The 143650-nt window shown below is 40.7% G+C and overlaps 3 protein-coding genes across 5 annotated transcripts; 2 read left to right on the forward strand and 1 right to left on the reverse strand.

Annotated features, from left to right (window-relative positions):
* Positions 1–12140: 12140 nt before the first annotated feature.
* On the forward strand, positions 12141–78795 carry PLCG2 (phospholipase C gamma 2). Of its 2 annotated transcripts, XM_064459652.1 has the most exons (33): positions 12141–12285; positions 17896–18129; positions 33346–33486; positions 36134–36227; positions 37671–37718; positions 41935–42019; positions 42786–42869; positions 44328–44371; positions 45530–45602; positions 46674–46775; positions 46949–47067; positions 49043–49128; positions 50079–50199; positions 50998–51166; positions 52989–53093; positions 53313–53402; positions 54405–54583; positions 55358–55558; positions 56858–56977; positions 58304–58484; positions 59817–59885; positions 61093–61202; positions 62005–62101; positions 62987–63053; positions 63322–63479; positions 66193–66295; positions 67273–67482; positions 68093–68238; positions 69249–69363; positions 70627–70794; positions 71418–71506; positions 74942–75126; positions 75914–78795. In XM_064459652.1, exons 2-33 carry the CDS (start codon positions 17934–17936, stop codon positions 75954–75956), a joined length of 3798 nt encoding a protein of 1265 aa, XP_064315722.1. In that variant the 5' UTR covers positions 12141–12285; positions 17896–17933; the 3' UTR covers positions 75957–78795. The 2 variants fall into 2 exon arrangements, with proteins under 2 accessions (XP_064315722.1, XP_064315723.1); XM_064459653.1 differs by lacking the exons at positions 12141–12285; positions 17896–18129 and adding an exon at positions 27562–27644.
* Positions 78796–82834: 4039 nt separating this feature from the next.
* Positions 82835–86457, reverse strand: SDR42E1 (short chain dehydrogenase/reductase family 42E, member 1). Its single transcript, XM_064459654.1, has 3 exons — positions 86357–86457; positions 85824–85925; positions 82835–84464 (listed from the first exon to the last, which is right to left on the reverse strand). The coding sequence occupies exons 2-3, from the start codon at positions 85889–85891 to the stop codon at positions 83360–83362; spliced, it is 1173 nt and encodes a 390-aa protein (XP_064315724.1). The 5' UTR covers positions 85892–85925; positions 86357–86457; the 3' UTR covers positions 82835–83359.
* Positions 86458–105477: 19020 nt separating this feature from the next.
* Positions 105478–116592, forward strand: HSD17B2 (hydroxysteroid 17-beta dehydrogenase 2). 2 transcript variants are annotated; one of them, XM_064459655.1, is made up of 5 exons: positions 105478–105577; positions 110464–110676; positions 110980–111165; positions 113771–113908; positions 115461–116592. In XM_064459655.1, exons 1-5 carry the CDS (start codon positions 105496–105498, stop codon positions 115817–115819), a joined length of 978 nt encoding a protein of 325 aa, XP_064315725.1. In that variant the 5' UTR covers positions 105478–105495; the 3' UTR covers positions 115820–116592. The 2 variants fall into 2 exon arrangements, with proteins under 2 accessions (XP_064315725.1, XP_009512386.1); XM_009514091.2 differs by lacking the exon at positions 105478–105577 and adding an exon at positions 105595–106047.
* Positions 116593–143650: the final 27058 nt, after the last annotated feature.

Here is a 143650-nt window from a genome sequence, read left to right on the forward strand (position 1 = left end):
GCCTGGGCTGCCAGCACACATTGTTGGTTCATGTCCAGCTTTTCATCCACCAGTGCCCCCAAGTACCTCTCCACAGGGCTGCTCTCAATCCCTTCATCCCTGATCCTGTATTGATATCGGAGGTTGCCCCCACCCAGGTGCAGGACCTTGCACTTGGCCTTGGTGAACCTCATGAGGTTCTCACAGGCCTACTTCTCCAGCCTGTCTAGGTCTCTCTGGATGACATCCTGTCCTTCTGGCATTTCAACTGCACCGCGCAGCTTGGTGTCATCTGCAAACTTGCTGAGGGTGCCCTCGATCCCACTGTCTATGTCACTGATGAAGATGTTTAATAGTACCGGTCCCAGTACGGACCCCTGAGGGACACCACTCATCACTGGTCTCCATCTGGTCATTGAGCCATTGACCACTACCCTCTGGACACGACCATCCAGCCAGTTCCTTATCCACCAGACTGTCCACCCATCAAAACCATATTGCTCCAGTTTAGAGGCAAGAATGCTGTTGGCGACTGTGTCAAAGGCCTTACAGAAGTCCAGAAGGATGACATCCATAGCTCTTCCCTTGTCCACAGATATTTGCTGTCCAAACAATTTGAGGTCAAATGAGGAAAGAACGTGAACAGCCAGCTGTTTTCCATAGAGTTCACTGGTTTCTTCTGGATGCTTTGCAAGAGTTTTGTTTAGCCCGGCTCTGACTTCCGCCCATAGTGGTATGAACAAGCAAATGAGCCACCACCATTCTGATGTGAATATAAATGGCTCGGCAGTGGTCACACAACGGCAGCAGCACATCAGATAGCAGTGTTTGAAATGTGACCTGGTGCTACAAAACCACAGCACAGCCTCCGTTACGTCCTTTATTTTATTATAATGCCCGGTGTTCTCAAGGGCCTGTAGCAAACCCTACAGAGATAAAAAGTGCTTGTGTTTGGAATTTTAGGGTTTTGTTTTGAACAAGTTGTTGCAAATCAGCTGCTAAAAATGTGCCCATAATTTCTTAAAAAAACACATTTCCTGTAAAATCAGCTAGGACTGTCACCCTGCCTGGGCTTTCTTCTCCTTCTGCAGTAACCCAGCACTTCTGTACAAGAACTACAGCCATTTTTCCCTGTCATTTCTCAGCTAAAACATATCCAGAAAGACAGCTGGTCTTCTCCACTTTGAGGGAAAAGTAATTGGAAAACATCTTCATTATGCTGGTAGAACCAGCCTATCAACAAAACTTACATCTTTCCTTTGAACAGTAAAAATGAAAAGAAGTTATGGTTAAACCAGCATGATGTAGGAGCTCCAAACACACTGAGGAGCATTTGCAGCTTGTTTTATCTTCAGCTGATCCTGATTTTTGATAGAATGATTAAACACCATTTTTGAACAGACCTGGGAAGGCAGCAAATTTGTTCTCAGCACATGCATAAGTAAAGCCATGATGTTTGAAGGTATATAAAAAAGTTTGTTTAAGGTATATCAGCAAGAAATAGCATTTCCACTCTCAACTTTTCTACTTGAATATTTCAACAGATATTATTATTGCAGATTTTTTTTTAATGATCATGGAGGTTTTCACAAACCTTGGTGATTGGTTTTCTGTTTGCAAAATGCTCTTTTTTTTAGTATATCATTGACAAACTGCCTACTCTATTTTATTTTTTTTTTTTTCAAATCAACTGCGATATGTCTTAACGTATTTTAAGGTATTCATAGATGTCTTGGCACAATAGATTTTTCCTTTTCTCTTTGTCATCACAAGAATCGTCGTTTGCCGGCTGGGTGGATTTTTCATTAACAAATTTCAAAACACACAATGCTTTGCTTAATTACAGTCACTTTTTTTCAGCTTCCTCATTGGACGACAGATGTAACAAACTGTGTAACACACAGATCGAATTCCAGGTATTTCAGCCGACTATGCTGTTCAAGGACCATTGTGAGCTTCCGAATGGTTTTGTTGCATTAATTTTTCATGAATATTTACAGCAGTAAAGATTATCAGCTGGTTTACTGCAAATAAGTAATGATCATGAAAGGCCAAATTAAAAGCTGTTTTGTAATTTAAAGAGACATACCTCCAGCTGATTCTGTCTTTTCCATTACGTGCAGTAGTCACCATGTCAGTTTTGGATTCATGTTTTCAGATGCCTTAGCCCTCTTCTTTCTTATCTACATGAGCCAAGTCAGGGTAGAGATGGCAAGAGGCAGACAAGGACAGCAGAGGCAGGGACTGCCTTTTTGCATTATAAGTGCTGGATGAAGACGTACATGAAACTTCAGCTTTAAACCAATTATGCCTCAGATCTTCACCTGTGGGAATAGAGTTAATAATCTCTCATTGTTTTCCTGTCCTGTCTTCTGCTATTATCTGTGCTATGATCCAAAGGAGCACTGGTTTTAACTATAATAATTGCTTTTCTATAATCGCAGGCGGAGATGCAAAGTATTCTACTCGAAGTGGCATTCTTCAGTGTGAAACATGACATCCCTTGATAACTTCGCTAATTATAGGTGAATTCAACTTTGCATTTTTTAGCTAAAAAGTTTTTGTGTATGCTTTTGTTCTCTGAGAGAAACATGAAACTAAAATATCTGTCTTTCTTTTAAATGCCCAGCCCCACACTTCCTGACTGACCCAGTATGAACCACTGCTGCTCTGCAGACATTATTTCCTCTCTTTGAAAAAAAAAATTTTAAAATTAGCCGCTGTCTGGCAATACCTTGCTTTCCATTGACTTTATCTCTCATCTTCTGGGGGTAGCAAGCTGCCTTCACAAGAAGGTAAGCTAAAGACAGAGCAGAGCATGCCTGTGATGCATGATGAGAAGGGTTTGAGACATCCGCTTCTCCAGCTCTGGTCTTTTCTGATTCTGTTGACTGGTCTCCTCCCTCACATCAAAGTCCCTTGCCGACGTCTGCTGTATGAGGAGGATGAAAACCTTTTGTTTTTCTCTTTCTGTATTAGCAAGGATTTTTCTTTCGCTGCTTTTTCAGTTTGGCTTTTTTTAACCAAAATATACCCTTTCTGCAACAATACTGCTATCACAATGCCAAGTGCTAAAGTCTGGCTATTGTTACGCAACAGAAATCATCAAAAAGCAACTTTAGCTCTTGTAAGTGAGTCTTGCCTTCCACAGGAGTAGCCAAGGTCTCCTTGTCCTGCTGAAGACTTCTGTCATCAAGTCAGCAGCGCTGCATGTTACCTCCATCTGTGCTGCCAGACCAGCAGAAGCTGCTGCCTGTCATGTACAGGCAGCAGGTTTTTCTTACTTTTCTTTAGTGGTCCTATAAGGAACCACATCTCCAGTTATATCAGTTATATTTCTGCATGGTTGTTGGGTTTTTTTTTTTCTTTTTTTTAAGTTTTGTATGTTTTCTTTTTGGTCAAATGATGCCTTTTTTTTTTTCTTTTTTTCATAAAATACCTCAAAAAATGAACTCCGTTTTGCCATATTTGAACTCAGTTTTGATATAAATATTTGGATTTTGTTTTAATCTGTTAAAAATGAAAATTATTTACAGATAGATTTATCTATAGATCTATTTATAAATTACAAGTTAAGTATACATCAATAGAAAACTGGTATTATTCAGCTTCAACATTTTCATTATTTTTAAAATAAAAAATAAAATCGGTGCAAACTATCAGTTGTTGACAAAGGGAACCTTCTTTTAATCTATTTCCCTTCAGGGTAATAAACAAAAAGTTGTCTTCTGGTCTACATTTTACATCCTTGGTTCCACGTGTAAGCCATTTTTGTCCTGACAGCACGTGGCTGAACGCAGGCTGCAGATACATATATTACAAATACATATCTCAAAACAGAAATAAGTGCTTTCAATTATAATGGTTTTTTTTTTCCTAAGGATTAAAGATATTAGATGTTTTCCTTAAAGCCCAGCTGCTGGAATCGGCAGAGTCCATGAGACTCTTGGTGTTTGGTAAAAAAGTAGATTATGAACTCTCTTGGTTACAGCGAAAATTCAAAAACAGGAAGAGAGGGCATCCCAAAGGTTTAGAAACCAGAAAGCAAAGATTTCAAAATTTGCCTAAGACAAACCAGAAATTGTAACAATTGTTGCATTGATTTCAGGTGGGGGCATTATTAATGCCTGATGCAAGTGACACAGCATGAAAAGAGCTCAGCCCATGAAGACAGTAGAAGAGGAGAGTCTTGCTGGTTGGAGGTGACATATTTCAGAATTAGTGTTCCACTTTCTTTCTTATGACTTCCTTTTTTTCCTGCCCCTGTTAACAACAGCCATAACAAAATCTGTCCTTGTGAAGGAGAAGAGAGTGCCATCAAAGGTGATAGCTTTTTAGCTTTTTTTTTTTTTTTTAATTTTAATCTAACTAAAAGGCCCAGGCTGCTGAAAACTTGATTAGAGATTTGTATGCTTAAGGGGTCTTAACAGTGTGCTTTTTCCCAGGTGGAATCAGAGTACAAAGAGGAAGAAACCTCCGTTTGACACCGACTTGCTAATCTCAGCAGTATATCATTCATTATTCTGCACAGGATTAAAGGTAAGCTCTGTATTGCTGCCTTTGAAACTCAGCAGGGCAGCTATCCTTTGCAGAAATGGGGTTAAATAATTCCTGATGTGAGGGAGAAAAGTTCTGAAGAGAAGACAGTTGGGTTTAAATTACCTGGCAGAGCCTTCTGTGTTCTAGCATTTGTCTTTTCTCCTGTAAAATAAAGTATTCTGTAGCTTAGCTCCAGAGTAAAAGGACTTCTTAATCATAAAGCAAATTTAAAAATTTTCTTTGAAAGATGGAATGGTATCTTAAAACTACTGGTCCAGTCTGAAAAAAGGTGGTGGAAACAATTTGTGTGTGTGTGAAATTTTTAACATCATTAGGAAAACACACAAATAAGGCCTAGATGCTCAGTGGAAGATAACTGAGCTATTTTTAATTCATTCTAATTTGGAGATCGGGCTAAACAAGCATTTGCAAATTCACATTCCTAGTTCTTTCTTCAATCTAGACATTGTCTCCTGTTAAATGGGATGAATGTTAGACATTTTCCTTTGAAAGGAAGTTGGTTGGTTTTTTCCTGTTTTTCTAAAGTTTAGGTTTAATGTTTGTCTTTAAAACAGCTCATGTAGGCTTTAAGTTCAGATTTTCAGTCAATTATCACTGATTGAGATGGTGTTGATAGCTGGTATTTACAAACATATTGCAAAGTTTCTGAATTTTGTAGCACAAGTAAAAGCTGTTGAGAGATGCAAAAGGCTTCTTATATATGTTTTTTAATACGATAAGTGAAATAATATGACTGTACCTGCATATGACAACGTATATTTGAGGAATAGAGCGTGTCACATGGTGGTTGGTATCTCCTGGAATTTCTGAAAAATGGTCCTTTGCCAAGAGAGTTTCTTCTGAAGCTGCAAAGTTAAATTTACTCTGCACGGTACTCAGAAGACTGCTACTACAGACCACAGGCCTCAGTGAGTTTGCACAGGTTGCAGTGTCCTGCCAGCACCGGAGCAGAGTACCCAACAGACTCTAACACAGCTACTCTGATTTGTTCTGCAAGCTAGACGGCAGTCTGAGACTAGAAGATTTAAGCAGCCTATCCCACATTTCTAATTTATTGAGGATTTTATCTTAGGTAGATTAATATATCTGTTTATATATACATATTTAAAATTTCTCCCCCTTCATTTATTCCCTCTTTTAAATTGTTAACAAATATGTTAATAAGACTGGGTGTCTGTTCCAAGGTCTGCTGTACTTACCCAACACCAACTCCTACCTCGATCCGTTGACGCACAGGGTCTCTAACACTGTATGTTAAAAAGATGCTTATCATAAAAATTAGAACAGAAGGTTTTGACCCTTTTACGTGACTCATTCAGTTATGACTACAGTGCATAAAGATAACAGGAGTTGCAATAATGATTTGCATTCTATACAAATATGCTGATCCTAGAGATACACCAGATGGCCGCCCTTCCAAGGCACACGCGTCTGCAATGCATATCCCAGAACAGTGTCTCTCATTCCCTATTCAGAAGACATCGCTCAAATACATAATTAATTTTTCAATCTTATTTTGATTTCAGTGAGATTTTTGACATGTTTTCACACGATTATGTGCTTATCCGTATTAGGACCAGTGCACTCTCTCCATTCTCAGCTCATATTAGTGCTTTGATTAGCTAGAGGGCTTTTCTAAACTTTTCTGTTGTAGCATGTGACGGACTAAAGCTGATCTTTGCATGAGTGAGCACAGATGCAAGGAACTTCTCCTCCCTTCCTGTGCGCCCTGAGGGAAGGCCTTTGACAATAATAAATCCCTGCAGTCAGCCATGTATAAAGTAGAGAAAGACCCAGGCTATGTCTGTTTAATGGTCCCAGAAGATCTTCCACCAGCAGTAGCAAATTCAATGTTAAGAAGGCTTCAGCAGAACAGGAGGAAAATGGGAAATGACCAGTGTGAAAGCACGTTGCAGCAGTGCTCAGTGTGTGTTCTTCCTGTCAGTGCAGCACACCGTAAGATCCACCATGGCTCCCTGTGACGAGTTCAGAGCAGCGGCTAAACGCTCCAGTTTAGCCTCACTCATTGCCATGCCCAGCCTGCCTTAAGTTATCCTTCTTTGTGCCTCTCAGGGCTTACAGGGATAATGAGTGAGAACAGGAGGCTAAAGCAGATGATAACAGAGCACTTTTCTCTCTTAAACTCACCTGTGGTGCTACTCTGTAGTAGGAAAGAAATGAAAGGCTGGAGGGAAACTAAAGGGAAGATCTGGACTTTTTTCTTGTGGAGCTGCAACTCACTTCATTCAAAACTATTGTCAAATGCCCCTGTATTTTATTTTCTGGTGCTGCTCACCCGCAATCACATTGTTTCTATGAAAGATTTTCAATTTATTGGCTTAAAAAGCACAGGAGAAAGTTTACCTGGTTCCCTGCAGACCCTCCTGCAGTTTTCCTGTTCTGCTCAGGCCTTGCTAACATTGAATTTCTCACTGGTACTGGTAATGAGCTGCTGGCATTTTATCACTGTTGATGCAGTGGCTGTAGCATTTCACTTTTAATCTGAAGGTGTGATTGCAGGCCCTTTAAATATACTGGTATTTGTGCAGCCAGCAAAGCTGGCCCAAGACACTGAGTAAAGAGCCAATTAGTTAGCGTGTGTATGAAACCCTCCATGCTTTAAAACTTAGTGCAAATGTCCTCACATATATTTTCAGGTTTTTATACATCATCCCAAATCACACAGCAGAGCTTCTGCTCAACCGAAACTTCAAAAAATGTGATTCTGACAAATGATAAGTTTTCTTCTGGCATAGCTAGCTTTGCTATGAGGAAATACCATTTCTAAGTCAGGACACTGGTATAAAACCTGGAAGACGTGTTCTGACCAAGGCGTGCCACTGCTGTGAGATCTCTGGCAAACCTTCTTGCTCTCTGGGCCTTGATTCATTTGAAAATGTGAAATAATTAGTTCCTTTCTTTTTAAAATTGTTTTGAAATCTACAAATTAAAATGGCTAAAGAATTGCTAAGGGATAGTACTGTATTGTGTGTATGAGGACAGAAGGCAGTAACTCCTCAGAAGTTTTTTTAATTGTAGTGCTTGTAAATAACAGCGGGCAGGGTGACTGAAATGAGAAGCAGCTGAATGTTTTAGGACTCAGACAAACACTGAAGCAGGCAGCAGGCCAGCCACTTAAAAGTACAACCTCCCTTCCTTCATGTCAGCTTTTCTGCTAATGACCTAAGTAGTTCACTTTAAATCAATATTTACTATAAATATTATGATTAAGTGACAATAATTTACCAAGATTAAAATGAAATTCTGGTAAGAATGGAGCCAAGTATATACTAGAACACTTTTTACATGAAACACACTCTGCAAGGAGTCTGAACTCCGTCCTGCTGAGAAGATGTGCTGAGGGTGTTGGACCCGTCACACGGTGTGATTGCGTTTGAAGGTGGGTCCCCTATAAAGTTCGTTCATTGAGTTGTGCTGCTACAGCTGGACAATATTCTCAAAGGTCAGCTTTATGCTGCAAAGGTCCTTTGAGATACTAAAGGTGATCATTAAAACCCAAAGAACACTTCCCAGCATAGCTGAAGCCATTTCCATGATGAGCTGGGATGGTACAGGACTGCTCTGCCAGCGACAGCAGTTGCTGGAAGGCACTCCTTCCCCTCCTCCCTCCAGACTGCAGCAGTTGCTGCCATCTCAGCTCTGGAATAGGGCAGCTGGGCCACAGCAAGCAACCTCAGGTCTAGGACTAGCCTTCATTACTATGTCCTGTACATAAGCAATTTCGTTTTCTTTGGCAAGGGAAAAGCTTTGGCAAAATGAATGAGTTTTGGAATAAAAGGTATAAAAAAGCAACATATCCTTTGCATTCAGTGGCCCTGAGAATCCCAGCAGTCAAACATCCCAGCAGTGTGGACATGGGTGCAAGTGCTTGCTCATAAATCCATCCAAGGAGCAGTGAACAGTTCTGCAGAGGTAATACCACTCCACTTAGAGGAACTGTCTTCAGCTAGTCCTGAATGATCGCAGACTTCTCCCTCACAAATTGGCACTTGCTTGCTAGGAAACTGGATTGACACCTAATCCTGAGATGGTGGTGTGCAAGTTCTCTTGATGACGAGTGTAAAATCTGCTTGGGAGTCCTGCAGATGAAAAGTTTGTAAAAGAAAAGCTTGAAAATGAACTTTTCTCTGTAAAACTTCTCCACATAGGTTTTGCAGCTCTAACCAGAAAATTTAGCTGAGCTAATGTACATTCTGCTAAGGAATGCAAATGCTATGATGGTGTAGAAAATACTTAGGTTAGATAGACTGTCAGTGACAGTCTGTAAAATATTTGTTCCTCCTACCTCATGACTCTTTAACATTCCTTACAGTTGATGGAATAAAGCTGTTCAACTTTACCTTCTACACAAAAGATATATTTTCTTTGTAGCTCCTGTGAGGAAGTGGCACTAGTTTAGTGACCATTGTTTATTATACCCATGACGACGCCTAGCCAGTCCTGTGATTCTCTTTCATGCCTTGCTTTATTCTTCAGAAGTAATCAACACCAAATACGACAATAAGACAGGGTTGAAGTTTCCAATGCTGTAATTAAGAAAGTGTTGGTGTCAACCCTATAAATTCCACTTTTGAGGGATTATGACTGAAATGTAAAAATGTACTCCCAGCTGAAAAACTCTCCTTTTAGATCTTATAGTATGAATTGTGATTATATATTTTTTTAACAATTCAAAGAGCCTTTTAAAATTATAAGAAGAAAGTTAAACTGAAAAAGAGAAAGAAAAAAGGGAAAAAGAAGGAAGATTTTATTCTAGTGGCTAACCTTCTCCTCTTTACACAGGCTTTGCTAGGGCCAGATTCTTCAACTCAGAGAACTAACTATCCACACCTCTCCTCAGCACATGTATCAAGGCTTTTTTGCTACAAAAAAGAAGGATGGAACATATCACCTGATAATTATCTGTGACTGTGAGGCCCATATTCTTTACAGGAAATTCTGTTGTCTGCCTGGAATGTTCCATTTTTGAGGTTCGAAAGTTGGATGGCAGAGTTGCTGATTCTGACAGTAACTTGAATCTTCTGTTGTGATTGTGGGGGTGTCTGAGTGCTCTTACTTCTGGTGCAGCGGATGTGATGAGTAACAGCTGGTGTTCCAAAAAGTTATTGTTTTATTGGTTTGTTTTTAAGGAATGCTACTCCATCTATATGGCTGAGAATTTGTTACAGCAATTTACAGAATTCAATGCTATCACCCCCACTGCAGCTATGATTTTCTTTCACATACATATTTTCTTTGACTCTGTAATGACTCTTCAGCTTTAAGAGAGAGAGTTCTATCAGGTAAGTGTGAGGTTGTGCAAGAAAAGTTGGGAGTTTGTAGGTTTTAGTCTTCCTTCCAGGGCAACCACTACAGCACAACCACGCTGAAGTATGTCTAAACCAAAGCCTGTTATACTTAAGCAGTCAGCAGTGCTTAACTTCTGCAGCAAAGTCTCTGAGTATCATAAAGATGGTCAACTCCGTGCCTGTGCAGCTTGCGGTTTGTTCAAGGGTGGTTCCTGTGCTGAAGCTATGCTGTATGGCTGGTGAGGAGACTGTTGGTTCCTGGTCTAGTGAAGCAGAACCAGGAGGGGCTGCTGGGGCTATTTGCTGAAACTTAGATTCACTATCAACATACCCAGATGAATCCTGGCTCTGAGAGCTGCGGTTCAGACAATACTGTTATCTCCTGCTTGTAAAATGCCCGGGACCACCTGCATCCTTTGGCTCTCTGCGGTGTGTGCCTTGTGGCTTCGCCCATGTGAATGTTTTGGTATTCAGCTTTTGCAGCTGGGGATGTTGGCCACTTGGCACTAGCATTCTGCCACTGTTCATGTAATTTCAGAGGCAGCTTCAACATGAACCATAGAAGGTTTTAATGGTGAGGAGCTAAAAAGAAAGTATGGGAGAGACACTTCAGTGTGATTGATACGTGTTCTGCTATTCTCATTCTTTTAGTATCATGCCTCCTGCAGGATGATGTTCTGTGAATTTGTAACTGCATCACATATGTTATGAAGACGGAAACTTTTACCAGGCTTGGCATCTGGAAAAATAAGAGTCTTTAGCAAGATGGTTCACGAAATAGTGAACAATGACAAGATTGTGATGGTCATCTTTTTATTTTGCATTTAAAATGATCCACACCTTTCACAGGTATCGGGTTTTGGGTGGTTTTCCTTTTGTGGTGGTGTATTTTGAATGCTCTCTTCAATTCTGTTCCTGACAAGTCATACTCATTTGAAATCCTCTGATGTTTTTAGCTATGATAAAGGCTTGTTAGTTTGCTTTTGGGAAGAGTTTCCCAGATCGCTCCTGCAACTTTTGCTGGATACAATCGACATTCTCTTCTCTTGCTGACCTAAGCACATAGGTAGTATTGCTGTTGGTGTTTGTTGCAGTACTTCTTGTCACTACCTCATTCCATATATCATTCTGTTTCAGTAGTTTCTGCATGTATAGGGTGGAAGTATTAATCGAAAATAATGTGCGACTACTGTTCAACCATTTATAAAGCTCCCTGAAATAATGGAAAACTTTTTTTCATCTCAATAGATTAGACTAGATTCTAGTCTGTGAGAAGACAAGTCCTTTTCATTCCTTTGTGCCAGCTACCAGTGTTGGAAGGAGGGGAGATGAAGAACTATGTCTGCCAGACCTAACCTCAGTGTTTGGAAACCGGCATTTGGAACATGGGTTCTGCTGCTGTAACGTGGAGCGGCCCGTGCAGAAATGGCAAAGGGCTTCCTCTGCATGGGGAAAACCTGTCCCTTGCAGACACCTTACCGTCCCTAGCTTCGGTTTCTGGGTATTTGTTTTGTAGTCGTCTGAACTGGCATGACTTTTTCTCTGTCATGACTTTGATATTCCGCCTATGGACGTAGGAATTTTTTTCCAGCTTTATCAAATAGGTCTGGGACACAACCGTTACCTCAGATTTCATGGCTGTATCTGGGCTTGACCTGAAAACAGCATGTCATGTCCTATCATTACTCTTCCGAATTCCAAACTGGGAAATATTTTTACTATTGCCGATTGTAAGCTGAGGTGGTTGTGATATAATGAGCTTTGCAGTGGATCCCATTAAGTAAATTTTAACTTGAAAATATAACCCCAGTGACAGTAAAGTTTTAAATCCTTTTCCTAAACTTTTTCAAGGCGCTGCTCAATAATTTAGCGATTCTCAGCCAAACTACCGAAAGCTCCCCTTCAGACGAGCAGGGGAACGTATCAACCTCAGATGGCTGGACAGCAGCCGAACCGCCGGCCCTGGCAAGAGGGGACACACCGCGCCTCTCCTTCCCGCCTCGGGATGGCTGAGGGGGACGGGGGAACGCGGCCGCGCCCGGGCCCTGAGGGGACGGTGGCAGCAGGGAGCTCGCCTCGAACCGGCCCCGGGGAAAGTGGAGGGACGGGGGCGAAGAGTCCCGAAGGGTCCCGGCGCGGCTGCCCCGCTCAGGGCGGCAGGGGAGAGCCCCCGGGGCGGGCGGGAAGCCGGGCGACCGGCGGCGGGCTGAGAGGAGCCCGCGCCAGCAACCGCCGGCGCGGCCCGGCTGGCTCCGCGCTCCAGTAGGTGGCCGCGGGGGGGGGGGGGGGGTCATGTGACGCCGCCCCTTCCCGGTAACGGCAGAAGCAGAAGTGGGAACCCCGGAGAGGCGCGGCGACACGCGGGGAGCTCCGGCACCGGCACCAGCAGCCGCCGGCACGGCGTCGCCGCGGGAGGCAACTCCCCGCCGCTCCGCAGGTGAGGGCGTCCCCGGGGGCGCGGGGCAGCCCGGCGGCGGGACGCTCCCCTCCCCGCGGCGGTGAGGGGCGGCCGCGGCCCCGGGCCGGCTCCGCTCGGGCCCCCGTGGGCAGCAGGTGCCGCAGGGCCGGGGCGGGGCGGCCGCGTCCTGCGGGGGCGGCGGGCGTGAGGGAGGGTCTTGTGAGGGGAGGCGAGGGCTGGCAGCGTGAGCGGGCTCGGTGAGAGGGGCGGCGGGGTGTGAGGGAGGGCCGTGCCGGGGGGTGGGGGGTGCCTGGCCTGACGGGGAGCAGGGAGCCCGGGGGTCCCTGAGGGAACCCTCCCACCCCGCACCTTGTGGCCGGCCCTCCTCCGCCGCAGGCCAGCCTGCCGAAGAAGAAGGAAGGAAATCTTGGCAGTGTCGGCGTGTGCCTGACAGCAGCCCCGCGCCGTGCACGGCTCTGCCCAGGGCTGAGGGCCCCGGCCTGGGGCCAGGGCTTCGGTCCCCGCCGGGCCGTGGCAGGTGGGCAACCGTCTTGCTGCGGTTCCCCTCCCCGCTCTTGGCCAGACCGCAGGACTCCGAGGGCAGCAGCTGCGTCGCAGAGCTCTGCGCAAAGAGCCGTGCGTTGGTCGTTGTTAATTATTAGCTCTGTGGTACTGAACTGGTGTTGCTGGTGGATATCCATATTGGTGCTGTGCTGAGGCGGTGCCTGCTCAGGTGAGGTAACATCCTAAATGGATCCAAAGGCAGAGCTAGAGCAGAGGATGTGGCAACCCTTTTGCAGTGCCCAGTGCAAGTGGGAAAACTTAGAAATTGACTGGAGTCAAACTTCGGATTGCACTTCTCGGTTGACCTTGTGTGCCTGGAAGCTGTGTCACAGGGGTGAAGTTATAACAGATTATGGATTCACCAGTGCTTATCCAAGATGTTCTTTGCTAGCCTGTACGTTTATGCTCTGCCTTTATTACAGTTTTTCGTCTCTTCCTTTTGTGTGTTATTACACAGAGAGTTAAGAGTTGTAGACTGATCTTCAGGTAAGAAGGGGCTGTTTCTGAAACTCTGAATTACTGTAATGAAGTAAAATTAAATATACAGTTTTTTTGATAGATTAAGTAGGGTTTTTCTTCCGTGTCCATGTTCACTTTTGCAGTGAGTCTGACTTATTAGTCCAAATCAGTCAGGCTTTTCAATAAAAAACAGTATCAAAAATATTCTTACACAAACAGTAACAAATGGTCGCAATTCTGCATGTGGTACAAGACACCATCAAAGTTTACCTCCTGTAGTGCCTACAATCAAAGGGAGTCATGTATTGGTGTCTGTGTCTAAACTAGAGCTTATGGTATGTTTCTGTGATTACTCATCGAATCGTGTAAGTGATGCTAGACCTTTCTACTTCAGGCTTCAATAACTCTTCAGCAGAAGAGCAGTAATGCTTCTGTTGCACACAAGGGTGTCTCGTCGCTCATACCCGGCTGGTTTAGAGGTACCCAGATAATGGGGTGATGAGGGTCATTATGGAGTTCTGCTGCGTGAATGGGTAGAAACGTTGTTGATTCAAATAGTTGTGCAGTGATGGGTGTAAGAAGGTGGGGGGCACCTGTAGGTGAGCATAAGAAGGCTCATAATGTTTAAAAGGTTAGGTCTAATATCAAGGGCTCCCATTAGTTCTTTTGGCAGGTCAAATGTGTTTTACTGTTAGGAAGGTCTCAGTGACTTTATTCTTAAACTGGAGCAGGTAGCCAAAACAGTAGAGAAGTGGTCAGTTAGATGGATCAAGTATTATATTATTTCCACCTTTTCTGATGAAGTAGATATCCTCAGCTACAGTATTGTTTTAAAGTAAGTTTAAAGATTTGGCTTATGACTTAGGATTTAAGTTAGACTAAAACCACCGTTCGCTCTGTTTTTGGAAGAAAGAGCTACTTTAAAAGGGGAAGTCCAGTGTATTATATTCAGCGGAAACTGTTTAAGAAGCTACCTCTGAGAGGCAGTTCCTTTATACTAAGGGACTAATCTCTCAGAAAAAACTGTTGCATTGCATTTTATTAAGCTATATTTAGAAATCCCTTTTCTTGTCATTCTAAGTCATGTTTCATTTTACAGCTACACCTTGTACTGTAAAAGGCAGAGCAGATGTATATTTTGTTACAGTCTCCTGAAAACCTATACTCATTTAAAAGTTGACGTCTTTATTATTGCAGTGAAGTCTTACTAGAATGGTTAAACCTTGTTCCAAATCACGGCACATTAATTTTCTTACAATTCTCAATGAAAAGAGCAAAGTGAGAAGACAGGTTTGCTTTTTTTATCAGAAAACCAGACACTATACAAAAATTTTAATTTAGTTTTTTATTTTTCCCTCCTTTAATTTCTGTTATTACAAGTTATTGTAGCAAGACAAGATGACCGTGTCTTGCTAGATGTCTTGTTAGATGCAATAATTCAAATGATTATCTGATTAGTTCCAGGGAGTCAAAAAGGATCAGTTACATTCTGGCTAAAATCTGCCATGCTTACTACCCTTGAAAGTTGTCTGCTCCCTCTCAGTTTTAGGATTGGGTGTATGTATATTTTTTAGTATTACAAGGAAAGGGTGCTCCGTTTTCTTATTACAGTAACAAGCGTATAGATATTAAACACCAAATAACCTATATAACGTTTTGCAAAACATGGTTTCTGCTATAGAGCACTTCAGGTTCACTGTGGGCAATACAGAACAGGCCACGCTGCAGGTAAGAGGGAACTGTTGTTTGCTCCTCTGTTAGCTTACCAAAAAAAAAAATGTATTTATTGAAGCGGTAGAATTTAAAAAGGGATTGGAAAGATTGCACCGGACAGCTTCAAAGTCAGACAGACTGCACTGAAAGAAGCTAGTGACACAATGTTGAAAGACAGTTTTGTGGTATTAATGAGGGAGAGCAGAAAAGAGTGCTCTTGAGTGAAGAGCAGGTCAGGAGATAGTGACATGGGGTGAGGGGGAGGAGGGTTGGAAGAAGTTACGAAGGGGAAGCGAGAAGTGGCATGGTCGAATTAGCTATCAACATGGAAACTGAAACTGCTTGTGATAGAGAGTAGTGGACTGAGGAGAGAGGAAGAGAACCAGAGGAGATGCTGTGGCTGGTGGCTGCATGTGCAGAGATTCTTTAGACCTGTCCTGCTCAGGGATGTGGTTAAGGGGGCATGGTTGGGAACTGTGTGGCAGCAGCTCCTGCTACTTGTGTTAAAATGATATGCTTCCTTCTTGGTGCATGGATGAAAGAGCAGGTTCCAGGGCATCTTGATGCAATGATGTGTGGGAGACCCAAGCACAGAAACTTGCTAGTATTTATGAGAGCTGCTGTGTACATATCTCTCTTTTGGCTGTTTTGTGCCAAGATGTGTCCAAAGTGTATGCACATAAATACCTGCCACCTGACATGTGGGTAAGGAAAAGTAGACTGTGTAGGAGAAACACAGACATGAAGTTTTAAAAGTGCATAAACTTTTTAGACATAGCCAACATTTGTTTCAGTATTTGTCCTTACTCATATTTTCCCCTAATTTTCTTTACAGCTCTTAGAAAGACAGATGGTTTAAATTCTCATATAGGTCTCATATAGGTTTAAGTTCTCATATAGTGCAAGAGTTTATGCAAGCTGATGTAATTATTTCTTGTGTTATCTTGTCACTGGATTGCTAGGCTTGAATCATCAGCACTTCTTTGCTTCTCCTGATGTAATATCAAGAGGACAGCAACACAGGCTGCAGAGCCTGTGAGGCTCCTCAGATTTCAGAGGTGTCTTCAGGCAGCGAACTGATGCTTCTTTAGTAATACAGGGCAAGAAGAACAAACCTGCTGCAGTTCACCATGGGGACAGCATTTTGATTATCTGAAGATAGCATTGGGAATATTAAAAAAATAATCCTGGGAGAGTAGAAGGATTTTGAGTATGATTCAAATCTGTTGCAAATATCTCTTCTCTCGTGTTGATATCTAGGTTGTCAATACTTAGGACAAAATGGATTTCCAGGTATTTCTTACAGGAGTGGAAATTAAATTCCACTTAGTTTCAAGAATGAAAAGTTTAACTTTCCACTCGCATAGAACTCATGAGGTTTTTATGGAACATGATCCTACAAACACTCTAAAACAATAAAGAAATTCCTATAGGAATGGTGATTTCTGATAAGAGCTACTTCTGACTCTGTGTCAGAGAAAAATCTCTGTGATCAAAGGTATCACACTCTGTATAGAATACATAAAAGCAGATATGATGCTTGAAAGGAATTTGGTGGGGTCAAAGTGCATGTTTTTTGATGTCTTAGGAGACTCTTGAAGTCAACAAATCAAGATAAATATAGTCAGGGTTGGAACTTTGTTTGAGGAAATCTTACTTTGGACCTACCATTAACAGCTGCCATTTTCTGGGGAAAAAGCCAGTATTGCTATTTGAAGGCTTCAGAGGTACATTCTTACTTCTTACTGCTATGAGGTACTGCTTTGGTAAAAGAGCATTTTAATAGAATATGTGCTGTATTGTGCTTACATTTTACATTTGATGTACATGTATAATTTCTAAGTGATATACTTACTACAGAAAACCTGCTAGATATTACAGAAAAGGATTCTGTTAATAATTGCACTAGGTACCATTTTTGGTTTTCTAATCAAGAGTTGCTTGTGTAACCATCCCGGGAAGTAATCTTTCCTTGGCTGCGGGTTATACTGGCAAAAAAAATTGGAGGCTTGGTAAGTGAAATCAGCTGCCACGGTCAAAACAATTTGTGCAGTATAATTGCATTTACGCTATTTTTCAGTTAGGAGAGGGCGTAGAAAATTGTCAGAAAATGTTACAGAGATACCAAATATTGCTCCTTTAGAAGAGATTTGTAACATAGTTCTGCATTAGGTTGAACACATTTTTTCATGTTTCTGATATGTTCTTTAGTTTTATTTAGACTTAAATACTTTCTTTGTTATGACCTAAGTATTATTTTCTCTGGCATTCCAGTGAGTTGCATTCTTTGTGTTTCGCTCTTTTGTCCTTATTACTCAGGCATACTTATATTTGGTATTTCTAACAGGTATTTCTTTCTTATTTTTTTTATCCTTTTTTTCTGTTATAATGCTGAGACTTTAGAGATGTAAATCATATTTGTAGTCACGGGGTCGTACATGCAGTTGAAGATGTGCATGCATAAAAGCATACAGGGAGATATGACCCTTAACGTGATTTTTATGTATTTGGGCTAAACAGAACTTGGCTTACTTTGTTTTGGTTTGGAGCACTGTGTACTTCTGTGTTAGACGACTGAGGAAGCAGTTAGTGGTATGGTGCAGCTAGAAGAGAGGCATTGATCTTACTGAGAAATTTAGATCACAATTGTATGCAGTAGCTGCTCCATCCAGCTCTTCATTTTTAATGGATCTTGCAGCAGCGCGTCTACCAAAGTGTCACTGATACCGCCTTCTGTGAAGGCTGTTTTCAGGATAAAATGGCAAGGATGCTCTTAACGTTAGCCGTGTGTGTGTCTTGTATTTGAATGGCAGGAGTTTCTTAGGTAGTTTTAACTTACACAAATGTGATTTTTAAAGAAATAAAAATGCTGTTTTAAATATTGAATTTTCTCCCTTTTCTTTCTTTTTTCAGGACACTGAAAACCCATAGAAGTTTCATTTAAAAAAAAAATGCCCAGAAAGAGTATAGACTATGGAGTGCTGCCGGAGTATGAGAAAAGCCAGATCAAAAGGACTTTGGAGTTGGGAACTGTTATGACAGTATTCAGTCTTAAGAAGAGTAGTCCAGAGAGAAGGACTATTCAAGTCATAATGGAAACCAGGCAGGTAGCATGGAGCAAGACAGCTGACAAGATTGAAGGTTTCTGTGAGTATTCGCAAAGTGTACTGAACTTGGAGTTACTAATAAATTGATGTAATTGTCAAATATTGATTCAATATGAGCCTTTGTTAACTTAATGAAGTTTTTGGCTGAAAAGAGTTTGCTAATTTGCTGAGACTATTCTGAATTGTTGCAATGTAGGTGAATGATCTTCTGCAGCTCACTATTTAGGTATCTACCAGTACTTAAATATGATTAATGTGCTTTTGCACTAAGCCCTGTTCTCAGAGTTCTCATCTTTGAATATGACGATGCTTGTGTTCTCTATGAGTTGAGTTAGTGAGTGACAACTGTTTTCCGTCATTAAGCATCAAGATGTCTTGTAAATTCAAGCAATTAGTACTACTTTACCTGTTCTCTTTCCAAAACTAAACCCCCTCCAAATACAAGGAAACTGAATTAGAATTTCTGCCTTCTTAGGGAATTTGCTGTTTTCAAAATAGCAATAATTATTTAGGACCATTATTGGAAAGCACCAATGACTTAGGATGAAGCTGTGAGATGTAAGAGATGGTTCTAAGGTCCTGAGTTGACCCTGTCTCTTGAGTTGATATTTGAAGTGACTAAACCCACTATTTATAACAAGGTCAGGAAATAGAAGGGGAGTGTAAAGCTACATAGGACTGCAAAAGCTATGGTAGAAGAATAAAGTGGGACTAATCTTCAGTTCTTACTGAACACAGCTGATGTCCACCAAGCTCAGCCTGCACGTTTTGGAATTCATACAGCTCCTGTTAGTGTGATGTAATTACAGTGCTTGCATATGACTATATGGTAACTTTTAAAAATTTATTATGGGCATGATTTGCTATGCAACTTATGGCCTTCAATAAAGGAATTGAATAGTTTGCCTAAACTGCCAGAATTGTTTATTGGTCAGCCTCAGCTGATATGAGAAGCTTGGAGTTGAGGAACTGGGACTGTTTGGGAAAAGAAATTGTAATAAGAATTTGGAGTTTGGAGTTCAAGAGCTGGTAAGGCTGAGCAGATATATATCATACAGTTTTGGTGCTACCCCATACAGCTAGGGACTGTGAATGTCACCAGTTACTCTAGTCGTGCAGCAGACAGGAGCTGTGGAGGAGGAGGAGGAGAATGGAGCTTGTCTGTTGAGTTTTGGATTTTTAGAAGGGTTTTTTTTTTTTTTTTTTGTAATTACACAGTAAGTTAAAAATACATCAGACAGGCACTGAGAAGTTGTGTGGTTTGTTGATAGCCTGTGCAGCTTGCCTTCGTGCTCCTGAAGTATTAAAGTATTAAATCTCTGGTTGCTACTGTTTCCGTTGGTTCCTGCCTCATTCCTTGTACAGACTGGACCTGCAACTGGAAATGAAATGTAATAAAATGAAAGACCGGTTGTCTGGAGGATGTTTTTGTCATTGGCGGTGAAAATGTGCTCATATGCAGTGTTCTGGGAAAAAGCAAAGGGGCCTGGACACCCTAATTAACAGGTACTCTGGATCATAATCTTGCAGTGCCCCAGTTTCTCGTGGAAAATGAGGGTAATTTTCTGTTCCTATAACGATGCGTGTGAATGCAAGTACATTACTGGTTCTGATACGCTCAGATCCCAAAGTGAGGTGTGCCAAAAAAAAAAAACAAAACCAGTCCTGAGAGGAGATGAATAATTCAGTTATGAGAGCATGGCTTGAATATGCTAAGCAAATAAAGCTTGGGGTTACACACAGAGTAGTAAGATTAAAACAAAATAGAAAATGAACACTTAGTGGGTGAACGAGGCATTAGAGTCCTTTGACAAAACCAATATGTGATCATGCAGTTGAAGATTTACCGTAGCCATCTGCATAGAGGGGCCAAATTTAAAGTTGTACAGACTGTGCATTCCAGATTTTGGGGTCAACTCTTTCAGTGCTTGACTTGTAACCTTCTTTTATCAAAGCTTCAGGGGAGTGGTGTGTGTTTGTGGTAATTCTGATAATTAAATAGTTTGCTCTATTTGTAGATTCTAACACTTTTAAAAAAATGTGAATATTGTCATTTCACTCTCATACCTGGATAATCCATCAGGGTAATGACTTGCTTCCAGTTACAGAGGCAGTCATTACTAGAACAGGGAATATAGCTATAGACCTGTGATTTACCCAAAGGCCATCTGCCTCTTTCCCTGAAAACTGCAGTACTGTAGCAGTTTTTTTAACTGAGCAACATTGAAGTGACCTTTACAGTGATGGAAACTTTAGGCCTGAGAATGTCACAATCTAAAGCATAAATATGCAAAATATTGTTTTGTTGTCTTAAAAAGCAGCAAATCTGCCCAAAACCAAGACGTATTTTGCAGGCATTGTTTCAGAATATGTTGTGAACTGTTGTTAAAGTTTACCATGAACTGTATCTGATCTGCTTGAAATGAAAGTCACTGTAGCTTTAACTTGCTGACAGTGTTTTTGCTGAAGAGGAAGGAAATATTTTATTTATTTATTTAAATTTTGCTATTGCTTCTTTTAACTGAGACTCAGGCTTCCTTTTTGCTTGAAAAATAGAAAAAGTATGGATTTGAAGCTTTCATATTTAATAATGAAATGGATGGGCTTCTTGAATACTGATGACGGAAATAAAAATTTTTAGTGCTCTGGAACTATACTGAGGAGATGGTACCAACTTTGATAGAAGAAAAGTTGTTTTGGCTTGTATATATAAATGTAATTATGAATGACCCCAAGTTTTCTCTGGTGAATTGTGTTGACTTTGTGAAAAATAAAAACCACATTTGTTTTTTTTTTTTTAGTGGCTGAGGGCATAGGATTATCATCTCAAGTATTATATTGTTTAATACAGTTGTGCTGTACAAGAAATAATATTTGTGATGCGATCTTAATGATTGCTATTTACATGTGCTACAGTCCAATAAGAATTAATATTCAGTATGGGTGGGAAAGTTAAGATGGCTTCCTGTTTTGTGTGTATGTGTTCCATTTTAACTCAAGTTTGGCAATTGCTTGTTACAGAAGGCAGAAAACTGAATGTTTATATCTGCTGTGGGGTTTGTGTTCCTAAATCAGATAGTGAGGAGAGTTCTTCAGCTTTGGGACACAAAAATAAGCTGCTAATAGAGAAGATGGAGACCAACTTTTATACTTTATTTTAATACTTCTTCCTCTGTGATTCTGTGATTATTTTGGAAGTGATTTAAGTCTCACAATAATAAAAAGGCAGCTATGCTTATTCTGGAATAAATTGACCTGTGCAATGGAGATGTGGGATTAGCTATCCTGATATAAATGTTTAGACAAACCCATGGCCCTGAGTGTGACAGTACTGTGTATTTTAAATTGCATTACTCGTGAAAGGGTCCCTTTCATGAAAAACCTGTCAGCATTTCTGTTCAGAATAGAGCAAAAGGGTTGCTAAAATTATGGCTGTTTCCTGCTTGGTGCAGATGTGTTTCTCTGGATGAGTAAGTAAAATGGAGATACCTTTCTTTAGAAAACTCTTTCTAGTCCCAGGCCTTTGGTGTGGTAACAAGTGAGGATATACAAAGGTTAGGAAATCTGGTTTAAACAGTCTCTGTTTTCATTGTGTAGCTCAGACCACACAAAGTCTAAGTACTGGAGAGTTTACATTGGCTTTCTAAAGACTTGAGTCGCTATATAAAAAAAGAATTTTCTAACAAAAATCAACTGGGGAGAAACCTCTGTATTTTCCTCTAAATAAAAGGTCGTTTGTGTCCTTTAGGGAAGGATATGCTATTTCAACAGTAGATCAAAAGGCCAAATTTTAAGCTGATACATATCAACTAAGTACCCTCACTTTAATAGAGCAACTGAAGTTTTTGGTCACTTTTTTTTTAGCTTGGGAGTTACTGCAGTGCCGAGAATGGCGCTATGCAATTTCTTAATTCTTCAAGTGCAGGGTTTTATTCTAGCTTCTGGTAAGTTCTAGCTTTAAAAATCAGAGAGGGAGCATTATGTACCAGCTCTTCTACTAGCGCTAGTCCTCCCTGCCCACCTGTGAGAGACGGGAAGGAGCAACATGTCAGTGTCTGCTCATACCCTTCCTGTGTTGTCCTAACAGTGTTGGTAACCTGAGCATGAACAGTCTTTCTTTCCTGTAGAGCTGTGCAGCCAAGAGTTGTTCAGGTCAAGTGAGTTCTTGGATGGTATTTCAATTTTCATGAGGTCAAGCTAGCTGTTGAGCTTGTCCAGGCTAATCAGACTTGCTGAAGACAGTAGATTTTGCTGTTTGTAAGGAAACTGATCTTCTTGTGCAATCTGCCTCTCTTGGGTTTATTGTGGTTCTGCTGTTGTAAAATGTAATGCTTTGTAGGCCCAAACAAAGATTACGTTTAGTGACTGTGGGGTGTCTTTCCTTTCTTTTTAGCTTGTAAAGTTAGGAGAGACTGGTAAATGAGCACCTTTCAAGAAAAGTTAAATAAAATTTGTCCATGTTTTCCATTTCGTGGGAGCTTCAAGTTTGCTTCTAGGTAAAAGGGGAAAGATTAGCAATGGAAAGAGAGGGACTGCTCATCCTGGAGTGTTTTTCAGGTTTAGTAGAGGGCAGGAAGCTTTTTAGTGCTGCAGCTCTTTTAGTCACCTGCTAAGACTGCAGAGTACCTTACATATGCCTTTCCTACATCAGCTGGGTCCAACACAAACCGTTGTCAAAACCAAAATGGATAGAAAGGAATAATGCACCTTTGAGAAATATTTTTATTATGGATGTTTGGCATGCAGAGTTTCATTAGTGTATTAAAATGAATGCCAGCAGTCATTTTGCTTCCTCAAGTGGGGCTGCAGAGAGCCATGCAAATAGCTGAAGGAAGCAGGTCTGAGCCAGGAGTGACTGCGTTCACCCATGCCTGGGCTTCTTTTAGTCATCTTGCTATTTTATACATACAGACATTTTAGATGCCCTAATGGCTTTAAGATCATCTAAGGAAATTACTGTAGACACTGGCTACAAAATGTTAGAGTTTTTCCTTCTGCCTCTAACTTATTAATGCATTTCTTTGTATTCTGCATTGTCCTAATTTTAAACTGTTAAAGATAACCTAAAGTTTGCTAGGTGGACTATGGGGACCACTCATGAGGCTCAGAATCTCAGCGCTATTGATTCTAAGTTACATAGGTCGTCAGTGCCAAAATATTGGTTTAACTTCTGATGACAAATATTTTTCCCTTGAGGATTCATGTGGTTTTTGCTTGTTTGTTTTTTTTTTTTTCCCTTGTTGTGCTTTGTATATTGCAGTGTGAGGTGTTAATACTTCACATCACCCATGCTCTGAAGCCATTGTGGGTTCCCCTGCCCCCCTCCCCCCCATTTATATTTCTTGGTATGCACACTAACTCTGGTTTCAGTGGAGCCCCTATTATTATTTCAGTAGGAGACATTTGCTGCATTTCTTGGATCAGAAGTAAGTTTTGGTGAGTGCAGTAGTACTGCCCCATGGACAGACTGGCCTGGCGAAAGGTCAGCGACTCGAATGCAGAATGCACGGGGTCTTGGGGAGTGAGGGTTATGCATAGGAATGGTATTTCTGATTGTGTGTGAAAGAACTTTGAGGTGATATTTTCACCGCCTAATATTAAGCAGATAACTTACAAGGCTAGTCTCACCTGTCTGTCCACATGGTCAGCTGAGAGAATGAAGGGCTCCTCCGGAACAAAGTTTAGCTCCTGCTCTGAATTAGTCTGCTGGAGTCTCTTGCTCTGGCCATCGGATACATAAAAAGCATAATAATACCAGCTTCCTAACTCTGTGACAGCATGGGGTTTTTCTGCTTTGTTTCTTTCATCTACACAGTTGGTTTAAGTATGTGAGTTCTGTTGCAAAACGTTGTAAACGTAAAAATATAATTTGAACTTTGAGATGAATTTTGAGTATAAAAGCACAGAAATAAAGGAGTACTTTTTGCAGGGTCACGGGTCTAAAACCCATGGCGATAGATTGGCAGCTGGCATCAGATACCATTGCCAGGAAAAATAAGCAAATCCGTTAGAAGTCTAGGGTGGACCACAGTCTTCCCAACCCCCACCCTTCCCTTGCTGTAGCGCAGCCTGACTTAGAAGCTGCCTGGTGGTAGGGAAGGCATTTGGCAACTTTGGTTATGTAGCAGGGGAAAGTGTGTGGTAGGGGAATGTATTTTTCATTGAGTGATACGGTAGTGCAAGTGGGACCCAGTATGACTTGGCAATGGATCATTTACCCATTTTATTGACATTGTACGTTCATGGGTTTGCTGTTTAAGAACTACAGATCTTGGTAATTATAGTAGAGCTAAACTAACTTTTGCTTTACCAACACATGAGAGAAGGAAGCTTCAGTTTCCTTGTATAGAAGGAATTGATTTGCTTGTTTAATTTGTAATGGGCCCTTTTCTTGCAGAAACTAATTTATGCATGTGAGATACATGACTGTGAAGCTGTGACTTACAAGCATGATTTATTCCAGTATATTGCTCAGCGTGTAACTTCCTTATGGTTCTGCTGTATATTTTTGTTGTACATTTACTCTTTACAATTTACAGCTGTGTGGGTCTGCGTGGTGGCCCTTGGGTCACACACACGCCCTGTGTTGTTTCTCCCCACTTCAAACTGTTGCAGGCTGGCCACACAATGGACGTGTGTTGTACATCCCCGTGGAATCTGGGGGTCACTTCTGCCTTTCTGTGAGTTACTCTGCTGTGCTGTTTCTTTGCTAGGATACCAAATGGCCCACAAAAAAGTATACTGTCATAGCTGAGGTAGAGGTTGAGGGAACTACTGGACAGCAGTGAAAGGCAGAGGGGAAGGAAGGAGTGGCCAAGAGTGAGAAGCACTTGTCAATACTCTGCTAAGAAACGTGTCTCTGCAGCTGACACCTGGGGTTTGCTGACAGAGTACATTTCAGTACTGCCAAATAAGGCCTCCCAGATTTCCCCGTATTGTGCTATACGCATTTATATGCATGTGAATAAATTAGGGCCAAAAGAGGTTATAGTATTTAAGCTTGTAGAGCAAGTAGGTGGCAAGGTGTAAATCTCCAGGAAGCTGATCCATAATGGATATTTAATTCTTTATCAGATGCAAAGTGCTTTAAGGACAATTATTAAGGGAAAGTTTGTGGCGAACAGAGTTTGATTAGTCACTGGAATATATGTGAGTTTCTGCATACTCTTCCATGAATACTTGTGTTAAGTGATGATTCACAGCCAGTAGAATTTATGCTCCGAGAAATCAGTGGTGCCTTCCTTGAATGTGCAAGTGTGTGATTCTCTGTAATGAGGTAATTGAATTATTTTAAGGAAGATTCTGTTGAGGACATGACTTCTCTTTTTATGATTACCTAGGAATTTTTTTTTTTTAATGTGAAGAGGTGTCCTGCTTCTGTAAAGTGATTTAAACCAAATTTAATCCCATAATTTTTGGAAAAGAAAGATCACCTATCTTTTTTGATGTTCTTGATTTATTGCAAAATACTCAAGAAAAAAACCATTTTAGTGACCATTTATTTGTGCAGGCACACAAGAAGAATCAGCTTTAAAGCATTGGAGGGCCATATTTAGGAAGAGGTCATATAGTATAGCAGCTGTAAAATGCTCTTTCTGTATGTAGACCAAGAGGTTAGGGTATAGGTAATGTTGAAAGAGAGAAGGGAAGAGATGTGTTAGTGTTCACTAGTTCTGGAAACTTTCTGTTTCTCAGAGCATGAGATACCTGTGTTTCGGAATGGCAGAGATGCAGATCTCTTGGCAATGCAGTTGCAAAATTACAAAGCAGAGGAATAAAGGTTACCTAAATTGCGGCTTTTGCTGCTAATGATATGCCTCAGTAAACACAAAGTAACAATTTCTTTTTTTCTTCAGTCCAGACTTTTATTAATGCAGTAGGACTATCTTACACCTTTTTTCATTTTGAATAGAAAGGTATGACCAACAATGTATAACATTTTGTTTTAGGATTAATGTGGACTGCTAATTTCACATCTCTCTTCTCCCATTTTTTCTGTAATATTTTTCCAGAGTTTATAGAAAAAAATGACTGTGGCCCACTCCTTAAATACATTCACCATTTCAAATTCATTTAGTGTTACTTATTTTTCATCTAACCTATGAAAAGTATTATCAAAGCTTGTTAAGTTCACTTGAAATTCTCTTCCTGCTGAAAAGATATTTTACAGAATTTGTCCTCTAGAATATGATTTTTTTAAAAAAACATGAAACCAAGCTGAATTTTCATGTTTCACAGGTATATTAAGAAAGGGAGCGGATGGAAACAAAGAATTAACTTACTAAATTCACATTATATGTACTGTGTTTGCATTTTCAGATTGTGTTACATTGCCAAGCAGAAATCACTAATTTCTGTAAAATGTTGCACCTGGGTATTTAATGATCAAAGCTCATTGGCGAAGTAGTGTAACTGTAATATAGTCATGTAGATAACAGGACCAGATCAGACCACATGCAGTTCACAGGGTGAGGTGAAATGCAGGGCTGTATAATATAATGTAATGGCAATCTTCTGTATGTTGCCACAAGTGGTGCTGTTCTAGCTAACAGGTTCTTTGATTTCTTTTTTTTAATTTTCAGTGTTTTATTTTGTGAATTTTATCCTGTAGCATGTTTTCCCTGAAATTAAATTTTGCTTTTAAACTCTTGCTAAAACAACCTGGCAAAGACAGCAAATTTTCATTCCCTGCATCCTTTTGTCTGTCAGATACGCTGGGAAACTTAAAAAACTAATACCTAAGAGGCTATTTATACAAGTGGCTTACATTCTTAAAAATAGATGAAGGCTTCCCTGCCCTCTCCACCCCCACCCAGCCCCACTTAAACAGCCATGTAATTTAATTAGTAGAATTGTTATTGCCAATGTGAACTTCCTCTGTGGTGGAAAATTTGTTTCTTTCCCTTTGGAGAAGATGGGGTAACATTTACAGCACCTGTACCTTTCTGGGAGAAGTGATGAGTAGCCACATATTCTGCTGAGGGGTGTGAAATGAGTGCTTCTTTTGGCTTGACTGTTAGACTTGACCTTGCTAGTTTCTAGCAGTGACTTTTTTTTTACTGCTATCAGAATTTCTTTCTGTCTGAATTTTCTTACTGTTTCAGACATAAAGTAATAAACAAACTTAATTCACATTGAAAACCCCAAGTTCCTATTCTGTAATTTTCTTTCTGTTTTGTATTCTGAATACTGCTAAGAAGCAGTATGTCATTGCAAAAGAGAATCCACTTCTCACTCTTTGTGAGGTATCTTTTCAAAGGAACATTAAAATTCACCTTTTTTCTGTTTTAAAATTGCAATGTTTCAATTGTTACCAAGGGGATCTTTGTGTAAGTCTTCAGCTGAGTATTTAGAGCTTGGTTTCTGTGGTCAAATGAAAAAAAATGAACGTGTGTAGCCTTTAGCTGTTTTCAAATCATTTCTTCCCTTTAGCAGCTCAGTTCTGCAATGTTTAATGCTAACTTAGAACCACCAGACTTCCTGTCATGGCCAGCCAGCGAAATGGGGATGGAATGAACTTCGTAGACCTGAGCACCCCTGATGTGATTGATCAAAGTGAGTGTGAGATGGAGGTACTCCAGTACACTTTTCCCAAAGTCAAAGTTTTACGCGGCAACGTTTTTGGTTTGTTTTGTTACATGGAGTAGAATGTAAACTTTCATGGGCACATATGTAATACCTTATTCTTAACTCATTTTCTGAAGGTGTCTTTTATTTTTTTAAAATGAAACCAACAGCCATTTGAGATGTATGGTGCCTTGAATTCAGAGCTCAAACTGGGAAGGGCTGTAATATGTTGTTGCTCTGCTGAGCAGTCCAGTGAGAAGTTATTAATTTAATGGTAATTTGTTGTTACTGTACACAACAGCTCTGTGTGACCTGATTACTTAAAAACCTGTGGGTTGAAAAGGTGCACTTCTCTAAACCTTATGTCAGTCACACAGCTAAATCCCCAGAGGACCCCTTGCAAAGGTAGTCATGTGTGTTTTCTCAAGATGTACCACACATGGTGTTCTCCACGATGAACTCATGTTCCATCCTTGTAACTGTGTTTTCAGATAATTTTGTAGTGTACCTGTAATGACTTCCTTGGGCCACTGAATGTCTCACTAAATTTCACTGTTTGTATGAGCTGAATTACTTTCCATGCCACTTCTGTACTGTCATGCTGCAGGAGATGTCTGCTTTCATGTGACCTTTTCCTTCTCTGAGAGAAGCCTCACCTTGTTCCCTTTAGAGTTGCACAAGATCTGTGTTTCATTGCTGCTTGAATAAAACAGGCTGTTAAGACACATCTTGTATAGTTAATCTTTAATTCTGCAGAAGTGAGAACAAAGCCATTGTCCTCACTTACTACTGTGAAGTACATTTGCAAAAGGATACTAAAGCTTTCTTCATTCACTGGGAGCTCATTTGCACATAGCCTGCATTGCAGGGGGCAGTTTCTGCCTTTCTGAAATGAAATCTTCTTTGGAATATTTTGTAATGCAAATTGTTGGGGGGGGGTGGAAGTGAATTCTGAAAACTCTGTTCTTTAGTGCAGGATATTCCTATATATATACACACATGAAAATGCAAACATATTTGTATAGAGAATGCCCACCCGGTGTCTCGTTCCACAGCACTTATGTGATGAAAGCCCCTTATTTTCCTCTCTGAAACATTGCCAGTTGTTTCCCTTTAGCCTTCTTGAGACCTATTGAAAATACCTGCCAAAGTAAATAATGCTCATGGCCTGATTTCTGGCTCTGTAAGCCTCCTTTGAATCTCTCTGTAGGCTTTGTCTTCTCCTCCACTAAGTACATAACTCTAAGCTCTGATCCAAGCATCATTCATGGCCAGAGACACTGAAAGACTCACAGGGACTTTGGACTTTGAATCAGGAGCTTTATCTTACAAGACCCTGTGGTTCATTATGCCAGTCTCAGCTGAATTTTTACACTGTTTATTAAGAATTTTCTGTCAGGGATACCTTGCTAGGTTGACGGCCTCTGAGGTTTTCTGACATCCCATTTATACACAATTTGCCTGACTTCCCAGCCTAAAATTAGCTGAATTGACCGAAGCTGAAATGTGCAAACATGCCTTCCTGCAGTGAACTTATATAGGCGCTTCCAGCTAGTGTAAGGTGTTCTGCTGTTGGCATTGGCTGGTTTTAAGCAGGGTTGGTTTCCTAACCCAGTTGTCTGTTTGGGTGCTGAATGGTTGCACTCCCAACCAGAGGTGGGTGTTGCGTGAGCACAGGGATGGAGAGAGGCAGAACTTCTCCCTTTGAAAAGCGGTGCTGGTTTGTTCTCTTCTTCTGGAAGTGTTCTGTACAACTATGTAATGTTTTTGCAGTTCTCCTGTTCATGTTGTTCTCTTCCTGTGCTTACCTTATGTCTTGTTTTTTGCTCAGCTTGCACAGTACCTATGGTAGTGGAATCTAAGTTCTGTTTTGCCGTCTGCCTCTAAAGGTAACTGAAGGAAAGGTAATACCAATTCATACCTATAAGTGTGTGACTAAATGTGATCACTACTGCCTGGTTATTTGAATGGAGACCAGCGGAGATGTCGAGGATCAGAAGTTCATTGTTAAGTTTATGGCAGTAAAGAGCTCTAGCAGGGGCTCTGGAAGGCACTGAGCAATTAATCTGTGCAGTCTTTGGAAAGTAGCTATGTAGTAGTGTAATGATCCATTGAATTAACTGATTTGCCGAACCACACACAACAGCAGGAGCTGAAGTTCAGCAGCTTCAGGCTCTGAACTGCCACGAATGCTGCATGTCCAGATCAGAGCCTGAAACAGGATGGTAACTGAAGGTGCCTTGGAGGCCAGTCTCGTTAAAGAGCCACTTGAGGGAGTTGTCAGAATCAATAGGTGACTGATGAGGCTGCCAAGGAGATCTTTTTAACCCGTGGAAATAACCACATAAAAGAATGGATTAAATGTAAACTAGTATTTTAGGGTTTTTAGAGTTCTGAACTGTTTGGCTGGGGACTGAATGCATTGGGAGTGTTTTGTTGGGTATGAGTCTACTTCTTTACAGGGCATACTTTGATTTATGTTTCCTTGGGAAGTGCGTTAATGTTCTTGCACTCTTTTATGGAAATTGCACCTGTGAGCTTATTGGTTTTGATCTGACACTGCAAGCTGCATGTGTCCAGGTCTCTGTCTAGGTCTGCGCGTTCTTCAGGTGTGTCAGGCTCCAGGAATACCTGTCTGTGAAGCCAGGTCAGGATACAGCTCTGGAGTTTGCACATGGGATTGGAAAGGAGGAAGGCTCCAGTACTTTAAGGCAGTAAGAAGATAGAGTGCCCGAGGTGCTGTGCTTGTAGTTCTGGCACAGGCATGAAGTTACATTTTAATTGTTTAGTGACAGATTGCTATAAAAAGTTCGCAGTAACTGTGTAACAGCTACGTTGGTGCAGTTGATTTACTAATCTGAGTCTGAAACATGTTGAAGCTTTTCCTGGCCTGTTCCTTTCTTGGTTCATTTGGGAAGAGCCGTTCTGGACTTAGTGGGCATCGTGCAGAGGATGCTGGGTGACTCTAACCTGGGGAGACAGCAGAGCTTAGCACAAGACCAGAATATATGCTTGCTGTGCATGTCTTTCTTTTCCCCCTCTGATTTTCTGCCTTGGCTTTTCTTTCAATAATATAGACTAATACATCCTAAATGACACTATAAAATGTCATTAAAATATATACAGGTAGTTTCTATTAATTTTCTGAAACTATAACATGTATTATAGCATTCTTTCTGTAAAAATCTAGACTATTTAATAAAACTTATAGTTTGTACATCCATTTCATATATTATTTAAGTAAACGTAATGATATCTTGCCAGAATTTTGTAGGACATATTATATATATTGCCGGCAAAGTAGAGGAATGTAAAATTCTGAATTTGACGGGTTTTGTTATAAATATTCCTCCCTATCCCCAATTTTGTTCTCTTGCTGAACCATTCCTCTGTCTACTGAATGTTTAGCAATTAGAGTATAGTAGTCTCTTTTTCAAAGACCAGTCTGAGAAACAATAAAATGGTTACCAGTGTGAAACCTGTGCATACAAAAATCCTTGTGCCTGTATGTATATACACATACATTCACCCAGGAGAATGGGATGGTAGGGTTGAAAGGTCGTAATGCAAGGCAAAGAACTGCAGTGAGTATATGTAACTGAGGGGAGACATTGAGTAAGTTTGTGTGTTTGTTTCAGAGGTCAGTATGAGGTAAGAGCCACTTGAAATGACAACAGCAATGCAGGTTGTGAAATCTGTTTTATCCCTGCTTATAGTTTATAGTTTGAGGGGGTCTTCATGCTGCGGTGTACATATGTGTGGATTTATTGGAGTTTGAAATAAAAGGTGTGCTTCACTTTGAAGTTAAGACTGTTTTTCAGCAGGGATTTGTTGGGTGAAGGGAAAGCAAAAGAGGTGACTGGGGTTGTTCTTCCCAATGGTTAGACTGAGCCAGCATGGTGTGCAGTCCCATGCCATTTATTGTAGCCATGCAACCTCCTTTCCTCCCCATTTGGGTACCTTCTATATCTGCATCCTGATTCTTCTCTGCTGATATTAATGTGAACTGGTAGGCTTAGATGATCTTTTTCAGGTGGTGGCATTTTGGAATGGATATTTGGATACAATGCTAGGGGTCTAAGTGAGACTCTGAATGGTAAGGGGATCAGAGTCATCAGTAGGAGCTTTTGGTTGCTGGTCACTTATGGTCATGTAATGAATTTATTTTAAAAGATTACATCTGAATTTAGGGTCCTTGGCCAATCAGATATCTCTTAAGATCTGCATGTTATCGTGGTTTGAGAGGGTGGTTGAGACCTGGAGGTTGAGACATTAAAAGCTCTATGTTGAAGATACTACACTTGGAAAAATTAGTTTAAGAAAGATGCTTGTGTCCTATGATTAGTTCAGGTTAACGTCTGAGGTCCCATTTTCCCAAGATAAATTATTTAATGACTCGGAGAAAGGAGTGTCCGGTGAAAAATTTGGCGTGGGATACTTTGCAGAGAATAAGAAATTCCAAGATGGATTAATGTTTCATTATCAGGATTTTATTGATGAACTTCCTTGCTTGTCTCTCCCTCCTTTCCATGTTAGCATCAAGAAACCTAGCATTACACAGGCCAAAGCTTTAACCAGTGTTCAGCTCCCCCTCCACTGGCAGTAGAGTTGCTTTTTCATTATATTATTAACTGTCTTCTGTTACTGATGAGGTGCTCATTTAAAACAGGGAGTTTATATTACAGTGTTCTTAAATACATGGGCAGAAACCCTCAGCTATTTTCCTTGGATCTTGCTAGGTCTGATAAACACATTTCAAGAGCAGCCATGAAATGTTTTTCTTCACTCTTCATCCTGTAGCTCGTAAGTCAAGACTGTCCACAAGTGGAAGAGCTGCTTATTTGTCTGGTCCACAGCCAGAAGAAAACCACTTCCTCAGTTTTCTAATAAGTGTCTTATCTTGAGAGTGCACATATTTCTATTTCAGTGCTGCCTTACTACTGTTATGCAGGCCATGTAGCAAGGCTTTGATAAAAAGGGATCTGACTTGAGAAAATGTGTGCTTGTGCAGTGTTCCCATTCTGCTATGCTCTAACACATACCTGTGTTCTGTAGAAAGCAGCAAGTTGGAAGTGATACAACAGGTTATGTTAAATGACAAGAGATCTCTTTGGAGTTGACCAGGGAAGAACTCACAAATATTTTAATTATTAGGCTGGATTTTCTCTTTATATTCCTTCTTTAAAGATTTTTCTTACAAGTGCCAGTGACTATCCTAGCTGACTAGCTGACAAGGTTAGCTGACTATCTAAGATCTGGTGCATAATATTTAGGTGGGTAAGTTAGAAGCTGTATCTTTTCATTTTTGTCTCTGAACAGTTGTGGCAGTTGGAAATTTTTTTGCTTAGAGTAAATACAATTTGTGAAATCATGTCTTCTGTAAACCCAAAGGGGCTATGTGTGTGTACTTTGTCCATGGATATTCAATGATAGCGAAATGACAAAAATATGACACGTTATTTTTCTTCTTCTTGTGGTCCTTCTTTACTGTTGTCTGTTAGCCAGTAATATATTTAGATTCATGGATTGCAAGCTGGTGGAGTTTGCATTTCTTGCCTGATAAAGATATGTAAATTTATATATAGATATTTTATGTATGTGTGCATGCTTTGAGTTGTTCATCTTATTGTTTCAGGCTCTGCTGGAAGGTAAGTGCGGTTGTACTGACTGAATGTTTGTTTCCTTTTAGTGGATCTGATGGAAATAAAAGAAATTCGTCCAGGAAAGAATTCAAAGGACTTTGAGCGTTGCAAAGCAAAGCAAAGGGAAGAACACTGCTTTACTATTTTTTATGGTACCCAGTTTGTCCTCAACACCTTAAGCTTAGCAGGTACATTTTTCTTCTTTTTTTCTTCTTTAAACCTACCGATTGAAGAAATCAAGTACATTGACGGAACAGTAATGCAAAGGCTACTGTGATTTTGACTTGTACAGTTCAGGAGTGCACCAGATGTTTAAAATCTGGAGGTAGACCTTTTACTCAGCCCTTCATGTCTGTGACCTGCTGCATTTGTAATGTTTTTCTTTCAAATAGTGTATTGTGTGAGTGTAGTTTCTGATTTGCTCAATCATTTCTAGCAAGGTAGACTTTTGCTGGTTAAATATCTCTAGTAAGGTTTACAATACTGGAGAGTAGAGGTGACACTGTTGTCTTTAAAGTCGTAAAGAATTTGCTGTTGTCTTCAGTATGGCCAGAATATTGCCCTGACATTTTTAGTCTGGCTGAAATGATTCTGGAAACTGTAGCCATAAAGAGTTAGACTACAGCTGTGTCACAGAAACTTTCCTATCACCTATGAGAAATTGCAGACTAATTTGGAAAAATGAAGTTCCAGTTTGGGTTATGCATGTGCATGTCACCTGGTAATACTAAACCTCTTCTAAAGAGGTAGTAGGGGACCATAAATAAAATTGGAAGGTGATAAATTGAAAATTAAAAGATCTGTATGAAGCAGGATCCTGTATCCTGTAGCTGTGGAAAGGGTTGGGGCACTTCTTGCATCAGGTAAGATTATCCAGGGTTGCAAATCCAAAGATTTTGAAATGAAAAGGGATATAAATTCTTACAGTGCAGGCTGAATGCAGTTTCTAACTGGTAGAGTTTACGAAGAGATTTCTCTTCTAAAAAGTTTGTGATGGATTCTTCGTTTAGAATCATACAGATGAGTTATTTGGAGTGGTAGTTCTCTCTGTCCTGTGCAGGAACGCACTTGTCCATTTAAATAATTAAATTAATTGCAAAATCTTAATGAGAGAAAAGAGTGCTTTGTAAACATTTTAATCCTAACAGTAGCTTTTTTTTTTAAAAAAATTGAATTAATTGCTTATGGATTGCAGTACTAGAAGACAGTTTTTTCGCAGTCTGATGCATTGGAAATTAAGGACTGCTTGTGACTAATCCATTGTTATAGGCCTTTAACTTTAAATAAGTTTTACCATTGTTGGCTGAAGTCTGTGAAAATTTTGACTAAGCAGCTGTACTGAAGTGCAGCTGTGCCAGGTACTTCAGACTGATTTCCCCTAACAACCCCCCTCCCCATCCCTCCTCCGTGGCAGTTCTCTAAACCAGGCTTCTGCCAATAGTTTGAAAACACTCAGAACTATGAGATATGTTGCGGTAATGCTGAACTGCAGGAAAACATGATATAACTTTCAATTAAGGGAGAAATCCTTGTCAAAGTGCTTTGTTGTGGTTTCTTAAAACAATATAAAATAATTGTTACTTAAAGGGAATGGTAGCTGTCATTGTCTTGGGAGAAGAATTGGCTTGGCAGTGGTAGTGGGTGTTCTTTCTGAAATTGTAACTAATTGAAAAACATTTCCATGGGGAGCTGTGGCTGGGCTCTAGCTTCATCCTTGGGGCATAAAGGGTTGTTTGAAAAGTATGTTTAAATAAAACGTAATCTTCATCTTTTGAGAAACTGTTCTTCTTTGAAAGCAGTTAAAAGAATTTGCACAGATTACAGCTCTTGTGTGAAAATAATTTTTCAGAACTGGTTAACTGAAGAATGCCTTAATGAAATTTCAGAACCAGCATACTAAAGCAAATGGACTTTGACCAGCTGAAGGCTGTAATGATAGCATCTCATCCAAGGCCCAAAAAATTGGTTGCAGCCTATCCGGTGTTCCCTAGGGAATGCTATACCCAGCACACAGTTCATCATCTTGCTTCTGTTGGATCAAAGCATTACCAATTGCGATCGTGTTAAATCATGTGGAGGATTTTTCTGGTTTGGGAAATGAAAAGGCAAACTACGTTTAAAACAAAACAAGACAGCAATAAACCAAGTTGTAAGGTAGGGAGGAAGATGTACCTGGCTTCTAGTGTTAAGCCGCGTAAAATTTTAGACCTTTTTTAACTTGTATTAAAATGTGTTCTGTATAACCTACACCATTTTTATATGCTGCTCCCTTCCTGTTCCTCTAGCTTAAGTCTAGTGTGGAACAATCTGTGTTTAGAGGCATGGTTAGGACAGATGGGAGGTGGTTATGTCAATTAAAAGCCAGTACTTTACGATTTTCTTGTAGGTTGCTAGGAATATAATGAACCAGTTTTATGCTATCACATGCTGAATTCTTTTGTCTGTGCACTTCAAGTTGCTCTAGGTCTAGGCCCCTGGGCTTGTGCCACTTTGGAGATAGAAGATAAGAAAATGAATTTTGATTGTGTTACTACAAGAGCTCAGCAGTAGTTTCATAGTCTTTCTGCTGAGATATTGAAACTTGCCTACCCTGATAGGCAGACTTCTAAAGGAGGTATTTTTTGACAGAGTTTCCAGAATTACCCCCGCCCCCCAATTTATGCTGTTTTTTATTAGTTTTCTTATTAGCAACATGAAGCTATGCAATGATATTTATCGAACAGAAAGGTTAATCAGCAGCTTTGTATACTAGGGTTTATCTAAACATCACAGGTTATATCTTGGTTTTGTGTTGATTTTGTTTTGATTTTTCTCATAGCATATTATTTTTTTCAGCTGACTCTAAAGATGATGCTGATAAATGGTTGTGTGGCTTGAATATCTTGTATCAAGAGGTCATGAGTGCTCCCACACCTGCTATCACAGAGAGGTATGTGGACATATTTTTATTTTGTGAGGCTTGACATTTCTTTAGAATTGAAAGTGGAAAAACTAAAAGAAATTTCTATGGTGCGACAAGTGCCAGTTACCTTAAGAGCAACTACTCTCCAGTTAGCATGTGAGATAGAAGGCTTATATGGAAATTCTCCATCTCTATTGTGCTATTTATGTGTTCTGGTATCACGCACTGCTGCATCCACTAACGTGGACTTGCAATCTACCTTGTTCTCTCTACTAAACCAAACAAAAAATCTCTTAATGAGATCATAAGAACATGTGGTGTAAGTGTGTGTTGACTTCTTGGAAAATTAAAATGTCTAATGCAATTGCAGTAGGCTTGCCCTAGCAGATGTCCATGTGTCCTGTGTCCCAATATTTCCAAGGTGTGCTTTTGCAGTTTCTTGTTTTTATTGGATGCATTGCACGGTATGGCAATGTGATTAGCTGTTTTTAAGGATTACTTTTTAACAGCTAGCCATATGATGGTGAACCTGCGCCCTTAATGCTTCTGAGGATGTTGCACGTGAAACTACTCGTGCTCAGAATGTGAGTTTTGTTGACAAGCTTCTAAGGCTGTCTCCGTGCCTGATTGCTTTCATCAGTGCTGACATTTTTGTTTATGGTCACCGCTGTTGCCTGTTGTGAGGATATATCTTGTCCTCACTTGCTACCTGACCAAATTGTGGCTTTGACATTGATGTTGTCTTTAGATACTTGCCATTCCAGATGGGGAGAAAGTATTTTTATCTATTGTATGGTATCACAGTGAGCTGCTATACCAAGTGCTACGGGGTTCCAGGCTATGTTGTGCAGCAGAGCGATTGCTGTAGAGGCTGAGGTTAAGTTTAATAACAACATGCTGTATTCACCCTTTAGATCAAAATCATGTGTGTATATATTTACTATTAATGCTGCTAATAGTATTTTGCTGTGCACCTACAACTGACATGCACTCTAATGAAGTTTTTCTTTAAATTTCTCTAAAAACCTCTCCCTCTCCCCTAATTTTTAATTTTTAGGCATCTAACAGATCTTTGAGCCAGTGGCCCAAAATCATTGACTTGATTGAGTTACTCTAGTTTAAATTAGCTTAAGTTTTGGCTCGCTTTATCCACTTATATTTTTACAGCTTCTGGCTGCTCATTCTTTCTGTCCTGCCCACCCTTCCCCTTCCTGTGTTGTTTATGTGACTTTAAAATGCAGTATTAAGCAGCATTTTGGTATATATTTACAAATATGGTTATAAAACTGGCTGAATCCTTAGATGCTGCACTGGAAATATTTTGGCTTTATTAAAAGAGGTGTATCTTATGACTTTTAAATATTTCTGTTGAATTTTATGTATGGATTTTGATATTTCATTGGCTGTGCTTTCTTTATGATTCTTAGATTAAGACTTCATTTTTTTTCTTTTTTTCCTCTTTTCCACAAGCTGGCTGAGAAAACAGATCTATTCTGTTGATCAAACTAGAAGAAATAGGTAAGAAGCTCTCTCTTTTTTCACTTTGGTTTTAGTGTACTTTCTGTTGCAGATTCGAACATGAATGAAAAGAAATACTTATTTGTCCAAGAGGCAAAATATGAGACCCCTGAAAATGGCATTTGCTCTTGTTTTAACAACTTGAGTTTTGCCTTTTGCTAAACACAGCGTGTTCATAGCACTCACTCATGTTCATGTACGTGGTATAATGAGGAAGCAAATGATGAATAAATAGTTTTGCTTTTAGCCTAGAATTACCCTGCCAGAATGAGGAAAGGGAGTTGTCTTCTCCGAGTCTTACTGCAGAGATTCAGCTCAGCTGTGCAGGTGTCTTAGGTTGCTTGTTTTATAGAGGTCTCTGCACTTTCATAGCCAAGTTGGAGCCCAGCAGCTTGGACTGTATAACCCGCTGTGAGCTTTCCTGTGCAGCTATGCCACCAGTTCTCCTTCTTTGCTGAAGCGTGTTTGCATTGGAGTGACTACGCTCTTAATGTAGACAGACCAGAACCAGCTTTTAAAAACTTGTCTGGGCATTAGTAACAATGAAGGTGCATAAGCAGAGTTCAGCATGGGCTGCTGAAGATGCAGGGCAGATGTTTAAGTGATTACCCTTCCCTTGTTTCCATCCTGATGGAGCCTGAACATGGCTAGTATGTGTGGTATCTTGTTTGAAACTAGTCACGGCAGCAGTGTCAGATATATCCAGAGACAGGGTTGTCCCAGCAATAACGTGAATACTTTACTGCAGGGGTCAGAGCTGTGAGGAGAACAGAACAGACTATTAAGAGGAAGAGGAGATACCTGAGGATATTAGAGGAGTGGAGGAGGAATACTACTGGTACAACAGGGTAGAACCATGTGAAAGAGTTACGTTAACAGTGGGAAACAGAAGATACTCGTGAGGGTAGATATAAAAATAAGCCAAGTTAGTGGTTTGGAATCAGAGCTAAATCTTTCTCTTTTTTTTTTCTTTTTTTTTTTTTCTTTTTGGCAATTGGCCTGGCTACATGGGCTTATCTCCTTGCCACATATTTGAATAGACCAAAGCCATAGAATTACCCCTGACATGGTGCTTCTCATGTGAAAGAAGTCCCAGGGGTTGTAGCTCCCAGTGTATCAGGTAGCTTCTTATGTTTGAGTTCTAGTAGTTCATTTCAGGTCCATGTGTGATGTGGGTTTGTAGCTTTTGCACAACAAGCCTTTTTTTTTTTTTTAAAAAAATTAATTCAGTTGCATGCCTCTTCTTAGAGTTGCCAGAAATCATGTGACACTGAGAAGAATGTTAACCCGCTCCTCTTCCATGGCTGCTACTTTACCATGATTTTGCTCTTTGTCTGGAACATGTATTGTATTCTCAGGTGTAATTCAGTGTAGAAAAGTACATTCATTTCCTCTCATTTAGGTCTTTTCCTAAAAGCAAAATAAGGTGTGGTGTTTCATTGTGTGACTAAGACTGTGTTACTGCAGGAAATAACACCATTCTGCAGGCAGCCTGTAGCATTGTGCAGCTGGCTTCAGTGTGAGCTGAGGTGACATTTCAAAATGGTGTTTCCTAAGCTGGCCAGAGTGGTGAAGGGGAAAGTACCATCCTTTACTGGATATTGGCTTATACATCCTGACGTGTTATGACATATACGTATTATGACGTATATGTTGACAGGGATCAAGAAGCAAAAGCGAATGTTAGGATAGAGAAGGTGTGGCTGACAGTGTATGTCTGCTGAAGATGTTTCATTTACTGCTTTAGGGTTCTTTCATCACTACAAGGCAGTCTGGTTAGGATCAAGGGGACTTGCACTGTGGAGAGGGCAGTTTTGCAGGTGTTTTGTTCTCTTGATAGATGATTAATGCTTTTAGAAAAATCAGGAAAGGAGTTTGGACTGAGTCTCATTGTGTTTAGTGTTGCAGTTTCTAAGGAGGTTCATTGTAAAGGTTAGGCTTCCAGGCAAGTCCTGTTTCACAGGTTGGTTTTTTTCCAGTGGTAATGAAGTCCCAGCTCTTTGTTTTGGCTTGCACTTGTCTGGCCAGAGGAAATTGCTTGTGCTTGGTGTTTAGGGTACAAACTGAGTGCTCATTCTTGCTCCTAAAAGAAGTGTTTTTTTCCAGAGGTCTGGCGACAAGGCGGAAAGCCAGGAATTTCCTGAGTTCTAATCTGGCTTTGGCATGGACTTTGGCTAAGTTCCTTCTTGCTTTGCCCCTTTCCCGCTCTACACAATGGACGCGAGAATATCTCACAGGGTGGCTGCTTATATGGACACTGTAGAATAGAAGTATTACTTTAGTCTAGGTGCTAATTGTTTTTGTTGCTTTCAGGTGACTCTGTTCTGACCCTGTGTTTGCAGAGAGTTAATGGCTTATGAATTGCATTGTATGTCAAGACAGAGTACCTTAGCCTAACATTCTTGGGTACTGTTGGTATTGCACTAATGTTTTGTGAGCATTGGCAGTATGACCCACGGATGTTGTGCCTGCATTCTCTTGACTCTTCCACACTTCCTTTTGCTGCCATAGATTCCCCATATCTTCTACTGTGGGACTTGTCCCTGTGCCCTTCACATGTTCCACTGTAATGCTGTGTCTTTCTCACCGAGACCTCACATCAGTGCCTACCCAGAGTACCCAGTGTTTGAGACTCTGTCCTAGAAATGTGACCTAATTTATCTTCTTTGCTATCCGAAGACAAGTTTAATAGCAGGTAACTGAAATGGGGCTACAGGAGATGGCTGAGTTGGTCTACCAGCTCAGTGCTGCTGGACGAAGTCTCACTCTTTCCTTTTCCTCTACCATCTCTACATGCTGCTAATCAGGCTTTTCTTGTTCTGGCTATGATGCTGATCTGGGCATGAGGTGAGCAGGGTGACCTCATGAAGCCAGTGGAAGACTTGTTCTATGTCTCTCTGTCCCATAGTTTTGTACTCACCTAGCAAGTTGAAATTGGTTAGCAGTTGGGACCATGGCAACAGGAGAATGGAGTGGGGCACAAGGAGAGGAGTAGTGGTTGCTTCTTGTAACAGCATTGAGCTGTTAGATTGGCTCACCTGTACCTATGGCACATCTAAAGCATTTGGACACTCAGGTCCTTTAGAAATCACCCCTCTCTCTTCATACAGCCGTTATAGTAGCATTCCCCAACCTCCTATTTCCATTTTGATGATAAGTATAGTAAATATTGTGAGCTCCTCTGAGGTTGCAGTGAAGGATGCTATGGCAGTGGCACCTCGGACACTGGAATAAAGTCTGATGTTGATGAGAACACTGGAAGATATGAAGGAAACCGAGGTTTTTGAAATAAGCTGTTCACAGGTTTGTTTCTAATACAAAGTATTCCTTCAACAAAAGAAGTTTGATGGATACACCATACATGATTTCATGTACGGCCAGAAAGTGTGTGTGGCCAGAAAGCGTTGCAGCGATTAGTAAGCTTAGCTTTGTAAGTATTGCTTAAATACTTGGAGTATGTAAGCACTGTGTTGCTTAAAATCTGAAATAAGTATGTCTTATTTGAAAGGCTTTGCTGTTATCTAGAAAACTTTGGTTTTTAAAGTGTTGCTGGTATATCACTGGACATCCTGAAACTGTAAAAGGGGTCAGCAGGTCTGTGTGAATGGACCTGGAAGGCAACCCTCTCTGGGAAGACTTGGTTGAGGGGAGGATAAGGTGATGTCACACATCTGTGGCAGAAGGGGAGAGTCTTGCTGCTGCAAATCAATTTTACCATCCAAGTGAATAACAGCTGGCTTAAAAGGTTATAATGGTAATGAGAACTGGAGCTTTTTATTTTCTGTTTCTGCTCACCCGTTTGGTATATCCTTTGTATAATATTTTCTGTGTCTATATTCCAGTTTCAGTGGGACTGGAACAATGGAAGGCTGCAGTTCATCTGACCGTGTGTAAACATCTATATTTGAGCTGATGATCTAGATCCGATTAACTGTTGATGGGGAGAAATGGGAGTATCTGCAGCATAGTTCTTTTCATCCTAATATGGATGCCCAAATAAATTGAAATGACTGTTTCTCCCCACTAACTAGAAAACATGTCTAGCTTGCTCGCATGTAGATGTTAGATTTATAGTTTACAGTTGTGAGATGAGCCCTACCCAAGATGTTTCAATAGTCACATTTTTGTGTTGATAGAAAATATATTAGTAGCTATCTAGATACAGTAGAACTGTGGAGTTTTTGCCATATTTTGTTTTTTCTTTTTATTTTCCCAGTATCAGTCTTAGAGAGCTGAAAACTGTCCTTCCCCAAGTGAACTTCAAAGTGAGCAGCATGAAGTTTTTGAAGGATAAATTTGCGGTAATTACCTGATAACTTATATCTCTTTGGTATTATCTGATAGGTGGTGTTATGTGTTTTCAGGATACTGCCTATATTTTTGCTTCTTACCATGTACAGTAAATTGAATGATATAAATTAATTTCTCAGCTTGGCATTGCTTATATCTAAGGCTATAAGAAAATATAGACATAAATGTTCCTTCTTTTCATTGTACAGTTGACCAAAGCCAACATTGCGTTTTGAGCTCCAGTGCTGATACTGTGCAAGTGCATAGGAAAATATTTTATGTTTAAGATAAAATTCATATATAAGAAAAAGATTTTTTTTTTTCAATATGATCAAGTAATAACCTATTCGCGCCAACCTGTGCTAATATTAATAACTGCTGAAGGTTGTTTCCATTCCTACTGGAATTTTAAATATTCCCACCTTTTCCTGCTTTCCAGCTCTCCACCCTTAAAGCATACATTCTTGCTTCTGTTGCTCCAGCTAACAATTACTGAATGAGACACTACTTCACTCTTAGTAACATAGTGGAAATGGAGTTAGGGTACAAAATGCAAGGCCAAAGATGTGGGCTGGAAGCACTGTGTCACAAACCAAGAACCTGATTACTTGTTTGTATTCTTAAATAAATTTTTAAAATCCCAAGTGATTAAAACAAATGAAGTTGGAGTAGAACAGACTGTGTGAGAGGGTGGCAGCTGGAGTAAGAGTAACTTGTTTGCTGTGCAAATGCAGTTCGGGGAATTCTAAACTCACTGCGTGCTACTTTCTATTGTAGGAAATAGGTGCTCATAAGGAAGAGCTTAGTTTTGAACAATTTCATTTGTTCTACAAGAAAATAATGTTTGAACAACAGAAATCGGTAAGCTTTTTATACGTAGTCTTCATCCTGTTAAACTGCTTGATCAGAATAAAGAGTGAATGCTGATTATTTTTTATTTCTGATTGTTACTGATTTTCTTTGTTCCCCATTCTTGTAACAGAAAAGGGGTATAGTACTGTACTTGATGTGTAGATAACAGTCACCATCAGCAATTGGCTTAAGAAGATAAGTCATTCATTCATGTTGCTTCTTGTGTGTTGGTAGTAGAGCTATGCACAGAAATAACAGGGTTTCTAGGAAGTGTGTTTCTTGTGAGTTTGTTCAGGATGTAGAATGTCTTTTCGTTAGGCTTGGCTGATCTCTTTACTGATAGGAGCAAGGTTTTTCCATGCTTGTATTACTCTTTTATCACTAACAACATTCTGTAAATCATGAGGATGTATCCTGAGCATCAAATAACAGCTATTGTTCTCATTGTCTGTCGTGGTTGGAGGTTACCGCTGGTAAGTCCATTACAAGACGGGCATCAGACAGTCCTTGGGAGGCACGAATGCAGTGAAATTACATTTCAACTAATTTATATGGGCAACTGCCTGACTATTGTTTCCATGTATTCATTGCATAGATTCATGAAGTTGTTGGAAACAGCAGTCATTTAGTGACTCTGAAAGTTAGGAACTATGAGAAAACTTGTAATTTGAAATTACTTGCATAAACATCTTTGTTGACGACTGTGCTTATTGTTGATTGAACTTGCAGTTGCTAAAATAGAAGCTTTGATAGCGAAAGTCAGCGCTGTTTCTTTCGGCAGCAGAGCTTTCTTGTGCTGTTTAAAAGCGATGCTGAAATTATTGTGAAGTAATAAAGAATCTCCATTTACTGACAGGGTTTTAGGTTTACCCATGAAAGTCTAGTTAATTAGCTTGAGCAGAAAGTTGAAGAGTAAAACACAGAATAAGGAGGCTATCTGACTTCCTTAAACTCTTGTTATCGCCCCTTGTGGATCATTTCAAAGAAACTCCTCAGTTTGCTCAACAACTACTTTGGGTCAGTTGATAAATTTCCTGCGATCTGTAACTATGCTGCTCCAAGCTGGGAACAAGTTATGTTTTATACTCACATGAATAAATGTGATGGATGATATGTAATTCCAGTTTTTATTCTGGGATATCAAACAATAAAAGCTTCCCCAGAAAGCTGATTGATTCTGTGTATCAGGTACCTTATCAATAGCAAGTTTTTTGCCCAAGAATTGCGTGTATTCACACTGAAAGGCCTGAAGTGCTGTGGCCGTTGCCAGCCTTGGCAGTATGTTTTTTTTCTTACGCGTTTAATTAAAAATGTGTCTTGCCAATTTGTATGCAGCTTCTCTAGAGCAGAAATGCATATATTTCCTCTTCCCAAACCAATGGACATTATTAGATGAAATTAGCTAGAAAATCGCATATTCTTTTATTATTTACCTTTTTCTCCCTTTTTTGTGTTGTTTGCTTTAAGATTCTTGATGAATTCAAAAAGGATTCCTCTGTGTTCATTCTTGGGTGAGACTCTTCATTTCTATTATTCTTCCACCTTTCCATATGGTTGTAGTACTGCAGGAATATTTTTTAATTACATCACTGTTTTTTGTTCTGATGCTTTAGTAAGTGAAATGATACATCTTTTTGCATTCAGAAAGGTGAATTTATCATAGTAATAAGTCCTGAATATAATTTGATAATTATGTTTTACCTTCTGACTACCAAGTGGTATGAACAAGAAAATTTGCCTATTCTCTGATTTCACTAAGAGCTGAATGGAACTATTGAGGGACAATTTGATGGAGATATTTTAACTTCAGTCTGGGGACCGGTGCCGTGCACCGGCTTTGCCTAGACTTGAGCAGAATGCTGACAGTAACAGTTTCTGCATCTTTCACTTGGTGGACTTGAAAATTTGGGAAATGTGTACAGCATGAAAAGGAAGGTCACAGGCATTGCTGACATTTTGACTGTGAATTAAACCAGTTTATCTTGGTTTTGAATATTACGCTAACAGATAAAGGAAGTTACTTTAAAAGTTTGCTTTGAGTGTATTGCGTATTTCCTTAACCCTTGGTCATGTCATATGAATTAAACTTCGTGAGAGTGCTTAAAAGCACAGATTTATCAAGGATGGGTAGATTATAAATACCTTGTCAGTACCAGACGATGTGGCATTTGTGTCCTACAAAAGAGAAAGCAGTTGTGCTACTTTTTCTTGGTGTAGCTGCATCTTGCCTCCTTTTTCAGGAGGTTTCAATCTATCACAGTAGATTATCTGAGTAATAAATGGAAGGATTTATTTATGGAAGTGTGGTTCTATGATACTTTAAAAGAACAGTGCCTCCGTATGTCTCAACTAAGCTTAACAACATCCCTGTCAAGCGAATGCTGCTCATTTGCTAAAAAGAAATGAGCAGAGATTTGGTACTTTTCCCAGTGAATCACCATCAAAAGTACATCAGGAATCCAGGAGGCTTTACTTAAAGGCTCAAAATACACTATCACAAGCCTAACCTAAATTCCACTGAAGTCATGATAAGTTTCTTGGTGGTGGCAGCACATTTATACCATAAATCCAAGATACAAATCTATGTCATTTGCTGCTATAACATCTGATGACACTTGCTCTGTTAATTCTTTAGCTTCCCTTTCCCGTTCTTTTTTTTTTTTTTAAAGAAATACTGACCGTCCAGATGCTTCCGCAGTTCATCTCCATGACTTTCAGAGATTCCTTCTACATGAACAGCAGGTGAGAAGGTTGCAGAAATCTTGAGTTCTTTTTCCTGAGGTTGTCTCATGGAATTATCATAGAATCACAGAATCATAGAATGGTTTAGGTTGGAATGGACCTTTAGAGGTCAAAATTCTATGCGCCTTGAAAAGAAATGTGATGTTCATTGAATATGATTGATGTCAGCTGTGATACTAGACCTTGAAAAGATTTCTCCTTAGTTTTGCCATTGAAGTTCACAAGGACTATTATTTTTCATCTACATAAAGACTCTGAAAGTGCACCAGAGGACGAGAGGGTGGACAAAGTAAATAGGTCTCTATTTAGTCATGTAGATAAACAGACAAGTTTAGAAATAAACACGGGATGTATGTCAGAGATGATAGCCCAGCCTAGTTACAGCTCTTATGCTAGGTACATCTGGGGTAATGCCTTGGCCATGGCCCCATTTTAGCAGCTCTTACATAAAAAGCTGAGCTGACTGCCTGCATTCCAGTCAAAGGTAATTTTCTATTGAATGGAGCCAGTTTGATGTCCCATACCAGCAAGCAGATAAGGATGGAGGCAGGGACTGGATTTGCATCTTCGTCATCTTCTTTAATGTTATTTAGCACAGGCACCATGGGAAAAAATTGTGCGATACTTGCTAGGAGCTGCTAAGCTCCAGGTTTGCAAATGATTGAAAAGTGAGACCTACACTTCCTGTATAAGCTCGCTACTTTCTTTTTCTCCCTGTTTCACTGTGTTCAAAGGATGTTCAGATTGCACTTAGAAATGAGATTATAGTTAAGCCTTCAAGGAGGCCGGCTTTTTCTCTGTGTGTGCATGCATGTGTGTATATATGTAGTATGTATTTTGTTGGCCTCCCACCTATATAAAGGTGCTTAGATGGAGATCTTCTTTGCCTTTAGACATCATAGAGGAAACTCTTAAGATATATGGGTACAATAAAATATATTGTCAGTAAATCAGCCAGATGAGAGAGAAGTAAATCCCATCTGTAGGTGTCTCTGTTCCTTATTTCATTTTATATAGAATAACACCACTTCTAAAGTTTTTTTTTTTCTACCATATTACTGTTATCTGAAGGAATCTTGGGCACAAGATCTCAGTAAAGTCCGAGAACGAATGACGAAGTTTATTGATGACACTATGAGAGAAACTGCTGAACCCTTCCTCTTCGTTGATGAGGTAAGATAATGATACTTTCTAATAGTTCCTCATGGATTTTTTTATTTCACTGCTGGTTCCTAGTTTGTTGATTGAATGGTAGATCATCTAGGCTTCTCTTGCTACGTTGCTGGGCTTCTTTTAGTTTTGTATGGTAAAACCATTTAAATTCAGTCTCTCTCTTTGTATTATAGTTCCTCACTTACCTTTTTGCAAAAGAAAACAGTATTTGGGATGAGAAATATGATTCAATAGATGCTCAGGACATGAATAATCCTTTGTCCCACTACTGGATTTCTTCTTCTCATAACACGTAAGTTACCAGAAGTCCCACTGTCTATCCCTATTCAAACAGACCTGGCACGTATTAGGAGAAAGTAATACTTCTAAATTATGCCAGAAATGTGTGGATGTGTGAAACCTTTATAAAGTGTGATGTTGTTGTGGTTTAGCCCCAGCTGGCAGCTAAACACCACGCAGCTGCTCGCTCACTCCCCCCACCCCTGTGGGATGGGGGAGAGAATTGGAAGAGCAAAAGCAAAAGGAAAAAAACTTGTGGGTTGAGATAAGAACAGTTTAATAATTAAAATAAAACAATAATGATAATGATTATTATAATAATAACAACAATAATGATAATAAAAAGGAAACAGGAAAAAGGGAAAAAAGGCAAAACATAAATGATACAACCGCTCACCACCTGCTGACCGACACTGCCGGTCCCTGACCCGCGACTGCTGCCTGCCTCCCCTGGCCAGCTCCTCCCAGTTAGCATACTGGGCATGATGTTACATGATGTGGAATATCCCTTTGGCCAGTTTGAATCCATTCTCTTAGCTGTGCCCCTTCCCCTCCTGTCTTCTTGTGCACCCAGCAGAGCATGGGAAGCTAGAAGAGTCCTTGACTAGTACAAGCACTACCCAGCAACAACCAAAACATCTGTGTGTTATCAACACTATTTTCATGTTAAGTCCAAAACACAGCACTATGCCAGCTACAGTGAAGAAAATTAACTCTATCCCAGCAAAACCATGACAGATGTAAATGTGGCAACTACAGTTTGTGGGACTCCTTTTTCCCCTTCTCTTAAGATCTTAGAGGTTTTGAGGTATAACCGAGCTCAGCTGCCAGAAAACCCAAACTCTGAATCCTGTTACAAAAATAAAAAGAACTCGAGTTGAAACTGTTCCAGCCTCTCTGCTTTCAGAAATTATAGTTATTGAAGGAGCTTCCATTTTTTCCAAGCACCAACAGCCTCGTGAGCTAGTGTCAGCTTTAATTGTACCTGAAAGTAAGAATGCCATAAGAACCCTAGCTGTCCTGTGGGAAAATCCCATACCATTAGTGGGATCTGAACGGCAGTGGATTTGTTGCCTTGGGAAAGGAGGCAGTGAGGTGTACTATTGATAGATACTCTGACAGTTTACAGTGTCACAAAGTGGAAAAGATTTGAGCAGGGAAGGAATATGGAGACCTTAAATTAGCACATCTGATGATCAGGACTTGGCTATTCATGGTTTTTGCCCGGATGACAAGGATTAGAGCAGACAGAGGTGCTTGAGGCAGAGGAGGATTGCAGTTTGCTATCCATACTCCTCTTTATTGTTCTGAGTTCATTTTACAGCCAAAACTTTGAAAGCCCAGGGGCTGTGTTTTGTTGTTACTGGTTTTAGAATTTTATGCTTAGTAACTTAGCTGCTGATTTCTGTAGTTTGTGTCTAAGGTATCCAGCCCTTTCCCCTGACAATCTGTGGCATGCAAGCTCTTTAGCCCAAGTACAAACCTATGTGGCTATGAGTTTGAACTGTCTTCAGATGAAGGGGATTTGCTCATCTAGCATTGTAATGAAAAGAAAGGAGGTATAAAGAGAAGGAGGAGGGATGACCAAATAAAATATTGTAGGGAATGAAATAAAGTGGATATGGATATAGCTTATAGGTATATTCTGAAGTATAGGGTGTGGTGTAACTCTAAATACACTCCACATCCCTCCAACATGATTATGCCTCAGCATGATGAGGTTTAGGTATGTTTCAAAGCTCATGATCTGCTCTCCAGAAACGTGTCAGTTGGAGTTGGTTGATGTTTAGATCTAGCCTTTAACGTCCTATAATTTGGTCCATACAAAAATCTGATAGCACGAGGTTCAGCAGAGTCAAGTTCTTCCATTGCAAGTGAAAAAAAAAATCAACATACAGTTTCTATGACAGGAGAAAAATTGTCGCTGAGTGAGTGGGAAATGGTTGAAATTGACTGCCTGTCTTTTACAACTTTATTTTACTCATTAGATATCTGACAGGAGACCAGCTTCGAAGTGAATCCTCCACAGAAGCTTACATCAGGTGCCTTAGGCTGGGATGTCGATGTATTGAGTGTGAGTAAAGAGTTTGTGCAGTGGTTTATAACATGCTCTCCGTATAAGTAGCTTCCCCTGTTTACCAAGAAAGAAAAAAGAACTGAAATAAAGAACTAGTTTGTTTTTAGTCATATAAAAAAAACACTGATTCCCTAAATTGTTTTTCTTATGCTTCACTATTTCTCTGTTCACTTGCTGTGATTCTTGTTCCCCTGCAATTTAAAGAAGGTCTTTCTAAATCTCATCTCATTGTACAAAAAAATTCAATCTTGGATCTACTATATGAAAGCATAGGACTTAAACTGGAATTACTTGTCTAGTGGAGATAGATTATTTGCCTTCCTTGTAATACAGACAAGCCTAAGGCACAGAGATTTTTGTAATTTGGTGCCATTTGCCATCCCATTTATCTTGCAGGTAAAGCAGTTGAAGTTTTCATGCATTTGTTCTCCACTAACTGTGTATGCATCTTCATCCCTGTGGTTGTGTACTTTACTGAAAAGTTTGACTTTTATTTCATGTTATTTCACCAGTTACTTCATAAAAGTAGCTGCTACTGCCTGTTCAATTTGGCTAATGCAAAATGTATCTCAAATTAGAGTTTCAGGGTTAAAATCAACAAAATAGATAAGCTGTCAGCTTGCCACTTGTTGGAGTGTATTTATCCCTGGAAAATTATTCTGAACTAGTAGACTGACAGTAGAGCTGCCTGAATTCCTTGTTTCCAGATTTGCACGTGATAATGCTTTGGGAAAATTATATGTCATATGTTATTTGTATTGCTTTTACTTAAGTGAACTTAATTTCCTCTGTGAGAGATATAAATTAATCTAATAGAATATTTTATTAGAACATTGAAGACTATGATTCAGTATGTGGAACACTGAAGATTTGGATGTATTCTTTGTACTAGAGTTACTTTAGTAACTGCTTGGTCTCTTTCTTTTTCCACTGCCTGTCTTTCCTAGTGGATTGCTGGGATGGTCCTGATGGGAAACCCATCATTTACCATGGATGGACACGGACAACAAAGATCAAGTTTGATGACGTAGTACAGGCAATCAAAGATCATGCCTTTGTTGCATCTGAGTAAGCTTTGATTTATTTTCCCTTAGCCTGTTTTCATATACTTAGACCTTCCTGAACTTCTTTTCTCTGTAATTTAGAGCAAAAAGTAACTGAGGAATAACGACATTCTAGTAGTCTTCATTATTGCCGAATGTGGGTCTTCAATAGATCGTGTGAGCCTGCTGCTGAATTTGACAGGAGACTTAGTGACTGGAGAAGGCTGAAGTACTCAGTGCTTTCTCTGCCTCGGTTTTCAATATTGGGGTCAGAGCACATGATACCCAAGGGGAAACTCGCAGAACTAAGTTTGTTTAGCTTCGAGAAGAGGTTAATGAGGGAGTCTGGTTGCTGACTTCCAGTACCTAGTGAAGGACTATAGAGAAGATGGAGCCAGACTCTTCTCAGAGTGCATGTGAAGGAAAACAGACACAATTTTGAGGAGAGGAGAAACAAATTTTCACATAATGGTGCTTTAGCACTGAAACTGTGCCCGAAGAGCTTGGAAAGGATCTTTGTTCTTGCAGCTATTCAAATCCTGGCTGGACAAGGCTCTGAGCAACCTGATCTAACCTAGGAATTGGGCCTTCCCAAAGAATAGGTTTGGACTAGATGGCCTCCAGAGGTCCCTTCTGACCTTAATGATGCTATGATTGCACATCTGTTATTATCTGTAGTGTGTCTATCTCTATTCCTTTTGTCTTCTTACTTGCTTTATATATTTCCTTTGATCTGGGGACTGAGAGAGGATGCCGTTTTCCTTTCCTTGCCAGTTGTAGCAAAAAGAAATTGTCTTCATTCACCTCTTTCTCTCCATCAAAGATACCCAGTCATTCTGTCAATCGAAGAGCACTGTAGCGTGGAGCAGCAGCGACACATGGCCAAAGTGTTCAAGGAGGTATTTGGGGATCAGCTTTTAACAAAGCCTGTTGAAGCCAGTGCAGATCAGCTACCATCACCAACCCAGCTGAAAGAAAAAATCATCATCAAGGTAGGCTTGCTTTGTGTACTGGTAGATAGAATAGGAAAACAAGAGCAGGAGCCAGAAATGCTACTTCGGGCTTCACAGCTTAGCTGTTAGTTTCTGTTGAGAGACAAGAAACCCCATGCTTGAAGTGTGAACTAGTTATACTTTGCAGTATTGTATGGAGTTCTGTAACACTGCATATTAAAGTGCTTGCTGTTGTTTTTTGTGATAAGTGTTGCTAGTTCAAGTGCTAGATCGAATGTCAGCTCTTTTCTAAAGGTCTTCTAGCGTCTCACTGCTGCAGATGCTCATCATAGACTTCTTACATGATTCGGCCGCTTAATAATGATAAAATTATGTTCTTGAATAGAAAGTTAGGGTTATTAACTGTTTTTCAATAAATGCCTCTCATTCAAGTGAAACCCAAAGCACTTGCGGGCTGCACGCTTAAGTTGTCACGATCGCTTGCAAACTGCAAAAATTGATGGCTGTTTACTAACTCAGTGTGATTTACGTATGTCCTGAAACCAGGACAGCAACTTGTGAAACACAGAAGTGCTCCTATTAGAAGGCAGTCACTGTTCGTGTGTCTTACCTTCTGGGCAATACAGGTGCTTTGCTCAGTACTGTTGTGCAGCAACACAAGGCAGACAACCAAAAGAAGGCTCCTCAGATTGAAACTGCAGTAGAACATTTCAAAAGGCAAAATTAGATTGAGGATCTGAGGGCCGCTTGCGATCTCTTTAGTAAAATAATAATTACTTTTGTCTATGCTTCAGTTTTCCAGCTCTTGTAACGGTACTGCACCCTATGTATTAAACTTCTGAATAGAAGAAATAAGGGTAGGTAGATGTGAGCCTGCAGCTCTTGAAAGTGAGACTGGAAATAAAGGCACCCCACTATAAGGTGCAAAAGTTCTGTGCTTAAGTTTTTGGGTTTTTTTTCCCTCCAAACTGTCTGTTGTTACCTTGCAGAGCACAGAGGGGAGTTGCATAGGCACATGAATAATGACATGACAGATCAGATTTAAAAGGAATTACAGACTACTGTGAGTCTGCACAAAGGAACATCCGTGTACTCTGTCCTCTGTAAAAAAGAGTTAGAGAGTCTTTAAATAGATACGCACCTGCCAGTGAGCTAGTTGTGTGCTTTGGCTTTTGTTTGGAAAATGTTGTCAGTAAACAGCCAGAGGCAACTCCTACTTTAGGGGCCTGTGGGATTCCTGAGATAAGCCTGTCAAATTGAAATCTACCTACAGTAGGCTATACAGAACTGAATGTAGTTGAGAACTACTAGATACGAGATGATTAATCCCATCACTAACTGCAGTTAAGTATTTGATGTTACCCTTAGCCCCTTCAGCCGCTGTTTTTTGTGAGCACTCTAAAGAAAGTAGAACTTATCCCCTCTTTTCATAAAAGATTTCCCTTCTGCTCATTTTTCTTGTATTGCCCATTAATTTTAATTCCTTACCTTTTTGGTTTGGTTTGGGTTTTGTGTCTTGTCCTGTTCTCTGCAGAGGGATTCTTGTTTTATCCTTATTTCTTGGTATGTGCCACTTCATGTCTTCTGTCTTTTGAAGAATGGTGAGCTCTTATCAAACTAGTTGTTTCGTCGTTGCTTGAATGATACCTTTATTAAATTTTTAACCTTTATTATGAGATTTAAATTTTAAAGAAGGACCTTCCAGCGCTGTTACATAAAGCCTTGTGGGACAGCTGTTGTTATGGTAATGACAAAAGAAGGCTGTGCAATGGAGGGACACACTTCCAGTAATGCTGAGTATGCTGGTATATGATGATCCTATGTCAGTGTATGAACGTGGTGGGTTTTTTTTCTTTTTAAGCACAAAAAACTGGGGCCGAAGGGAGACATTGATGTGAACTTGGAAGACAAGAAAGAAGAAAAAAAGCAACAAGGAGAACTTTACATGTGGGACACAATAGAACAGGTATCATTTATGCGACATTTGCTACAGTTTTTAACTAGGTTGTGTAATACTGGACATTTACATTGTTTTTCTCATCGTTTGTGTAAGTAATATTGTCAGTTGAACAGGTGTGAATGAGGGGAAGAAGAGATTTTGTTTATTGGTACACCTTGTTTTGAAATTGTGGTTAGTGAGTTTCCCTCTGCCTTGTTAATTGTTCTAAACTCTCTCAACTTTTAGAAATGGACTCGTCACTACTGTGCTATTGCTGATGAAAAGCTTTCATTCAGCGATGATATAGAACAGAATGCTGATGAAGATTCATCAAAGGTGATGGCTATGTTTTATTGTTTAAGCATGTTCTTTTTATTCTCTCAGATTACTTCAGTGTCTACAGATGTGTATTTTTTATGCCAATGTTGAAATTGTAGAGGATCCAGATAACAAGTGTATCTGGAGATAAAAAAAAATAATTAAAAAAGGTCTTTGCCAAGGTACTCCAGTTAACTGTATTTTTAATAAAATTAACTTTTTCTCTTGGCTAATTCAGGGCTTGCAAAGAGGAGTACAAAGACAATGAAGTATAATTTTGGTACTTAAGTGTTAATGCTGATGTGTGCATTGACAATCAAAGTCTTTATATGCGTTTGGCTAAGTATTATTGCTATTCTCAAACTAGACAGTGTTAGTAATACAGCACACCTCTTACACAGTGCATGCTTTGTTTCACATTTGCAAAGAGTTTATCACAGGTGAGCATGTATTACTTGGCTGTTTTGCATGGTAAAGCAGAAACATGAGGCTCAGTAAGGGTTGCAATAGCAGTGATGTTCAGCATGGTTTCTTGTTCTGAAGTTTCAGGTTTCCATGCACACTCCGCTATTGCTAACATGTATGTGCATGATTCAGAGATCTTTCTGCACATGCAGAGCATTTTACCCATTCACCTAGATGTTTGTCAGAAAAGTAATTAATGTGTAAGGAAGATATGGATGAATCCTGGAAAAAGCTCATTAGAAACACTGAGAATCAGCAGTAGGATCTTTTGCCTTGAATATATAAATCAGTGTTTGCATTGCTGCATTCATTCACTTTCTGTTGATTACATAGTTGAATAAGGCTGAAATTGATCAATCCTCCAAAGAAATAGCTTGACCGGGGAGGAGAGTCAAGGGTTACTATAAAGGGGGTTGGCTTGTTTGTGGAAGGATGGTTCAGGGCTAGGAAGAGATGAAATCTTGAAATAGTAGATTTTTATATCAGTAACAAGTACTTTGTTTCAAAATCATAAAATTAGAAGTGCACTGTAAAAATTCTTATTTTCTGGTCTAGGAAGTGAAACGTACTGAACTGCACTTAAAAGAGAAATGGTTCCATGGGAAAATGAAGGAGGGCAGAACAACTGCTGAGAAACTACTCCAGGAATATTGTGCTGAAATGGGTGGCAAGGATGGGACTTTCCTAGTTAGGGAGAGTGAAGCTTTCCCTAATGATTGCACCTTGTCATTCTGGTATGGTGATTGTCATGAAAATTTTATGTGGGTTTTGTTTGTTTTATGGCATTGCACAAAAATGTGTGTATATTTCAAGTATGCGTTTATAGCTTTCTAAATTAAACTTCAGTGTAGAATAGTGCATTTTGGCAGAGAAGGCTTTATTTGAAGTGTTACAGTTGTCAAGAGAGAGAGGACTGACTGGTTTGTTCCCCCTTGCCTTTCCTACTGCTGGTGGCAGGATATAGGATTTGTTATTTCCTCAATGAGTGGGCCAAAATTTGATCTTTTAGTTTTGGGACAAATTACTGGTTTCTACCCTGAAAAGGTAGTTTCATGAGTTTACCTGTATTAGCAAAGACTGGCCTTTTCAATTAAAGGATCCTTTATAGGGAAAAAAAATAGAGTTTTGAGGGTTGATTTTTGTTTGGCTGGTTTTTGGTAGTTTGGGGTTTTTTTTTTTTCTTTTTCTTCTGGTTGGGACATTATGAGGAATAGTGTGTCAGATGGGTTTCTGATCCAGAGAGCTGTCAGAGCAAATTTTGCAGGGAGTAAGTGTATGCCAGATTTTAAACCATTGTGGGTTAAAAATTATTATTTTTGGTCCTGTAATCTTATTTGTTGGGGTTTTCCTTGCTGTTCTACTTTGGGTCTTTTACAAGATGATACGGATTTCTTGCCTCTTCACATGCTTACCAAGTAGTTGACAAGGAACAGGTGAGGAAACGCTTCCAAAGAAGAAAACCTGTTATAAATCCTTTCTTTTCTTTACGCCCCTCTTCGTTTCTTCAGGAGGTCAGGTAGAGTCCAGCACTGTCGGATCCGTTCTTCAAGTGATGGGGACACTGTGAAATACTACCTGACGGACAACCTCACTTTTGATAGCATCTATGATCTCATTCAACACTACAAGGAGGCCCACTTGCGATGTGCTGAATTTGAGCTGCGTCTGACTGATGCTGTGCCTAATCCCAGCCCTCATGAGACTAAAGAGTACGTACAGAAGAAGGCAAGCGCCAGGGTTGTTTTGTCAGTCCCCTTTGTGTTGTTTTAGATGGTCTTGGATTTTTGCATAGAAAATTCCCTGGATTCAGGAGCCCAACTGAGTGTTTGTTGTCTGCGGATGTCATAGGAATAGTATTCCCTGAAAGATGCTGACAAAGGTCAAGGACTTTGTGAGAGCCTGGTACAACAGAGAGCAGTCATTGGGAAAGCAATTTACTAGCAGCAACTGGGAAAATCAGTGAGAACTGTAATGCTGTGGAAGTGTGCCAATTCCTTCTTTCTCTGCTCAGTGGTTTACAACACCCAGTAGGCTGGATTAGATATTTAGTAGTTGGCTGTGGTCTGGCAAGTAAGTGGTCATGGTCTGTGCCATGTGGAAAACTCTGAGTGGGCAGTGAGCCCAAAGAGTTACATTTTCCTAAACCCACCATCCACCTCACCCCTGTCAGACTTGGTTAGGCTGACTGAACCCCATGCTGATAGGAAGTAGTATAGCTTGGTATTTATTTCCAGCTGGTATTTGCCTGATGTAGATCCTGGGCAGAGCTTGATCGTGTTTGCTGGCAGAACACTGTCATCACTGCCCTTTTGTTCTGTTTTCTTTGCAGTGAGAAAAAGTAAATTCTTCGCATGTGAAATATTGACCTGTGACTCTAAACTTCTTATTTTGCAGCCCCTGCCCCACCCGGGATCTGAGAGTCCCTGACCATCTGTAGACAATTTTGGAAGCCAATGAGAGGGGAGGGTAGAGTTCAAGGGTTAGGCTTTCCTGCCTTTCTGTGTAAGGTGGAGATGTACAGCCAGTGTAAGTGGCCACAGCGTCACTGAAGGCACATTAGATCCAAGATAGATCCACCCCTGCAGTGAAAGATAAAATCAAGCTCTGAATAAAAGAATTCAAATGCCTGGTGTTTTTCTTTCACCTGTGTTTGGGCTTTTCCTTAAATCTACTATGTCAATCTGAATAAACTACTGGAAACTGAATGGCAGACTAAAAGCAGGATCCAATGCCTTTGTTTCAGGAAGAAATGCAGATTTATGTTTTATGATTTCTGACAGACAAGGTGTTCTGATCTATTCTTGATACTTTCGTCCAAAGTAAGCTGCTGCATTACAATGTTTTGTAATAAGCTGCTGTCATAGGTGGCAAGATGGGGAAAATCTAATGCATAATTTTTCTTGTAATGTTTGAAACTCTAACGTTAATAACGCTGCCTGTTATTCTTACCGAATGACATTTGACAAGCTTTGTAATCCTTTGTCCATTTTGGTTTTTAACTGTTGTAGTTGGTACTATAGCAACTTGAGTCGGGGAGAGGCAGAAGACATGCTGATGCGAATTCCTCGAGATGGAGCCTTTCTGATTAGAAAGAGAGATGAGCCTGATTCGTTTGCCATGACTTTCAGGTAGGAAAGGACAGATAGGACTACATTACCTAGTAGCCCAACAGTGTTCTGTTTTTTCTTATTTAAAAAATACTGCGGTCTTTTTAGAGTCATGAAATTCTTGCTTTCAAAGTTTGAGTAATTAGCATGGTTGATTTGTGCAGCAGGTCCATGTATGAGAATGTGCACCAGAGTTAATTTGTGACTGGAATAAACCTTTATGCTTTTATAAAGAATAGTTGGGCACTGACTGTCCCTTTCTTCCCATACAGAACGGTGCATGCCCCTTCACTTCCTTGACACTCTGAGGAGTGTTATTTTGAAGTTTTCTTTGGTGCTGGTACAGCAGTGATTCTAGGTCCTTATCCCCTGGAAATCCTGCTCTGTCATATAACCGAGCAAAATGAAATCTCAGAATGAGATTGTTGACTTTTCTTGCCAAGGGAAATATTTTCGAAACCGTGGTTCTTGCAACAACATTAATAAAATGTATAGAATATTGGTGTTCTCCGTTTTGCCTTCAAATCAAATTGTGTTCCTCTGAAAATGCATGTTTCTGCAACATACAGAATCATAGAATCATGGAATTGCTTTGGAAAAACAAATACTTGTTTTCCTCTTATTTACATGCCTTGCTGTGTATTGAAGATGTCCAGAATTCCCCAGTCCCCTGTGTACTTTTGTTTGAAGCTTTCTGCTGTTACCAAGGTGCATATTGAAGTAACTTGAGTTGCAGCGTCTCAGTAAAACCATTTCACAGTGGGGAAAACAAGAATTACCAAAACTTCAGCGGCTTGAACAGGACGCAGGGGGTTTCTGTGTGTGTGGATTGTTGTCAGTGGATGGTTCTAGTGTTATCAGTGCAAGCACAAACCTTGTGTTCAAGCACAAGAGATTTTTTTTTTCTTTCAAAATTGATTCCTATAGTCAGCAAAATGATTGTAGGGAAAATACAGCTACTCGTTTTGAGGGGAATTTGTCTATCGCTTAGGGACAGCAGCAGATCAACAGCAGTGGATTCCAGAGGGACTCTTGGTCTCATCAGAGACATTTGTGTTGGTGTGAAGATGACAGCATACCTCTCTGTAGGGGAAAAAACACAGGGAAATTTAATCTAAGCAAATGCATGGATTTGTCCCAAGGGCCTGTACATTGTAGAAAAGGGAGATGTCTTTTTGTGAGTTTAATCAGGCAACTGGAATTCAATTTGAATAAAAGAGGATTTGGAAGAGGGAGAAAATATTTCACGTGATTAAGATGCACAAAGCAGTTTTTGTCCAGTTTACAGCACTGGTGCTCTCGCTGCAAGTACCAATACCTTTTACAGCACCTGCACTTGTTTCACAGAGCGGAGGGGAAGGTGAAGCACTTCCGAATTCAGCAAGAAGGTCGCCATTTTGTGCTTGGAACCTCGGCCTATTTTGAGAGTTTAGTGGAGCTGGTAACGTACTATGAGAAGCATCCGCTGTACAGGAAAATGAAGTTGCGTTACCCGGTGACTGAGGAGCTGCTGGAGCGCTACAGCATGGTAAGTGATGGTGTTTTTACAAGTGCCAGTTGCTGCAGCAGACGGAGACCCAGATCTAGACCTGGGTGTGCTGGGTTTGATTCTGTGTTGGATGTCTGCTGGGGGAGGTTAAGCAGGTAGTTTTCTTATCTGTGAAATTGAGCTGGTTATACTGGACTTCTCTCACAAAGGTTTTGAGATATGTGAAGTATAGAACTTAATCTTTGATTACAGGTCAACTCTTGCCTTCCTAATGATTTGATTAGAAAAGCTGCTCTGTGAAGCAGGGGATTGTTGCTCTGCTAAAATGAGTTTTTGATAATACTCACTTGCCGTTGGCCCTGTCTGCTATTGCTGGAGTGGGCAGAGATCTTAAAAGGATCATGCAGATGCCAATTGCTAAGCACTTCAGAAAAAATTAAATATTTTGCTGTGCCTCTGGCTCTGGATGGGCAGTGGCATTCGCTTCACTACACTGGAGCCATCTTGGGGATGGTGTCCAACTGCCTTCTGCGGTAAAAAGTGAGAGGTACCTCTGAAGGCTCACTCTGAGATAAGCAAGAGGAAATGTCCCCAAGAGATACTTGTCTCTTTCCATTGACTAAACTACGAGCCTGGATAATTAGCTTTGGATAGAGGCCTATGTTCTGGATGGATGTGTTTCATGATGAGAGAGCTTTGCTGAAGTAACTGGCTTTTGAAAAGCCCTGAGATGCTGTCTTCTGTTTTCAAATATGTCTGTTAGGAACTGCAGGAAAAACACGTCTGGCATGTTTGAGGAAATCAAAGGCTGGCTTTTTTGTTTCTTCTGGGGAGACTAAAAGGGACTGAAAAGATTTTAGACCTCACAATGTTTTATAATGTTGCCTATAGTTAAGGTTCTGTACCCTAGGACCAGGTCCAAATGGAAGCACAAGGAGAGAATAAAATGAAAAATATGACTGTGTATATTGGTTTAGAATTTTTTATCTAATAGTGAAACCAATACTGGAACTAAAGTACTGTAACACTGAAATCATAAGTGTAGGTATTGTCTTCCCTGGTTGCACGCAAAAGGGTACTCACAACCTCAAAGCTATTTGACTGATTAAGAGATGTCTTTGTGAGGTATTGCTGTTTCATTGTGTTTTACTGTTCATTAAACTGAGGCATAGACAGGTTAAATAACAAACTCATGTTCATCGGTGTTCAACTATAGAAATGAGCTTAACATAGGTGTCCGGCTTTCCTCTTCTATTTGCATATGTATGGTCAGAAAGGTGGTTTCAGCAATGAATGTTCTATTAACATTAAGTACTTTAATAATTTTTGATTCCTGTAAATTCATTTTTTTTTCCTTCCTCCTGTTTTTAGGAAAAAGATATTAACTCCCTCTATGATGTCAAGATGTATGTGGAACCCAGTGAAATCACCCCTACAGTGGTATGCTTAAAGAGACATATTCATACTTACTGTAGACTTCTGAAAATTATGAGACCTATTTGTTGATTTCCTGTTAGCAGTACTGAAAAGGATAATTGGAAGTGTTAGGCTGCTTGATTTATGGGGGACTGCACAGCAGTAATTTAAAGGGTGGGACTTTTTTCTGGCATCTCTTCAAAATTTGTAGCCACACACTTTCTTGTGTGCAAAACCTGTATTGATTCATTCGTACTGGGAATTTGGGCACTTTTTGCTGTTGAGCCTGTGGAGGTGATTTGATTTGGCATGCATGCTTATGCAGGTATGCCTCCAAATTAAATAACCCATGAGAAGATTCAATATGAGAAGGCCAAATCTTCATGGAAATAAAGTACAATGTGTAAACCACAAGTGTGAGTGTCTGTGTGTGTCTGTGCATTTGAGCACTGTTGTTTGTGCACAAAATTATTGCAGTTCCATTAGCAAATGTGGCCTGCATGCACAAACAGGTGTAGAGTTTATTTATGTGCTTTCTATATAAAAATGCTCTCTTTTGGTTTATTAATGAGTTATTAAAGTTTGTCTTCTTTTAAGATATATATAACGTTATAAAAATAAATGGCACAGCAAACATCTACTTATCTCTAATTCTTGTTAGGGCCTGCCTACTTGTAAATTCTCATAAAAGATCACCTGCTTGTAAATTTGTGGCTGTAATTCTTTTTAGTCTTTTTGGCCAGTGAATTTGCATTGCTGCTGAAGAATTCGGGTAGCAGTAAATTCAAGATAAAGAAATTGCTTGTCCTGCTAAAACTGCATGGCTTCCTAAAGGAAATGTGACCAGCAGGATAGCTGATGTGGTTTTGAAGTGGAGGCTTTGTAGGCATCTAAATCTACAAACTCCAACTGCATATGAATACATGTCATGAAGATAGAGGATGGATATTTCACACTGTGGTCTTCTTTTTTTGTTTCCTACAGTAATTATGTTGCAGCACCCATAAAAGAAACATTCTTTTTCTAAGCTGATACTTGAAGAATAGCAGTTGAGTAGCATGACTTGCTTCCACCAATAGATGTCACTCTGGAACTTTAGTATTATGTTTTCTAAGCTTCATAACAGAAAAAAGGGATCCAATCCCCCCTCTTTTTTTTTTTTAAGATTGCATTATTGATTATTTTATGACCCATACCCCTAGATGACCCCTTTGCTCTGTTTCTCTTAAAGCCTCAGAGAACAGTGAAAGCGTTGTATGACTACAGAGCCAAAAGAAGTGATGAACTGAGCTTCTCTCGAGGAGCTTTAATTCATAACGTCACAAAGGAAACTGGAGGCTGGTAAGGACAAAGATTCCTCACAGGAGAAATTCTGGTGACTTAGTAGATGGAGGAAAAGAATGAGCTTTGGGTAGTAGCTTTTAAAAACTTTGCCTATTATCTGATAGCTGCCTATTAACTGTGGCCTTATAAATCTTAATGCTAGTGTATTAAAAAAAGAAACAACCCAAACCCCCTCATCCTCAAGTCTTCTTTCATGTCTTTTCCATTTTTCTATACGACAGCAATAACCTCAGCCTGCAGAACCTCCACAGCTCAGTGTATCCAGTATTTTCCCTTTGCTACATTCATCCTTCCCAAACACTTGTGTATTCTGGGATGTCGCACATCTATTACCACTGTCGTCATTCCTCTGTTTCTTTCCTTGCTCTGTTAAGTACTTCTCAGGAATCAAACCCACCTTTTTTTAGTTATCTGTACAGTCTCCTTTCATAAGAGGTGTTCTTACTTAGCTGGCTTGTAAATTGCTTGGAAAGCTTGGGAATCTAACGTTTCCCTGTAGTTTCTGCAGGGTAATCAACCACATAATAGTATTTTTAGTACTGGAGGGGGAAAAAGCTTCTTAAGTCATTAATTGCAGTTTACAGTAACTGTAATCCCTCTGAAATAATCTTTTACTACAGTTAATGATCACTTTGTTAGAGCTTTTAGCCACTTTATCACTTATATTTTGGCAATAGTCAGCTAGACAAGCTAGTATGGGGTATTAATGACCAATTTCTCGAGGATTATTGCTTCATTAATGGCCTGTGGAAGCTCTTTAACTATTTTTTTTCTATATATATACTTTTTTAAAATTCAGGTGGAAGGGAGATTATGGAGAAAAAGTCCAACACTATTTTCCATCTAATTATGTTGAAGACCTGTCATCTGATAACTCTGCTGAGCTTGAAAGCCAGGTGAGGGTTAAGGTTTGTCCGCTGTGTTTCCCTAGACGATGCCACCTACTTGGAAGTCTGGTTTATAGAATTATGACGGCATGCTGTGTTTGAGAGAACACAGAACAGAGAAATGAATGCATTCTTCACTGTTCTCTGCTGCTGAATGCTTTTGTCAGGACATCACTCATAAAAAACTACTTAAGGAGATAGCTGATTTGGTGGAGTTTTAGGGGATTTCTGGCTAATGAAAATCATACCAGTTTAGATTTTTCAGATAATTTGGCTAAACAATAATGTGCCTGAAACTTTTAACTAGTTTGCCTGTATAATTACTGCCTTAATATTTGCAAATAAGAAAACTGTGTATACAAACACATCTTACTAGCCATTTCACACTCCGTTATTAAGTTTTTTTGCATAACTAATCCTACACTATTTGTGAAAAGTGTCTAAAAATCTAGTCCAGAGTCTTGGACAAAGGTCTCTTCAACAAAAGAAAACAAAACTCCATAGTAAGCAGTTTTGAAATTTTTTATTTTAAAAAGAAAACGTTGAGTTCTTTTGTTGTTCTAAAGTACTCCCCATGATTTGTCAGGAGTCTTTGGAGGAAAACACGTGTATTAGATTTCCTGTCTGGTCATTGCAGCTTTAAGCAGACTTGAAGAATGAGAGTTGTGTCAGGGCAGAAGCTGCACTTCTAATTTTGACCCTGTAGAGATTCTCATGTGATGTTTCTCAGAATGAGAAATTCTTGATATGGAAACAGGTTTTTAAACATTGCAGTGGGCATGGTTTCAGTGAAACTGAGGTTAGATTTAATGGTGCGTGTTTATTATTTGTTCATGTCCTGTGTATATTCACTCAAGAGAAGATTTAGGGTCAGATTTAATTCATGTTTTTCAGATTATCGAAGACAATCCATTAGGCTCTCTGTGTCGTGGCATACTGGTACTCAATACGTACAACGTTGGTATGTATTTTCTGATGCTTACATGTGCACTCCTGAGCTTTCTGTGTTGAGAAGACACATTTATGTTTAGCAGAAAAGTTTTTTTTTAAAAAAACAAACCAAAAGAAACCCCCAAAACCAAACCAAAACACCTACCTGTATTAATATAGCTAATACAATTAATACGATGAAACTTTATGATACTAACTGTTGCAATAAATCAACAATGACAGCTTAGACAAACTGTTGGATTTTAGTATAAACTTCTTGCTACTGTGTTGCCTAACAGTGAAAATGCCACAAGGGAAACACAAAAAGCCTTTTGTCTTCATTCTGGAACCTAAGAATCTAGAAGATCCATGTGTTGAGTTTGCAACTGATAAAGTAGAAGAACTCTTTGAATGGTACCAAAGTATTCGTGAAATCACTTGGAAAACTACAGAAGAGGTATTGATATAAAAACAATGAACTGCTATAAATTTACAATAGGATTTGTCTTTAGCTGCCATAAACTGCTAAACCTTGCTAACACCTGGTCCTTCACTCTCTTGCATATTGCTCTTTGTTCATTTTATTGATGCTGTGAATCTTGTTCCCTGAACTCTTTTGGGAATGCAACATAAATTAGCATTTTATGTAAATTTATGTTAACAGGATTTTTTCAGAAGCGTACTGTCTGTGTTGCACCCTACATCTCAGTGGAGAAGCATGCTTAGTAGTACAAAGTAGATACCATCACCATTTGACATCTGGTTACACTGGTGCAACCCTAGTGTTAAGCAGAAGAAACTCAGGTATCAGACTGTTCTGTTCAGAGTTGTGAATCCACTAGTGAGTATATGTGAAATCTGAGCTGCCTTTGCCTAAACTCTTCTTAATCCTGTTTACTAACTCTGCTTTCCAGTGAATGCACTGGCATTGACAGGGAATTGTGTGGCTAATACTTCCCTTATTTGTAACTAATAGGCACATTCTGGATTTACCAGATGGTCAGTAATAGTATTTGAAAATCCTTGCTTAACGACTAAAGGATTCTGCCTAGGTTTAGCTTCTATGTCCCTCTGAGTACTGCCACATAAAGAGATTCTTCAGGACTTGCTTTTCCTGTTCTGATGTATTAGTTTACCTACCTGTCATCTTTTCTAGTATTTAAGAAGTCTTTGACACGACCAAAAAGCCCTTACAATGACTATGCTTAAGTATACTCTTTCCTTTGTTGCTTTTATGAACTTTTTATTGTTAAGTGGGTGATACAAATGATGGAAAATGTGTTACAGTATCATGTTGGCTCATGCTGTTTATCTGTTGTCTGGAGTGGTAATGCTCTGAGGGTCATCGTAATCCTATTTATAGCAGGCAAGTTGGTGTCTCAAGCAGAGGACTGCAAATTCAGCAAGGGAAGAAGTGACAGGAGCTGTTGACCTATTGTTGGGGGAGGAGAGATATGGTGATTATGCCAGGCTTTCATTTAGAAATAAAAATGAAAAAAAGAGAAACACGACCTAGAAGAAGTGTCTCTAAATGGAATGTTTTTTGTGCTACATCAATGGCTCTTTAGGAGCTTGGCAGCTTTTTCTCCCAGTGTACAGTTAAAGTATTAAACAGTCTGTGTTCAAAGATGCTTTAAAACTCATTTTTGTCAGTCAGGAGGCTTTTCTCACAGTGTGGCCTCTCGAAAGCTCACACGATAGACTGCTGCATGGGGAGTGGATAAAGATGAGGAAAGGTCTTTTTTTTGCCAGCACTTTTAACAGGCTGAATTTTGGGGAAGGAAAAGGCATAGTGAGTCAACACTACGCTACAATATGATACAGGTATCTTATGAGTTTATTTCTGGGCTCTGTCCATTATACACAAAAAGTAAAACTAAGCTTCACATATCTTGTTATCCCTGTTTAATACTGACACTTGCATGCTGTTCATTGCTAGCTCTCCTGCTTGGTTATCGCTAGAGGGTTATGTCTAAAGATGAGCTCCTGGCATCTAGAAGTGGTCCTTTGCTATTTGGAGCTCTGATTACTGTTGAGTAATGTCTGGGAAACTGTGGTGGATCACTGAGTACAATGAGATTTGTACAGCTTTTTCCAAAGGTTACTTCCAAGTCTAAACATCATATTCCTCTTTGTTTTTCTTAGACTTCAGTGTATAGTCTCTGGTTCAGTGAAACATTCTGGAAACCCATGGCTCCCTAGCTCTGATTTTTTCATCTCTCTTCAGTTCATTTTGTTGAGGGAATTGTTTTGGAAGACTTTCTAATTGCTGCTCCTTCATAACCTCTTGTATGAAAGCTAATCACTGTTCAGTATGGGATTCTTCCAACATATGGGGCTCTGTTATCCTGTAATTGCTTCTTATGTCTGAAAAGCCTCCAGCCCAAATGTCTCCACTCAGGACAAGTCACGCTGATTTCAGTAGTTCCCAGTCTCTGGTTTCAGGGACCATTGCTCAGCTTCCACAGAGCAGGTGCCGGCAAACATAGAAGTGGGTTTATTACTGATGATGACAACAAGATTGTACATGATTTTCCATACATAATGTTAGTGGTTTGGTGCCCAAATAGAAAACTACAGGAATGATGCTTAGAGGGTTTGAATTTAGCTGTTTGGGAGTTACTAACAAGGCTTAAGTCCTGCTCAGGTTTGTAAATAACTAGAGAGATGCTTCACTACCCTTTGCATTTTTTCCGCATACATTTGTATTTATATGAGGTATAAAGTTGAGAATGTAACTAAAATTGAGTAATGTTAAGATGTTAAAAGTAAAAAGGAATAATTTTTTGCCAGGATTCTGAGTAGGATTGATCAGGGAAACACTGAAACACTTGTTTAAAACAAACAAACAAACCCAAACAAACAAAAACCCCAAACAACAACAAAACCCCAAAACAAACAAAAAGCCAACAAAACAAAACAAACCTCAAAACAACACAACAAATCCCCCAAAAACCAAACCCCCAACTAAAACCCCAAGCCACTTGGTTAGCCTGTTCTCTGAATTGCGTCTTAAAGTCATTACATCTATGCAAGTGTCTAAATTATCAGATAGGAATCTGGGCAACAAAGAATACATCAACTTTGTCATTTCATTAGAGTATACCCTGGAGTCACTGTACCATAATACTCAGTGTATCTGTAATCTAAAACTTTGTTACGTTTTACAGGAGAACAGGAGGAAATACTGGGAAAAGAATCAATTGATTGCTATTGAATTATCTGATCTGGTAATCTACTGCAAGCCAACAAGTAAAACCAAGGACAACTTAGGTATTTCCCTTAATATTACATCTGAATTTTACCCTTTCTACTAACTTTCCAGGTGTTAGTTGAAATTTTAGAACTGAAGGAAAAAAATCTATCCTTTCTCCACTGGGAAACAAAGTCTGCCTCAACTGTGCATTTTCAGTGGCACTTTGAAATTGTACACTAGGGAACTTGATGCTATTCAACTGTCACCAGAAAACTGTCACAAATTTCTAACTAGTTAACTACAGACACCCTTTCATAGGTGTCTTTCATGGGGAAGCTCACTAGTTATGTGGCAGTTGACTTTTTTGAGATGAAAAACTCTGGCTGAACATTAAGATTGGTTTGTAAAAACCTTCAAAATGGATTTGCTGTGCAGTATACAGTAAAAATATTACTGTAAGAACCTGTTTGCTGTTTATGTAAGCTATTGGAATAGTATATGGTCTCATAACATAAATGAGAACTGGGGTCTGTGTAAGTGCAGGTGTGGAATCTGACACTGAGATATGTACTGCTTATTCCAGTTTTTTGTTATTGCTGCTGGAGAAACCAGAAAATGTGCCTTTTTTATTTAAGTTCCTTTGCAAACGTTTTTAATAAGTTGTCAGTGTGGTTAAGACAGTATAATTATAGTCATTGTTTGATGCATTGGCTAACCCTAGCTCACCCTTTCTTCTCCCCATTTAATCCCAGGAAGACATGTCTCACTTAAATATATGTTATAGTGGTCGGAAGTACATTGTTAGCAATGATGAGATAAGAACATGACTATAGACTCTTATTTGCCCTGCTGCAAAGCATGTGACAAGCAGGCAATTTTAACTTTCAGACTTGATGCTCAACCAATTTGCCATGTCTGCATGAAAACTGTGCCAATTATTGCATTAAAGGACAAAGCAAAACAAAGCAAAACAAAGTGTTAGTAGAAATGCAGTATGAATGTCGGCTTCTTTCTTCATTTAGTAACCACTCTTTTTCCTCCCTACCCTGTGTAGAAAATCCTGATTTCAAAGAAATACGTTCTTTTGCGGAAACCAAGGCAGAGAGCATTGTTAAGCAAAAGCCAGTTGAGTTGTTGAAATACAACCTGAAGGGACTGACACGTGTCTATCCTAAAGGACAGAGGGTCGATTCATCCAACTACGACCCATTTCGCCTCTGGCTTTGTGGCTCCCAGATGGTGGCTCTTAACTTCCAAACTCCAGGTAATATTATCTTTAAAAAAGGATTTAATCCATGTTGCATTTCACCATAAACGAGCCCCTTTCTGGCCCCTCTGCTATTCTAGTCATTGTGGCTGTCCTATTTATTTGTACTTCCCAGGAAGAAGGGATGTGCAAGACCTAATGTTTCATTTTGAATGTGTGGATCACCTGATAGAGCTGGTTCCTAACACTCAGTCTTCAAAAGCCCTGTCTCTGAGCCTAACTAGCCACAAACTCTAAAAGGTTTATTTCACCTTGATATCTTCGTGATAAGCAAGCAGAGATATTTACAGGAAGTTTCAGGTGGATGAACAGTTTTTCAGCCACAGGGTAGGCTGTACTCCACTTTCGGGTAAGGGCCAGCTAGCTTATGACACATTGATAGGAAACTAATTGTGAATGGAGACGGGTTTATTGGGATTAAAATTGGTGAGAAATGGCCTGTCGGGTTCAGTTACTGAAGGGAACCGAGTCTTCCAACTTACCTCTCCAGCTCTTTCTGATAAAGTGGTGACCAGAAAGAACGAGAGAGAGGAGCCATTAGTCTGCTACTTCCTTAGCTTTATTCAAATGGGGATCTTCTGTTACGACTGTTTAACTCTCTCCCTAGATAAATACATGCAATTGAACCATGCCTTGTTTTCACTTAATGGACGCACTGGCTATGTTCTGCAGCCAGAAAGCATGCGACATGAAGAATATGACCCAATGCCAAATGACTCGAAGAGGAAATTGCAGATGATTATGACAGTGAGGGTAAATCTCTTTTGTAAATTATGTTTTTTACAAGTCATAAATATCTATAAAACTAAAAATAAAGCTATTATGTTTCAGAGCAAGAGCTGACAGATTGTCAAAATACTGTTTTTAAATGTCAGTGTGTTTGAGAATAAAGCTAATTCCACTGGTTCCTGAAAAGAAATATATATCTTTATCATGCTAATGAAGCACATGCTATAGGACTAAACACAGTCCTGGGATAATTTTATATAGTTGCTAATAATTCCAAATGAACTAACTTGCATTTCCAGTCTAATGACTTCTCAACAGAAGGGTCCTGTTGGAGATTGGTTAGCAGCAGGCTAACTAGTTCAGAGATTTCCAGTGTGGAAGAAAGATATTTATAACGAAATATAGAAACTAAGCAGAAAAAAGAACGAGCTGGTCATCCCCCCCTCCCCCCCATCATATTTAGTACACTATGACTTAGTCAGAGTGTCATTCTCATTTTTCATGGAGAGATGGGTTTATTATTTGAAAATTATGCTGTGTTATCTTCTGGTGCCAAACAGCAACTGAACTTGTGTCTATTCTCAGTTGCTGTACAGTAGGAGGTCTCCTTTAAAAATACGTGTTTCTTCTTTCCCAGAAAACATTATCTGCCTTTCACTACAGTTTAGAGAAGAGGTAAACAGGGGCTGTGAATATAAAGCAGGAATGTCTTAAAATAGATATGTAATAAAGGCTGAGGAGGGAGAACAAAACCTATATTGCAGGCTTGGTCTGGAACTGCATACTGTGTGTAATGAATGTTAGCTACAGTATCTTACAATGAAAATCATTGGCTTGACAATGGAAGATATTATTATTGGTGGCACAGATAGCATGTTTAATACAGGCAAACATATTCAAGAGAGGGATCGTGTATTTTTGCATGTTCTTCTGGATTTTTTTCCCCGCTCTAGCTCTGTAGGCTACCTTCTGTACGGAAATAATGGTGCCAAGTTTCCTTTGGAGGTGGTTATAATTTACAATTGCTTTTGCAGGTTTTAGGTGCTCGTCACCTCCCTAAACCTGGTAGAAGTATCGCTTGTCCCTTTGTAGAGGTAGAAATTTGTGGGGCTGAATATGATAACAACAAATTCAAGACAACAGTTGTGAGTGAGTATCTGCAGTTTTCTGTCTTGTAGGGATATGGTTATACTTCCAGTGCACTTAAATAAAGCGAGTAGAGGATTACCATGAATTTATGTTGTCTGTAATTAGCCAGCAACCTTTATATTGAGGAATAAGTTAACTTGTTCTGGACTGATGAGTCATACAACATTATTGTGTTGCTTGCCTCAGGGCTAGTTGATTTGAGAAACTTTGATGTATATCAAATTTAGGAAAAAAAGGACTGTTGCAGTTTGGGATGGGGGGGACGGGGCGGGCAAGAAATCCCAATTCTGTTATGTTTTTGCCTATGCATAAGTTTAGGTATTTGCATATTTAAAAAAATTGCTGTCTTAAAATGCCTCCAACAGTGCTAGTCAGTTCCCAAAAGTCTGGCCCAAATGGGGAGTTGCTACTGTGAGATCCTGACTGTTTATTTAAATTAGGGTTCTAAGACTGGCATCCCCTTGGAGACAGCTTGGGTATATAGGACTATAAAGTAGTATAATTTGCAATGCAATGATGAAATCTCACTCCTGGTGAGTTCTGGGTAAGAGGCGTGTGCTTGTGTGCATGTGTATATGTGTGGTACACGAGCTTCATTTAAGTGCACTGAAATGGGGCAATATCTCAGCCACTTAATATTTCACCACTTAATATTTCCGGATGCAGCCGTGTTCCTCTAGTAGACAAGAGGCTTTGGTTCTAATTACCCAAACCACTGATACCAGTGGAAAATAAACAGAATCACGAGCGCAATGTGCATTGTGGTTCATCAGTACTTCAGAGAAGAGGATTAAGATTTTGACTTTTTGTGGGAAGTGACCAAGACTTCAGAGGGCAAACTGCCTGGCTGTGTCACACGTACCAAATTACTTGGTGTTCTACAAATGACTATAAGAATTGGGCCATTGTACATTAGTCTTCCTAGTGCTTTTCATGCTTTTACTCTGAGACAGAGCATGAGGCTTGTAAATATGAGCAACAAAGTAACTTTTTTTTTTGTACAAATATATTTCCAAGGGGGTTTTATATGTTTAAATACAAATAATAGCTTTTCTTCACGGACTTCCATCCCTGCCAAGCTTCCTCCTATCTACCCCCCAAATAAATAAATAAAAACTTTCTGAAGCAAGGTTACAACAGAGACAGATGGTAAATAGGATTTTTGGGCCTTTGTATTCCCAGAAAATGTCCTGGGATACATACCCGTATGTGAATGAAGTGAAATTATCGTTTCATACTGCAAATGTTTCCTTTTTGTTACAGATGACAATGGCCTTAATCCAGTTTGGGCACCCTGTCCAGAGCAAGTGAAATTTGAAATTTATGATCCAAATCTAGCGTTTCTGCGCTTTGTTGTTTATGAGGAGGATATGTTCAGTGATCCCAATTTCTTAGCACATGCCACTTTTCCCATCAAAGGAATCAAATCAGGTAAGATCAGAGGGTATAATAAGGGGCTAAGTCACAAAGATGCATTGTTGTGTTTTGACTTTACTCTCAGTAGCAGGTACAACATGCCAAAGGACAAGTGCTCTTTTGATCTGAGTTCCTTTAATCCATTGTTTATTATGGTACTGGCTGTGTGGCATTTAAGTATTTAAAATAATCCCCTCATCCTCTTGAAATTCTTTCTTTTTAACTGAGATAGGAAAGCATTATGTAGAATAACTTGCACTGTCTTTACCACATACTCCATTTCAGCAACAGGGTTATGTGCTCTGAGTAAAATCTGGGAAGATTCTGTTTCTGTTTTGGTGTCAGTGCATTTGTTTTGTTAATTATCTTAGATGTGGATGTACATAGAGAAAGCTTGCTGCTTTTCTCTGCTTCTGGCTTCAGTTTTCAAGAGCACGTGAAATGATGTGTTTCTCAAATTTGCCATTCTTGCCTTTTGCTTCCCTGTAATTGTCATAGCAAAGCTTGCTCTCAGCAGCGGAGCATTTGAGCAATGAAGAATCTGTTAGCCCTCCAGACTGTATGCACCATTTTTGTAACTGCAGATAAACCTTTGCCTTGAATCTAATTGTCCTTTGTATGTGTTCCCTCCCCCCCAGGTTTTAGAGCAGTTCCCCTCAAGAATGGCTATAGTGAAGATATAGAGCTGGCCTCACTTCTGGTTCACTGTGAAATGCAACAAGTTCTGGTGAGAACCACTGGGGGTTTTTTGTGCACTTAGAGTGTATGTTATCAGTTCTTCGTGGAAACTGGGAAATGAGGATTTAGTTTTCTGTTCTGTGTCTGATGTGCTATTGTCAGGCGTTTCTTCTGCAGGTACTGGGGAAGACCAATAACGCAAATTGAGTTCTCTCCCTCTGGGTGGACAGATGACATAATTGTTGAAAGAAGTAATGCACTAACAAAGCCTCATTACCTCCACTAGTTTTTGCTGTAACAGCATGGTCATTGCCTTCCCCTGTTAACGACTGTTGCCATCCAAAGCTAGCTAAATTCAGCTTTGACTTTGTAGAATAATCTTTTTTTAAAGGTCCCACATAAAAAGAAATCAGTTTAGGAAGAGAAGATTGTAATTTCTTCCAGTACTTTGTTAAAATAAACAACCTATCAGGTGGAAAACACGTTCTGGTTCCTACAGAAGTGCTAATCTGCTGCTTTTAAGCCACTCTAAAACACCTAATTGAAGTACTGGTATTTTAAACATGGAGAGGAAAAAATAATGATGCATCCTTGCTCATGAAGCCAGGCATAAAGTGGCTGATCTGTGAACTGCATTTGTTGGTGTTCCAAAGGTGGTGCTGTATATGTTGATTTGAAGCAGACTCTCAGGCTCTCTCTATTTCAATGATATTTTATGTAATTTAAATACCCTGGTGCAGAGGCCCTGTAATGAAAGTTTAAAGATGCTTCAGGGAAGTGGGGATTTCAGGGTGCTTTCCAGTACCCTTCAGATTCAGAAAAAAAAAAAAAAAGTCCAACTTCTTATTTGTAGTCTTTTGCAACCATTCAGGCTTACGCTGCAGTTCACGCCAGCGTACATTTTTCTTCCTGATTAAAACACCAACTTCTGCTAACTGTAAGTCATTATGTCTCTGGATGGATTTGCACCTGCGGTTGCATACACTGACACGGAACCTACTGAATTCAGTCACATTCTTCTTCACAAAGGAGTGGCAGCCTTTTTCAAACATCCCTTGTCAAGGTTTTTACAGAGCCACCTTATAGCATGTGATGTAAAACGCCTGTGTAATGAGTGTCTGGCGGCCATGGTAGGTTCCTTCTGTGGGCTAGCAAAGAGACATGAGAGCAGCAGAGGACTAGAAGCTGAGACTAAGTGTGTGTGTATCTGTGTGTGCATAAACAAGAGACGCCTACGTCCTTTGAAGATAACGTTTAAAATGTGTGTATTTCATGGACACAAGTCTGATAGAGGAGGCCTGATAAACTGCTATTTTTTGGCTTGCTGCCTTTGAGATAACTAGCAGCAACTCACCATTGCCTAATATGTTGAGCATGGAAATCACTTGTAGATATATTGCAAGTTCCTCCTGCCATGGTTTCTCTTCAGAAATTCAGATCATTATTTGCCTGGGGCAGGAGTAGCTCTTAAAGCCTTGTTCATAGCAGCAGTATGTCTCCCAGTCTGTCAGCACCGAGTCCTTTGACAGTAGCACATTTCTCACTCTTGAAGCCCCTTCTGCTTGTTAAGCCAAATGAAGATGCAACACAGCTCTGTATTTTTACAATGTCTGTGTCTCTGGGTCGTAATGCAGTGGTAGGAGAACTTTCAAAAATGTCCCCTTTTGTTTGGCTGTCTGCAACAAACCAAGACTTGCCGTAGTTAATCAACTCCTAGAACTTTTGCCTGATCATTCAAGAAGCATCAGAAAAGATCAAGGCTTCAAGGCTGCATCCACCTGTTCTTCTGTCTTTTTTTTTTTTTTTTTTTTTTAATAAAATGATGACCATCCATAAAATCATCATTTAATAACGGGCCTGTTTATATACAGAGCCCATCTGCATACCCTTGGATATGAAATGCAAAATTTTAAAGGGGAATTAGAGATGGCTGTGGAATTTCTCAGGAACAGAGAAGCAAGAGTATTGTAGACATAAGCACACACGTTTGTGAATTATTATGTGGGGCCTTAATGCAGTTTCTGTTGAAGTTAACCGGTTCTCTTGATATTGTAGAAATTGTACTTTACTGTACTGAGGTTGTTGTCACATTTAGAAGCATGTCTTATTTGCTTGAAAATTGATTTGCTTGCTTCAGAAAGTGTGTGTATCTCTTCAGCATTTTCTGATTACAATCAGCCTCGATGGTGTGTATGTTTTTAACATAAAGATTGAAGTGGACATTCTTAAATGGGGTTTTAAAGCCTAGCTTTGTGGATACAGTTATTTACAAGAACAGACAGTAGTATGTATGCATCTTGATCACTACACCTCAAACTGGTAATTGGTAATCTGCTTTTCCCTTTGCGATTTGGGAATACAAATCCCCTTTAAAAAAAAAATGTTTTAAATTGCTTTTAAAATCTTAATCGGTAGCACAGCACTGAGACTGTTTCAGTTGCTTCAACCCATATGTGGGTCGGAGTGGGTTTCGAGAAGAAAAAGCAGGTTTAGGAAATGATCTTGTTGCCCCAACTGAAATGTACCAATCCCAGATCTGGATTGAGTGCAGAAAGAGGCATTCTTATTAGTATGCTGCCTCTGAAAATATTTGGGTTTATTACATTTATCGATTGTATGTCATTTCTTGTAGGATGAGTATCTTGTTTTGCTGCTGATGTGAAAATTAAGACTTCAGTCCTGCCAGCACTATTCTCCAGTAGTAACTCTATAAGGGAGACAGCTTTTGCATCAAAAGTTTTGAAGTATTAATATAATTTGAAGTCATAAAGGGAATAATGATGGTTATTTTATGCTTGTAGAATATTTTGAGACCTTCTACTGTGGGCTGCATACAACAACAGAAACTCAGACTGCTTCAAATACTTAAGTCAGTTCCTCTGCAAGTATTGAATTGACATAGCTACATAGAAACACAGGTTCTGTCCTTCCTTCTTAATCATCTGAGTACATGCTCCTATTAACTAGTCAGTATTTTGACCTTTAGTCTAGATTTCAATAGGAAAGCACCAGGATTGGTGGTATGTCGTATAATACACAAATACAATGGAAGAGCGAAAAAGTAAACTTTCTAAAAAGTATTTTTAAAACTGTTATAATCTGATAACCCATCATGATACACCATCTGCTGGCCTTTTCTCAACAGACTGACTTGCTTTATTAGGGAAAAATATTCCCTAATATTATAATAAATGTGTTTAGATACACACATTTCATCACTTGTGCTGGAATGTCCCTGATGCCCCCATGAGAGGGCATGGCTGGTCATATTGTGGAGCAGAGGGGTTTTTTTTTAGTGTTTTCATAGTTAGTTTGTTTCTGTAAACATGCCAGAAACATCTTATAAAACTAATTTTATAAAACATTCTATAAAGTAAATGGAATGTGTTAAGGAAAACAAAATAATCCCCCAAATTATGTTGATTCTGTGTCATTTTGGGTATATGTCTTATAAGTTACGTTGATTACCAATATTCTTTTGAAGGAAAGCGAAGAAGAGCTTTATTCCTCGTGTCGGCAACTTCGGAAGCGCCAGGAGGAGCTTAATAACCAGCTGTTCCTTTATGACACCCATACAAATTTAAGGAATCCTAACAGAGATGCTATATTAAAAGAATTCAATGTGAATGAGCACAAACTACAGATATATCAAGAGACATGCAACCGCAGGTGGGTTGATAATCATTCTCCTTTCCAAGGCAGCTCTATCTAGACATGATTTATGATAAGAAATCTCAGATTTATCAAAATGAGCATCTAAAGAGTGGCGAGGGTAGAATGAGCATCTCTGAAGCAAAGAAGGGCTGCAGAGAAGCAAGGCTAGGCTGCAAGCCGCTAGAGGCCAGCAGATGCTGTGAAATGTCTGCTCTGTGAAACCTCTGTTTCAGTGACCACAGTGAAATATGTAATCCTGTGAGTTTTCTTTTCCTCTCTTCTCCTGCTTTCCAGGAGGAAAGTCTGGAAGTATATACAGCCAAATAAACAAACCGGCTCACCCCTACGCTATCAAAGTTATGTCCCTGGAAATGTCATTAGCATATTAGATATGTGGGAACAGAAGATAAAAACAGCATTGAGTTGTAACAGGATAGAGTTGTCAGTTAAGGGTCAGTACATTATCCAAAGCTTAGGGGAAGGGCCTTTCTCCTTTGCTGCAACCTTTGGGCTGGGTGTGAGGGAGACAGACAGAAGCTTCATGTATCAGCAGAAAGTCTTGTGTAGATCTCAAGATGGGATGGGAGGAAGACTTCTCTTTAAATATTTTTACCCTTTTTTAATGTGTGCTGAACAGCTGTATGGTTCACTGGTTTATTCCCATTTATTGAGGAAAAAAATTGCAATGCTTGTTGCTGATACATTACTTACCATTGGTATCTAAGTAAATTGAACTTGGTAGACTCTTTTCCACTGAGAAATTCCTGGTAGACTTGACTTTTTCCTTTTTTTCCCCCTTAAGATTAAGGGAGAAGAAAGTCAGTAACAGCAAATTCTACTCTTAAAGCAATGATTCTTTGATGTGTGCTTTATGGTGCAATTCAGGAAGAGATATTAATTTATCCTGGCCATCCTACTTAACGACGGTCTCATCAGACTGAATGACTGGAAGAAGAGGAGGAGGAAGAAAGATGGGTTTACTTAAACATTTCTTGTTATAAGAAAAACTGTTTTAATTCCTAATAATTTATATTCTGTACAAAGCATACCCTCTGTGCAGGCCAGACCTTCTGTGTATTCAAGATTTTTAAAATTTGAGGGCACATAGTTGGATACAGCTTACTTCTCATTATCAATACCTGAAGTACAAGTATAAGTCATCTACTGTATTTGTGTACGCAGGCTATAGATAAGACATTCACAACAATTTGCATGCATGGAATCACACCACTTTAACAACCTGGCTCCTTAAGATTAACTGGTAGTGAGTTTTTAATTTATTAAATGCTGTAAGAGCGCTTCTACACCAGCATTGTCACGTCATATATGTTACAGTGCCCAAGGCAGCAGATTGTACTTCTGATCTGTATTTTGGGCAGCTGATAGCTCATACTGTATTGTCTCTTGTTAAAAGTTTTCTGTTACATTTCTGAGAACTAGACAATATGTTAATTTTGTTGAAACCAAATATCCTCTGTGACCGTAGTTGTGTTTTTCCTGTTGAACTCTTTGTAAAGGTTTAATGTGTGAACCTGTGTTCATAGCCCCTGCGAACCTATGTTCACAACCTCAAAGCACTGGAAGGAAAAGTTTTAAGATATGCAGTGGGAAATACCTGTTTGTTTGCGGAAAAGAAGGGTATTTCAAATTCTGAAAAGCATTTACTTCGGTATAGTATCATTTTGCAAGTCCTTTCAGCTGCTAATGTGCTTAGAAATGAATTTTTAAATTAACTGTCCATTTTTAATCTTGCAATCCTACTTAGACGTTAGCATCAAATAGTAGTGTTCTGTAAATGTAGACCATTTCCCCGAAATGTATCCAATCCAAGAATGATAATATGCACAAATATAGAGGTACATGGTTCTTACTGCTTTAATCAAATGTAGAACATGGACCTGCAGATGAGAAAACTTGTTCGATTAGGAAGTGTGTTCTCCTACCAGAGCAGAACCAAAGTCCTTTGATGGTATATTTAACACCAGTTGTCATAACTTGTGTATGTGTTGGTTCTTTGTGCTAGCAGTTATTACTGTCAAATTCCTAGTTGCTTTATCTCTACATGGGTGGAGTTTTGCTACCTGTAACTTTGAAATGTGTGCAGAGGAGTTAAGTTTTTCTCAGTGACCGCCTGAGGCTTAAAATGCTGCGTACACACTGCTGTATTTCTGATCACAGAAAACTTGCATGGATTTAGGATTCATGGCCTGACGAAGCTGCCTCAACAATTTTCAGTTTCTCTTGCTCCTCACGCTATGACTTCTGTCATTTTAAGAGGCTCTTAATTGATGCCATTGTGCATTCACAGATGATGGTTTAAGGAACCCCCTTGAGGTTTTAGTTATTCTGTAAAGACAGTCTTGTCTCAAAGATGAAAGTGCTATAATAGCATGTCCTGCAATGGGGTGGCTTCTGTAAATTTTTTTATTATGAAGAAATTAATTACTAATCACCCAACTGAAAAAGAGAAGAGGGCAAAGTTAAGGGCAATTCTCTGCTTTTCTTCCTCCTGCCTGAAATCTCTTCAGTACCCAGTTGTGATTGCCCTGTTCAAGGATTAGATGGGTGCACCCCCCCTCAAACAAACTAAAAAACACATCAACTGTGGATTTGGGAGGTGGAGCTGTAACCTAGACTGCCGTATAAAGCTGGGCTTATCTGCAGTATCCAGGTGTAATGGCATGATCCAGTTGCTGTTCCTTGAGGAGAGGAACCTTTGGTGTGCATGCATTTTGTAGCATGTTCCAGGATGTGGTTGGTTTGTCATATGATCAGTCCCTGTGCTATGTATTTCATTCAACAGCCTCCATGAGTCCCGTTTAATGTTGTGATAACACTGTGTTGTCAGTGTTGATCAGAGAAGGTGGCCCAAAGCCTTGTCTGGAAGGTTCTGAGGTTGTTGCTATAAGTGGACAGGATTTATAGCCCACTGAGTACCAGCTAGGTTTGGACTGATCACAAAAACCAGGAGACTAGGAGATGCTAGGGCTTAGGGAGCTCAAAGCTGGTAGTGTGGTGGGTTTTTTGTTTTGTTTTGTGCAGATTTTTCTTTTTTAAGCTCAGTTCCAGAGCAGACATAACCAATTTGTCCATTTCTCTTGGCTTCTTTCATTTGTATTGTATATTCCTGACACAGGACAGCCGTTGTGTGATGAACACAGGAGTTCCTTGTGCTGCTGTGAAAATATTTAAGAATTAGCGTGTTTTATAGTCCTTTGAAAAGTCTGTGCACACACTCCACGCATACGTGATGTCAAAGGTTGCAAGAGGTACTCCCTCTGTATTTATGAAAATGCATTTCATTTCACAGTAAGACTTTTCCCAGAGTACAGTGTTATACCGTATTCAGAAGGAAAATACTGCATTGTCTGTTTTGTTGACTTGCAAGTGATGGGCAAGGCTGTGTACTAACTCTTCTCTTGTTTCTTGCATTCTCTGTTTTAACTCCAAAACTTCACCTCTCAAGTCTTTGTCCGGACAGACTCTGTAGCGACGTTTTCACAACTGCAACTGTTTTAATATGAAAGTAGGTTTGAATGTGTGTGCTAATTTTGTAACCTAGGAGGAGAAACATTTATAAATTTTTTGAACTTAACATCTGTTAAATTGTTGTAGTCTTAACAGAAACTGTTTTAAATCCTTAAAATAACTTATTTTTAATAAATAATTTTTTATATCTCAGCAGTGATGTGAATGATGTCAGATGCTTCTTTGTTTAAGCTTTGCTCATTGAATTTAATGAATTTTGCAGTCGTTTGAGGCAGTATGAGTGAGTTCTTATGGAAAAGTGGTCTGCTGGTGTGCTATGGTGTGTTACGGAGGTTGGAGGAAGGGCATTTCTGTGTTTTTCAGATGAACTGACTTATTGATTGTTTCCATAGCCATGGTTATTGTTGCTCTTCATCTGACTGCAAACAAGCAGGGCAGAAGGAAAAGGTCAAAGATCATGTTTAACTTGCAGCTCCTAACTGGCCTTTTTCAGTGAACTTCAGTCCAGGTGAGCATCAGATCTGTATCAACTCAAACAATGAAGTCTGGACAGGCAAAGATTAAGTTTGTAGTAACTTGGAAGAACAGTAATCTTGATGTTCACCATAGAATCGGGTTGCATGGGCAGAAGTGCTGCTGGGTGAACGCACGCTGTCTTTATGTTGTGACTTTTTTTCATTGTTGGGAGTCTTGGGAACAAAATTTTTCTTAGTCTTTTGACTCATACTCAATGCATATTGAACAGGCATCAATATGAGGTATCTGCAGTCTAAGCCTTCTAGATGAGCCAAAGGGTCTTTATCACTTTTGAATTCATGAGTATTGGTATGTATGAATTCTGAAGTCCAAAAAATTGCTTCACTCAGCTGTTTTGTCACCTGTTTTCTCACTTATTCCACCTCAATGGATCTGTAAGTTTCTCTGTTGCAAACATTTTTTTTTAGTTTGGCAGTTCTCAAACTAACCTTCTAGATGGTAAGATGGCATTAGCTATGTATCCATGATTATCTTTGAATTCATCAAACTAGTTGTAAAAATCTGAATGTGGCATGGAAGCTGAAGTACAGTTGTTGAATTCTGCTATAGTCGTGTGACAGCATGTCTAAGTGCAGTCCAACTAGCTGACTTTGTTCCAGACTGAAATTCCATTTATATCATTAGAAATAGAAGTTAAATATAATGAAAATTAACCTTCAGAATTAGTTGAGGGCCAACTATATCTTCTGATCCATAAAAGTATTTATAATGATGCACAGCTATTAGTTTGAAAAGAATTTAAGGTGCAGTTTCATTCATTGCTGGTCTACATTCTTAGCTGTTACTCCATAAAAAACAGGGAATCGTGATCTTGACTAAAATAAAGCAGAAGTAGTTCCCTTAACACTTGTGTACTCCTGAATAGCAGTTTAATACCCAGATCTTTTACAATATATGTAAACTATCAGTGTTCAGGACACTTTTCTCTGAAGATCACATCAGAAATTATTAAATATGCCACTATATTGTTGAAAGTATGTGGAAATTAATAATAAATAGAAATGAAAGAAAGTTTGGGTCTTTTAGGTGAAGGCGCTGTAAAAATCTGGTCTACTTTAAGGATGATTGACATCTAAAATTCTAAAATAAATATTTAAAGTATTTAATTTAGAAGTTGTTCATGCATATCTGGCAAAGGCTTGCCTTGACATGCTGTGTACGTGAGGTTAAGCAGCTGATCAAAGATTCTTAAACTATTCACTTAAAGCATCAGCATCATTCTTCATAGTGAGGCACCTATCAGTTGTTAAATTATTCTGAGGACTAGGAAAAATTGAAGCTGTGCTATATTTTCAGTTCTGCTTTTTCAGTTTTTAGATGCATTTCTGGTAATACAGGAAAACAGGTAATAGATTAAAATTTGGAAACAGACACAACGCTTGAATTAATTTACTCAGCTATTCATGCAAGAGTAGTTACAACAAATAAAAAACAGGAAGGAGAGAAAATTTTCATTGTAAAATACTTAAAATAGAGCAGCTATGACTGGCTTTATACATACGTAATTTTCAAGCAATTTTCAAGTACCTCCTTAAGCCACATATTTCGTGTTTTCATTTTGGAAAGAGGAGAAGTATCCTTCACCTCTTCTGTAGTCAGGACTTTACCTTTTTTACTAGATGGAGCTGAATGACAGGGAATTAATGAATATACCAGTACACTGTTGATGGAGTCTGGGGTAGCCATGGCCAAGCTGCTGCGTATTTCTCCTAACAAGTACTTGATTTAGTACCCTGTGCTCAAGCAGAAGTCATGGGCCGTTAGGACAAAATAATGCCTCCTATTCTGCTGTCAGTGAAAAGTTTCGTCCTTGACTCCAGGCAGATGAAAAGGTTCATGTGTTGAGCTCAGCTTCTGCAGGAGCTCTGGTATTTGTGGGTTGGTGGTTTGTTGGTTTTTTTTTCTTTCTTCTCAGGAGCTTCCTCTTCTGTCGTACCTAAGAAGCTACCCAAGGCTTTAACCTCAGCAGCATTAAGCCTGGATTTAGGCTTCATGAGTTTAGGACCCTTTCATAGATGATTTCTGCCCCCCCACCCTCTCCAACCCCCTCCCACCCCCCCGCATTGAGATAATTATGAATGGCAGTAGCCAAGTTTTGCTAATAATAAGATCATGAACAGCAGAAGAAATTCTTCTGGGGCACAGGAGTTATGTTCCATATCTTAAAAAGATCTTTTTACAAGTATCAGCATGAAATGCTGATACTATGGTTCTGTGCAACAGGCGTGGGCAATTTCTTGTGCATTTTGTTTTTGTCTGTTGCTTCTGCTGGTACTAAAATTTCTTAATCTATTTCTGATAACATTGTGTCAAAACCAGAGAACACTAAAGGGGAAAATAACCAAGCGGTTTTCACTTTAAAAAAAAGGCCCTGTTGTAAAGAGAACAGCGGTCCAATGTTTTCATGAGGTCATGACTGTCTTTTTTCTGTTTTATTAAAAAAGGAGGTTTCTTCTTTCTGCAGATTATGATGATGTATATTAATGACTTCTGGCAAGTGGCCCTTCTGCCATCAGCACTCTGTTGGAAGCACGTAAGCTCTTTATAAAGGCGTGCAACACTCCTGCTGCACAAACACCGCTGCCCCGGGCCCCCTCAATGTATTTGCTATTATAGGGAAAAAAAACCCCAAAACAACCAAATGGTGAGTTCTTTCTTGAGCTGTCCCTCAAGCTAAGTATTAAATTTAGTTTCTTTCATGATGTACACACTGGTAGGGGAATGAAGGAGGATGAAGGCCAGCTGTCAAGCAAAACAAAACATGTAGTTATCAATAGTGATTTTTTTATTTTAAGGTAAATTTCTCAGGGAAAGAACTCAACATTCAGAAAGTAATGCTGTCTTCAGTCGTCATTAACTACAGAAATCTCCTTCTGAAGACAGGTGGCAGTGGACTCCTAGCTTGGTTTCTGTAAGCATTTCTGTTTTCTGAGAATCCTTTAACAGTGCAGTAGAAGTACTGTCTGTCTCCACTTCCCCACTTAAATCACTGTAGAGTTTAACAGAACTGAAGTAACTGGAACTTACACAAAATTAGTTTAAGATCGGTGTCGTCTCAGCTATTAAAATGGAAAGGCTAAAGTTTAAAGAGAAGCCTGAACTTCCTGAAGGACTGTCCTTTCATCAAGAAATACTGAAACTGTAATGCTGATGGGTTAAGGGGAAACAACTTTGTGATTTAATGTTTTGATATGAAGTTTCTCAGTGTCTTTTCCTACATTAAACTGACAGAGATGAGGGAGTTGCTAGCGACAGCGGTGACCTGTACTTAACAAGGTTATTTTCTATTCTTATTCTTAAAACTCCACAAAATTATGAGTTTCATTGTATCAAGTGTTTATCATCCTACTACAAAGGTGAAGTTCTATTAAAATGGTGTCAGTTGTTAAAGAAATATTATTAAAGGCTAAAAATGTTTTATAAGCAATGGAACATGAATGTAATCACTTACCAAATGTCTTTGATGGATTATTTGTTTAACCATTCAATAATGCTGGGAAAAATCATAGGTCTTATTTATGAATGCACTTTAGCTGGCTTATTCATTTTAAACAGGCATATTTCACTGTTAGAAAAATCTACAAATCTGTGCTGCTTCAAGCACTTTGCTATAACTTAGAGTCACCACTGTGCATTTTCCAGAAATGTCATTAGATATCACAGAGTTAACTCAGAAAAGCATACCAGAATGTATTCGTTAAAAAAAAAAAAAGGCATTTATTTATTGTCTAGCAGTTTATCAGTTAATCTTGGTTAGACATACATTCATCCAAGCTGGAAAGCAGAACTGGGTTTTGGAACGTGATCCAAGGATAAGTTTGTTCTCCTCTGGATCAGGCAGCACAAACTCCTCCGGGATAAAGGGCAGGGATGAAGAGTATATTCCCATCAGGGAGGAAGAAGGGTCAGTCTAAGGACATTTGTTCCAGTCACTGTAGTGTGCTGTTGTACCCGAAAATAAAACGCTGTTTGCAGTAATACTGCGCTCCATCTTGTTAGTGATCTGATCGTTTTACTTCAAAGAGGAACTATGTATAACAATTACTCCTTTTTACTCAGCAGTTCCATTCCTTGGGGATAAAACTGTTAAAAGGTATTTACTGGAACGACACAAATGTGTATTTTCTTGGGGTTTAAAAATTTTTATTACCTGTCCCTCAGAAACCAAGCATACTCAGAGAACATAACTAAATTCTGTCCTCCATACTCAGCATTTCATCTTTCAGAGTGAAAATGTAACTGCAGATGGAAACCATGAGAGCATCATGGCAATCAGCAGCAACAGCAATCCTCCATCCCTAACACGATGCATAATGGTATACTTTCTCGGCTTTGGTCCACATCCCTGAGACCTAAACCACTCAACCACTTCATTCAGGCTATATTGCTGAGGCTCGTACCCCAGCTCCTTTCTGGCCTTCTCCATGCTAAAATAATGTGTGACACCAGTTTTGTAAACCTCCGTGCGGGTGAGGAGAGGCTGAAAATTATAAATGTGACCTACAAGAAAATGAACAACTTCAGTAAGGAATGCAAAAAAGTAGACAAGGGAGAGAGGAAGACGACAGGTTGGGAACTTGTAACCCAGACCCTCCACTAACGGTCGGAAAAATTCAAAGTTATTTACAGGCCTGCCATCTGAAATAAAATAGGCTTGGCCTGCAGCTATGTGGTTTTTCTTGGCTTTGAGGGCCTCAGAGGCAAGGATATGAGCCTGAACTAGATTGTCTACATGTACAAATTCTACTAAACTAAGAGGATCTCCATATACAAATTTAAACAGTCCCCTTTCGATGTAACTGACTATTCTTGGAAGATGTCTTTGTTCTCCAGGCCCATAGATGCCTGCTGGTCGGAGGGCACAAGTCCTTAATACACCTTTCCCATTTCCAAGCTCGGCACCATTTGCCTCCAGCACCTTCATTTCAGCTAAAGATTTGGTCCGGGAGTAGTGATCTGGATGGAGGTGAAGAGGTAGATAAGGCAGAGATTCGTCCCCATTTTCTATAATCTGGCCTCCAAATATCACATTATATGTACTTGTATAAACCAGACTCGACACTCCTCTGCTTTTGCAGGCTTGGATGACATTTTCTGTTCCTTTCACATTAACATCTTCTATAAGTTTTCGGTTCAGCTGCTCCCTGCCAGACATTCCATAGGAAGCAATATGGAATACGCAGATTACATCTCTAAGAGCCTCTTCCAGTTCAGGCAGGCAGCAGACATCCCCTTGCATGAACTTTATTCCCTCTGGCACGGTTTGAAGTGGCTTCACATCAAAGAGAATCACATTGACTCCCTTTTGGTATATGGTACAACCTAAACTAAAACATGATAGAAACCGTATGTTAGTATACATAGCATAATGATGCATGAAACATTTCACCTGGAGGTAAAAGAAGACTTAACTATTTTGATACTGGGTGGCTTTTGTTTTGGTTTGTTGTTTTTTTTTTTTTTTTTCTGATGAGAGACTTTTACATATTCAGCCATGTACTATGGGGAAGATTCAGCTGTCATAGTTTAGATACTGAATTAATTTCTTATGCTCCATCAATACTTTTGGAGGAAACAAAAATGAAAAAAGGTAGAGCTGCTGTAAAGGAAACTTCAGAACAGAAATAACTGAAATGCTTTCAGCAGCTATTGCTCTGCTTCTGTCCCCTAAAGATCAGTAATAGCAAACCTTTTCAGATGTAAACGTGTAGCCAAATATTAAAAAAAAACCTTACTGGTTTTATCTTATTCCTTTTGTCTGAACAACAGGTTGCTCTTAGTCATTGTGTTTGAAATTTATGGAGAAGAGGAATGAGCAAGATGCTTCCTTCTAAGCTGGTATTAATATTTTGCTACATGTCTACATTTTACTCCAAATCACAAGTATAAATGCAGGTATTGACACAAAGCATAAATCTGGTATTCTTCTCCCCCTCTCCTGCAACTGTAGTATTTTTGTAGTGCTTAAAGGGGGAAGACAGTGGAAGAAAAAGCCAAGCAGAAGTTAGATAGGTATCTTCTGAGATTTCCCTCCACACACGTGCACACTTGAAACTTACGTTTTGTTCATGACTGTCATCTCTCTCGCCTGTGTAAGCAGTTATAACTCTGAAGGTACTCTAGAACATAGTCAAGGGCTCAAAATAGGATTGTTTTCTTTACATGGCCTGCAGAGCCATCTACAGTAAGGGGAAATGGATTTCACTGAAATATGTACCTTATGAACAACTCCAATCCTAAAACATCACTGTCCATAAAAACAAATACATTCTTGAGAGTTGAAAGCAGCCAGAGTATTTAATCTATATAGCTAGGCACGTGTGTAACTATTTGCAGGCCATGGCCTACTGTCCAGAGAAAGATCTGCATACAAGTGTAGGCTTGCTCTTCGGAGTAGGCTGAAAGATGGTGATCTAAATCCCCTTTACAAAGGTGACCAGAAAGGTAAATGCCTGCAAGTCAGTTGAGGCTTGACATTTGGAAACAGAATAAGATATTTACTTAAAACATGTGGAAACAGGAGAGCATGGCTGTTTAAAACCGAGGTCCAGGATGAATCGGGTGGGGTGAACTGGATCAGGCACCTCAGGCCCACAGTCATCCCTTTTACAGACACATTTTGTTGCCTCACCAGCAGCAATCTTTAACATTTAATCTTGTATGTAATAACTATTTAATGCACTAACCGGAAGCCAAAATAACCACCTCCTCCAGTAATGAGGACTGTTTCCTTGGTAGTATTTTCTGGTTCCATCCTCTTTCCTTTGGCACTATTTAAGGAAATTGACCTATAAAACACATTGTAAATAGACACATCAAAAATCAATCTTAAAGTCACTACACATTCAGTTATTCAGAGATTCATTTCATGCTTTAACTGAAGCTTTTCATTTCACCATCTACTACGCGAGGCAGAAATACACTCTGCCCCGGTTGGACTTGGAGAAAAGATGACTGCTGTGAAAAAAGCAAAAATATAACTGCTGTTATGAAGAGTTAAGTCTTCAACTCCCCTCCCCGGGCCTTGTTTTGCGGCTCTTCCGTGTACAGCCGACGGCAGGCGGAGCAGCCCGGGCGGGATCGGGCCCCCGCAGCACGGCCCGTGGCGGCCGGAGCCCTCTCGGAGATGAGCTGCAGGAGCGCGGAGCCGCGCTGAGGAGCCCCGCGGGCGGGAAGGGGGCTCACCCGGCCCCGCGCAGCCACCGCCTCCCGCCCGTACCTGCTGCGCCGGCCGCCGCCTCCCGGAGCGCCGCGCAGCCGCGGTGGCGGCGCCGCTGGGCCCCACGGGAAATGGAGTCCGGCGGGGGCGGGCGCCGAGCGGTAAGATGGCGGCGAGGCGGTCCGGGCGGGAGCGCCGTCTGGCGGGACGTCTCTCGGTAGGCGTTGGGTTTTAATCCCGGTGACCGTCGGTTAGTTGGATATTGCCGTGTTGTGTCAATTTACGTGGATGCAAGATGCAGCTTTCCCCTTCCCTTCCCCAGGGACCCTCGACCAGAGCTTGGCTCACAGCGTGAGGCACTTTAAAATGGGGAATCTCGTGTTGTCTTTGAACCCTTTCCAGCTGTGTCACATCCCCGTGTTTGTTCTTTTCCCTCAGTGGGTGCCTGTAAGTATCAGCCATGGGGCGTGAGGACCTTTGAGGGGGTCCTTGTGGCCAAAGAGCCCTTTAGTTTTGGGGGGACAGGTGACTACACCAGTAACACGCTGGTATAAAGATGCCACAGCCGCCTTTCAATAACCCACCTTATCCAGGAGGCCTGTGCCCTCGCATTTCTCGAGGCCATGAACGTGGCTGTCCCACATCCCGGTGCGTCCGTCGCAAGCCTGTACCACATAACACACTAACTGCAATCTGCTGCGCTTCATCCAGCGTCTGAAATGTTTCTGGCAGTGAGAAAGCAATGGAGAGTGCTGACTGACTGCAGCGGAACAGCTCCAGAGTTAAGCATCAGCAAGCCACTGCAAACTGTGAGAGAGAGGTGGAATAGGAAAACAACGAAGAATTACGCTATCAAAGTCTATTTTGTTGTATTTTCCCTTTTTCTTTTGCAGAAGCGTGAATCACTTGGGGAATGTTAGAAAGAACTCAAAAAGCAGATTCAGTGTCAAAACTGCTTAAAACACGCAAGTTTCTGTTTTGCAAAACCTTGACAGAAGTAGACGCAGTGTGCTGTGTTTTTATTTCGATTGATGGCTAGCATGAATGAAAACTAAGCAGATTCTCAAAAGAGTTCTGTGAGCATTAAAGAATTTCTTTTAGCAATGATTTCTTGCTGGTGAACCTCTGACTCTTGAATATCAATTTCAGTGTTAAGCTTGTGCTGTACAACCTGACTATACAGAGCTGCTGCATCCATGTAGATGTGCGGAATGTCTGGTTTGGAGGGCATCCTTCAATTGTAGCTGATTTCCCTGCCTGTATGGGCAGAAGGGTGGGTTTGAGGCAGGCTTGAAGCATCCCTTAAAATTCCTTGCAGATGTATAATCAATGATGCGTTCACAAAGGCGTGAGAAATCTAGCTCGGAAGCAGAAAAATCACTTACTAATAAAGTAATTTTAGTAACAAATACTACAATATATTAATTCCGTAGTGCTGTATATACCTTCTGGATTTATGCATAATACCTACTTGATGAAGTTTTTTAGAAAGTTTTCCCAAGTGTTTAATCACCTGGAAGGTACAAGAGAGTCCTGAATTTTCCCTGAGATCTGCTAACACAGAGTGTTGTATCTTTGAGGAGTCTCACAGTAGGTTATGACAGTTGATGTCTGTCTTCTGATCAAACAGATTACATTTGAATGGAATATTGCAGAATTGCAGAATAGTTGAGGTTGGAAGGAAATGCTAGATATTGCCCAGTTGAAACCCCCGCACAAGGCAGGTTCAGCCAGGGCGGTTACTTGGGACCATGTTGGTATTGAATATCTCCATGAATGGAAACTTCACATGTTTAGCCACTTTCTTCTAATAGCTTATAGAGCTTTGTACTATCTGAACAGTGTCTCTGACCTTGCACTCCATGTTGTTTAGGTAAATCCTTGTATTTGAATAGGCAGCTGTTAACCTCTGAGTGACATTTTGTCATCTGGGCTTTGTGATACCTCCATGCAGGACAGTTTGCAGGATTGATACCTCTCTCTTTTTCTACATCCTGCTTTTTCTTGTTTTCTGCCTGCTGTGTTATCTACAGTGAGCAAATTGTGTCAGATTATCTCATAATTAGAGTAAATATTAATATAATAAAGATGTAGTTAAGATACTGTACAGCTTCTGCTCTTAAACGACTGTCAGTTTTATTTCTCATTATAGTAAATAGTCCCTTTTGGCTTCAAAGAATGGTAAGGAACACTCATTCCTTCAAAATGGTGACATCTGTGAAAGCTGGGGGTAAATATTGTCCTCATTTTACATTGGCGGATTTGATGTTAAGACTTGACACCCTCAGATCTCATCGTTTTGCACAACCCATTTGTTCATGCTCTTTCATTTCCTGTGAGACCCTGCTTTACCTAAGACTTTATGGGCTTTCTGAGTGCATCATAGATTCTATGTTGCCATCTGTAAATTCTGTAAGCCAATAAATGGACTTCCAGTTTTACTTTATGTATAATGGAATGTTTGTCCTGGAACTGTTTCTTTTTTTAAAAATAAACCTGGTCTCCACTACCAATTTTCATGTTAAAGAACCAGGTATTTCAGAGCATGCCTTCCATATATCCCACCATGTGGAGATTCAGCCTACGTTACACTTGAGGAGATCTCCTTAATACGTGGAATTGCAGGCTAGGGACAGATGTGTCAGGATAGAACCACTTGCAGTGTAAGTGGGGTGTTATCTGCCACAACCTGAGTTGCAATGAAGCTGAAACAGGCTGCAAAGAAATCCTTAAATCGGCAATTAAATAGAGCTAAATAAACAGTTGTAGTGAACAATGCAAGTTAGAGTGAGCAATGAAATAATTAATTATTCTTTCACAGTATGTCAGTTCATCTGGTTCCCTTTGCAATTCAAAATAATTAACTAGTAAAATTATTTTTGTCGTAAAAATACAAAGCATGCCAACAGTACTGTCTCAGGAAGCAGGGAAGTACTTCATCTGGGGAAATAAACCTTTTTCTACTCGTTTGTGCTATTTGATTGATTTCTTTTTGGTATTACTTAATTGTGCTTTGTTTTTCATTAACAGTGGGTTGAGAGAAGAGAACAATACTTAAAAATAGGTCAGAACCAACCACATTAATGGTCTTACTAAAAGATATAAAACCAATTTATTAGAATAGTACTAAAAAGGTGAAAACAGCATCCATATTGTGAATGGAAGTAGAGAGAATTGTAATGTTCAAAATTAGAATAACACTTTCTGTATTAGACTGGGATATTTTTAAAGGAGGACTGGGCTAGGGGTAAAAACGCTAGTCTGGGTTTATTCTTGGCTCTGACAGAGGTTTCCTGAGTGACCTTCAGAAAACTGATTTCTGTTCTGTAATAAAGGTGGCATTGCACTTCTTCACTGCCCAAGCTTGTGGTGGTGCTTGTTTCATTTGTGTTTCTGAAGCTCAAATTGGACGTGCTGTACAAATATTAATAAAGCAGGAAGCCAGTTGTATGGAGCTTAAAGACTTTAGGCGAGTGTGTAAGTTAGACCCTCCGAAAATGTTAACATTGCCTTCTTCTTAGGACACTTGTTCACTGTACAGTATTGCTTGTGGAAAGTGTCATACATCTGGTGATGTGGAGATGACAATCCAAAGTGCTTATAGTACTTTTTCCTGTGAGTTCCAGTAATGGAAAAACTTATTGTATCTCTTCCACACTGAGAAGATAAAAGGATTTCAACATCAGCGGTATTTGCTATTTAGTGAACACCATTCACTAAGGCTGATTAAAATTGTTCATCTGAACAGTTGCTTTACATCATTTTCCTAATCTAATTCTTCTGTGTTGTCTCATTTTAGGAGATAAGACTTCATAAACATTTCTAGTCCTGACTAGAAGGAGATGTGGGGAGTAGTGGGTTCCTTGTCAAAATAAGAATTCACAAAATGGAAGGCGGTTTTTATTCAACAGAGCTCTTGCAAAGGGTCACGCTGTTTGCAGAGTATTTTGAGATCTTTGGGTGAAGGAAGAGGTTAGGTTCTTGTTGCACTGAAGATGTATGCCTTTGTTACATGATTCTTCCTAATACTGTCAAAAAATGGCTAAATTCTATCTTCTTGTAGTTCTGGGATCCTCTTGAACGTGGATGCAGATTTTGGGATAAATGTTAACCTGTAGCTAGCAGGTTCCTCTTCATACACGACCAGAAGGAAGATCCAACAATGAACCCAGAGAGGGGCTCAGTTGTGATGTTGACAGCAGCAGTGCAGGGCCCTGCTCACAGGTTTCTGTCCCCCTTCGTTTGGTCAAGGCAGCTCTGCTCAAAGCTGCTCAGCCAGGAGCCTTTCGTAGCCTCCTTTCACCAGCCGATGGCAGCAGCTCTGCCCTGTGATGTTGGGCATAGAAGGGTGTAGTCAGCTTTTCAGAAGGTACAAACTGCTCAAACTTTGGGTGTTTTCACCCCAAAAGATCAGGTTGGTTGGAAATATCGAGCAGTTGCCAGTTGAACCAGCTGCTTAAAGTGTCTGGATGATTCATTCTGCAGTAACATATTCTTCAGTGTGACCCGAGAGAGGGTGCTGTTTTACCATAGTGCTGATGTAGCACAGGTATTTGACATCAGTAATGTCCACGTTATACCTGATGCCATGGTACCTGACCTTACAGCTTAGTTACCAGCTAGGTATTTCATGTAGCATATGTGCACTGTATCTTGTGAATAACAGGATGACACAAGTCAACTTTCTTGCCAGATAGCTGCTCGCAGGTCAGAACAACCTAAGCTCGGTAGTCATGCCCTGACTATCTTGAATTTTATGGCAGGGTTTCACTGGTCATCTTTAGTGCATTAGTTATGCAAAATTATTACTGTAAAAGACACTGAAAATTCCTTGAATTATTTTTACAAGGATTCTTAAAGAACAAACTTGATTCTCAGGTGTCTGTTCAGTATACGAAGTGATGCATGCATTCTGTGAAGTCATGACCTTCTTTTCCCTTCTGTAATGCTTCAAAAATGTAGATTATAATATTTTCAAATCATACTTAGTTATTTATCCTAAAAGGGAGGGAAGAAAGAAAGAAAGTTTACATATTTTAGGATAAGTGAATAGTTAGAGTACAGGACTGAGGATAACCTGTGTTCTCCCTTTTTAAATCGACTACAAATAGCTGTTTATGGTCTGTGCCTCTCTGGGTACTCTGCAGGGCACATTGATAACCCAGTTTTCCTGAATGAGTGGATGTTATTCTTCATAACCTCCATGGAGCTAAACAGAATCTCAAGGGACTCTTAACAGCCATGTCTAAGCATTTCAGTCCAGGTATCTGAAGTAAGTGGTTGCGTCAACAATACTGACCTTAAGCTCCCTTAAGTCTAGGGATTTTTTTTAAGTTGTAATTTGACCTGGTGTGTTACCTGATATTCTGGGGTGCTAATATCTGTACATGTTAGTACTTAACAGTATAAAAGGCTGTTATCCAGGATAACTGTGGCACCTTAGAGGTAAAAAACCAAATTTTAGCCCATCCTGTAACTTTACTTCATGAGTAATTTCAGTAATGCAGAGGAGGTACACAGGACTGCAAGGGCTAAAGGAATGAGCCTCTTTGTACCTGAAAGGATTATATGCTTTAGAAGTTAGTACATTAAGAAACATCTTATGAAAAGACTAGCAAAATATTTTTGAAAAGACTTTCATAGATGTTTTTGCTCTCAAAGTGAGAGAGGACGGGTTTTGGAGTGCAATGCTGAATGTCTGAATGTGCTGCAAGCGCACATTGCTAGCTCATGTCCAGTTTTTCATCCACCGGTACCCCCAAGTCCTTCTCTGCAGGGCTGCTCCCAATCCCATATATACTTATGTTTCAGTAATTGTCTGATTCGGTTTCAAGTGTGATTGATGTGCATCCAACAGCCCTTATTTACCACACTGATAACAAGGAATGGCTTACCTGCTGTAGTAATTTATAATTTAATTCCACTATCCATAGGTTTATGGAAATCCTACCTGTTTATCTAGCAAAACAAGATGAGGTTGGTCTGCTATGCATTGCAGATACTAATAATTGAACATCTGGTTGATGGCTGGAGATATACTACCTTGATCTTTTGGAAGGATCTAAAGGATCTTTTGGCTTCACAGGCAGCTAATCATGTGCTGTACCATATGTAGAACAAACTTGAGGCAAAATGTGTTCTTTAATCTGTACTTTGTACTGTGTTAATTTTCTGTCTGCGAATAAGAAGTCTGCAGGTACTGGAGATGAGGATGAAAAGAGATGTGTCAGCAGGAACACTGAAGCCTGAATTTGTTGTAGCACTTCTGTGGGTTTCTCAGTGGAAGCTGTATTTGCTGAGGGGGAAAGGAAGTATAGTTGCTGAGGAAATGTTATCCATCTTCACACATACTTCTGGTGCTTTCATATTCTTGATACTGCGTTCAAGGTCTAGGCAGTGGTCTCACATTTTCAGGCACTTAGAACAGCAAGAAAGCAGAACAGACACTGGCTTAAAAAGGTACCACCCATTTTAGTTCTGTAATTACCTTGAAAACATTGAAAAAATTACATAATTTTGCAGAGGAAGGATTAGGTAAGAGTTTGAACATATAAATAGAGAAAAACAACTTCAAAAAAAGGATGCAATCTCTTTCTTGCTTCAGCTGTGTTTAAATTAGATAACCTCTATTAGGCTTACGTAATGGCATCTTGGTATTTACAATAGCACAGCATTCTTATGTATCTGTGATGCTATTTATTCTGTTCCGTGAAACTAATGATTGTAGAATTCAGAATTCGTAAGCATTTTATCATGCCCTGATATGTGACTTAATTCTGAGCTACTTCAAATCAAGAGGTTCTGGCACAAACCTGAGTTTTCCTTTGAAATGGATTTGTTCAGAACCAAAAATTTTGAAGTTGGAAGGCACTTGGTCAAAACAAAATCAATCCCCTAACTCTACCATGGGGCAAGGTTACTAAAGTTACAAAGATGAGATATTTATACATTTATCTTCTGTTCAAAAGCCTTATTTGGACATATTTTGTCCTGGAATGGTAACAAGAAGAACATGTTCGAAGTGGGAGCTATTCAACTGGGAGGGTGAGCGTGCTTTAACTTGAAGTAACTTATTGCAAGGTGTTCTCGCTATTAATTGTCACTCCTCTTAACAGAAGTTGCAGACACAGCATCTGGTTATAACTAATTTTGAATTTTTACTATTTTTGAGGAAGAAGCAAGATCTGAATAACCAGGGGATTCAAATATATGATTTTTTGTTTGATTCTTGCAGTGAAAGAATTTTGACTGAGCTTTGCATTTAAAGTGCTTCTTTATCTTTCAGAGAGTATCCAGCCCATTGAAACAGAATTTGTGCCAGTTGAAAATGCTGGATTAATTCCAGGATGTGCATCAGCTTAATTCTTCATTCATCCTAGGAAGAATAAAGCATCAGATGCATTACAGACAAGCTGTATAAACTGAAATGGTTGTCTAAATGACTTAGAAGAATGACGTGTTCTAGTAACTGGATTTCTTCTATAATGAAAGATTCTCAAGTCTAATATGTAATCTTAAATTAAAAAAAAACCCCAAACCTAAGTTCTTTATGCATTAGCTGAATAAAATGATATAGAGAAAAATTACTTGCTTAATCAATTTTGATATTAAACTTTAAAGTTTTATAATTATTATAATTGTTATCACCAGAATGCCTGTTTTAGCAGTTGTCATTTTAGCACTTTCCAAGAGAAGGCATTATCTAGTACAACTCGTGTCCTGAGTCTGTCACTGACATTGCCTAAGCTCCTTTGCCCTTTTATTAAATACTCTAGGAAAGCCTGGGAAAGCAGTTTCAGTGGCCAGTGAGAATCCCTTGAGTGCCGTATTGTTAACAGTAAAGCCAAATGGACTTCATTATTCGTGTTTCTTGTATAGTTTTGGTCCTGGCTCCTTTCTCTACCCTCATAAATAAACGTAATCTCTGCTAGGAACAGGCATCAACTAAAGCAGGCTGTTGGTCACACTTAAGCAACAAGCACATTATTAATTTACGTGGCAGAATCATACCACCTCCCATGATGTTTTACCTGTTTATGAAAAAGCTTTCCATAATTGTAATTAAAAAAACCGAAATGACTCGCAGTTTGTGAGTGCTAATGAGAATATATTATGCAGCCAAACTCTCAGTGTGTCTTGTTTGCAAAGGGGTCGCACTACTTTTGTCTTTTCAGTAAGGTTTTTGTCAGTGATGGACGTCTCATCGTGTCCTGAAGTTTATTAACTTGAAGAGAATTTCAAAGTTGGAATGTCCCTTGTGAGACTAGGCTACAAGCATTCCTCCCAGTTAGGTAGGAAACCTATCCCCTTTATTATCTCTGGTAGGAAATGAAGTGGTCCAGCCAGGACTGAATAAGGAGGCCTCCAGTTCCGCTACATTCTACTTTGAGAAGGGGTCTCAGTTAACATCTGCTGCCACTGAATCCAGTTTTATAGGTAATCTTGGTGCAATATTACATCATTAATGTGTTCCATAATTTAGACTTCTTAAAATTAGAATTATTAGATTATTTGAGCTATTAAATTTAACAAGTTGATCACTGGATGTTTCTGGCCATAATAGCTGAAGTTAATTCATGGCCTGATATCTTGGGATGAAGGGTTATGAACTTTTAATTTACTTTCTCATTTTAAGGAATAAAAAGAAGAATATCTAGTACAAAAATTAAAGCTAAACTAAGCATATGTATGTAAATAGCAGAGAATATACTTCACACATAGTGGCTATAGCTTGTTTAGTGCATCATGCTGGAGGGCTGCACAGCAGCACTCTAAGAAACGTTGTTGGAGTAATCTTTTCCTCTGGTGCATGTGTTCTGTGGCTGCCTTTGCAGCCTTTGAGTTATGACTGTTGTATTTCAGTTGCACTTTCTGAAGTCTCTGGACAATGGAGCTGTCCAATTTTGACTTTTAGTAGTTGAACTGTACTCTTGCAGGTGAGGTACCAAAAGTAGACCTTTAATACCATTCAGCTAAGTCTTCACGTTCCTTCACTATAAGTATTGATTTTATAAAAGCTTTACATGTTCTGTGGCATTTTAGAGACTTTAGAGATTACAAGAGACTTCTTTATAGCAACACAACACACAAGTATGTAGTGGCATTCAAAAAAATGTATGCAAGTAATTGTTGCCCCTTCTAACCTTTTATTAAAAGTCTTTGTATTTTCCTTTTAATATTCTGGCTTGCATTACTGTAAGCTTGAACTTTCATTTTAGTGGATAATTTGTTGAATGTACCCCTGCTTGTGCAGGTGTGTTACTGTACAATGCTGGGCTGTGGTTTAGCCTCATGAGGGTGCAGTATCTGTTTGATGTGCTGGCAGAGTTTCACAGTGTCAAGTTCCAGTTTTAAAGATTCTGGTATTACTAATTTCTATCATGTATCCAATGATCTTAAGGGTTTTTTCCAACCTGAATGATTCTATGATTCTTAGCCCTTAAAGGTACTCATCTGCCAGAGCTGAGGCTCAGCTTTGTACATTCTCCGTTCTGTGAGATACCTCCTCTCTGACCTCCGTTGGTTAAATCCAAAGAGTTTTGCATGGAGCATCCTTTCTCAAAAGGGACACAGTGGGTGGCAAGAGTCCCACTCAGCTTCTTCTAGCTGGACTTAGACTCAAGGAAGATGTATGAAAGATGAATAGAAAAGATAAGAGCAGAGTGCAAACAATTCCTGCCAGAATTGTCAATATGAGGCAGTGCACAGGACTGAACCTGTAGCAGGTCTGTAAAACAGCATCCTGTAAGGAACCTCACCTGGCTTAGCATCATCTCACGGGTACTTTCCCCACAAATTCTAGCTGAAAGTGGCTCTGCTGCAATGTAGATACAGTTTATGCCTGAGCAAAGAACCTGAGACTTGTTCTGCTGGCAAGTTTGTTCAAGTCCAAACACACTGTGCCTTCAAAATCAAAAGAGTAAGTACGGAGAGCCTCACATTTAGAATTTTTAGACTGTCTCTTTTCTAGGGTCATTGAATAGCTTTCTCTGGGACAGTCTTTCCTTATTTTGCAGAACTAATTTTCAAACTGCATTGTTTAATTGAAAATAATAGTCATCAACTCTTCTCTGTAATCAGTTGTAAAGGTAAGAACTTTTAAACTTTTGAATGACATTGAAATTCTAATTTCACAAAGATATATTTCCTGTCAGCTTTTACTTTATTTAAGAATAAAATAAAAACCTAGTTTAAAGGAAGCAAAAATTGCTCCTAGGCTGGTACTTTTAAATCCTAGTTTCAGTCCATAAATTTGATTGTAGAGTTAAATTGAAAAACCAGAATATTTAACAAGTAACATAAAATCCTTAAGAATTGGAGATGCTATCTGCTTTAAAATGTTAGAACTCAGAAAAAGGGAAATTGAAAACACATATGAGCTCATTATTAATAGTAATTGAGATCTAAAAGCCACCTTGGATATTTGCGTATGTCCTTTTAAAGTTAATAGAAACCATATCATATATCTGAGAACTTCCCTAAAAACACGTGTCTGGTATAGTTGTTAGGCGTGAACTACCTAACTATATTCCAGCTCGTTAGAATATAACTCCCGTAACTTGGCACATCTTTAGGTTGATTCAGAGCAGTGTCAATGAGTTTACAGAAAATTTTCCCCTTCAGTTACAAGTAACAATGTGGTTCATCATCGAGTAAAAGTAGCTGCCTTCTAGTGGCCATTTGCATGCCGTGTTTCAGTTCAGTTCCCAGAGACATTTGCTCACTGCAGAGGTGATATCCTGACTTGCATCCCTGACAGAGAGAGAAAAAATACACCTTATTGTAGAGCTTGGGTTCCCCTAACACTGCTGTCACTGTGATGAGGTAAGAGCGTGGGCTATAGATAGCTGTTAATTTTAATAATTGTGTCCTGAATCTGCCCACGTCTATCTATCTATCTATCTGTCTGTCTGGCTATCTATTTTATATATATATATATATATATATAAATAAATAAAATCCCAGAAATCCCAGGGGCAAGACACATAACGTGTACGCCATCTGACATTTTTGACAAGCTCTCCAGGATTAATCTGTCTAGGAGCTACTATGCTCAGCTTAATTATGGAAAGGCCGCATCTGTGTTCAAAGCTGTTGAGAGAGAAAGAAGAAAGTAAAAATGTCCACTAGGTTTGATTAACTGCTTTCAGCCTGATGAATAAAGACAGATGGTTACTAGTTATTTTTCCTTAATGGATTTTGGAGCTCCATTTGGTGGATGAATTAAAGTTATAGGTCCCAAATCTGCCTTTGAAGCTATGCCTGCATAGCCCTTAGTGACTCTAGCAAAGTTTGCATGCATCCAAGAGAGAGGTTTGCCCTAAGGCTGTCGTATATGTTGTTAAAAAGCAGTTTTGAAATGAAAACTAAAAGTCAAGTGATAGTTTACACTATTAATAAAACAAGTTACAAGCTATGCACAGCTCAGGAAGGAATTCCCTGCAAGGGATGGTTAGTGTGAAGTTCCTGTGCAGACATATCCCCATAAAATCTGTGCCTGCTCAGGTATGACCTCTGCCTGGGGTTTGACAGTATTTTAGTACTGAATAAAATGTGGAGAAGTTGATTAAAGTTGCACTTGATAGTTTTGCCACTGGGAAAATGGAATAAATAATTTTATGTTGTACATTCATTTGATGAATCTATTAACACGACTCAAATCCACGTGGAGGGGGTCTTTAAGACAGGATCTAATTCTGCAGGTGAGCACATGTTTAAATGCATGGGTATGAATCTTTCTGTCCTTTACTTGTGTATGAATATCTTTGTTTATTTTTAAGAATGTATATAAATGTCTATGGGTTAGGGCTCTCAGGGAACATTTAGACCTAATGGGTAGTGGGACCATCATTCAGCAACCTACTAAATCATCCGTCTAGTTTTATGTGAGGAAACTTATAGTGATTTTAATGGGATTAGCTATGCTTACATCTAAACAATTTTTGAGTCAGGGGTTGAGGTTACTGCATGATATAGAATGTCTAAGATGAACAATATAATGAAGGGAAACAAAACAACATAAAGTGACACTGAGTGTACAGATTTTTCCATAGTTGGTGGATTGTCTAAAGAAAAAATACCATTTAAGTAAAATGCTACCTGCCATAGAACCATCAAAACCCCCCACAGATCCTGAAAGAGACCTTGAGAGGTCATCTAGTTTGTCCCCCTGCTCCACTGGAGGATCATCTATCACTAAGTTATTCCTGACAGAGAGCTGGTCTCGCTGACAACATTCGAAAGCAATTGTGGCAGTTTAGAAGCAGCACAAACATCGCTGAAAAGCAACGGGAATGCCCTTCAGATCGTCAGCATTAAAGGAGAAATTGGTGACATTTGGTATGTAGCAAACACACATTCAATCAAAATAATAATGTAAGTCATTGATTACAGAGTGAGGTCATGATTCCTCAACAGGAAAAACACATGGCTTCACCTTTTGGAAGTGAGGGAGTCGTCCTTCAAGTGACAGAAAACAGAATGTGTTTAGGGCAGGTGACACTTTGTCATGGTTGATCACTTAATGCTTTTTGAATCATCACTCATGTTTCATCTCATTTTGCTTTGGCTTTCATTTCAAAGACTAGCTGATGTAACTGTGAGGAAAATCTAAAAATAAGTGAATTCTGTTTATGTGAGGCAGAGATGTTTTTAAGAGTTTGCAGATGGAAGGGGAGGCATGTTGCAGATGTGCATAGTTAATAACCTGAGTGACGATGAGGAGATGCTATCATTCATTTTCTTTCATCCCCTTTGCAGAATCCATGCTCAGAACTCCGAGACGTGTTCTGAGGCTCCAAGTTGTACGTGATTTATTTTTAATGTTGTCATTATCTGCAATGGATGACAAATTGTTTTGGTGATGTAAATCCCTCCCACTTTGAAGGGACTCTTCTGGGGGCAAAAGAGAGACTTGCAGATAGACTTGGAGTTGAGGGATTTGTTTTTGTCAAAATCTCACTTTGGACAATATTGGTCCATGTCTAGATTGCACGTAAAGGTCTGATTAAAGGTATGTGTTTCAGCTAGCTGCAAGATAGCAGTACTTGGTTAAATATTTATAAGGGTGCTGTAGGGAATTCAGATTTCAGCTGGAACTAATAATCTCCACATGTACCTGGAGTCCATGGTGAGCTGGGGTTGCTGAAGTCTGCATCTCCATCACTACTGTTACATGCCTTAGCTACTCACTTTGTCAACCCGTGCTTTAATCAGACTTTTGATTACCATGTATGCCTAGTTTTCTCTTTGCCTCCATATTCACCTTGCTATTTATGAATTTAACTATGATAAAAATTATGTGACTTATGCATAGACAATACCTAAATATTTGAAAATGCTTTGTGGTCTACTGTTTACATGTGTGGAAAAGGTCGGATATAAAACAGATGTTTCCCCAACCTGCCATTGCAGGAGACAACATGCAGAAGGAAAAGTTACAGAAAGAAGATGCAGAAGTATATTATTTTTTCTGCTGTAGGTATGGTCTATATGACTTGTGGTTAGGAGGAACCATCTAGAAGGCAGGCAGGCAATATTGCAGTTGCATTTCAGGAAGCATCTGCAAAGGAACAAGCAGATTGGGCTAGGAAAATGTGGAAATCCTTGGTGTACTGGGTACATATATGCTACCATTAACTTCAGAGAGGGAAAGCTGTAGGAAGGGGAAGGGATTAGAAAGATATAATAAAAATCTAGTTGGAAAAACAAACTAATCTTCCAGTCCAGAGTATAGCTTACATCTTTATTTCTCATGTATTGAGGCACCACTATGCTGTGCTCTGTCCTAGGCAGGGCTGGAATTTTACTCTGAGTGTACCAAAGGAAATTTTAGGGAAGAGTCTCTTGCTGTCAGAGAAGTGGCCTAAGACAAACTGATATCTTTTCTTCTCTAACACTCATGGTTCTGTGAAAGCCGTTTCATGTTATCAGATGACAGAAGAAAGGCAGGCAAGCGTAACTTCTCATGGGGATAACAGATGACTCCTGGCTAACTTCCTAAAGAGTACCTAATTGCCTTTAGGTTTTCTGATTCTATCCTCTTTTTGGAAAATAATGACAATTGGGTTGATAAAACATGACTTATTTTGGAAAGAGTGCAATCTACTTTTAGCTGTTCCTGAAAGCCTAGAGATCTATAGATGTCTGGAGAGTTAGAGAAGAAAACCTCCCTTGCAAATACAAAGGAATGCTCATAATCTTAATGATTCCTCTGATTTAAATTGTTTTGTCTATTGCAGAAGATTCACAAAGGGTAATTAGAGTTCATGTAAATACCAAGGCAGAGCTTACAGCCCATGGCTTCATTTCATATGGCACATTATTACGAGACCCACTGTTTCAAAGCAAAGATAGAGCTGCTTCAGGCGTTGGATTCACATAGAAAATGCAGGCTGCAATTATTTCTTTTGAAGATTGTATAATGCTAAGGTGTGTGGTGTACACACCACTGCATGGGTACCTGCCAAGAGGATTTACAGGTGCGGTTTGGCCATCAGTACAGATGTTCCTTGCTCTGAGGTTCTTACACTGGAGAAGGTAACAGATTTAGCTGAGTGTCATGGTTTAGCCCCAGTCATCAACTAAGCATCAGAAATCCAAAACAGCACTCTACCAGCTACAGTGAAGAAAGTTAACTCTATCCCAGCTAAAACTATGACACTGAAGAAGTAATTATTGTTGTTATTATTATTAGCTTTTGTTAGAATTGAATATTGAAAAATGGTGAGCTACAGCTGTTTCTTCACTGCCAAGTGATCTGCAGGAATTACTGTCTATCTCTGAATTTACAATCATTACAATTACTATATTGCTAAAACCATAATCTCCAGTAACTTAGAGGTTTCTTACTTTTCTTTAATGGATACATACTTTATTTAACAGGAATTCTTTTCCCTGGGGGTATATTAAACAAATAATTTGACAACAAAGCAGAGGTTTCACAGCCCTATTTTCAGTTGCGCAGATTTTTTTTTTTTTTGCCCTTATTCACTACATGTCTGTGAGTTCAGAGATCTTAATTCATAAAGGTACTTGGCTACATTCCTAGCTTTAGGCAGACTAATAGTTTTGTTGTCTTTACTGGAACAATTCATGTGCTTCAAGTTGAGTGCATGCACAGATAACTGGCTGAAGGCAGAGGATTATCTCAACATTTGTATAGGAGTTCAGTAGTATTTGTAGGAGCAAAGTCTGTTTGCCCAAATGAGTTTTGTGTATGCAAGTTCAATAGCTTCTGCACCCAGGACATATAGCGTGACAAGTGCTTGTGTAACCATTAAGTCTACCAAAATCCAAATGTATGAAGGTGTTTCACAGAATGTTTATGTACTCTCAGAAGCTGTAGTCAATGCAAATAAATTATTTCATATTTTTTCTGCTCATATATGTATTTACTCATAAAAATAATCTATCTCTGTTACTATTTTTTGTGAAAGATATTCCAACCTATTTTCTGCTGAAATTATTTTCCAAGAAAAGCCTTGTAGCCAAAAACCTTCCTACAGAACTTGAAATGCAGTTCCCCTACCGCAGCCACAAAAGCACACGGAGCAAGGGCTCTCAGGGCTGACAATCATTGCATTACACAGCTGAAAAAGCCTGAATCAGCCAAAAAAAAAAAAAGAGCAACATGGAAGACTGAAGAGTTCTGTGAGAAATTCTAGCCTGAACTGAAAAACGAATCTGTGACTGGCAGAGGCAGAGGAAGCTGAGATAGAGATTGGACATGTAGAAAAAATGTTCCATGCTTCTAGACATTGTAATTCATCTTGCAGCTGGGACAGAAGAATATCAACAGACAGCAACTATTGGATATGGCATGTGGTATTTCTGGATGAAGGGAAAGTGTGGAAAAGAAAAATGTTGTCTAGCAAGTTAGTGGAAAGTACAAAGAAAGCACATGAGAAATGTGGCCAAGGAAGTGAAAAACAGTGCAGGGAAAGGTAACAGAGACATGCTGAAGGCCTCATGGATGAACTGTAAGCTTCTACTATGCTGGAAAGACAGAGGCTTTAATAAAGTAAACAGCAGGAAAACTCCTGAACCAGAAATGACACCATGAAAAGCGAAGACAGAAGAATGCTCATTACCGAGCTAGAACAGAAAAAGAGCTTGGTGGTGCATTTCAAAGAAGTTGTGAACAGGCTCAGCTTCACGTTTCAAAGGAACGGGAACCTGAGCATTTTGCCTTTTTTTGTGTTAAGAACAGAAATGGAAAGCAGAGGCTGCAGCCATCATGGTGAAAAATATACAGCCAGCAAAGGATGACAGGAGAAAAGCTTAAAGAAATGGGAAGGAAGTAAATTAATATCTGGGAAGGAGTGATTGTCCCTAAAGGAGGAGAATGTGGAGTCAATGAGTGGATGCCTCTGACAAAAATCCCACACATTGGAGAGGAGGTCTTGATTTGTCCTGGGGAAGGTCTTCTGCAGTGATACTGCACAGGGTAAAAGATGCTGTGACTGTAGAATTCAGAGAAAAACAAGCTGGATTTGGACTCAAGAGATTCTGTAGAGACTGGCTTTTTGTGTTGCAGATTACCATGGAAGGATCATTCTTCATGAAAGGCATCTTCTTTTGCCATTGCTTTAATTGACCTCCAAAAGTTATCACTCAGCATGGAGAGACTTACATGGTGGGGCACGCTTGAGATCTGCAAAGTTAGAAACATCAGAAATGTGCACAGAGATGAAAGTGTTCAGGGAGGGTAAGTAATCGAGCAACAGAACGGTTCAGTCAGGAGGCTGGTCTGAATTATTTCTCTGCTACCGTTTGGCATTGGCATGGGCTGACTATGGAAGTAGTGTTCAGGCTTCAGTATAGAATGTGTAGACTGCCAGGGCATAAAGGGACAGGGCACTGAGTTATTGTGTGATGGCTCGGAAAAGCTGGGAAGAAAAACAAATGTCCTGGCAAAGGTAGGTCAAGCTTACCTCAAAATCAATTAGCTCAAATCCATCCTCCTTGTAACACAGATGTCATGTTGATGCAACTTCCTGATAATTTGGAAGAGCCACATATCTTCCAACAAAACTATCAAGAAGGAGGTGAGATAAGGGTGTATATTCATAGCATGAGCAGGCATGGCATAGAGAAATAGGAAATAATGCAAACTCAACTGCAATCTTGTGTTAATGTACAGCTGTGAGAACTGGAGGCATACCAAAGTGGTAGAGAGGAAAATAGATGCTTTCTTAAGATGAATAGTGAGTGTGATATGATAAAAGTTACCTCATTGCAAAATTGTGCTGAAAAATACTGCAGCAGCAATCTGTCTCTGCTGGTGTCAGAGAAAGTGCGGAGGGTTCATGAGGTGGGTACTCCAAGTTAATATTTCTCGGCCAGTTTTAGATCATACCCTCCTTTCTGGTAGCAACCTGTCTCATGGTATGTATGATCTATGCACTTATATGTAATTTTATTCACAGACTAGGTGAACACATGGTCAGCTTCTCATTAAAAGAAGCCTTCAGTTGTTATATTTTATATTAAAAATATAAATTCAACATTAATTCATTCAGAGATCAGTCCCCACCAGCCCTTTCCACAGTCATTCTGCAGTGCTGTGGGTGCAGATGGGTGTTGTGTCAGCACACAGCAGCAGGCGGGTGTACAACGTGTGCATACGGCAGCCCAAGCAGCCCGTATATCCCCCCACCCTCCGATTCAGTGTGTGAGGGAGAGGATGTGCATGTGCACATATGCATTTCAGTGGGGGACACGGCAGCAGAGCATGGAGCAGAGAGGAAGACTCAAATGGAGATTGCTCGGCAGGGACCAGGCATGGTGACCACCATGGCTTGGCCCCTCGCCCACCTCTGTCCCCTCCCCGCAGGCTGAGGGGAGCCAGGGTGGACATCAGGCTGGAGGCCATCACTTCTGCCCTTCATCCCACTACACAAAAACCCTAGCTCACTGTATCCTCACGTGTGAGAGCGGATGCTATAAATGCCAACACACATGTAATAATCTAAATCCTGTGATAAAGACCAATTAGGGAGAGAAAGCAAAATTCTCCAAGGAGATCTTTAAGAAGATGCCGTAATGCAGGGCAAGGTATAACTGACCTTGAGACCAGAGTGCAACGAAAAGCAAAAGCAGTGAATGGCAAAGAGAAGTGAAAATAATTTACACTTTGCGCACTGGTGGGAGGATGGATGCATGAATGTTCACAATAGGAATGAATGACAAGCAGACGTCGAGGGTAATGGTCCTTTAAGAAAGTGACCTCATCTCTAAGGTAAACTACCTACAGAGGTATGTAAATATTTTCACTGGCTGTAAAAATTTATATTCAACAAATTTGTCATCCCATAAAAGCCCGAAGGAATAATGGAATGGAAATGTGCCTGTGTCTCACGTTAGGTTTGCACCCTGCACTTCAATCTTAGCGTCTGTCTAAAATAAAATAGGTCAGCACTACATTTTGTTTCAGAAAATGAGCTACATGATGTTGGCTGGTTATGTGATAACTTCGGCTCGTTGCTCAAACCAGTTAGCAGGGATTTTTAAACAGGGTTAAATATGCCAAAGTTGTATTTCAATCCTTTTAGCTGGATGGATTTTAAAATTTTCTTGCTGTTTAAATAACTTTCAGAGTACACCACAGTAGGTATTAAATCTCTCAAATATATTTAATTGGTTACATTTTTTCCCCTACAAATTGCTGTAGGAATTGAACCAGTGATTCCTGTCAAAACTAAGGGGAATGTCATCACTGGAGGTCAACTGAAGACTCAATCTCAGGTGTGTCACGTGTCTTCACTTAACAAAGTGCCCTTAATGGTAAGCCAGCAATCACCCCTTCCTAGCCTCACTGACCCCCTTGAATGTCAATTAACCATAGGTATTCGCTGAATGTGGCATAGGTAAAGAGCCAAAGGTGTGCACCAAAGCAGGGAAGGTAATTTGGGGCTTTTTGTTGAAAGAGATGGGTAGCTCATGCGTGATAAAGCCCAATCCTAACCACACAGCTTGCACTACAGAGAGTAAATAACCCTGTCCCGACTAATTTTTCTCACTGCCCATCAAAAATCAGGTCCACTGAAACTGCACCCTAAGTTTTTAGGCAGGGAATTCTTAACTATTTCCCATAAAGGAAAATGGGGGTTTTTTTCCCCACTGTCTAGGAAAATGTATTTTAAGTGTGTAAAACATATAGCAGTTCATCGCTTTCTGAAGCCAGCACTTGCTACATCATGTCTATTTCCAGTGTTGTCAATCATTATCCAGCCAGCATGTTGTTCAGAAGGTGGAGCTGTCAGGCAGAAGGAATAAAAGGTAAGAAAAGGAAGGCTTCTGCTTCTTGTTGATGCCAAGGGTAAGTGAGATTATGTCAAACCTTTAAACAGAGTCCTCTTTCTCTGCCCCACCCCCTGTTCCTACATAACACACGCTGCATTTAGCAACACCTGCTTTTACCCAGCTGGTGGTGGGGTGTGTGTGTGTGTGTGCCTGCTTCTTGCCCCTGCTGATGGATGCTCTTGCTGGCAGCTCCCTTGGATGGGTCTGTGTGGGCATCACTATGCTTTTTTGGGTGACTGTGCTCTGCACAGCCAAGAGGAACCTGGCGGAGAAAGCAAATGTGCTGGTCTGGAGCCTCCTGCCTGCCTTGCTGGGGTTGCTGTGTGTGGCCATGCTGGGTGCTGGCGGAGGGCTGGTGGTGTTCTGCACCATGAGCCTCATCTCCTCTGTGTACCTGGGTGGCAGGACACTGCTGCCTGTGGGTGACAAAGCCGTGCTCATCACAGGTAAGGTGCTGCGGACATGCTCTGGGAAACAAAAACTGGCTTTTCTCACAAGCGGGCTGGAAAACTTTGTGTCCTTAGGTTAGGTAGCTATGAAATGCATGCTCGTAAGGTTTCCTTTTATTGTTTTTGCTCATTTTATTTGCTTTGCCAGAGATGTTTTTTTCCAGGTGGATAGTGTTCTGAACTTAAGTAGAAAAGCATCTTAATAGATGCTATTATTTTTTTAGTGTCTCATTTAATCTTTACAAGTAGCTTTTTAGACATACTTGTGAAATTAACTGGTGCAAAAAGCATAAGAATACTTATGATGGTCTGATTTTTTTAGAAGAGGCATTAATTTCTGGAAGCCCTCAGAACACAACATTCATACATTACTTTTGTTTACTTGAATGTATTGCACCGGTTATGGATGTACGGTTATCTTTTGGTGTACGTGTCTTCAAAGTGCACACTGTGCATATCACTAATATATTTCTAGACACTGGTTTGGTGCCATCTCTTTGAAACCATGGATGAAATCATTTGGGAGTAATTTCCTTCACTGGTGGTGAAAGTTCAGAGCTAATGAAGTCAGTCTCTGTTAACACTTTCATCTCCTCAAACCCCACTTTCCATTTGCAGGGATGGTGTTTTTGTAGTTTTATTGCTTTTCTCCTGTTTTTTTTCTAAAACTTTAAATGTTGTTTATTTGAGTTAATCAAACCTTTAAACTGGAGTGCCTGCCAACTGCTTCTTGCACTGTTAACTTGCTCTTTTTTGTTTTATTTTATCTTTTTCCCCTCTGGAAAGTTGAATTAAGTTGCTTTGGTTTATATAGATGTTTCTTCTAGTATTTAATTTTGTTTTATAGGGACACCTGGAAATAGTTCAGATTTGCCTAGTGAGCATTAATACAATGCAATTAAACACTAAAGTTAAAAGAGGAGAAGAGGAGCAGCAAGTTCTCCCATTGCGGGTTATCTGCCAGCTGGGTTTCTCCCTGCAGGTGTATCAGATGAAGATGATTATCGGGCAGGGGGGAATAGGGAGCACTCCTTTTTTCACCCCTAAAGGCGCAGGGGTTGTGCTTGAACTTGGGCATTTTCTTACTTTTGTAAGACTGCAGTTCTTCAGGAAAGAGCACTCTCTCAGAGCTTGCTGCTCTAGAGAATTTGAATTAGAGCAGTGTAGGGGAGTGAAGAGCACTTGGGTATCGTCCAGCGCATGAATGTGCTTTCTTCGTACCTGTGCTGCAACTGTCATAAATCCATGCAAGTTTGGACACCTCTGGCAGTTGATGCATTTGAGGAGGCTCTTCCTCATCTTTATGTGAATCTGGACTGATAAGCAATCAATCAAACCCTCCATCAACTGCAATGAAAGCTTTGCTCAACACATTTTGTAGTTAAATTGCTCCGATTGTAGTACTCTTCCCTTTACCAACTGTAGGATATGTGTCTGCATGCATGTGCAGGTGCAAAGTGCCTTTAAATCAATTTTGGTGTCATTTTCTCCAATTTAGACGAGACCTGAGGCAGGCACTTCATAGGAATGTGTGATTTATTTTCTTCTTTATCCCTTCTTTCAGCCCCGCAGGGTTGAGGAATGCTGCTGTGCTCTGGGCAGCTGCCACACATCACTCGTGAGACGGCTGCCTTTGGCCTGAGGATGGAGTAATCTCTGTGCTTCCCTCCCTGGGTTTTGTCAAATATTGCTCTGCTCCTCTTTGGATGTCCCTTGTATGGATGCCACTGTGCATTATTTATTTAAGCCAGCAGTTCGTTGGAACACCACAATAAGGGAAAACTGTGTCCAGTTGTCAAAATACATTTTCATGTGAATAGCTGCAGGCATGTGTGCAGTCTTGAAGTCATTGGCGAACATTTCTATTGATCCTCTTGCTATGAGTGAGTGCTTCAGCCTCCTTAAAGAGAAGCTTCCAGGTGTGCGAACACTTCAGTGTAGTTTGGTAGACCCAATAGCCAGCTTCCCTAAAAATTAAATTACCATGAAGATTGAAAGTAGCAGGCACTGTAAAATTCTTGCCCTGCTTATTCTGTGTGCAGCGGTCAAAGGGTTAACTTGGTCTTTTCATTCTTGGTGTGTGACTGGGCGTTTCTGATGCTCAGTGTGAGTCGATAAATTCTCAGTAACGATCCAGTTACAGTCGGTACTGACTGCCTTTCTTATAACAACTTGTGAATGATAGGAAGATTTATTTTTGACATAGAAGCAAAGTCTGTGTGTGTGAGGAATTCTCTATTTCTCCCCTATTGAGACGTAACTGTGGCTTGAATTTTATGAGTTGAAGGGTAAAGTTTCTCTGGACTTCAATAACAGGCCTGAAACTCAAATCAGACTTGTTTTGATAAAAGTTGGGGACAAACCAGGCACAGGTGAACACTGCTTTTTATTTCCTTCTTGGGGTTGCTACACCCAGCCCTAGCTGTTGAGCACTCTTCCCCTTCCCAAGTTAAAGCTGTGTTGTAAAACTTAAGTAATACGTAGCTTTGTGGTTGTGTACTTGCTGGGAAGCAGGAAAGGGGAAGGATTTGATCCAGATATAGGGTTTTTCACTAAAAGAAAAAGAAGGAAATGCACCCCACCCCCAAACCCAGAAAGCTGTCATGTCTTTAGGATATTTGCAGGCTTCTTCATGTCTCTTTAGGGAATTCCAAGAATGCAGGTTTGCTCTTCTCTTTCTGGTCAGGGCTGCAAGAAGGTAAGTGTGATATATGTGGTGTGCTGGTGCATCTTCGATAAACTGCAGGCTTCAAAAATGACAAAAAGCACTTTTTCTTTTTTTTTTAAGAATTAAGTATAACATGAGTAATATTTTTAACATCTTGCATTGATTGATCCAGGCATTTAATACATGCTTCTTTCAAGTCACCTGGAATTAATTTTTTTCACCTTTCAGGACTAAAGCCCCAGTTAAAAGACAGAGTCCAGAAATTAAGATCTGGCATGATTTAGATGAGTCTCTTTAGCAATCAAATTCTGTTGACTATGGATTTTAAGTGCAGAAGAAGACCTGTGAATAACTCTGATAATATCCAGCTCGGTGTGCCGAAATCACAGATCACAACCTTATAAGATTCTGGTAGGGTTAAGTAGGGACTATCGCAGCTTTCATAAATGAGGAAGTAGTAAATCACTGGCAGGAGCCCAAGCCCTTTGTCCTGCATTCAGGTTTCCAGTCATGCAGGTGGGTTTGAAAGCTGAGGGTTTTTTTTTAACAAATTGCTATTACAAGAGATGGCAAAGCCCTGGCGTAGCATCATGGAACTTGGTGCACATCAAGCATCCAGGACCTTTCTTTGCTGCAGTTACAGTGGAGGGTGCGGTGCAGTATCGTGGGATATGCTGATGTATCTCTTTACAGTGTAAAAATGGCATTAATTTCTTAAACTCCTCGTTTTCCTCCTGATATTGTCCTTTGCAAAGCTCCTGCAGCACAGTCCCTATAAACTCCTTCCCTGTCTCTAGCACAGCCCTTTGTCACTTCACTGGGGGTCCTGGTGGGCAGATGGGTGAGATGTTTTGTCCCTCACTAAGGTGTTTCTCTGTAGATGGCAAAAATGGAAACTGGAATTAAAAAAAGACAGTGGAAAAGAAAAACGCTTAAAAGTATCCTAAGATAGTGGCAGCAAAATACTGGGTCAAGGGGAGAGACTTGTGAATCAAATTATTTGTTAAATATTAATCATTCTTACCTGGTGGGAGAAATTGCACAATTGTGAAGTCAGAGGTCATCGTTGTGTGTTTGCTTTAATGGGGCTTCCTGCGTTTGGTAGTTCATTGCTTTAGACGTACAAAGTTTGGGAATAAGTTTAGAGGAGGGTAGAGAGAGTAAGAGAAGTTCTGATGCAAGTTTGCTTGAATTAAACAGCTGGTGTTATTTGGCTTAGCCTAAAAATGCCATTCTGAAGTTTTCTTAGGGTTTGAAAGCACTGAGATCCTTTGCAGGTAAAGAAACAGTTGCTTAGCTTTGGCTTGGTGGCAGCCTAGGACCAAAAAGTATTTTTCAGAAGGATCCAGATGATAGATGTTTGAATAAAATAATGCAACTTCTTTGATTTAAGAAATAGAACACAACAATTTATTTGAATTCTAATGCCCTGTAATTGCTTTGTCCATCTGAGATTTCAAATTAAAGTACTTTTGTGTTTTTTTCCTGTTCTCAGTGGGAGAATATGAGCTGATGCTATCAGTTCTGAGCCGAGAGGACACGGTATATCAATCTTTGTGGAACATGCAAAGGTCCAGCTCCTCAAACCTTCGGATCTGAAACTTTTTTCCTACTGTCATGTGTATTTCAGCAACTTTTTTTCATCATCATTTTGGTTACATTTGCATGTATTTCCTTTTGATTTATTTTTTCAGATGATGTTTTAGGACAGACGTACTTTTCAGGTGTCTTTTTGGTGCTTTCAGGAAGTGACACTGGGATTGGACATGCGCTGGCTAAATACCTGGATGACTTAGGTTTTGTTGTATTTGCCGGGGTTTTGAATAAGGATGGACCTGGAGCTGAGGAACTGAGACGGACCTGTTCTCAGAGACTCTCTCTCCTGCAGCTGGATATAACCAATGCCACCCAAGTCAAGGAAGCCTATCTAAAAGTCTCAGAGAAGGTGCAAAATACAGGTATGGATTTTCTGCTGTTCTAATGGAGGTACTAATGTACCTGCTTTACGAGGTCCGTTCCTTACCCGTTCTCTGCATCATGGCTCGTGTGCGTAGGTCATTTCCACCCCTCAGTCTGTGGGCTTATTGACGCCTGATTTCTGGGACGTATGAAAAATGGTGATGACTGTTCATGGGGTGGGTACTGTGTAGCTGCAGAACATCTCTGCCTTGATCTGGGGGGCATCACCCAGCTCATCAGTTTAAACTTTATGGAGTTGATTTCCTGCTGTATAGCAGCCCTGTGCTTTCTCCTCTTCCCAGGGCTCTGGGGGGTCGTGAACAACGCGGGTATCCTGGGCTTCACCGCTGATGGCGAGCTGCTCCCCATGAGCACGTACAGGCAGTGCATGGAGGTGAATTTCTTTGGGGCTGTAGAGGTGTCCAAGACCTTCTTACCGTTACTTCGGAAATCCCGGGGGAGGCTGATTAACATGTCCAGCATGGCAGGTGAGCTGAACTATAACACCAAATAAATTTCTGGTGCAACAGACAAAACAACTAACTTCCTTGGCAAAAATGCTAAGGAAGGTGTTGGTTGGTCCTGCTTGTCAGTACACCTAGGGAATAAATATCTAGGTAATAAATGCAGGTTTGTCTTTTGCTTGGGAGTCTATTTCCAGAAAACAGCCCTAAAAGAAGAAGAGTTTAATATGGCTAAAAATATGCTTTTTTTATAGAAAAGACAGTAAAATTCAGATATTGTTATAGATAAGGAGTGATAGCTTTGTGAGCTTCCAGAAAGATGGGTGGTAAATCACAGATGTTTCTATAACATGTTCCAGCAGAAGTCTGTGACCACCTCATTGAACCACATCGTGGAGATGCCCAAAAGCTGTTTGCCTTTTCCAGAGACAGGCTCTTTCATTTGGGCTTGGTTATACCTAAAGTTTCAACTTTTTTTTTCAATACTTAAGTTAAATTTAGAGCATAAATATCTTTTGGGTAAGTTAATGACATTTGCAACAGTCTATAATAAATGTTAGATATTTCACTTGGGCAGCTCCACCTCCCTGCCCTTGTAGGGCTCAAGTACTGTAGTTAGGGTGAGAAAGCACAATCATGAAACACCTGCTGAAGAGAAACATTTAATTATTCAAGAGCAGAAGCCATTTTTATATTTTGCTGCATCCTATGGCTCTCTCCTAGAACATGGTCTGCTAATAACCTGGGACCTAAAAGAGTGTGTGCTTATATTTCTTTAAAAATATTTTGGATGTGGCCTCAGCCTAGCTCTGATGCTGTCCTCTTCTGTTTTCTTTTTATAATCCCAAGTATATTTTGTATCTGTACTCCTGTGTTTATGGTTCATTGCTGACACTTAAAGAAGTCAGGACTGGGTTATCAGAAGGACCTTTCTGGTGCTGCTCTGCCCACCAACCCTTGCAAGCACAGAGACAGAGGAGAGACCTCTGTTTTCCCTGAGCACCCAAGTAAAGCTTGCACTTTCATTGTTTTGGGGTAGATGTCTTAATTCTTGGCATGAATCCCTGAGCTGCAGGCATAAGTGGAGAGCTTCCCTGTGCTGAATAATTTGCCCTTACAGGAGTTGATAATGACCCTGCTTAAACTATAGCTGTTCGCACAGATGTTCTTGTATACAGGCTGTTTTGGGTAAATAGTGTCCTCTTATTGTGGGGTCTGAGGGTCCTTTGGTAAAACATTAGCAGGAAAAGTTAGCGAGGTCTCATTGTGCCGACTCCATTCCTGTCTGTGTAGAGCTAATTTAACTGAACTCAAGGTTAGCCTGACCTCAGAGGGGAAAAAGTATGTGATTCAATTGGCTAAAACCAATTGAAACTCAAACTTATTCAGATGTATACAGAAGAATAATTAACATACAATTGGCCTGAGTTCTTCAAAGGAATGACTCTGTGTAAGAAACTCCTGTGATACCTTGGTTGTTGCAGTACAAAACCCAATAGACGGCACCAGTGGCTTACCTGAGAATTCCCCTGTATCGAAATATTTTCTTTTCAAATACATTGAGATAAATGTGTAATGTTTGAAACGGAGGCCATGTGGGAGGATGTGCCCACCTGCCCATGCAGGCAGGAGAAGGAATAACGTGCCTCAAAGGGAAGGGTTGCTCACTCTGTTACCTCCTCCCTGCTGTGCTGGCACTGGCTGTGGTGGCTGTGATGACCCCTAAACCTGGCCGTGACACTCTGTACGGTGGTAACACCAACCTTGTGGAGAAAGCTGGGGGGCTGAAGAAGGGAGGGGAAGATGCTCAAATCAAAGCATCTTTGGATTTTTCTAAAGCTGAAGAAGTGACAATCTGCCAGTTCTTGAAACAGAGGAAATATCTATATTTGGAAGATATTATTTTCTGGAAGATTTTGGGTTGTAAACTTGTGGATTTATTTCAAATTCACCTAAAATACTGGCTGTTTTCTATCTTTTCCACCTGAACAAATGCTGCTGGGACTGGAGGAGACGGGATATAGGTTTAGGCAGGGGATCTGCTTCCATGATGGGTCTCGGGTAGTCCTGTCACCTAAGGGATGTGATTCCAGTTTTTGTTTGTCCATAGAGGTTTTCCCCACTCCTGCAATGTTGTCTCTTGTCTTTCTGAAACTAGCTGGAAAGAACTGGAAGATAAATTTGCTTTATAAAGCTAGAATTGAGATTACTTACTCTGTATCTGTGGTTTATAGTAGGAGCTTGAAATTTGTGTTACAGGGACAACAAGAACAGCGGCATTAAACTATTGCTTCGCTAGTTATATGAGCTAGAACATTATCAGTGTTTCTGAAACCAACAGTCATAATTTTCAGCAGTTTTTACCCTTAAATGCAATACAGTTTATTTTTTCTCCCATACAAGGTGTCTTATCAGGTGCTACTGAGCATAACTGCTGTAAGCACCTGCTAATTTACAACTTTCACTTTTTTTTAACCTCCAGAAAGAAATGATTCCCTCACTGACTTGTCTTTAACCTCAGTAAGAGTCGCATAATTTTGGTTGCTCTATAATCTTTCTTCTAAATCATGAAAATAAAGGCTGGAAAGAGCCTCTGTTGAGCTTTATCGTGTTTATATTGCTCCTGCAGGAGGCATTCCACTACCAAGGTATGCTGCATATGGTGCATCAAAAGCAGCTTTGTCCATGTTTTCTGGAGTAATGAGACAAGAGCTTTCCAAATGGGGAATTAAAGTTGCTGCAATTCATCCGTCAGGCTTCCGAACAGGTTGGTATTGGACATTTTTGGGTAGTTCTTTCTGCCGTGCCTCTTTCCCTATAGTCCAGCATCTTCAAACAGAGCCCTGAATGATTCTCAGCGGTTGGACTTTTTTGCCATTCTTCATGTTGGTTATGGAAATTAAGATCTGCATTTTTTGCAAGAGCTGTTTCCTCTAGTTCTGCACACTGCCTGCCTCTGCCTTTCTCCTGGGCAGAGAGGGGAGAGCTGTCTTTGCTTTGAGGCAGGGCAGCGTTCAGGCAATTGATGTTTTCCCTCTGCTCTAGCTTTATTGAAGTTTTAAAAAACCAAGCATCACTGTGTAGTTGATTTGAGTGTTACGGCTTGCTTGTCCTGCATGAGAGCTTCAGGACTCACTGTCAGTCCTACCTTTCTCAGTATCAGAGCTCTCTTTATTGAGCTGCTCAGTCTTGCATCAAAGTATCTGCAGCAATACCTGTCATCCTGCCGACTTGCTGTCGATACTACTCTGTATGGTCCTGAGCTTTCCTCTCCATTCCTTCCCCATGCAGTGCTTTTGCTGCTTTTCTTCCAAATCCTCTGTCCGCTGCTCTGAGCACTTTCTGCAGAGCCCTTCTGGGTTACAGACTCATCTCCTGCCGCACCCCGTGCCCACCTGGGAGCAGGGTGGGTGTCACACGGGTCCCTGCTCTGTGGACATGTCTGGTAGGTACCTGAGGACGACGTCAAGTCCTACTGCTGCCTACTTGGAAAGTCCTGGTGACTTCATGGTTACAATTTTTATCTTGATGAAAAGCAAAATGGTGTTTTTCGTAAAACCCCGTGCCCTTGAATGGCTCCCTGCTTGGGAAGGGGCCCTGTGGGGCACTGGGCTCTGACAACGCCTGCGTGGTCAGTGATACCTGCCTGAGGTTTTACCTTCAGGGCCCCACTTAGATGTTTTCAGAGCTCTAGATGAAAACTTCATGCATCAAAGCAAGTCCCAATATTTCTGATTTAAATACTTATTTAAAGATTTTTACTTACAATGCTTAATTCATGGTAGTTAACAATAAATGTATTGGAAAAGCCACTGCTTTCATTTACATATGATGCAGATGGGAAAATAGAATTTTTCTTTTAATCTGCCTAATAGAAGCCTTATCCTTAATGAAAAGTTGTTCAAATACCAATGTCACCTGTGAAAGAGGAGCTTAGCACTTGGCCAACCCAAGTGAATCCTATTCATCTCAGTCTGCCTGTCTTTCCTCAGTCACTCAGGACAAACTGGCAAGGGGGGGATGGTAAAAAGGAAACAAAAGCCGACTTAGCTGTGAAAGTGCCTTTTTACGTAGAGCTGGTAACCAGATAGTACGTGCACCCCATGCTTTTTGTGTGGTCTGTGTTTTGTGCTTTCCCTTCTCTTCCAGGTAAAAGCACTTGTAGCTAACCAGCTGTTGGGTCTGTTCTCCGCTGACCCAGCTTAGAACACCTGTGAATCAGGGTGGTGGTGGTGAACAACTTACTGACTGTTAATTATGGATGAGTGTTTTTAATTCATCCCAAACCTACATGCTATCCTGTGATGTTGCTACTGCAGGTATACAAGGCACATCCGACCTGTGGGATAAGCAAGAAAAGGAGCTGATGGAGAACCTCCCAGCAGACACAAGGCAAGACTATGGTGAGGACTACCTCCTGGGGCTGAAGAGCTACCTCCTGCACATGCCCACGTACTGCGATGCCAACCTCTCCCCTGTGCTGAGTGCTATCCTGCATGCTTTGCTGGCCAAAAGACCACACAGCTTGTACACCCCTGGCAAAGGGGCTTATGTGCCTCTCTGTATTTTCTGCTACTTTCCTCTCTGGTTCTATGACTTTTTCATTAGTAAAATGCTGAGTACTGAGTCTGTCCCAAGGGCGCTGAGAACATCAGAAGCTGAAAGCAAGAATCTTTAAGGAATCCATCAGTGTTTGTCTTACTTGATAACTGGGAAAAACTCCATTTCAAGACACTGCTATTTATTGTACTGTCTTTGTTAAATTGCATTTATGCTGCCTTGCAAACAAAGGTAAATCTTTGTGTTGAGTAATGTTCAGGAAAAGTGGTGGATAAACAGAAATAGAAAGCTGTCCCCAGATGGGGCTTTTTGGGGAATTTAAATGTTTTCCTGATGTCTTTCTATCCTGCCTTCTGAGTAAGGTATCTCATGAGATTATATAGCCCTTGTCTGCTTCTAAAGGTGCCACCAACACAGACATATGTATAACCTGTTTTTTAAAATGAAACAAAAAAACCGTCCTTGAGTGAACAACCCTCTTAAATGTTTTAAGGAGTCGCATGTATTCCTGTCATTGGAGAGATTTCTAAATGTCTAAAGCAAATCTTTCTCACTGCAGCTTCAGACTAATACATTTTGGTTTGGTGGTTGGTGGGGTCTTTTGGACCTAAGAAGTTATTGACATTTTTTCCAAGTTCTGTGAAGTATGGTTGTGGTGTTTATACGTGTCCTCTTTGCTAGACTAAGCAAAGTAAATTAGTTGGGGGGGGCGGGAAATTAACAAAGGCAGATCAAGACCTTCATAAAGAAGCAATCTCCTTCCTACAGTATTATAAAAAGTAATACTAAGTGTATCAGCTGCTAATTTGATATGACTGTCCTGGTCATGGTGTTCATTGCCTGTATATGCCTGCGCTTCCTTAATTATTAGTAAACTCTGATCTCACTTCTGCTTTTTGTACAATTCTTTACTCTGTTCTGGGTTTATGAAGAACTCATATTTTTGCCCATTTTTCCTGACACCTTCCTGTGTCCCCCTCAGCTTTGGGGAGAGTTCATGCTTGCTCCTTTAAGATCAGTCAGTTTTCAGGTTGGCTTTACTGGAGTCCAGTGTCCATCTTCTGATGGATTTTGGTTGATCCCCTTCTCTAAATTCATTCTAGGAGCAACAGGTGCCCTCCCTGCCACTGGTTGTCCCTGTACCATAAAACCCTCACCAATGCCAAGAGGTTGGTTACCTTGCCTATGTTTTTCCTACCCCACTCCCTTTCTGCGTTGCCTGTCACATCCTTGGGCTTTGAAAGCCTCATCCCTCTGAGTTCCCTGGTTTGGCCATCTGTCCTGTGCCTTGCTTTGACAAGATGCATTTCTTTTCCAATGATGAAAAATCAAAACCCATTTCATTATGGCTTTAAATGTAGATGTACTTTTTCCTTTCCTTTCTGAGCAGCTTCTTGTCTTCTGTCATAATCCTGCTTGTGTGATGTACTCTTGTAGTCAACTGAAATAAATCACAATTTAATTTGCATCTGTAGTATTTCTTCCATCTCCTTCCTGCATCTTTTACATCAATGCAAGACTCCTGTAAATGCAGAGAGGATGCTTAGCAGCCCTGGCCAACCATTTAAATTTGTGCCCCAGTGTAGAAATCTTCTTGTTCTGTAGATTTTTGTCATGACTGCTGCTTTTGCTACTGAGGCTTAGGGCCTTGTGGGTTTGTCTCAGTCCCCTGATTCCAGACTTTTGCTTTCCTTTGAGAAAGTGTGACCAAAAATGTTCTTCACTCAGAAAATCTGGGACTATTTCTGTCTCTCTGCCCATTTCTTTAACTATTTCCCAAATTTTTTATTTGTCAGCAAAAGCACATAATATTTAGTAACTGGATTGTTGTGACTTTCTGTCTCAACTGACCCTTTGTGCTTTTGGGGACAAGTGCTACACCCCTTCCCAGGCTGCCCTTGTTCCTCTAGCAGGAGAGCACCAAGGAGGAGGGTGGTCGGGACCTTCTCCGGATGGCAGTTAGTGCCTTGTTTCGGGCAGCACATGATCCCAAATGGCTCAAGGGCACCTTGTGAGCTGTGGGCTCCTGACCCTGGGACCGGACTAATGTCAAGGGTCTGCTGAAGAGGGGAACACCAAGGTGAGGGGTGGAACTAGGTGAAGACTAAGAGTAGTCAACCCTTGCTTAGCCCCACAGCCGCAGCTGTGCAGACTCTGATAACATGCCTCTGACACTCCCTACACTGCTTATCAGCTGCCAGAAAATTAGGTCTAAACTTCTATCAAGAGCAGAGATGGTTTCTAACAGAGCACCCTGAGGGAAGTATTTAAACCAAATCAAGAAGCTGTCACCCAGTCGCAGCTAAACACTAGTCACAAGCACAACTCGGGGCTGAGGGTTTAGTTGTGTTGCTCTTTTAAATTATAGAAGTGTGAACATCTTTGCTGAACCATGAGGCCTTCTTCCTTCTGTCCCCTCATTTATCTATCCAAACAGCCCCTGTTCAGCTCCAAAAGTTATAGCAGGGTGTGCTGTGGTGATTAAGATGTGGTACAAAGATATGTAGGGACTAGGGGCTTCACACCAGCTCCAGCATATAAAATTGGAGAATGGGAGCATCTTGGTGGAGCTCCCTCTCAGCTGGCCTGAGACCCCCAACACTTTTGACCCTGCCGCGGACTGCTGGACCACCAAACAGGTTGTATTCTCCTTCCCCTGATCTCGTGTGTCTTGCTCTACCAGTTTTTTTCTTATTATGTATTGAGCTTAATTTATGGGTTAGAGCGACTTGCTTAAGGACAGTGGGAAATTTAATAGAATTGTGGTATATGTTAATTGCCTGGTGTCTCGTCAGTGAAGTGCGTTAATGAACAGAACCTGTCTCGCTGTGGGTAATAATCTGAGAATAATCTGACACGAGCTGAAAGGAAAGATGGGTGCAATGGGGTGCGGAGCCTGGGGTGTGCTGGATGGCAGCCTCTCAATTTTGGCTGCCTTCCAGGGTGGGGGACTTGCTGCCAGTCAGCCTATCTCCATATCAGTGTCTGATGTAGGTGATTGCTTTTCACTTACCCAGTTTAGGTGTAACAGGTGGGCAGGAATTTTGCCCTTAGGTGCATTATACATTATATAACCAAGATTCCTCTTAGCTGCCAGTTAGCTGTTTTGCATAGCAAACTTCATAACAATCTTTAGTTGTTGCTTTGTTGTTTGGCTGTGGTCATAAAATGTAATTTTTTTTTCTTCATTTTCTTAATAGGAATGTTATCTTGCACATTGCAGACATATTAAACTAGGGATCTATGTGGAAGATTTGATTTAATTTTACTTTTTTTTACTTTTATTTCCCAGGAAATGTGTGTTCTAAGTAGTCATTTTATATCCCTTCACCTAAATACAAAGATATTTTAGCAAGTCTCAAATGACTGTGGTATCAAAGACTGTTATTGTTTCGTCCCTACAGGGGTCTTACTTTGTGTTTTAAAGATAATTCTGTTGTAACACATTATTGAATTATGTGTCGTTTAATGGACTGTAGTATTAGAGGTAAATGTCTTTTGCTAATGGCTTGCATGGCAAATTATCCAAATCGTGAGGCTGGGAGAACTGCAGAATAAATCGCGGGTGTCTGTGGCCAACACACCCATGTGGATGTTAACACTGACGCTAGCTCGTGCTCTCAAGGACCAGTGTCTAGGTGTTATGTTCCTTTGCTTACTATAAAGGCTGATCTGATACAAAGCTATTTTAGGGGTGGGAAGAGAGGGTGTTTAGTTCTAATAGCGGAAACGGATGTATTAAAAACCCTGAACTAACCAGTGTGATTTGGGCCTATTTTCAAAGATAACAATTCTAAAAAAAAAAGCATATGGCATGAAGAAAAACATCTGAAAAATTGAAGAAATTGTCTGTAGCCCTAAAAAGGGGCTAATAAATAATACTCTAAAATGTCACTTAATGCCCCACACTAATCTAGCATGTATATATATTAAAAATACACACATGTATAGTTTAAAAGGGGTTATAGCAGAAATAATGATTAAAGAGTAGGTTTTATACACATCCCTTGGATCAAACCTCTGGAATGAGGGTTGTGACCAAGAAGTAAATGCTGTCGGATGCTTTTCACCAAGCACATCCCTGGCTGGTGTCCTGGGGCTCCCACTCTCCTGCTCTGCCTTTATTACTCTGGCTGACATCTGTTCTTACTTCATGTGAACAATTGATTTTAAGATATGTAGCTTTGGTGAGACAAAAGGTGAGCTATAAAGTAATTTGTTTTCAGAACTTCTTTTATTCTGTATGCGTTTGCTCTCTTTACGGGGCCCCTGATGACAACCATACCTAACGCATACTTCTAGCATTGCAAGCTGGGCAGGAGAGGTATTTTAAAATATCAGGCATTTTTGTGTTTATCTCGCTGGTGGCCATGGTAGAAAGCCATAGTGGGGAAGTTTTGGTGGCCGCCTGCCAAAAGACCATCTCTGCATTTCAAGAAGTGTTAATGTGTGGGATTGTCCATGTGGCTGGAGGCAAGGAAAAGGGCTGTGAAATTTTAAAAAGTATTCAAATGAGAGCTCTGACAGAGAGTTGTGGGTTGGATAAAACTGCTGGTGTAGGAGAGTGGGGAGCTCTGGGTCGCTGAGGGTTACGGACTCCTGTGGGGACAGGGGTTAATCCTAAAACGGCTTTCAAGCTTCGTAGGAGGTTGAGCAGCCCCTCCTGCATCAGGACATTTTATGCTGGCTGCCTTGGTAATGTTTACGCACAACTTTGTTGTTCAAGCCAAAGCCATCAATATAGCTTCAAATACATAGAGTAATCTTAAAGACCCTTTTTTTTTTTTTTTTGCTAGTAGAGGCCAAAAACAGGGATGGGGAGAAAGGGTATAGTCACTTTTTCTAATTTAATGAGCATGAACAGAAGCTTAGTTGTTTCTAAACTATTTAGAATTTGACTATGTGACTGTTAAAATGACTTCTTACTGTTAAGATATACATGGATATTAGAGAATCTCCAGGTTTTGCTGGTTTGAGTCCCTGCTATACTGAGAAGAGAGGGAATAACTTTCCTGCTTCTATGAGCATGTGTCCTGGTGAGTATGAAGATTTGGTTTTGTTTATAGTTGCCTAAGAAGAGTCTTTATAGATTTTGTATGTATTCTTTGTATGAAGAGGATGTTTCCAGGGAACTTTCAGATCTCGGTGATGTCAAAACAGACTGGTTTTGCTGTAAATTGACTAGTCTGGGCACAGTATTGCACAGATACAATTAAAATGGGTCACATTTCATTCGCTTGAATCAGAGAGTCCACATCTGGCCATCAGCACCCATCTGTGCTCCAATCATATTTACAGCACGTTTGGGACAAATGCGTGAGTTTGGTTATTCTTCCTAATGAGACTGGTTTGGGGATCCTTTCTGGAACAAAATGTTGCCTGGTTTAGCTTTTTTATGGCTGTGTTTAGGAAGCCAGCTGGATTCGCAAAATGATGCAACACCGAAGCACATTGTGCATCATGGAGTCATCATATTTCTAGGAATGCTCAAAGAAAATTTCTTTGAAATAAAAGTCATGCAGGCTTCAAAGGAAAAGCTTTCAGACAAAAGATCTTGGCTCTTGCAAGGGTATTAAAAGAAGGGTGGGATTTTATTGTTTTTTTCTTAAAAGTATTAGGGTGCATAAATGGAAAGTATCGCTACTGCCAGGAAACACCCAGAACATTGGATCCCGAGGTGCCTGAGGTGCAATTGCTCCTGCTGAAACTTGTAGCTTATGTAGTTCTTCCTGGTATGCAGACACCATTGTAGGCAGTATTTCAACAGCCAATGCTTTTGTCATCCAAGCTGAAGATTAGAGAGGTTGCTGTTCAATTACAGATGTATTGTGGCAACCTTGAGGCAGTGTGCTTTTACCATAGTAAGAGAGGTAATTGCTTTTATTTTTAAAGCATGACCGAATCATAAATCACTTGCATCTCATGAAAGGAGGTGAGTTTTAAATCTCTTTAGTAGGATAAATGGGTTTTAAGCACATTGTATAGGTCATTGCAACCTAAACTAATTAATTTGGCTTTAACATCCTGTATGAAAGTAACTACAGTGATATAAAGTCTTCACAGGTTTAATTCCTGGAACGTGTAGGTTAAACAATCCAAGTTTGTTTCCCTGTTCGTCTTGTTGCCTTAGCTTTGGAAAGAGCACTGAACAAGCTGGAACGAATCCTGTGAGCTAAGACTTTGGGTCTTGCCCGCTGCCACGAGTGAGAAAAGTAAGGAAGGCTCTGAAATCCTAGGGGGGAGCCAGCTCAGCCTTTGCTACTAGTCTGATAAATCAGGAGAGCTCTGTGAGGTGCAGAGTGTGTAGCTCCTTGTACAGAGCCTTTCAGAAGTCACCTCTTAATTAGACTATTTTTCTTCTGAGAGTTTCATGACCCAGCCATGTTTCCACCCAGCCCATCTGGATTTGGGTCTTTCTCCTTGTGGTATAAAAGGACACATTTCAAACATCAGAATAAGAGGTGAAAGATGAAGCAGAGGTCAAGGGCTGTGTGAATGGAAGATCTAAAGAAAACAAAGCACCGGTGGTTGGTATAAATGGCAGACAGCGAAGGAGGCGGAGGAAGGAAGGAAGCACAGTGATGCTCAGGAAATGGGTTTGAGCCGGTTCAGCTCCGTTGGCGTGTCCTCCTCATGTAATGTTAACCTACCTGCCGTCTTCCACACCTCCTCCGCCACCCCCTTCAAATGTGCCATTTAAGAGACTGTGAACTGTGATAAAGTTAATTAAGTAACATGAGTAAGGCTTCAAAGTAGTTTTCTAGCATCTCATCCCACAAAACCCTGGGATAGGGTGACCTGCTCTGACATGAGGGGTTGCAGCAAGGACGGGTGGATGCTCCAAGCTTGACCTGCCCTCAGTGGCTTTGGGTGGTAATGGGAGAACCTGGTCTTTTTTTTTTTTGGCATCCTTGGGTGTGAGAAGGAGCTGTTGGCAGTGGGACAATGCACCTCAGTGCTCCCACACTAAGCCTGCATGAGAATGGCAGTGCTTACTTCTTTGCTTGTTTTCTTTGGTGGAAAGAATACCATACTGCACTTTGTTTCATAATGGAAAAAAAAAATAATTGCCCTTTAGGCATCGTAATTTCCATAGCAGCAATCTGTGAGAGTAGGCGTCATGTCTGTCCTGGGTTTCCTGTGGGCATGCACTGCCAGCAGCAAGCGCTGACACCAATCCACAGCGTACGTGGAAATCCCCGATGTGTGTATGACACAGCGAACAACGCAAACAAGATGAAGAAGATGTGCATCTGAGAACAGCCCGAGGGTGATTTATTCCCCTGCTGTGTGGGTGTATCCTACCTTTTCAGAAAAAGGGTTAGAAATCACTGTTACGGCTTCCACATGTCTCAGAAAGCATCTTAATGCCTTTAATTTCTCAAACTCAATTCACTGCCTGAAGGATAAAATCCTAAAGGTCTAATTTAATTAAAAAGATGAATGGGGGAAACCAGAGCAAACATGGTACAATTATTGTGTTTTAATGTATATACAGCAACGCAATCATGTTGCATGCTTGGCCAAGATGAATGGAGGGAATAAGAGGCTTAAAAACTTAGAATTTTTGAAAATGTTTTATCATGAAGAATTGTGTTAGAAGTTCATGTTTGGAGTTAGCTGTTCCATAGCCTCATTTGAATTACAGGTTCATGCAATAATATAGTGTTGTTTATATCCCTTCTCCCCAGATGTTGCCTCTATGATTGCAAACATGTTGGCTTAGATGTTAGGGTGGGAAGCACCGCTCTTAAATAAAATAAACAACCCCAAAAACATTCCCAAAAAGGCACCCACTCACCGGCAGTGACGCAAAAACATGACTTTGGGCTATGCCATTGCTCCTTTCACATTTTTCAAGTGTTCTCAAGGATAGAAAATGGCTAATGGTAATAATAAAAAAAGGACAGATATTAAAACCAAGAAGATAAATGATTCTGCTCAGCCTACTGGTTTAACATACGGTATGGAGAAGCAAATGGGACATGGTGACAGACCCCCATGCACCGTAATGGCTGGCTGTGTCCCAGGGGTAGTAGCACAGCAGCCCAACTCCAGCGGTGTCAGCTGAATTTGAGCATCAGGAAGCAAAGGGTGCCTCAGCATGAATGAGAGCAACGTGATGGATGTGTCACCTACCAGATAGAGCTTAAAGCTAAAATCTAGCAAACTGGCTTTGTGCAATGGAGGTAAAGGGAGCTCCTGGTTGGGGAGAGATTGTGTCCTCACTGGTGCTGAGGTGCAGCAGTGGGCAGTGCTGCCTGCAGTGGATTTTGTGGTTTTGCTTGTTTGTTTTGAAGTCTCTTGAAAGCAATGCTAAGCATCAGAGGTCTCCTCCGTGAGGAAGGGAGGAAATGTGGACTTTCATCCTGCAGTTATCTGAGACTTTTAGTTGCAATACGCAGTGTCTGCACCCCTCTGTCTGTCTTTTAGGGGAATTAATGACTTAAGAGATGAGTCTTTTGGTCTATGAGGAAAGGATTATGGGGATGTTTCCTGACTGTGTGAGCTGAGAGGCAGCTGTTGCGACCTTTTGTGTATCTTACTGCAGTAAAAATACCCAGTGCCTGCAGAAAATATTCAGTCCAACCATTTTCAGGGAAATGGTTTAGAAGTGCCAGATGCCTCTGGAAGAGTGAGTCTCCTATGTAAATGTTTGTACAACCTCCTGATATCCACTGAAAGTAGGCATTGCTTTTGGCTTCCTCTTCTTACTCCATAATACTTGATCAGCTCGAGAGGATGCTCCATTCTGGCAGCACGTATATCTGTGTAGGAAGGGAAATGGGGCCCATGAAATATGGTTTGTCTGTGGCTGCTCTTCTATTGAGGTTTGCTAGTCTCATGTTTCTGGGGTCACATATGCCACCGTGGAATCTGGTTCCCCAGAGCCTCTGTTTGGTCTTGATCTGGACTGGTCCTGAAAAGTCCTTGTTCCTTTGCTGTTTGGCGTGCAGCAATACACCTAGTGGAAGCAATATTGCTACTGCTAACATGAGGGACAGCCACTGTAAGACGGATCCTGGCTCTACTACGGTTTGTGGCAGCTGTGAGGTACCTGGCAAGGTCCTACCTGAGCAGGTGAAATACCTATGCGGGCCTTTTTCTTTCCGGAGTCACATTACTACTGTTTGCTCAAGCAGGACAACACTTGCACTTCAGAGCTGTGTTACAGCTGCCTCCATCTGACAGTTCCTGACTGTATTTATCTCTAGGAGCTGAGTCATTGGGCGAGAAGACAAATGTTGGCTCTCTTGAGGGTAAGGAGCAGTTAGATTATGTCCATCAGTATGTCACTGGCATGCGTGCAGCTTGGCAGGAGCGCTGCCAGAGCACCAGCAATGCCTGTGGGGTCCCTGGGCATCTGCACCAGGACGGCGGAGGGCAGCGTCCAATGCATGCCGCCACTGCAGGAGCCCCTAGAGATAAAGTGAATACCTCCACAAAGAAATGGAAGCTCTTCAGGACAGGTTTCTTTAACCTTTTGAAGCCTTGTTATAACCTGTGTTGTTCCTGGTTCTTAATAGAGGTTTCTACATGTAACAATCCTGGTACAGTAATTAAGTTTTCAGTTTGGAAGCATTTAAGTCAAGTTTGATTTGATTTTTAAACTAATGAACTGGGATTCCCCATGGGTTGTCACGCAAGCTGTTTCAGCATCACAGAAATCTCTCCGTACCAAATATCACTGGTATCTTTTGGGAAGCAGTAGTGACATCAGTTTGTTCCTCCTGTGACCCTACCATGCCATCGAGCTGTTTGTTTTCTGCTTATGTCAAGTGTGACTTTGACAATCTAATTCCTTTTAGGCAATGGAGATTGCTAATTTTTCCCATGAGCAGCTTTCTACCCACTTCCAGCCTGAACCAGCCAAATCTCCTCTTTCTCCCTGATCTGTTTTATTCAGAGACTGCAGTATGACCTGGGACCAGTGGTAAAAGTGAAAAGTAGGTGTTGCTGGGGCACAACCAATCTCTTGTGTAGACTATATGGAGGAATGTTGCTGGCATCTCTGTTCTGTTGCTTAGGGAGACCTGGGGCAGGACCTTGCTGGCCAACACTCATCAGTAAAAATACCCCATCACACAGCAAAACATGCTGATCCCTGCTCGGGTGCAACCACTCAGATAACTCTGTTTAACAGCAATCAGAGCAAGCAGCTCTTTGCCAGCACATTAACTAGACAATTTATTACACTTTGCTAAATATTTACAGCATATTTACACCTGAATTTTAGTAACAAATCCTCTGGCACACAGAGAGGCTTTGGGCTGTGAGGAAAGATGCAACATACTGAAAAGAAATCCCCAGAATCCCCAAAAGTCACATGAGTTTTACCCAGCATAAACATCTCCTCTGCATTTGAGCTATGGTGTCTTTCAGTCCTGTAATCTAATTGTTGTAAGGTTTAACAGGGAGACAAGCAGGCAATTTAGCTATTTTTCTATGTTAGTGGTAGATGAAGAGGAAAATCAGACTGGAGTTGAGTCGAGGTAACCACTTGGAGAATGAGAAGAAAAGCAGGGATTTCTGTGGCTAAGCTGCATCTGGGGAGACCGGTGTTTTCAGGACATTTCACCTCGATGTGCACTGCCAGGAGGGACAGGCAAAGTGGTTCCTGTCTCCAAATGGTGAAGGTGAAAATGATGAGAAGCAAGGGAACGTGTCCTGGCGTGTTGCGAGGAGCCGGCAGGAGCGAGCTAACGAGGCATCCTGAACGCCAGCCACAGTAAATTCAGAGTTAGCTACAGGACATCTCCCCTCAAAGCCTACTGCTGCCTTTCCAAAGTGCCAGGAGATGGCCTTGGCCCGGGGAGCACGACGCACATGGGCAAAGGCTCAACTTGGTAATACTGAACTGCACCCAGCCTCCAGACCAGACTAGTTCTTACTGGTGATAATCTTATGGCTCTAGAAAGCAGAGGAAGGTCTCTGACTTGGCAGCTTTGAGGTCATGCTTTTTGTAGAGAGATTTTGCTGTTTTTACAAAAACAGCTTTGTTGCCCTCATATGAATTTTTGGGACTGGGCATGTGTCCAGTTGCTGATATTACAGCACCAGACTTGCAGCAGGTAATTCATCACTGTCTGCATGGGACTATAGGTAGCTGTTTGCAATAAGCAAGTCCGGGCTTCTTTTTCTTTTCAAAAAAATTCAGGTTTGTGCACTCACTCCATGAATATAAACCCAGTGATAAAAACAGCAGGAGCCAATCTGAATGAATCATGGAGGTGGTTTGCAATCAAGTGTGCAGTACACACTGTCCCAACTTAAAGCTTTAATTAGTTTGAAGAGAAATTAACTCTACAAATTTTATTTCTGAGCTAAGGAAAGAGAGAAGTGCCAACCATTCAACCTCCTTGCTGTCACACAGCCTCCCCTCCTTTAGCTAAGCTCACTGAGCTGAGGCAACAGATATTCTCACCCTGAGTAAATGCTTAAGGCCAGAAATGTTTAGAATGGGAGTCACAGGATGTTCTGATTAAAACCTGGATTCTTGCAAACAACAAAGCCCAAGAGGGAAAAAAATAATAATACAGGGCTTGAATTTGCAAACGAAATCATATTTCATGCACAATTCAGAAGAAATTGTGAAATCTTCCCAGGCATGAGAACCACTGCAGTTTCATGCGCAGGTAGCTGGCTGTCCAAAGGCTTGCCAGGGGTCCTTGTTTATTTATTCTAAGCAAAAAGCATTTTAAGGGGAGGAAGCCAAGCCCCTACACCAGCAGTTTCTTACCTTGTGGTCATCTAACGTTCACCTGGGAAGCATAAAAAGTCTGAAGCCCATCAGTCCCCTGGAAGCACGTAACTCTTTGTTCATATATCTGAATAGGTAACATAGGTATGAATGAAACAAAACCAAAGCAAACATGAAGAAATGAGAAGAACTGTCTCAGCTTACTGACACTAAGGTTAAACTGGAGAGAGCTTTCTCCTCCTTCTCACTTCAGCTTTTCCTGACAGTGGGCTCTTGGTTTCTTTCTTTGTGCCCTTAATACCCCTCAGGCTGTATCTGGTGTAGACACCCCCACCAGAGAGCATTAATTAAAGTCCATCTCTCTCTCCAGAGCTCTTACACATCTCTCTTAAGTCCATCTAGGCAGATTCAATTTTTCACCTTACAACTTCTTTTGCTTCTTCTTTATCTATGTGACTGCCTGGCCATGCTTCTTAATTAGATGACTGACTTTTATTCTTTCAAATCTTACCCAGAAATGTGATTTTTATCAATTCTGCAGAGATTCAGAGAAATATCAATGACAGCCTCTTAATATTCTGTGGTTTTGTAGCAGCTGCTACTGCGGGCTTGCACAATGATGAAGTTTATACAGCCAGAAGGGCAAGTTGTTCTGCAGTTAAGCGGGAGACGCTATAGTTGTGTCACCATCTGCCATCTGTCATGAAAATACAGCTGAAAAGGCAGAAAGGGTGGAATTTACAGCATGATTGCATCCTTGCAGTGCCTGGTCTTGTCTTCATCCTGCAGAAATACCCCTTGGCTTCAACAAGGTAAAATTGACGTTGGCCAAAAGTGATGGATGTCTGTGAAGATGGCCATATGGTGGTCAGCGATGGATGGCTGGCCATCTGCGTGCTAATGAACGATATGGGCTCTACCTGAAGTTGCTCCCCAGATGGCAGTGGGAAAGGCTCAGACTTTCTGTCTCTGGGTGTACGTGATCTTGTCATGGATTGAATGGGCAGGGTACAAAGGGAAGGGCGAATTGAAGATAGCACCAAGATAATCTTACCAGACATTGTAATTCCTGCAAAGCCAGCCTAGCCACTAGATTGAGAAAGTGTCTTGGACTTCAGAGCGAAGTAATCTTTGCTTTATCTCATACAAAGACCCTCAGCTGGATCAGGAGAGGGAATTAGGTGAAAATTTTGGGTGCCAACAGACACCGCTGAAACACCTACTTATTAAAAACAGAAATAGGAAAGCTCCTAGAAGTCCTGGCAGAGTTAAGCTCTGTCCCCTATCCTGGCTGTGAGATTCAGAAAAGTGAATAGCAGCTCCAGCGTTTCCCCTGCAAGGTGCCGAGAGTGGGATTTATTTTCTTTCTGGGACTTCACATCCCAGGCAGCTCAAGGAATGATCTACCTGTGCCACAGATGTTAAGGCTTCGTGGCGTGCGCTGTTTGCACTGGGGCACACAGGGCTCTTTCTACGTGATCTTCTAAAGCGGTCTTCTAATTAAATTTAAGATCTAATTAATTTAAAGGTCTGTGCATGCCAAAATTTTGAAATATGTTACTGTGACTTGGAGCCTGCAATTCAGTGCAGTGGCAAATGCCCAGTACCTGCCCACGCGTCCCATGGGCTGCTGGTCTGCATCATCAGGCATGTGACTGCTTCTAAACATTTGGCTGCATGAGATGTACCTGAGCTCACATAATACACCCATCCTGCTAGGTGGAACTGAGTGCACTTCCTCAAAATCCCATGATAATGTCTCACTGTTCTCACCTCCAGCATAGCAATAACACTGTTCTTTTAGCGGTTGGGCTTGCCTGCATTTTCAAGCATGAAGCCACAAGAAAGTCAGATAATGCATTCAATTTAAATGGACCGGTTCACTTAAAAAACCCTCTGCAAATTCCTGCTGTTTTCCAAGCTGCTAAAAAATTTAAAAAGGCTATTGTAGACAAGTAAAATAGCAAAATAAATAGCATTTTACATTGTTTAACCTCTTTTGTCTTGCAAATTCGCAAGAAGGTTTAAAACTAAATGGAACAATGTGAAAGAGAACAATTAATAAGAGGTAGGATTTCCCTTAGAATGCATTTATTGTTTTAGTGGGATGTATCAGAGATCTCCGTGTAGGAACATATATACCATTTTCTTTTTGCATTTGCTGGGTCTGTAGAAAGGGAAGGCCAGTTGGCAACAAGGGGTAAGAACACAGTTATTCTCAGCTGTTCAATCCATTCTCCCCAGAGAGCTGTGGTGAATGGAGTTAAATCGAGTTGGTGGCTGGTCACAAGCGGTGTTCCCCAGGGTTCAGTTTTGGGGCCAGTCTTGTTCAATTTCTTTATCAATGATCTGGATGACGGAGTTGACTGTGGCCTCAGTAAGTTTGCAGACAACACCAAGTTGGGCGGGAGTGTTGATCTGCTCGAGGGCAGGAAGGCTCTGCAGAGGGACCCGGACAGGCTGGATCAATGAGCCAATGCCAATTGTATGAGGTTTAACAAGGCCACGTGCCAGGTCCTGCCCTTGGGTCACACCAACCCCAGGCAACGCTCCAGGCCTGGGGCAGAGGGGCTGGAAAGTGCCCGATGGAGAAGGACCTGGGGGTGCTGGCTGACAGCTGGCTGAATACGAGCCAGCAGTGCCCAGGTGGCCAAGGAGGCCAACAGCATCCTGGCTTGTATCAGGGATAGTGTGGCCAGCAGGAGCAGGGCAGGGATCATGCCCTTTTACTGGGCGCTGGTGAGGCCCCACCTTGAATATTGTGTTCAGTTTTAGTCCCCTCAGTACTTTCTCCCAAGTTACTAGCTACAGAATGAAAAGAAATGGCTTCAAGCTGCATCAGGAGAGGCTTAGACGGGGTATTAGGAAAAATTTTTCTTCATTGAAAGAGTGTTCAGGCATTGGAACAGGCTGCCCAGGGAGGTGGTGGAGTCACCATCCCTGGAGGTATTTAAAAGACACGTAGACTTGGCACTTCAGGGCATGGTTTGGGAGACATGGTAGTGTTGGGTTGATGGTTGGACTTGATGATCCAAGAGGTCTTTTCCAACCTTAATGATTCTAAGAAGGACACTGAGGTGCTGGAGCGTGTCCAGAGAAGGGCAACAAAGCTGGGGAAGGGTCTGGAGAATAAGTCTGATGAGGAGCAGCTGAAAGAACCGGGGGTGTTAATCTAAAGAAGAGGAAGCTGATGGGAGACCTTATCACTCTCTACATATACCTGAAGGGAACTTGTAGTGAGGTGGGTGTTGGTCTCTCCTCCCCAGTTACTAGTGATAGAAGGAGAGGAAATGGCCTTCCAACCTTAATGATTCTATGATTCTGTGAGCTCCAGGAAATGAGGCAGCACCTTCTTAAAGGAGCACGCTTGCTATCCCCATCCCTTCAATAAGGTGTTCTTCAAATGTATAGCGTTGTCAGCTTTTGAACTTGTGGGCTGCAGCTCCTGCAGAAAGCATCTGGAGAAGAGGGCTGTGACCTCTTTCTTGTGTTTGCACTCTTTTTTACCTCCAGCTGTACAGCTGTTTGTATAAAATGCAAATGATCCTAACTCAGAAGGACAGGGTTGCTTACAGAGAGCGAGCCAACCTTGCATAAATGCATTTTGCTGCTGGGGTCAGGGTCCCTGTGAGGTAGGGGAGCTGCTGACGGTCTTTGGGACTGGATTTGTACAAAAGTGCGTTCAGCCGAATGTCTCTCCAGTACACTCCGGTGCTGCATTTAGACGACATGAACGACTCAAATTCTGTCACTTTTTGTAATTTTCTATAAATCCATAGGTACTTAAGCTTGCTACAGATCATTCATAGTGTAATGTGTCCTGCTGGCAGAGGCATTCATCAGTTCCTTTTTGTTGAGCCAAATAATTTGTGCATGACTAAAACATATTCATTGCTCCTGGTGTGAAGACATCATGAGATGAAGCCTACTCTGCTGCAAGGAGCAGCCCAAGCTGTCCCCCAGCCTGTGTCCCCCCCTGAGCCTTCACCTCCAGGTACAGCACTGGGGCAGTACCTGTGTTTTGTACAAGCCAGCCCCAGCCGTGATGTACAAGGAAAAGGAAAATATTTCACCTGGCCATGGTGGCTCCCCAGTAAGTCTGTCTACAGGATGTAACTGGAAATTTGATGATGCACTTTAATTATTCAGCTAACTGGGAGATGAGTTAATTTTTGTGTCAAGCTGTGCAAACTATTAAATGGGTTTGGAATCACCTAAGCCCGATATCAGTCTGTTTGACCTGCTTCTAATAGCCTCTTCCTTTTCGTTTTTCCTCAACACTAACAGAGAGGTTAACATTATTTATTCTTTCCAGAAAGAAAAACCAATATCAAGTGTTCTAAAAGCTGTGACCTGAAAGCTTTCATTGTGTTGTGCAGTCAAGGGCAAGGCTTGTATTCAGAATTGTGGAGAGGTAGGCAACAACATGAATCAACATAATAAAAATTATTCAGCTGAAAGAAAAAAAACACCCCACACTAAAAACAAATATTTGCTGATAAATGCAGTGAAACAGGTATAAAGAGATGGTTGTGTTCAGAGTTGTAAAGACCAAATTACCTTCCCAGCAAAAGGGCCGCTAAGTGAGGTTTTCATCCCACCAGCAGCTGCTTCTTGCTGATGTCGGTGTCTTTTCTGTGAAATAATGGGTCAATTATGCCTTGTTGACCTCAGGAGTGTTTGTAGGGAACAAGAGGAGAAGCTCAAGTTGGTCAGGGCACACCGCCATGGCGGCAGAGCATCACCTGCCAGCAGGAGCTCTGGGGTGTCTCAAGGACAGGAAACCTGATTTTTTTTTTCTCTTGCAAATAATGCCCCCAGCTGCTCTGATTCTGGCTGTTGAAACGTGCTTAGTCCCAGAGAACAGCTTTGACCTATGCAAAATATGTGAGCAGGTCCTCAGGCTGAACTGGGGTAGGTGGAGGAAGTGGTCCTCTCCCTGTGCTGCGGAGCCGGTGCTGCCAGATCCCCCTTTCCCGGCTGTGAAGGGCAGCGTGATGTAGGGGTGCTGCTGCAGCGCAGATGGGCTGAGCTGCAGAAGGTAACAGAGCACTTCCCCAAATTTTCTTCCCAGTTCCTTAGCTTCTGAGGCTAATGAAGCTTTGAGGGATAATGTGAATTGCTGTATAAATTGATATCCTTTGCTAATTGCTTCAGCATTTTGCTTTGATGAAAGCCTAGTATAAGGTGCCAAGAAACGAATAATATACAACATCAATAGCTACTTTACAAAAAGCAGAAGTCAATGATTGACTGAACGTCCGATGGCTCATAGAGCCATGAGTCAGCTCACAAGGAGATGTTTTTTAAGGGTTAGGTGGAAGACTATTTCAACATAGTAAAGGATTATCCCTTAAAAAAAATAAAAAAAACCAAACCCCAAACATCGTCAGAACATCATTCAGGCTACTAAGAAGAAGGTCACCTTGTTCTGCTTGCTGAGATGAGACTCATCACCACCCACAAGTTGCTTCAGTCCTCTCTAGCTTTTTCCCTTCCGTGACCACCAGCCAGTCATCTTATCCCAGTTGCAGAAAATCAGGTAGCCAGGAACACTACTGAAGGTCTTCAGGGCCAAATTGCCTACAGGCCAGGGCTGGTGTGAATGCCTCACAAGCATTTTCGTAGCCAAATTGGAATGAGGCAGGTCTCTATTTAGCTTGGGGTCTGACATGCCCTGGTATGCTTGTACAGCATTGCCAAACACCTCTGTGTCAGATGGTTGGTAGTAAACAAATTGTTTTTACCTGGCAGTTGGTTGGAAATGGAAACTCATTCACTCAAGTTTTGTAAGGACATAAAAAGGCCCTGTGAGGCGGTACCGTTCCCAGAGAGCCGGGGGCCTCGTCCTGCACAGCTGTGACTGCTCCTGCTGGCTGCAGCAGCCTCCCGTGCCACCCACTGCCAGCTTGTTACACCCACTTTGGACACTTTTATCTTGACCTTGTGGCAACCTCCTGTTACTGCTGCTGTGCTGACAAATGCATTTCATATCTACAACGTCTGTGCTCCAGCGAGACCCCTCTCCGTCACGGCTACACAAAGCAGAGGTCTTTGCGTGGGCAGCAGGGTCACGCAGTGTTGGAATGGAGACACAAAAGCCAAAAGCTGATTTTGCTTCCCACCAAGGGGAAGCCCAATAAGGATTCAACACCCTTATTTTCTTGGGTGTAATTTGTTATAACTACTCTTTGCGATGGCTGTGAGGGAACAGTTGGTTCTCCACTGACGTGGGAGGCAGTGTGGGTGCTCACTCAGCCAGCAGCACAAGACCAAAAACAAACACCCTGACAGATGCTGCAAATGCCAAAATGACTGCTGCCTCGTGTAAATATTTAGCGATGCCAATGAAGCGTGAGAAAGTTTGAACGAGCAGAGAGTAGAAATGAGCCCAAAGGTGGAGCGCTGCGGGACGGCGTTGTGCACCCACCCACCTGCCTGTTGGAGCCAAAGGTTAAAACGTGTCAGTGCTCTAGAAAAAGCCCCAAGCTGCAGAAAAGCATCGCTCGTGTCTGAATGAAGCAAGGACTGAAGAATGCCATTGAAAGCACATAGGGAACCATGGAGGGTTGATGCCATGACTTCCTCACCCTTCAGCTCCTAGCTTTACTGGTTTACCCGCGTGACTTTTATTCCCATGAATTCCTTCTTTCTCTCTCATCAGCACCAAGCATGTAACTGGGAAGCCTTATTGAACAATATATAAATCTCTACAGGAAAATACATTGCTAAACAAGTTTCTGAGAACAAATAATTTCAAGCCAATCTAATTTATTTCTAAGACGGCGCTGCACTATATGTTGCTGGGCCCTTATCTTCACAGGACTTTTGATGCTACGCCTGCGACATTCCTTTAAACCAGTAGAGGAAATATGGGCTAAAAGAAATTTGCAACAAGGTGGAGGTATTAAAACTGAAAGACTGTTTACAAAGAGCAGTGAGTAATGGTCCAAGCACTGCAGTGATTTGGAAGCAAAGGTGTGTCTGGTTTTGTTGCACATCATGAAAGAGGAGGTGCACTGAGAGGGAGAAAGGACCCCAGAGGAAAACCAGCAAAAATAATTCAAGCTTTCTAAAAAAAATTCCCTTATCAGAAACTGTGTCTAGAACAGGGTTTATTTAGTTCCTGCGGGAGACAGCTGAGAAGGGAAAACAAACTTTTTTGTCTGAGATGACTGGAGGCGAGCGGTGAGCTGACGGGGGAGCAGGAGGGAGCTGGCGCGGCAGCAGCTGGAGCTGGTGGGGTGGGAGGTACAGGGGTGAGGCAGCTCGACGGCTCCTCATGCCAAACCTGGGATCTGGCATTGCAATGCAAAGGGTTTCTTTAAGTCTTCTCCTGCGCGGTGCAGGCATGGTCTACTTGAATCTGCCCTAGTGCAGGGGGTGGGACCCCAGCAGCTCTTGCTGTCCCTTCACATCCTGCATTGCTGGGACTCCCATAATGTCAGATCGGAATCTCTGAAAACCATCAAGGCAAACTTCTGGATGTTTTGTCCATGTGCTCAGGCCATGATTCTGCAGCAAGGAGTGATTTCTCACTTGCACAAAGTATAAGCTGATTAAACTAAGTATATTTGAAGTTTCTGCGATCCTGGGCAGTAGTGTCTAAATCACACTGTGAATTGCTTTTAAGTCCTGTCAACATGAAGAATCTCCACTTGCTTAACCTGACTCCACTTTTCACATTAACTTAGTTAAATGAATGCAAGTCGCAGTGCATTGAAAGAGTGGCTTATTTTAATTAATCTTAAACCAGTTCCGGACCAAATGCAATAACTAGGAACAAGTCACCAAAACTGATGTGTCTGTATAGGCATTTTGCTGTTTAACTATATGGGGTCATGCTTTTATTTAAAATGATGCAACTTTTTTTTGTTTTTGAAAGGGCTTGGATCATTTAAGCAATCTTAAAAAATTGACTCTAAAATCTTAGAAATTGAAAAAAATAATCATAGGAGCCAGTAAAAAAAGCATAGGAGACAGACCCAGGATGTTATTTTCATTATTCAGTTGGTTTACTCTTTGGTTTCTCTGTCCCTGTCAGCCCTGCAGGCTGGAGCACTGCAAGGTTGTGCAAGGAAGGTGTGAAGGAGCCGAAATCTAGTCTTCAGCTTCTCTTTTCCTCCACATGTCTGAAACATAATAGGTTCCTTCTTGCTTTTTAAAACAGCATGATGAAAGCAGTGGCATTGCATGCACGTGTATGGTCGGAATTTGGTCCAACTGGGGAGGTGATACTGATGTAAGCATGTAATGTTGATGTACCATTTGCTGACACAGTGCGGGTGTTTTGTACCACAAGGGCACAATTCCCAAGTGTGTGGATCCCAGCTTTTGTTCCCCCCCAGCTAATTTTACAGATCTTATTGATTTTATATGGGTTTTTTTTTGTTGTTGGTGGTGGTTTTTTGTTTTTAATCTGACCCAAAGGAGGTAGGATGGATGTATGATAATTGATGAAAGCATCATTCATAACTCATCTACAGCTTCCTTTGTCTTCCAATTTATGCCTCAACACTTCATGTTACCAATTATGCAGAGATCAATGTGTCAAAACGAAGTGGATTTATAGTGAAGACAATTCTGCTTCTGAGTTTGAAAAAAAAAAAAATTGAGATATTTTCCCTGAGTTAATCAAAGGAATTCGAAGGGAGTTTAAATCTTTTTTCTTTGGCTCGTGGATAAGATAAAAAGTGTTTGACCTCCAGTAAACCAACTGAATTCATATGGTGGCTCTGTAGATAAATAAAATGTCCACCCAGACAGAATATTGATTACTTAGGTACTATTTGCTGAATCACAAATAAGACCCTCAAAAGCAACAGCAAGAAAGTATCATAAAATATATCAGGGCATCCAAAGTGTTGGGCTTAATGCAAACAGACAAGTTAAATAAGTGGTATTAAACTAACAAGGCTGAGAAATAGCAAGATGTCATTGCTCCATTGCATTATTCATGGCAGCAGTAGGTCCTCTATGCCAGCTACCTCCCCAGCATCCATCACTCACTTCAGCACTTGTTTTAGGGGAGGGGAAGCTGTTAAAGGGGCTGGGGCTGTCAGGGAAAGTTTGGCCTGCAAATGCTTTTATCATCTGCCTGGCACTGAGACATTAGGCTTTTCACCAGGTGATTTACTAGAGAAGGAATTACCCACCTGTGGCCATCACAGTTGTATTTTTTGAAGTGTTGGCTATGAGTTAGAGTTCATAGCAGGCTGCTGAGGTGACCATCTCCTGGGGCTTCTGGTGATGCTGGCAGTGCCACTGCTTGAGGCAGCAGTTACCCCAATGGTGGCCACTCTCACCCAACAGTGTGATCAACTTATAGGGAGGATCCATCGCCTCTTGTTAGAGATAAGGAACAAAACGGTACTTTTTGCCACTTCCTAAGAAACCGTAGCCCTGGAAGAACATATGAGGCCTGGTCACAAAAAAAAATAAAATAAAATTTTAAAAAAGTGCAAATTTCAGTGCACAAATGTGGGGGTTTTATTTTGAGCAGCATCTGATTTCTGAGCAGAGACCTTGTGACTCTCTTTCTGTGAGGGGTTATCAGGTGGGAGTTGTGTCTCTGGGTGGCCAGGCATAGGGTATAGGCTCACCTTCCCTGCCTGCCAGGTGGACCTTTAACATGTTGGCGTGGGAAGCAAGAAAAGAGAAGTGAGGATTAGGGGAAATGAAGCATGAAAGACAGATACGCACTTCTTATGTTTTTCTTATGGAAGCAAGATCTGGCCAGTCCCGCTGGGTATTATACACATTCTATTATCAGAGAGAACTGAAGATATTTTATCAAAAAAGGTAATATGAAATTTAAATTACTTTCTTAATCCTAAAAGAGGGATACTTACTTCCTAAGGAAAACTGTGAAATGAAAGATAACCTGCATCAACTTTGTAACCAGTAGCAGGCTATAAAGTGACAAAGTTACAGATACACTTGCATGAAAGAAATTAAAATAAGCAACCTTTGCTCTTTTTATATTTGTGCAAGAAGTAATGATAAAATGCATATTCTGTTTAACCTTCTTCTATACAGAAAGTACACAAGCTGCAATTAATTCCAAGTGTAGCAGCACTGCTGGAAGAAGTTATCATAAACTAAACCTAGGACTAATAACCTGGGTAGTAATATTTCTAAGTTGAGATAATTTTGGACTTGTCATCTTTGGCTGGAGTTCTAAGCCAGGCATATTTTATTTTGCCTTAAATATATTATGTGTCATGAAGCAAAAATGAAAATAACCCGAGGCTTAACTTAAAAAGCTGTCTTCAGACAGAAATGTACAGTCTGTTTTGTTTGACTTTCTTGACAAAGAAGCGGACTTCAGATTGAAAGAATATGTGCTGCAGGAGACCCAGAATGATCCTTTAAGCAGTCATGGGCATCTAGTAATTGCTTTAGCTCTGAGCAGAGAAATGGGATGTAACTGGGGCCAACAGGGGCGCAGACACTTTCATCCCGCTAAGGGTTGACTGTGGAATTCTTGAAGGAAAAGTATTCAGAAAGGGACCCCTATTTACAGTAATTTATGCCATTCAGGGCTTATCCAAAACCAAACAGTCTCACAGGGATCAGCTGAATTACTGCATGCTTTAGGAAATGAGGTATTGACCTCAGTTCTTATTGAAGGACTTTTATGTTGCTGTGCTTTTGTGTAAGTGAGGGGATGAACTTGCACAGACATCTTCTGGACCAAAAGAAGCAGAACAACAGAACAAGGATGGTCTGATGACAGAGATGAGCTGGATGGAGGAGTTAGAAGCCAAAGAGGAAGAGGCAGGCAAGCATTTGGGCTTGTGCTAGTATTATGCCAGTGGGGTAGGACTTGGAAAGTATCTGTGTTTAAAACACCCAACAGTTGGAGATCAAGGATTTTAAGAAAAAACAGAATTGTGCTCAATTCAGTGTCTAAATATCTTAAAATCCAGACCTTAAGTTCAATGTCTAATGGACAGACACATGAACTAGCACCAGTTCCTTAGTGTTAGAGAAAGAATCATCAAAGGCAAAGATTGATTTGTAGGCTTGGGCATGGCCGTGGCACGGGCTGTGCTGCCACCACGGGAGGCTTCAGCATGTCTCTGGTAGAATTTGCAGATGCAGCTTGCTCTGTGCATCGTGTGTTTGAGCACACATCTGGGGAAGTTTCCTGCATCTTACGCTGGCACAGGTGCAGATGCCGGGACGCTCCAGCACTCATCGGGCCTGTGCTGGGCTGCCAAAATCCCGCCTGTGCCTTGGGGGCGTCTTCGTGACTTTGTGCCCGTGAGGTGAAAGATAAAGTAGAGCCTCATGGGATTATGAACAAGATTTCTAGTCTTTATCCTCCAGATTATGAATGGCATCATTACAGGTTAATAATAAACCAGTGAAGGTTAATGAAAATGAACGTGTCAGCTGCACTGATCACCGGTGCCCTTAGTTCTCCTACGGCTTCTCACCTTTTGGAGGCAGAGGTGTTCCCAGAAACGGCTCTGCTGGTTTGTTTGCATGAGCAGCCATTTGGTTCGTCTCATCCCCAAATCTTTCCTTGTCCACTTTACTGCCCAGGTGCTGCTGCTCTCCGTTAGCTGCTTCTCTCAGGGCAGGATTACCGAGTGGGGGAATAACTTCAAAGCTCGCAAGGTTGGAGAATTAAATAGGGCCCCGATAAATGCATTGACAAGAGTAAGTTTTAGCCTGATGCCTTGCTGGAGAAACTCGATCATTACAATATCAAGCTATCCTCCTGCCATCAAGAGACAAATGAAAAGTCACATCCATGCATACAGGTGCTCTGTCTAAACACCCAGAGACGGCAGACACAGAAGCAGGAGTCTGGCTCACTCTTCCTCCTTCTGTGAGCTCTGTGTTCATTGTAACAGGTGAATAAGTTTTCATTATTAATGATTAATTATTTTGCTGTGCTCTTTTGGGCCTCGGTTGGGTCCAGGCTAGAGAGCAAGTAAAATCGCGGTGACATCTAGTGGCTGCTGGGAGCGCGCAGTGCTGCTAGAGGTGGGAATGCCTTGGCTCTGGACGTTTAAGCATGCTGTGCACAAAACAGAGCAGGAAATATTGAGCCTTTCAAGCCTTACACAACCTGAATTTAGAGACGTCCCCTCCTTGCTCAAGGACAATGTCGCTGGAATTCCTTTGAGTAGCACAGCTGTGCCAGCAGTCCCGTCACGCTCCCACCAGAGTAGCCTTTTGTCCCCCAAACCGTGCTTTCCTTTAGGACAGGGTCCTGTGTCCCACTGCCCTGCTCTCCGTGGGCAATGCTCTCACCAGCACCCACAGACTGCGGGTTTGCTGAAACGGAGCTCAGGAAGATGCGTTTGCAGCTGCCTAGTGAAAGAGATTTAGGCCAATTACAGATGCATTTTGAAAGGCCAATTGCAAGGAAAGTAATACGGCATTATGTGTTAATTGGCAAATGCAAAAAGAAATATTCTGGGAAGCTGGAAGGTTTGGGGTGGGGTGCTAGAATATAGCCTGACTGCATGCCTGGTAGAACCGGTACTTAGACAAGAAACACTGATGTGATTTGAGTTTAAATGCATCGGTTGTGCAGCCTGCAAGAACAGGCTACTGACACTATATATGAGAGGTACGTAGATAAGTATGGCTGAGGAAATGTTTGAAAAAAGCAACTGCAGAGAGGAAGCAACATCTGTGGATTGGCGGGCTCTTGGCAGCTCTTTCCCCCAGGGCAGGCTCAGGGAAGGGGTATCCACACCGCAAGGCTGAGCACAGATGCCAGGTTGGCCTTTTTCTGTTTGAACGGGGAAACATCCTTTGATTTTTGTAGTGATGACCAAGTGAAATTCTATTTGGGTTCTGCTCAAACAAACCAGCAATAATTTCAGAGTGACTAATCTGGGAACAGGGCTGGCACGTGCGGCAGCACTCTATTTCTGATGGTGTGCTCTCCATACTTCAGCATGCAACCACAGCCTTTTGTTAAGTGGGCACTGCCTCACCCAGCCAGGGTGTCTCAGAATAAACCATAGAATAAGCACACATGCAAAAAAGAGCTAGCAACAATTAAATGTGTGAAATAAACAGGTATCAGAGGTGTATCTACAGGCAGGTTGTTCCTCCTCACGCACCATCTGCCTCTGTAGTCACACATCTCCACACACTCCCATGGCCATCCAGCCGGCTTGGCTGCGGGTTGCTGGCAGCTGGTTCAGTGGCTTCTGTGCATCCTATGCTCAGATTTTGCTGGGGCATTTTGAAAGTGAGAACATTTGGGAAATTACAAGGGAAACTGAGGCTTGCGAGAATGCATTTGGCAGGTTTCAGCATGGTCAGTCAATGCAACATGTGGTCCAGCTAGTAATGATTGACCCATTGCGTATAATTCATAACAAAATGAGAGTTACATTTATTATGTGCTTGCACAGCATTATGCCTGTAATTTCTGGGTATATTTATACCCATTACAGCTCAGTACAGAGAGGAGTGAACCCCTTCTCCCTTTCTGGCTGGGGCACACATCCTCCAGCAAGTCAGGACTCAGACCACAAGCACCTTTTCTAGGGGGAAAAAGCAAGCTGCTTTCTTTTTAACAAGAACCCAGGTTAAAAGTGGTGATTAGGAACCTCCCAGGTAGCAGCTAGGCTGCATGGGAATACAAGAAGCCTACAAATCAAGAGGAGGAAAGAAAATCCCTGAAGGGAGGGAGGCTGCAGAAGTGGGAATGCAGCACATCCAAGGCAGCAGCAGAAGATGTGGCTGGAGACCGCTGTCACCTGCCTTCCCTCAGCTCTGTACTGCGTGGCAGGGATGGTACCTCCTGGTGGGAACTCATCTCCTTTCTCTGCTGCAAAGCATGCGAAAATTGAAACTGCTGGAGGTGAGCGATATGCCCTCCTGTGCCCAGCATTAGCCTAGTTTGTGCAAAACACTTTGATAAGTGAGATGCTGTTTATGGGGAGTATAATTTCATTGAGGGCCAGTTGCGTAAAATGCTAGTCAGAGTGAATTAAGGAGGCAAGGTCTGACCATGAATAAAGGTTTTAAGACTGGGAATTCACTTTCATTTATAAGCACCTAATGTTATTTTTGCATTTAAGTCCAATTTTCAAAATAGAGTTGAAAGCAAGGAAACCAGCAGCTCTCTGAAAGCCCTAACCTCAGGGCTTGTCTGCTTGAGGAACTTTACCAGCATTTCTCCTGTAGTCAAAGTATAAGTGAATTAAAATAAATCCAATTATGGCCACATTTTCTCTGACAGAGCGCATCCACACAGGCTCACCATCTGCTTTAACTAATCTGTGCTATGAATTCATAGCCCTGTATTGTTCAAGTTAGTCTTTTGGGGTATTTCTGGGTAAACAAAGATTAAATCTGTTTAAAGATATGATTTACAGTAATGTCTGTGTAAGGGTATTCCACATAACTTTAGTCCCATTTTGTACAGTTTTCCATGTAATATTAATCTGTTTTTCAACCGATGAAATTAAATGTGTGCTAACTCTTAATATGCAGTCCCTCACTTTGGACTGACCATAGTTTATGTTGACTTTTGTTGAAAGGGTTGGTCTGGATTATGTTGAATTATGTTGAACTAAGTCAACAACCTGGAGAGAGATTCTATGTATAGGGTGTTGACCATCTTTAAATGGGGTTTAAGGTTGTCACACCTGTAACTGAACTGTTCCAACACTTTTTATGTATGCACAATCAGGCTCCTAGGTAATTTATAACCTGTTAAAAAAAAAAAAGAAAATTCATGCAATTCCTTAAGAAGAGTCTGCTATATACGAAAATAGATCCAGGATGCCATTTTCATTAGTTAGTCACTTTATTCCTTTGGTTCCTCAGTGCCTCCTTAGCTTTTTTACCAGTTAACTTGATGAAAGACCTTTCACTGCTGTTCCTGGCAGAGGAACCCAATGGGAGAGCTGGCATAATTGTGAGTATCCATCACAGGCATCGGACCTTGGGCTCTGAGCTTGACAAGCAGGTGGGTGCAAAGCTGGGGTGATGCACTCAACACACTCCAAACCCACTCCTCCTGCCCCATGCAAAGCACCGGTGACCCTATATTAGCCTTCACCCCTAATTAATGGGTCTCCAGTTAACAAGGCGATACTTCTGTCTACTACCCACTAATCTAACATAGATGTGGTTGTATTAACAAGGTTCCCAGTCATTTTTTTAGAATTAGCAGCATAGCCCTAACATTTCTTTAAATTCAGTGGCAAATCTTTTAAAAGTCTCTTTATCTTCTGATCCGTCCGTTGCTGTTACTCATTAGGCAATGTGGCGTGTCCTGTTGGGCGAAATGTAGAGGAGAGCTTCTAAAGAGAGAACTGTGTCGCTTCGACTAATCAGCAGAATTCAAAGGAAATTTAGGACTTTTTTTGCCCTGGCTGGCAGAGAAGATGAAAGGTGTTTCACCTCATGGGAGCAAACAAAGCTTCTCTGGTGGCTCCAGAGAAAAATAAAATGCTTGTCCAGAAGCATTATTGCTTATACAGGCTCTTTTTAAAGAAGCCTGAACAAAACGGCTCATCAAAAGTGAGACGGTGTCGATACCAGAATGCAATGTCTTTGAGCAGCTGAGACGCTGGGATTAATAGAGGTGGACAGACCGTATATTTTGGGTGAAAGTAGCAAGCCAGAAGATGCCTTTCATTTGTGGCGCTACCCCTGCCCAGACAGCCCACCTCTTCCTACGGCTTGCAGGGACAGCAGCCACCCATGAGCCTTTAAAACCTCTTCCCGTCAGACCAGACCACTGCAAAGTCAGCGTGGACTAGTACAAAGGGAAACGTGTTGCTGCAGATGTTGCAATTAGCTTCTACCCAGCGCACATCACCCCACCACCCATTGTATCGTCGTGGCTCCATGTAACTGCTTCGCAGCAGGTCTTATTTTCCCCGGCTGCGAAGCTCCCTTGGACGTGGCCAGGCTCTGCCATCCACCCTTTGCCTGTGCAGGGACATGGAGACAGCCGTGGCGCTCAGTCCTTTCTCCTTGCTCACCAAAAGATGACAGCAAAGAGCTTTGGTTCCTCAGCCTCAGCTGCCAGCACTGCCTTAGAAGCCTCCACACTGCACAGCCAGTAACTGACTTTTCTTGAAAGAGCTGCTTTTGGCATATTCCCCAGCGGGACATGCAGTAACAAGTGAAGACATATTCTGCTGAACCGGATAACGTTGTCAGATGGAGACAAAATGTTAAATGATTTTTAAGCAGGCGTTTCCACTAATTTCAGTGGTGATTTTTTTCCAGTTTAAAAAAAAATAAAAA

The sequence above is a fragment of the Phalacrocorax carbo genome, chromosome 8 (assembly GCF_963921805.1).
Source record: "Phalacrocorax carbo chromosome 8, bPhaCar2.1, whole genome shotgun sequence".
In the NCBI taxonomy this organism is placed as follows: domain Eukaryota; kingdom Metazoa; phylum Chordata; class Aves; order Suliformes; family Phalacrocoracidae; genus Phalacrocorax; species Phalacrocorax carbo.

Excerpts from the sequence above, each read along its gene's own strand:
- HSD17B2 (XM_009514091.2), top strand. The coding sequence starts at position 105,771 with ATGGATGCTCTTGCTGGCAGCTCCCTTGGATGGGTCTGTGTGGGCATC. Across the intron at positions 106,048-110,463 it reads CAAAGCCGTGCTCATCACAG|GAAGTGACACTGGGATTGGA; the intron begins GTAAGGTGCTGC and ends TGGTGCTTTCAG. Across the intron at positions 111,166-113,770 it reads TAACATGTCCAGCATGGCAG|GAGGCATTCCACTACCAAGG; the intron begins GTGAGCTGAACT and ends TTGCTCCTGCAG.
- SDR42E1 (XM_064459654.1), bottom strand. The coding sequence starts at position 85,891 with ATGGAACCAGAAAATACTACCAAGGAAACAGTCCTCATTACTGGAGGA. Across the intron at positions 84,465-85,823 it reads GGTGGTTATTTTGGCTTCCG|TTTAGGTTGTACCATATACC; the intron begins GTTAGTGCATTA and ends ATCATGTTTTAG.
- PLCG2 (XM_064459652.1), top strand. The coding sequence starts at position 17,934 with ATGCCCAGAAAGAGTATAGACTATGGAGTGCTGCCGGAGTATGAGAAA. Across the intron at positions 44,372-45,529 it reads TCCTCTGTGTTCATTCTTGG|AAATACTGACCGTCCAGATG; the intron begins GTGAGACTCTTC and ends TTTTTTTTAAAG. Across the intron at positions 68,239-69,248 it reads AGATGATTATGACAGTGAGG|GTTTTAGGTGCTCGTCACCT; the intron begins GTAAATCTCTTT and ends TTGCTTTTGCAG.